At 36.6% G+C, this 144,179-nt stretch overlaps 6 protein-coding genes across 9 annotated transcripts; 5 read left to right on the top strand and 1 right to left on the bottom strand.

Moving 5' to 3' along the window:
- Positions 1–27,153: 27,153 nt before the first annotated feature.
- LOC115968744 (5-oxoprolinase) lies at positions 27,154–33,451 on the top strand. Of its 2 annotated transcripts, XR_004086793.1 has the most exons (3): positions 27,154–27,831; positions 28,278–32,149; positions 33,389–33,451. XR_004086793.1 is itself a non-coding variant. In XM_031088239.1 (2 exons), the coding sequence occupies exon 2, from the start codon at positions 28,280–28,282 to the stop codon at positions 32,084–32,086; it is 3,807 nt and encodes a 1,268-aa protein (XP_030944099.1). In that variant the 5' UTR covers positions 27,154–27,831; positions 28,278–28,279; the 3' UTR covers positions 32,087–32,710. The 2 variants fall into 2 exon arrangements, 1 of the variants encoding a protein (XP_030944099.1); XM_031088239.1 differs by lacking the exon at positions 33,389–33,451 and having other exon boundaries at positions 28,278–32,710.
- Positions 33,452–33,655: 204 nt separating this feature from the next.
- LOC115968745 (transcription initiation factor TFIID subunit 1-like) lies at positions 33,656–43,476 on the top strand. 2 transcript variants are annotated; one of them, XM_031088241.1, is made up of 6 exons: positions 33,656–33,734; positions 35,079–35,327; positions 38,173–38,288; positions 40,932–41,344; positions 41,526–41,697; positions 42,501–43,476. In XM_031088241.1, the coding sequence occupies exons 1-4, from the start codon at positions 33,689–33,691 to the stop codon at positions 40,974–40,976; spliced, it is 456 nt and encodes a 151-aa protein (XP_030944101.1). In that variant the 5' UTR covers positions 33,656–33,688; the 3' UTR covers positions 40,977–41,344; positions 41,526–41,697; positions 42,501–43,476. The 2 variants fall into 2 exon arrangements, with proteins under 2 accessions (XP_030944101.1, XP_030944100.1); XM_031088240.1 differs by lacking the exons at positions 33,656–33,734; positions 35,079–35,327; positions 38,173–38,288 and having other exon boundaries at positions 40,957–41,344.
- A 1,254-nt stretch (positions 43,477–44,730) lies between these two features.
- Positions 44,731–45,862, top strand: LOC115968915 (vegetative cell wall protein gp1-like). Its single transcript, XM_031088453.1, has one exon. The coding sequence runs from the start codon at positions 44,746–44,748 to the stop codon at positions 45,487–45,489; it is 744 nt and encodes a 247-aa protein (XP_030944313.1). The 5' UTR covers positions 44,731–44,745; the 3' UTR covers positions 45,490–45,862.
- A 4,950-nt stretch (positions 45,863–50,812) lies between these two features.
- On the top strand, positions 50,813–51,256 carry LOC115966606 (exodeoxyribonuclease-like). Its single transcript, XM_031085809.1, has one exon. It carries the CDS (start codon positions 50,813–50,815, stop codon positions 51,254–51,256), a length of 444 nt encoding a protein of 147 aa, XP_030941669.1.
- Positions 51,257–55,477: 4,221 nt separating this feature from the next.
- On the top strand, positions 55,478–101,283 carry LOC115968655 (transcription initiation factor TFIID subunit 1). 2 transcript variants are annotated; one of them, XM_031088102.1, is made up of 22 exons: positions 55,478–55,640; positions 56,291–56,352; positions 56,808–56,914; positions 65,355–65,417; positions 65,606–65,651; positions 68,461–68,709; positions 72,094–72,209; positions 74,176–74,344; positions 75,143–76,244; positions 78,474–78,676; positions 78,843–79,080; positions 79,463–79,799; positions 80,656–80,865; positions 81,048–81,140; positions 86,965–87,168; positions 87,393–87,599; positions 91,369–91,849; positions 92,288–92,472; positions 92,635–92,757; positions 98,547–98,603; positions 98,698–99,681; positions 100,567–101,283. In XM_031088102.1, the coding sequence occupies exons 2-22, from the start codon at positions 56,307–56,309 to the stop codon at positions 100,924–100,926; spliced, it is 5,580 nt and encodes a 1,859-aa protein (XP_030943962.1). In that variant the 5' UTR covers positions 55,478–55,640; positions 56,291–56,306; the 3' UTR covers positions 100,927–101,283. The 2 variants fall into 2 exon arrangements, with proteins under 2 accessions (XP_030943962.1, XP_030943961.1); XM_031088101.1 differs by having other exon boundaries at positions 74,173–74,344.
- Positions 101,284–130,619: 29,336 nt separating this feature from the next.
- LOC115969647 lies at positions 130,620–132,575 on the bottom strand. The gene has a single exon (XM_031089351.1). The coding sequence runs from the start codon at positions 131,977–131,979 to the stop codon at positions 130,837–130,839; it is 1,143 nt and encodes a 380-aa protein (XP_030945211.1). The 5' UTR covers positions 131,980–132,575; the 3' UTR covers positions 130,620–130,836.
- Positions 132,576–144,179: the final 11,604 nt, after the last annotated feature.

Below are 144,179 nucleotides of genomic sequence, written 5' to 3'. Positions count from 1 at the left end.
GATTCTTCATCCTCTGAAGAGTCAGTTCTTCCTTTTTTATTTAATGTTATAATATTCTTATTTTTTAATGGCTCCATATCCTTTGATGATTCTAATTTCATTAAGTCTAATTTTTTATTTATTTCATTAAGTAAATTATCAGTTTTCTCTGTCATGGGTTTCTTTAAAGGTGCTCTAAGGTGAGGAGGCATCTCATGAGGGATAAATAAAGGGGTATTAGACGTGTTTTCTTTTTTTATGGAAGTAGAAGGGGGTATTAGTCTGTCTTCTATATCTTGTAACTTTTGACCAATAGTTTTTAGATAAGTATTGGTGTAATTGTTCTGTTGAATTATACTGTCTAGATTCTTATTATCATCACTTAGACTGGGTCTTTTAATAGGTGTAGCCAAAACTTGGACTCCACTATTTTGACTCAATATAATTGATTCAAATGGTGGATAAGTCTGATACACTTTCTCATGATTTTCTGTCTTTGTCCATGATAATATTTTCTCTATTACACTTATCTTTTTGTTATGATAGTCTAAAAAGTCAAAGAAGCTAAAGTGTGTCTGTAAATTTGTCATCATTTCAAAATACTTAGTTCTTAAATTGTTTCTTTCATGTTCATTATATTCTTCAAAAAATTGGTTCTTTCTGTCATTATTTTCAGGTTTTAAATAATCATATTTTAGTAGTTCTTTATCTAAAACAAATTCTTTAGATAAAACATTAATTTGTCTATCATCTGTAAATCCTAATATATCTGTGTGAGTAGGAGAATCAGGTTGAGGTTGGGGCTGATAAAGAGGTTGGTGAACATTAGGGGTAGGTTGTGTGGTATCTGTCGGATAATACACTGGCTCTATCTGAATAGGGGTTTTCTTAGTATTTATAGGGGGAAGGTGTATAACTGAAGGAAGATTCTGGGGAGGTAAAGGTCTAGAATCAGAGAAAGGTGTCCTAGAGGAAAAGGAGCTTCTAGGGGTAAACATCATTGGGGTCTTTTTGCCTGTAGAACTACTAGGTCTTATAAGGCTATCAGTATGTCTGTCATTATTATTAAAAGAAATAATAACTGTACCATCTGTATTTTGGGCAATGAAGTCAGGTTCAGTGTTCTCCATTTTTGGTGTGGGGGCAATAGCTTCAAGTTGCCATCTTTCAGGAAGGGTTATATCTTTCCACTGTATTTGTTGAGGTACCCGTAATCTAGTATTTCGGGTTGAGGCTTGCATAAGGAGAGTCTGTCCTTTAGGGGAAGGATCAACTATGGATTGAGGGTCTAAAGTGGTTTTCATTAGTTTATAATAAATTCTATAAATAATAGCTAAAGGTTCTAAGCCTTCTTTCATGTAATAACCATTTGTTTTTACATTTAAAGTTAAAGCATCCATAATGTTTCTGTCAGATAGGCTTAAAGCAAAGTTAGGATAACAATTAAAATATACTGGTCCTTTATGTAGACTTGTTTCCATCATTCCAAGAAGTGAGTCATCAAATCTTAAATGTCTGTCATCTCTTAAGCAAAGTAAAACACTTGCATTTAAAGCTTCTCTTGTTAATGGTTTAACAGCTACTTGAACCAAACCAACATGTAAAAATGCATATTTCTGTCTATGTCTGTCAATTGAATCTATTGAGAATAACTGAATTGTTTCATATTCATTAAATAAAGAGTAAGTTCTTTCAACAGTTTTTATGGTATAATCTGTCAAGAAAGATAATTTAGAAAAAGTAGTCTGTCTGTAGATTTTATCAGTTCTTTCAGTTGGTATATTCCATTTATTCCATTCTAATAAATTTCTGTCTATATCTGTCATGCTAAATTCTTCAGAATTAACTATCTTATCACTTTCCATGTTCAGATTAGTGTGTGCCTGACCTAAGTGTGTCTTAGCAACAGATAATGAGCGACTAAACATATTCATTTTATCTCTAAACAATTAATAATTACTGACGAAACTATTACTAACCACTGGTATCCTTGCTATCGGGACCACCAATGACTACCTAGGAGAGAGCACAACAATAATATAGAAGCATAAACAATGATAAAATAGTTGATAAAGAAGAAAATAGCAAAATAGATATAGTCAAAATAGATTAAAACAGATTATGGAATATGGAAACTGAAACAAATAAAATCTTACTTGAAAATACTTCTGTCTTTGATTAAAACTGAAAACTTTTGTCTTTCTTACAGGCTTTGAAAATAAACACTGTCTGAAGAGTTACAAGATTACAAAGTAAAATCTGTAAAGGGTTACAAGATTGTCTGTCTGGAAAGGTAAGGCTACAGGATTATCTGTCTAAAGGAAAGGTTACAAGATTACAAAAAGAAAGTAAAGTACAAAAGTCTTTCGGAGAGGGAAAGGGAAGTCTATTACAAAGTCTATCTAAAGCTTGGACCTTGGAATGGAAACTTAGACCTTAAAACTGGACCTGAAATTTGGACCTAAGTTTTGGACCTTGGAATGGAAACTTAGACCTTAAAACTGGACCTGAAATTTGGACCTGTCTTCTGTCTTCGAAGTCTGTCTATTTATAGATAAAGTGAACCATGGTAAGTCTTCAAAAGTAACCTGAGTTAAGTAAAGTGAACTCAAGTTAGTCTGTCGGTAGAATCTTGAACAGTAAAAGTCTATCTTGAACAGTAATAGTCTGTCTGCATATGAATAAATTCTGTCAAAATATCTTTCTGGATCTGTCTGTATCTGTCTGGACTGTAATGGATCTGTCTGGAAGCTATTCATGTATGTCGATGAATAGTGATCTGTCTCCAGTAAATAGTGATCTGTCACTGGTGAATAGTGATCTGTCGCCCCTGTCTGTCGGAAGAGTATTCTGTCTATCTGTGCCTTATGTCTATCTGTCTATCAATCTGTATCCGCGTAGTTATCATAATCTAGCGGATCAGTGTTGTCCTCATATTGCTCATGCTCGTGGAGCACTCCATAATCATTACATAGGGCACAGTATGAAATAGGAACGAAAACAGGAACATGATCTTTGACTGTCATCAATCTGGGATCTTTAACAATCCTTCTTTTCCCAATGAGCCTTCCTGCTGAAGGTCTTGGGCCATACACAGCTATCCTGTCGGTGTAGCCATATAAATGAAAACCTCTATCTAATTCTTTCTGTTCTTCATAAATCTTATTACTCATGAAATTAGACCATTCTTGAGCCAAAGCACCTGGATCCTCAAGTGATAAGTAAGTATCTCCTGTATACCAGTTATATTCAAGGATACCACACCAATCATGGATAAGGACTAAAATGTGTGCTGGCTGAGCTTCCATATAATAGCTAGTGTCCCAAACTAGAAGAGTACTCCAGATTTCTATCTTCATATAATTAAGTCCTCCAATCTGTGCTGCTGCTTCTTGGATGACTTTGGGAAATAAACTAATCTGATTTGCAGAAGTAATGGTTAATTTTCTGATAAACCCTGCTTCTAGCATTTCAGATAACCATAAGGGATCACAGATTACTGGATCTTCTGTCTCTGTGTTGATAAGTAATCCCGGGTAGGGATCAAATCTGTCTCCTGTTCTTTCATAAACTCTGTCTGAATTTCCAAAACTGTCATACCATTTAGCCTTATGAGATAACCATATATCACCTGTCATGTCTTCTGTTTTGATAAATGCTGTAGAGACTAATAATTTAAAAAGATACATCCATCTGTCATAAGAACTTGTTATATCTTTATGAGTTAATATATTCTGTTGGATTTCAGGGGGTAAGGTTCTAATAGCAAGTCTCGTTTTTTGCTAAATCTTAGGGTGGAGCTTTGAAAAGCTTGTTCCCATAAGATAGCTTTTTAGAGACTGTAGTTCTGTCTTTGTGGAGCTTGAATCTCCATCCTCCTTGCCAGGGAGTTGACAACCGAGTGTTTCAATAAATGCCCCGGTGCTAACAAGATGTAATTCCAAAGCCTGAAGGGTCATTTGGAATAAGGGCTTCTGTCTGAGGGTGAATGCTGCCTGTAAATTATCAAGAAGTAGTTCAATATGAAGAGGAAGGTCTTTAAATTCTCCGTCTTGAAACATAAGATTGCTGTCGAGCACTTTTTGCAAGATTACACTTTTATTACCACATGAATACATTGCCTCTGCTAGCAACGTATCCTGAAGGGATATTGTCTCTATCGAGACGCCTTCGTGCATATCCAAAATTTTGACTGAGGGCTTTTGGAAACCTCTGGGTTGCACCGCTGGTGCCTTGCCCTTGTCTTTCTGAGAGAATCTTTTACTCATGGTAGTCTGCAATTAGGTTTTTGGAAAAGGATTATATTTGGAACAAATGAAAACTTCTTTCGAAATTCTTCTGTCAATGTCTTTCTGTGAAGTTCTTTTGAAATATTTTATAAGGAAAACAATAAAAACATTTATAAAACAAACAAAATTTATAAAACAAACTTTTCTTTGTTCACTTTTGTGCTCTTTCTGAGTAGCAATAATATTAGAGTGGTCATGATGGGGTCTGTCAAAATAAGTGGGATTCAGAGATTGGTTAAAATCTAATATGATTCTATCCATTCTATCCATACATGTACTACTATATATCTCATCTTGTGAGAATATGTGAAATAAAATTTCTTCGTAAAGTCTTTCATTAATAGGACAATCTATCAGGGAATTATAATTAATTCTGTCTGTTAGGAAATTGAATCTGTCATTATTCAAGAAATTACCACAATTAATGTTTTCTTTAATGATTAATAAAGAAGAGTCTGTCAAAGATTCTTTTATTAAAATATCTGTTATATGAATATTTAAAAATGCTATAAAGAGTGTACATTTGTCATTTAGTACTTCTATCAGTCTATCAGTATGTCTGTCATTATTATTAAAAGAAGTAATAATTGTACCCTCTATATTTGGTGTAGGGGCAATAGTCTCAAGTTGCCATCTGTCAGTCCATATGCTATTAGTCCATGCATATTGATTACAAAAGATTGTATTCATATTTCCGTCTTTTATGAGTTCTTCTGTAGATTGGACTTTATGTAAGAAAGGAGAATAAAAACATATCTCTGTCTCTTTGTCTAGTTTATCTTTCTTTTTGTCATTTTCTGTCAATTGATTAACAAGTAATATTTCTGTCTTTAAAGATGACAAACTTCTTTCAGTTCTATAGATTCCTCTATCGTTGATATCTGTTAAAATAGTAACCTTTTTGGAAGAGTGTATTTCTTTCAAGACAGGTGGTACAATGAATCTAAAGAATATATCTTTTTCCCATATATTAGTTTTAATTCCTTCATCTGTCACTAAAAATGGATAAATTAAATACATAAAAGGAGTTCCTAAAATAATTTTAAAAGGAAAGTCTTTAATTAAAACAAAGGCTGTCTCAAAATATATTCTATCATGAACAATAGGTATTTTATAATTAATTATTAGTTTTTCTCCATTGGCCTGAATTAATCTATCAGATGATCTTTCATAATACTTTAAGGGTATTAATCTTTTCATATCAGCACCTGAATCTGTCAAAGCAATTTCTGTCAAAGAAAACTCTAAAGTAATTTTTGTATGCCATTTTTTGAAAATTACTCTGTCAATTAAACTTAAGAAATTCTGTCTATCAAATTTATTACTATTGTTTGAAACATTAATATCTATAACTTCTTTCTTTGTAGGAGGATCAAAGGGGTCTATCATGGAATTAGAAAATTCTTTTACAATATCATGTTTATTTATGTCTGTCGGATTTTCTTTTTTAATTTCTTTAATTTCCTTTTTTACCATTTCTTCTTCTGTTAGTAGAGCTATTGGTTTTATCTCTACACCATCTTGTTTTTAATTTCATTTTTACCTTTTCTTTCTTGTCTTTTTCTTTCTTGGCTTTTTCTTCCTTTCTACAATCCGTAACATGGTGACCATATTTCCTGCACCTAATGCAAGCAATAGGTATTTCTATAGTGTCTTTCAATTTTAATAAATATTCTTTCTTGTCTTTATAATGATTTGGTAGATTTTCTATTAGTTTTATTATTATGTCTTTTTGTTTTCTTTTTCTCTTATTAATTTTAAGTGGGTTGGTTGATTTTAACTCTTTCTTTACTTGATCTATCTCTTTTTGACTAACATTAAATATTTCCATTAATTCATTTATAATATCTTTCTCAAATTCTAATTTACTAATTTGTTTAGTAATTCTATTATGTCTGTCACATTGTTTTTTAGTATGTCCATATCTTTTGCATTTATGACAAATAGTATTATTAACATGTCTGTTAATTTTCTCATTATCTGATATCTCAATAGTATTTAAGACTGTTATATCTCTTTTTCTGTCTGTCTCTATTGGTAAACTTAAAATTTCTATCTTTTTAGCCAATTCTATTAAACTGTGGTTTTCTGTTCTGTCAATTGTTTTAAGTCTCTCATCAATTTCTTCTTTAAAACTATTACTCTTTTTGTCTTTTACTTCCATTTTTACTTTTACTACATTATCACTATTTGCCTTTTCTTTTAAATTACCATAATTATTTTTCCTACCATTGTTGACTACTTTTTCACTATCTCTTTCTATCTCTTTTGTATCTAACATCCTACGTACCATTTCATTGTTTTGTCTTTCATACAATTTATCTTTCAAGCTATCATCATTATTTCTAGGACTATCATCTTTTCCTATTTCTTTTTCTAGCTTTCTACGTATAACACCTTCATCTTTATGTCTTTCAATTCTTCTTCTATCATTTGTCTCTATTAGGCTTCTTTGTCCTTTTATCACTTTCCCTACATCTTCACTATTCTGTCTTTCAAATATTTCTTTTATCTCTTTTACCATTCCTTTTTTTATTATTTCTTTCTCATTATCTATCAACTTCTCATGTAGAGATTCTTTCTTGTCTATCTCTATTAGGCTTCTTTGTCTATCTGTGTCTAGTACTGAACTTGAAATTTCTTTTAGTCTATCATTTTCTATAGTACTTTTATCTTTTATACGTTTTACTCTTTCCTTAATTGGGTCAACTTTTCTATCAGTTGCTTTTAACATCTGTAAATTCTTATTTATAACTTCTTTTGAATTACTATTATTAAACCAATTATCTGTCATAGTTTCTGTAAAAGATGATCTATGATGGGGTCCAAATTCTATATCTTTTTCAAAATGTGAATTTAAAGCTTTCATTCTTTTATAGAGGTCCAAAAAGCTATCATTTTTCTTTTCAACTTTAGTATATATAACAGATCTGTCAATATTTTCCAAGGATTCCAATTTTCTATTAATTTTATCCAAAAAGCTATCATTGTGTTTATTACTCTGTCGGTTGATTTTATCTCCTATTAAATTACTCCAATTATTTGTGTTACCATTATAATTATAATTATCAATTTCACTGTCAGAATCAGAATCAGTTTCACAATCCATATCACTATTCGACCAATTATCATCTATATCTTTCATGCTATAACCTTCATCATAATCTATATCATCATAGTCCATGTTTCAAATTAGTGTGTGCCTAGCCTAAGTGTAAACAAGCAAACAGATGATGAGCTGATAAATGTATTTATTCTCTTTCTAAGCAATTAATAATTACTGGCGGAACTATTACTAACCACTGGTATCCTTGCTATCGGGACCACCTCCTCGGGAAACTCCATTGCGGGACCACCCAAACAACGCCTATCCGTTGGCTACAACAAAGGGGCTGACCAACGCGAAACTATGGTTTGCCAACGAGTCTCTAGGCTGACCAACGCTAACAAGGAGCAAGTTGTGGCTATGTAGTAATATAAGTTCCTAGTAACTTCTTAATTGCAAAGAAATAAAACTCATACACCTACCATCCATGGCTCTGATACCATTGACTACCGGGACCCATGAATAGTAGTAAAAATAAGCTGAATAGTAAATTAAGTTGGCAAAATTAATCATGTTAAACGAACACTTAGTGTAATAGAAATAAGCATTACAAAGAATAGTATACAATAAATTTTTTTTTTAATAGAGAGTTTCAACCTATAGCGTCTGTTTCTGATAATAGCTTTTTTTTCATTAGATCAAGACACTAATTAGTTTTTTTATGTAGGCGGGGATAGAACCTCAAATCTCTTATACAACTATTAGAAACTTTACCAATTAAACTAACTAGAACCCATAAGAATACAAGAAATTAGAATGGAATAATTATTCTCATTCATTTGATTGTACTATATAATAAGGTGTGGATTGTGGAATGACATCATATTTCAACCAAACAATGTAAAGTTTGTGTAATAAAAACTGCTCATTCCTAAAATAACCATTTTTTAGAAAAGTATTCCATGTTTACACTTTTTGTGAGTACTGACTACTGAGTATTGCTTAACATTCAATTAAATTAAGTATAACTTTTTTTAAAAAAATCATATAATTGATATGAATTTTCTAATGCAGTGACACTTTTCATTTTAAAAATATTTAAACTAAAATAGTAAAAAAATAATAACATGGCATTCACGCCCATGTCGCACCAGAGAGAGAGATAAGAGAGTAAAATTACTGGGAATTGTGCTTTGCTATTCTTCTTGTTGTTTTTTATTTATATTTGTAAAAAGAGAATTAAAAGAAACACAAACTCATCCATTTACTTGATCACTTCTGTCGGCAGAACTGATTATCAACCAAAAAAAAAAACTTGTGTCGGCTGAACTACAAAATCAAACGGAAAAAAAATAATTCCTTTGGGGAAAAAGAGAATATTTAGAGAAGCGAGAGGAGAGAGTACCTAGCTAGTAAGTAGTAACTGGGAAGAAGAGAGTTACAATAGTTTTGGGCATTTTGGGATTTTTATTTTTTTTATTTCTTACTTTTTAGAGGTTAAGGAATGTAGAAGTGCAATGTTCATAATATTTTTATAATAAATTATAGATAGTAAGTTGTTATTGATTCAAATTTAAATTTACAACTTAAATTATATTTTTATTCATTTATAATAACTAATAATAACTTACAACTTAAAATCTATTGTAAAAATATTATGAAAATATCGTACACAAACCATTTCTCTAATATAACCTTTTTGATAAGGAATAAATATTTCTCGTAATAAAAACTCCAATGTAATGACTTTTCTACAAGTTCTATTACAGACTTGACTGTGTACTAAACATGTGTAAAGTGTAATTGTCAAATTGACCGGCAGAATATGTCATTGTTCTAAATAGAGATTTTGACATAAAACCAAATCTGACACATTTATTACACTCAGTCACCATCCTACAACAAATTTTTACGTCATTTAAAACCAAACATAAATGAAGTGTACACTCTTCATGAACTACTATAACCTTTTGATAAGGAATAAATATTTCTCGTAATAAAAACTCCTATGTAATGACTTTTCTACAAGTACTATTACAGATTTGACAGTGTACCAAACATGTGTAAAGTGTAATTGTTATATGAGTAATATTATATACACAAATTATTTTATAATATTTTTACAAATTACTGATATAATTTTAGTATTTTTCAAATAATTATTACAAGTAAAAATATGATGTTAGTAATGAATCCATATTAGAACTAGTTATTTTTCAAATAATTATTACAAGTAAAAATATGATGTTAGTAATGAACCCATATTAGAACTAGTAAGAATTTGTCACATCAGTAGTTTGTAAAAATATTGTAAAATAATTTGTATATATAGTATTATTCTTATAGTATTGACTGGGAGAATATGTCATTGTTCTAAATAGAGATATTGACATAATACCAAATCTGACATATTTATTACACTCAGTCACCACCTACAACAAATTTTTACGCCATTTAAAACCAGACATAAATGAAGTGTACACTCTTCATGAACGACCATCCTTTCAATGGGAATTCTCAGCCATCCAAAACCCACCAAACCTGTAAGGAATGTGACCCCATGTGTCCTATCAATTATATCTGTTACATGTATCTGATGTATGGTATTAGTATACAACCTCCCATTTACAACTATAAAACATAAGGAGCAAGTCCTCGTCTCCCCCACTAAAACCCTTTCATCGCATTACAATATAAAGTCACTCTACTAATTCCTCTACGGACTGTGCTTGATTCCATATAGTGATGGCATCTTCTCCTGCTATCTTGGTCTTAGCTTTCTTCATTGCTTTCTCTATTTCTAGTGTTGATGTAGCCCTAGCTACTCGAAAACTTTTGGCACCACCAACCTTTCCTAGTTTGCCCAACTTTCCTTACGTGCCATTGCCTCCTTTGCCCCTAGGGACACCGCTATACCCTGAGTACAGATTGCCACCACCAATTACTACAATTCCAATTGTCCCTTACTTTCCCACAGTGCCAATCTTCTCTCCACCAGTTACAACCACCACCACCCCGTAAGGATGACTATCCTCCCTTTATTGGTTTATATATGTGGCACTACTATGCCCTTAAATAAAAGGGTAGTATTTGTTACACCCACGTGTGTTCAACTCATGATTTCAATTAAAAAAATTGTGCTTTTGTGCAACAGCTTTTATCCTAAATAAAAAGGTCCATTCATAATTATAAACACTCTCTTTGTATGTACTCCTTGTTGGAGACTTATGCTGTTTGTGGACTTAATGTGCCATATATTACTATAAAATAATTTTCTTTGTTTCGTGTATAGATTTGTACTGGTAGGAACTATGTATATGATTGAGAACTCTGATGTAATTGGTGATATATTGATTTAATGCTATGAGGTTGTTCTTAGCTAGCATTTGTCTCGTCATTTTAAGTGTTTGATCTATCTTGCAATTGGGGCATCATTGGCACGATAATTAACAAAGCTCCATTAAATTGAAATTTTCTTTGACCACAAGCACACGGAAAAATCAGTTGGCATCTCACGCATTCACATATTTGAATTAGTCTCCTTTATTCAATTTTCCATCATTTTCTCATCTACAAAATATCTCGTAACAACTCAAAATCTGCAAATTTTACATGGAAGATCCCATGGTTGACCATGATACAGCTTAAATGAACAATAATCAAACACCCAATTTGGTTTACAACAACAACTGACGTTCACAACAAACCCAACCAAAAAACTTCAGATCTAGATCATATTAAACCAAAAAAACAAAACAAAACCATAGGTATTCTCTCTCCCTCAATCTTCATTACACTTCAAAGCTCCAAATCTTAAAGGCAGAGGAGGAAGGAGCTGTGGTGTGCTAGAGATTGAGCTGTTGAGGCAGTTGGGGCTTGGGTGAAGCTATTGCATGGGAAATTAATCTGCTACAGTGTCATAGGCCAGAGATGCATCCTTCCAATGAGATGGATAGAAAACTGAGGTGAAGGCTTGTGCATTAGACAAGGAGGTATCTTATGAAACAGTCTCATAAGACCTCTCTTTCACAACACATGGGACTCATACTTGTTGTGAGAGATATATCTTATGAATAAATATAATTTAATGCCCACCAAATAATAAACAAATTAAAAGATTGAAATAAGGAAAACAATTTCAAGTGTAAACTAGTGTATCTAAACAAAAAGGTAAAAAGTGAATGGACCATTTCAATCTTTTTTTTTTTTTTTTTTTTTTGAGAATCAATCCTTATTTATAGTTAATTTCCATAACACTTGAATATATATATATATATATATATATATATGTATATATATATTTTATATATATTTATAAATGAGTAAAAAAAAATCAACTAGTAAAGCAAATTCACCAAAATAAATTTTAAAACATTTGTAAGCATTTACAGATTTAAAGGAGCAAACACTGGACATTTATTATAAATGATTGGCATAAAATGGATAGATTTAAAAAAAAAAAAAATTAATTAGTAAAACAGCATCAACATGTAAAGAAAATCAACCGAAAAAAAAAAAAGAGTAAAGCATTTAGAATTAGAATTTAGAATAGCTAATAGTGGATACTTTAAGTTATTTTGGTGAAGACATTTGGGCAACATGGGTAGAGCGTAACTGAAGAAATGGTAAGAAATTATTGTGGAAATTGCTTCTTCTTCTTCTTCTTCTTCTTCTTCTTCTTCTTTTTTAGAGAGAGTTTCAACATATGGTATCCGAACCTGATGATAGCTTTTTATCATCCGACCAAAATATCAATCGATTTTTGGTGTAGGCGGGGATTGAATCCCAAATCTATTTTTGAATAGCTAATAGTGGATACTGTTGGTGCAAACACAATAATAATGGAAATAACACAATGAGAAACTGAATAGTACCTCTGAATATTATTAATTCAATGAGAAAAATTACACAACACTATTTGGACTGAGGCGCGGCACTCGCTCTCTTTAAGGAGATTCAAGCCCTTGGTTGGCTAAACTTTGTAACCGGTGCAGACCTTCTCTGACTTGTCTCCCCCAGGATACAACAGCCCAACAAATGTTGTATGGCTAGAACAACTTCTGCACAAAGTGTTCGAGCCCAAAGCTCCACCAGAAGAACACCTTTCTTTGGCCCGAAATTTCTTAAGTATTTAGGAATATTATAGAATTCACTCTCTCACACAATACACTTTGCTTTTAACTATTTTCTTCATTCACTCTTGATATGAGATTAGTCTATAGCATAGTCGTATATATAGTCTTCCAACCCTTCACATAACCTACATGTTATTTATTAATTTAGAAAACTTCTCTTAATTTATTTAATCTAGCTTACATACAAGTAACTCTTTCTTTAACAACTCTTTCTTTAACAACTTTTATTATAACTCATCTCTTTATTCATCTTCAGTTATTTTGAGTTTTAACATATTTAATTTAAAATGTACTAACATAACATATTTAATTTAAAATGTACTAACATTCCCCCACTCATTTTAATATTAAATTTGGAAAATGAGAGATTACCGGGCAAAGAGGGATTATTATGCATCATGAAGGTGTGCTCTGCATTGAACCTTCACTTAGTGAAACAACAATCTCTACTCCAGAGTCAGTAGTGGTCTCCGACTTGAACTATGACTGCTTAAGGGAAATAAAGTATTGATGCTCACACATAATGATCCAGGTGTTGACATGAGCTTTTATAGCTAGCACTTTACGGCCGTGTGCTGATCCCAGTTTCATGAGTGTATTTAAGATTAAGTCCAAATCTCATAGGGAGCGGCCCCACCCCCACACTCACATAGGTGAAATTTTGTCAAGGGTGCTCCTGTAATTCTGACACCCCACTCATACGAGCTACAAATTTCATTAAGAGTTTTTTACTCAACCTCTCCACATTACAGGATAAATGCACTTACATCATAGGGATGAACAATTAAAAAATTATTTACAGAATAAATAATTAAAAAATGAATAGTGCATTTCTTACGACCATCGTATGATTCGTTTTTCCCATTGAACCCAATTCTCAGGATCTCTGGTCCTTGGGTTGGGTATCCTCATACATGGCTCATGATTCTATGGACTTTAGTCCCATCCCCCTCGATGTATTCCAGACTCTATCTTTTGCCAAGGCCTTGGTAAATGGATCTGCAAGATTATCATTAGATTTAATATAATCCACAGTTATGATGCCACTACTCAAATAAGATCGCACGGTACTGTGCTTTCTTCTTATAGGTCTGGATTTACCGTTGTAGTAACGGTTTTTAACTCTACCAATTGTGGCAGTGCTATCACAATGAATTAATATAGGTGGAATTGGCTTTTCCCAAAGTGGAATTTCATATAACAAATCTCTAAGCCAATTTGCCTCTTCACTAGCTGAAGCTAATGCTATTAATTCAGCTTCCATTGTTGAATTAGCAATTATTGTTTGCTTTTTAGATTTCCAACAAATAGCACCACTACCTAAGGTAAAAATATAACCAGTGGTAGAGAGAGAATCACCTGACAAAGTATTCCAATCGGCATCACTAAAAGCTTCAATCACAGCAGGGTACTTTTTATAAAATATGCCATAGTTTTTGGTACCAATTAAATATCTCATGACTCGCTCAATAGCTAGCCAATGATCTTTACTAGGCTTGCTAGTAAATCTACTAAGCACTCCTACTGCATATGCAATGTCAGGTCTAGTACAATCAGTAGCATAACGCAAACTACCAATGATACTAGCATAATCCTTTTGATTAAAAATCTCATCATCATTATTCACAGGAAATAAATGAACACTAGAATCAAAAGGAGTAGCTACACTTTTGTGATTATGAAAATTATATTTTCTCAATATTTTCTCAACATAATGTGATTGATCAAGATATATTCCATCACATGTTTTTGTAATTTTCATACCCAAAATAAAATTAGCCTCACCAAGATCTTTCATATCAAAATGGCTTTTAAGCATATTTTTTGTCTCATTTATAACATGCATATTTGAGCCAAAAATCAACATATCATCCACATAGAGGCTAATAATAACATGTAGATTATTCCATGATTTAGAATAAATACATTTATCACATTCATTTGATTTATAACCATTCTCAATCATGCAGGAATCAAACTTTTCATGCCACTGCTTAGGTGCTTGTTTTAAGCCATATAGGGATTTAGTTAGCTTACATACCTTGCTTTCTTGTCCAGGCTCTACAAAGCCTTCGGGTTGGTCCATATAAATCTCTTCCTCTAGGTCCCCATTTAGAAAAGCAGTTTTTACATCCATTTGATGAATTTTCAAATCAAAAATTGCAGCAATAACAATTAACAATCTAATAGATGTAATTCTTGTTACCGGAGAAAATGTATCAAAGAAATCAAGATCAGCTTTTTGTTTAAAACCTTTTGCAACAAGTCTAGCTTTAAACTTATCTATTGATCCATCCGGTTTCAATTTTTTCCTAAGGACCCATTTACAACCTATGGTCTTACAACCCGGTGGAAGATCTACTAATTTCCAAGTTCTATTAGAAATTAGAGATTTCATCTAATCATTTACAGCCTCTTTCCAAAATATAGCATCAGGTGATGTTAAAGCCTCTTTTAAATTTTGGGGATTTTCCTCAATGTTAAAGACATAATAATCAGGACCAAAATCCTTTTCAACTCTAGCTCTTTTACTTCTTCTAGGTTCCATTTCAAAATTTTCTTGATTTTGTAAATGTGATGTAGAAGAACTAGGTTGTGACAAAATATTTTCTTCACCCCCACTATTTTTCAATTTAAAAGGAAATTTTTCTTCATGAAAAATTGCATCACCAGATTCAAAAATTATTTTGTTTTCAAGATCAAAAAATCTATAGGCTGCACTATTAATCGCATAACCAAGAAAAGCACAGGTAGTAGCTCTTATACCTAATTTAGGTATTTTAGGGTCAGTAAGCCTTACATAAGCAAGACAACCCCATACTCTCAAATATCCCAAATTTGGCTTATGTCCTTTCCACATCTCAAAAGGTGTGGTATGTGACTTTTTATGTGGCACCCTATTCAAAACATGACATGCAGTTAAAATAGCTTCACCCCAAAAATGTAAAGGTGCACCAGATTCAATTAACATGGCATTTGTTAACTCAATTAAAGTTCTATTTTTTCTTTCAGCCACACCATTAGAAGCAGGTGAATATGGTGCAGTAGTTTCATGGATAATTCCCAAAGACTGAACAAATGAGTTGAATGCACTTGATTCATACTCACGACCTCTATCACTTCTTATTCTTTTTATTTTTCTACCGAATTGATTTTCAACTTCTTTTAAAAAATCTTGAAATTTTTCAAAAGCATCACTTTTATTTTTCAACAAATAAATAGTTGTATATTTTGAGAAATCATCAATAAAAGTGATAATATATCTATTTCCTCCACGAGTTAAAATTCTCTCAAATTCACATAAATCGGAATGAATTAACTCAAGCAATTCGGTATTTCTTACAACATTTTTATGAGGCCTTTTTGTAATCTTAGCTTGACTACAAGTTTCACATTTTTCAAAATCTTTTGACAGTCTTGGAATTAATCCTAAACTACTCATGATTCCCACATATCTACTATTTATATGACATAAACGAGCATGCCAAAAATTAATAGAAGAAAGCATATAAACTGAACTAGTGGATGCTTTATTATTCTCAACATTCAATTTAAACATTCCATCACAAGCATAACCCTTGCCCACAAATAATCCCTTTTTAGTGATTACATAATTATCAGATTCCATAATTTGCTTGAAGCCAGCCTTGTTAAGCAAAAAACTTGACATCAAATTCTTCCTCATGGACGGAGTGTAAAGGACATCTTTCAATGTTAGCACACGTCCAGAAGTGAATTTCAATTCAACCTCACCACTCCCAAGAACCTTGGTTTTGCTAGAATCACCAAGCATAACAGTTTTTTCTTCTTCAAAAGGAGTGTACAATTTGAACCAATTCTTGTCATAGCAGACGTGCCTATTAGCACCAGAATCTGCCCACCACCCTTCAACGTATTGCACCATATTAATGTCTGTAATCATAGCCACTAAAGGCTCTTCGGTCACGTTAGCCTGCGGGACAGATTCACGTTTCCGAAATTTGCAAAATCGAGCAATATGCCCACTCTTGCCACAGACAAAACATGATCTATTAAATTGATCTTGTGAAGGGGGTCCTTGGTTCTTATTGTAATTTTTATTTGGGTTTCCCCTTCCTTGAGGTCTATTATTATTTTTAAAGGCTCTTTTTTTAGGCTTCAATTGAACATTTTTAGGAAAATGATTTTTGGGCATATTATTATTGGATGAAATAAGGTTTACCTTTGTGGTGGAATTACCATTGCTCTCTTGTGTCATGAGTGCATCTTGTCCTCTAGCCTCCTCCTCCACACGGATGCGTGTGATCAAAGTCTCTAAGGATGTCTCCTTTTGTTTGTGGCGCAAAGTCTTTTGGAACTCCCTCCAAGATTGTGGTAGTTTATCAATTATGCCAGCTACCACCAAATTGTCTCCAATCTTTATGCCTTCGGATCTCAATTCTGCTACAATCATTTGGAAGTCTTGTGCTTGATCCACCACCGATTTTCCATCCACCATTTGGTAACGGAAAAATCTACTAGCAACATACTTCTTTGCACCAGCCTCCTCGGTATCATACTTGCTTTGTAAAGCTTTCCAAATTTTCTTGGCAGAATTGTAAGTTGTATCATAATAATCATAGAAATGATCGGCAAGACAATTCAATAGATAAGAGCGCCAATTATATTCATCTTTTGTATACTTATCTATTTTTTCTTGATGGAGAATATATTCTTCCTCACTCATCTCATCGGTAGAAACTTTTGATGGATTCTTGTCAGTGAGAATGTAGGCGACTTTGAGAAGACTCAAGTAGAAGAGGACCTTTCCTTTCCACCTCTTGAAGTGGGCTCCCTTAAAGCGAAAGGGCTTGTTGAGATCTCCAACAGGCTCATTTGGTTTCTCTTGTGTAGGCTTCATATGTTGAATCTCCTTAAAATTGCTGGTGCAAACACAATAATAATGGAAATAACACAATGAGAAACTGAATAGTACCTCTGAATATTATTAATTCAATGAGAAAAATTACACAACACTATTTGGACTGAGGCGCGGCACTCGCTCTCTTTAAGGAGATTCAAGCCCTTGGGTGGCTAAACTTTGTAACCGGTGCAGACCTTCTCTGACTTGTCTCCCCCAGGATACAACAGCCCAACAAATGTTGTATGGCTAGAACAACTTCTGCACAAAGTGTTCGAGCCCAAAGCTCCACCAGAAGAACACCTTTCTTTGGCCCGAAATTTCTTAAGTATTTAGGAATATTATAGAATTCACTCTCTCACACAATACACTTTGCTTTTAACTATTTTCTTCATTCACTCTTGATATGAGATTAGTCCATAGCATAGTCGTATATATAGTCTTCCAACCCTTCACATAACCTACATGTTATTTATTAATTTAGAAAACTTCTCTTAATTTATTTAATCTAGCTTACATACAAGTAACTCTTTCTTTAACAACTCTTTCTTTAACAACTCTTATTATAACTCATCTCTTTATTCATCTTCAGTTATTTTGAGTTTTAACATATTTAATTTAAAATGTACTAACAGATACTTTAAGTTATTTTGGTGAAGACATTTGGGCAACATGGGTAGAGCGTAACTGAAGAAATGGTAAGAAATTATTGTGGAAATTGCTTCTTCTTCTTCTTCTTCTTCTTCTTCTTTTTTAGAGAGAGTTTCAACATATGGTATCCGAACCTGATGATAGCTTTTTATCATCCGACCAAAATATTAATCGATTTTTGGTGTAGGCGGGGATTGAATCCCAAATCTATTAAGAATTAGCTAATAGTGTTGGTAGGGAGATTTGAGGAGACATCCATGCATTTAAAAAAAGGTTGAGACAATAATTTGTGCATGAGCATAGAGTATAACCGAAAAAAAAATGGTAAGAAATTATCAAAGATTTTTGTTTTTTTTTTAAAAACAAACACATACACAAAATAGAGGGGACTAGAGATTTTTGGTTTTTTTTTTTTTTTTTTTTTTTTGGTTCTCTTAGTTTTGGTCCACTAACTACTTGACCAATGACCCTCAATTAGTTGTCTAACACATTATTACCAAAGAATAGTTTTGGGGTTATGGTATGGTATTGGAATGTGTTAGGCACTAAATCTCGTGCAATCAAATGGATCAATCTTGGCTAACATTTTGAGGCCATGATCAATGAAAGATCTAAATAAGGTGGTTCCCTATTCTAGTCATACAATCTAGACATTGAATAAAGTATGAGTCATGCTAACGAGTGCCCTTAGGGCACTCATTAATAAACAATTTTAGGAAAGTTTTGATACCACTTTTATGGAAAATGAAAAAAGCTGTCAAAATATTAATTAATTTTTTTCATTTCTTATAAAAACTTTCTTTAAATGAATTATTAACCAGTGCCCTAAGGGCACTCATTAATATTTCCCATAAAGTATTAAAAAAATTAAAGAAGAATGGAAAGTAATAACTATCAATACGGGACCTTGGATCTCACTTCATCCAAAATGAGACATGCATGTGTGCCCAAAAGCGTGTGATGACGTGGGAGGAATAATAAGTGTATAAAAATGAGTTTTTACTGAATAATGTGATTGTATGGTGTGATTAGTTATCTATTTAAAATGATTTACATCCAAGGTATTTGTTGAAAGAATCCTAACTCGTCTAACCTAATTTAGTGAAATACATGTCTTGAATTAGAAACATAGATCTAGAAATTTGATTACATGTGTGCAACATGTTAGCCTAGCCACCCCATGACACCCACCAAAAGATGATACATATTCTATTAAAATGTAGCATCTGATTTAGTTTCGGGGCTCGTGCCTCCATAAGATTGCACATGCTTCAAATTATCATTGATGCAACATGGACCTCACAAACCAAGGCTCGGCCTAGCCCATTTACCATAACTGGACATCAAAATGACAAATTTCCCAAATTTATGTACAAACTTCAAGTTTGACATGGTTTTACCAAGTTTCATTAAGTTTCGATTGAAAATCCAATCGTTTGATAGAAGTAAATGTGTTTCTACCTTATAGAGCAAAAATTCCCTTGGATATGTTTAATTATGGGTAAAAATCAGTTCTAATTTGATTGAGATACCCCAAAGATACAAAAACAACCTAATTTACGGTTTATTCCATTAAAAAAGTTTCTAATTTTTCTTTGAAATTTTTTTTATAATTTCCAGGGATAATGTGTCCTAATATTTTGCAGATAAGAGTTAGTTTTTGAATTTTCATAAGTGATGTGCCCTAATCCTCTAAAATTGTGTTGTTTTAAAGGGTTTATCATTAATTTTTTTAACACATGAAGAATAGAAAGATCATCTTTAACAACAAATGTGAAACCTTTTGTTTTTACGAGTCAACAGCAAATATTAACTTAAAGAAATAAAATAATTAAAATTAAAATTAATAATATAAAGAGCAACAAAAGATATGAACCCTAAATATCTTAATTTAAATATATATATATATATATATATATATTATTTGAACGATTTGAAAGTGAAAATTTTATTTATTTATTTATTTTTGGTTCACAAAAAAGTTAAAAGATTTGCAGTTTTTATTTTTCTCAATCAATAATAGTCAATAGTGGGACAGGCTCCCCTCCGAGTCTTTTGGCTCAATATTGTAAAAATTAGAGTTTATTGGATTTATGTATACTGTGCAAAGTTTGCCGAAATTCAAGAAAAAGGTGGAGAGAGAAACTGACATCAATTTCATCAGTTGGATTGCCGAAATTCAATTTCTGTTAGATTTTTTTTTTTTTTTTTTTTTTTGAGGAGCCTGTTAGATTCTTTTTTTCGTTAGTTTTCCGTTTGGTTAGTTTCTTCATAGTTTATTTTTATTTTTAAAAAAGGATAAGCCGCCTAGGAGGATTGAACCCTTGAGCAATGATTGTTCCACATAAGAAGCAACCAGTAAAATCTACATGGGAACTAAATTAATTTATTCTAAATCTGGTAGGGATTTCAAGTTTTCAAAAACACAATAAAACACACATTTTTTTATATACTTTCCAAAAATTGATAGTTATGATAACAAGAATGGTAAATTCAAATTATAGTTCATCCACGATGATGTCAAAATTAATTAATATTAACTAAATAAAAATAACAATTGAAATTGATTTTTTTTTTTCTGAAGGTTAATGATTTACATTCATCATAATTCAGAATTTCTACAAAATTGTTATTTTTATTTAATTAATTTTGACATCATCATGGATGAACTATAATTTGAATTTACCATTCTTGTTATCATAACTATCAATTTTTGGATCCTTATCCCTACAGTTGGGATTATTAATACTTGTCACGCATGTACTTAGAAACCCTTTTATTTTATTTTTCCTAAAGGCTAATGATTTACATTCATTATATTTTAGAATTTCTACATTTTTCAATCACAAAAATAACTAAGGTGTGATGAGAATTATGCGAAAAAAAATTATTTCACCCATAAATGCTTAAATCTCATCACACCCTGGGTATTTTTGTAATTGAAAATTGTAGAAATTCTGAATTATGATGAATATAGATCATTAACCTTTAGAAAAGAAAAAAAAAATCAATTTCAATTGTTATTTTTATTTAGTTAAAATTAATTAATTTTGACATCATCGTGGATGAACTATAATTTGAATTTACCATTCTTGTTATCATAACTATCAATTTTTGGAAAGTATATAAAAAAATGTGTGTTTTATTGTGTTTTTGAAAACTTGAAATCCCTACCAGATTTAGAATAAATTAATTTAGTTCCCATGTAGATTAAACGTGTTGTGTGGTAGTCTACTGATTGCTTCTTATGTGGAACAATCCTTGCTCAAGGGTTCAATCCTCCTGGGCGGCTTGTCCTTTTTTAAAAATAAAAATAAACTAGGAAGAAACTAACCAAACAGAAAACTAACGAAAAAAGAATATAACAGAAATTGAATTTCGGCAATCCAACTAACGAAATTGATGTCAGTTTCTCTCTCCACCTTTTTCTTGAATTTCGGCAACATGAATACTGAAATATTAAAAATATGTCAGATTTGTCAGTTTCTCTTTCTTCCTTTACTTGTATTTCGGCAACATCAATACGCATCTCTCCTCATGGATACGGATCCTCTCCATTTCCCTTTAAAATGGAGAGGCTCCAGTACACGGTGGGGATTTCGTCCAAAATGATCCACGCTTAAAAACTGGACACGTCATTTAAAATGTTAACACCACACTTAACTGGAGTTCAAAGCACTTAACTGGGGTTTAACTCAACCGGACAAAAAAAACTCAAGTTAAACTCTTAACTCTCACCAGCCGTTCAAACTCTCTCTCTCAAATTTCAAAGTTCAAACTCTCTCAACCTCCACTTCTAGCATTCTCAACTCAAACCCATCAGCAAAAACAAAGAAAAAACCTTAGCTCACCAGAGATCCTGACACCCATACATGCATCCTTTTTAGACCCAGATCAGAGAGAGAGTAAGGGTTGGGGTTTGGAGAGAATCGGGTGTAGAGAGAGACATTGATGCTTTTCAGACCCAAATCAGAGAAGGTTAGGGTTTGGGTTTGGAGAAAATCGGGAAAGAGAGAAGTTGATGATCTTTCAGGTTTAATCTATGGAGGGAAATGAGATTGAGAGACAGAGAAAGAGATTTTGGTCGAAGGAGGGAAGAAGCCAACATCGGAGGTGGTGGTTGCGGTGAGCCAGCTTTGCCGATTTGGTTCAGACCCAAATCAGAGAAGGTTAGGGTTTGGGTTTGGAGAAAATCGGGAAAGAGAGAAGTTGATGCTCAGTCTCCATGGCTACTGCTAGCAGCCATCGTGTTTCGCTCCACCAATTCCGGCCGTGGTTCTGGTAAAGTTCCTCTGTCTCTCTCTCTTTGATTTTTCCTTCTTTTAATTTTCTCAACAAAAAAAAAAAGATTTTTTAATTTTTAGTATTGTTTTAGGATTTCGTTTTCTTTTGATAAAGAAATTACAGAATTTGTATGTATAAATGGTGGTTTACCTACTTGTTTTCCTTTTAAATAAACAAGCATTTACCTTTTGTCATTTTTTACCACGAGAGGACTAAATCCCAAACTTTTGCAAAGTTTCGCTTTGTTGATTTAAAGTTGTTATATATTCATCATAACCTTTAAGTTGATGAATGCGTTTTACCATTGTCAAACTAATTCATGAATTTTTTTTAATTCATGTTCCATGTTTTTCTTGATTAGCTATAAACCGAAAATTACTCCAAATAATGATTTTGGTAATTTTTGGGTTTTGGGGGTATTTTGGTCATTTTTGAAGATTTTAGAGTACTTTGGTCATTTTCACTTAGTGGCATTTTGGTAATTTTGATAATTGGGTAATTAGGTGGGTTGGGGTTTACCCATAATAATTGGGTTGAGTTGGATTTGGGTTAAAAGCAATTAGTTAAAATGAATTTTAAATGGGTAAATGAGTTTTATATGTCCAATCTAATTATGCCCACCCTAAACCCACCCATTTGCCACCCCTACTTACATGTATCTGATGGGAGATTCTGGCATTTTACCCTTGATTTTTTTAAAAAATTGGCAATATGCCCCTGTTTTAAAACTATATAGGGGCGTGCCCCTGTTTCGATACTCGATTACCCTAAAATCGAGTTCAATTAAATACTCGATTCATAGAAAATCGAGTTATGCTCGATCAAACTTAAAAAAAAAAAAAAAATTGCATGGAACTCGAGTTTCAGGAAATCGAGTTCAATGCAAAAATTTTTACAAGTATGATCACCCCATATTCAGGGAGCCCTATAGTGGCGTTTTTAAGCTCTATAGTGACGTTTTAAAACCCTATAGCGGCGTTTTCCTGCAAAAAATTTTTATAAGTGTCATCGCCTCTGTTCAGGAAGCCTTATAGTGACGTTTTTAGACCCTATAGTGACGTTTTAAAGCCCTATAGCAGTGTTTTTCTGCAAAATTTTTTTATAACTCCCCATACATGGTTCAATAGCCCTTTAGTGACGTTTTAAAGCCCTATAGCGGCGTTTTGGAACTCAACTTCCATAAAATCGAGTTCCATGCTTTTTTTTTTCTTTTTTCTTTTCTTTTTTTTTTTTCTTTTTTTTTTTTTTTTTTTTTTTTTTTTTTTTTTTTAAGTTTGATCGGGCATAACTCGATTTTCTACAAATCGAGTATTTCATTGAAACTCGATTTTAAGGTAATCGAGTATCGAAACAGGGGCATATCCCTATATTAGTTTCGAAATAGGGGCATATTGCTAAATTTTTTAAAAATTTAAGGGCAAAAGGCTAATCTCTGTATCTGATGTATGGTATTAGTATACAACCTCCCATTTACAACTATAAAACATAAGGAGCAAGTCCTCATCTCCCCACTAAAACCCTTTTATCACATTACAACTATAAAGTCACTCTACTAATTCCTCTACCGACTTAGCTTGATTCCATTAGTGATGGTTTCTCCGGAGATTCTGGCATTTTACCCTTGATTTTAAAAAAAATTGGCAATATGCCCCTATTTTAAAACTATATAGGGGCGTGCCCCTGTTTCGATACTCGATTACCCTAAAATCGAGTTCAATTAAATACTCGATTCATAGAAAATCGAGTTATGCTCGATCAAACTTAAAAAAAAAAAAAAAAAAAATAATTTGCATGGAACTCGAGTTTAATGCAAAAATTTTTACAAGTATGATCACCCCATATTCAGGGAGCCCTATAATGGCGTTTTTAAACTCTATAGTGACGTTTTAAAGCCCTATAGCGGCGTTTTCCTACAAAATTTTTTTATAAGTGTCATCGCCTCTGTTCAGGGAGCCCTATAGTGACGTTTTTAGACCCTATAGTGACGTTTTAAAGCCCTATAGCGGCGTTTTTCTGCAAAAAATTTTTATAACTCCCCATACATGGTTCAAGTAGCCCTTTAGTGACGTTTTAAAGCCCTATAGCGGCGTTTTGGAACTCGACTTCCATAAAATTGAGTTCCATGCTTTTTATTTTTTATTTTTTTTTATTTTTTAAGTTTGATCAGGCATAACTCGATTTTCTACAAATCGAGTATTTCATTGAAACTCGATTTTAAGGTAATCGAGTATCGAAACAGGGGCATATCCCTATATAGTTTCGAAATAGGGGCATATTGCTAAATCTTTTAAAAATTAAGGGCAAAATGCTAGAATCTCCCATCTTCTCCTGCTATCTTGGTCTTAGCTTTCTTCATTGCTTTCTCTATTTCTAGTGTTGATGTAGCCCTAGCTACTCGAAAACTTTTGGCACCAACCTTTCCTAGTTTGCCCAATTTTCCTTACGTGCCATTGCCTCCTTTGCCCCCAGGGACACCGCTATACCCTGAGTACAGATTGCAACCACCAATTACTACAATTCCAATTGTCCCTTACTTTCCCACCGTGCCAATCTTCTCTCCACCAGTTACAACCACCACTCCTTAAGGATGATTATCCTCCCTTTATTGGTTTCTATATGTGGCACTACTATGCCCTTAAATAAAAGGGTAGTATTTGTTACACACACCTGTGTTCAACTCATGATTTCAATTAAAAAAAAAAAGTGCTTTTGTGCAATAGCTTTTATCCTAAATAAAAAGGTCCATTCATAATCATAAACACTCTCGTTGTATGTACTCCTTGTTGGAGACTTATGTTGTTTGTGGACTTAATGTGCCATATATTACTATAAAATAATTTTCTTTGTTTCGTGTATAGATTTGTACTGGTAGGAACTATGTATATGATTGAGAATTCTGATGTAATTGGTGATATATTGATTTAATGCTATGAGGTTGTTCTTAGCTAGCATTTGTCTCGTCATTTTAAGTGTTTGATCTATCTTGCAATTGGGGCATCATTGGCACGATAATTAACAAAGCTCCATTAAATTGAAATTTTCTTTGACCACAAGCACACGGAAAAATCAGTTGGCATCTCACGCATTCACATATTTGAATTAGTCTCCTTTATTCAATTTTCCATCATTTTCTCATCTACAAAATATCTCGTAACAACTCAAAATCTGCAAATTTTACATGGAAGATCTCATGGTTGACCATGATACAGCTTAAATGAACAATAATAAAACACCCAATTTGGTTTACAACAACAACAGACATTCACAACAAACCCAACCAAAAAACCTCAGATCTAGATCATATTAAACCAAAAAAACAAAACAAAACCATAGGTATTCTCTCTCCCTCAATATTCATTACACTTCAAAGCTCCAACTCCCAAAGGCGGAGGAGGAAGGAGCTGTGGTGTGCTAGAGATTGAGCTTTTGAGGCAGTTGGGGCTTGGGTGAAGCTGTTGCATGGGAAATTAATCTGCTACAGTGTCATAGGCCAGAGCTGCATCCTTCGAATGAGATAGATAGAAAACTGAGGTGAGGGCTTATGCATTAGATGAGGAGGTATCTAATGAAACAGTCTCATAAAACCTCTCTCTCACAACACATGGGACTCATACTTGTTGTGAGAGATATATCTTCTGAATAAAAAAAATTAAAGAAGAACGGAAAGTAATAACTATCAATACGGGACCTTGGATCTCACTTCATCCAAAATGAGACATGCATGTGTGCCCAAAAGCATGTGATGATGTGGGGGGGGGGGGGGGGAATAATAAGTGTATAAAAATGAGTTTTTACTGATTAATGTAATTATGGTGTGATAAGTTATCTATTTAAAATGGTTTACATCCAAGGTATTTGCTGTAAGAATCCTAACTCATCTAACCTTTTAGTGAAATACATGTCTTGAATTAGAAACATAGATCTAGAAATTCGATTACATGTGTGCAACATGTTAGCCTAGCCACCCCATGACACCCACCAAAAGATGATACATAAATGTAGCATCTGATTTAGTTTTGGGGCTCGTGCCTCCATAAGATTGCACATGCTTCAAATTATTATTAATGCAACATGGGCCTCACAAACCAAAGCTCTCGGCCTAGCCCATTTACCATAAGTGGACATCGAAAGTGACAAATTTCCCAAATTTATGTACAAACCACAAGTTTGACATGGTTTTACCGAGTTTCATTAAGCTTCGATTGAAAATCCAATCGTTTAATAGAAGTAAATGTGTTTCTACCTTAAAGAGCAAAAATTCCCTTGGATATGTTTAATTATGGGTAAAAATTAGTTCTAATTTGATTGAGATACCACAAAGATACAAAAACAACCTAATTTACTGTTTATTCCATAAAAAAAGTTTCTAATTTTTCTTTGAAATTTTTTTATAATTTCCAGGGATAATGTGTCCTAATATTTTGCAGATAAGAATGTGTCCTAATCCTCTAAAATTGTGTTGTTTTAAAGAGTTCATCATTAATTTTTTTTAACACATGAAGAATAGAAGGATCATCTTTAACAACAAATGTGAAACCTTTTGTTTTTAAGAGTCAACAGCAAATATTAACTTAAAGAAATAAAATAATTAAAATTAAAATTAAAAATATAAAGAGTAACAAAAGACATGAACCCTAAATATCTTAATTTAAAAATATATATATATATATATATATATTATTTGAACGATATGAAAGTGAAAATTTTATTTACTTATTTATTTTTTTTATAGAGATTTGCAGTTTTTATTTTTCTCAATCAATAGTGGGACAGGCTCCCCTCACGTTTTCTCCGGTTTCAATTTAGATGATTGACACGTAGCACACATAAAATCCAAGGGTTAAAAAACGTCCATGACATATTAAGTTTTCTCTCTCTCCTGGTTTTTTTTTTTACTCTCTCTTATCTGCCTCTTTCGCCAATCGGCAACATCGCCCTCATCCTTTGGTGGACGGTGGCAGTTTGGACTGAAGCGGTGGTGAGATTAATGGCTGAGAGCATCAAGACTCGGTTTGGTGGCGGTGCAAAACTAAACAGGGAGGTCCTCCAGCTGGGTAGATGGGTATGAGTTGGTTTCTTTGGCATTTGCAGATACTGATTGAATGAATATGGGTTGGGCGCTGTGTGTGATTAATGGCTGTGTTGAGATTGTAAGTTAGAGTCTCATAAGAGATGTTGAGGATGATGAACTTGGTCAGAGAAAAAAGCTTAATATGAGGTGAACGTTTTTTAACCCTTGGATATTATGTGTGCTACGTGTCAGTCATCTAAATTAAAACGGGAGGGGAGCCTGTCCCGTCAATAGTTACACTTACACAAACACAAAAGGCAGGACAAAAAATAACACAAGTGGTAAGACGTAAGAGTTTAGAAACGTGAATGAATCATCAATCATCCAAGGAAAACCTGTGTCCAGTTTATAGTCGTTTTACTATTTCATTACCTGCAACTGGAAGTTCGATACAAAAAAAAGAGATAGCTGAGCCGATTGCTCTCTCTCTCTCTCTCTCTCTCTCTCTCTCTGAGGCCCACCGTATTCCGCCGTATCACAACCACCAAACGCCTCAAGTAAGTACCTCACTCTCTTTTCCTAACTCTCTAAAAAATCTCTCTTTTCTGTTCTGCTAAAACAACAAGAGTAGAGAAAACCAAGTGTGAAATTCATAATTCATAATCCATGGTGGTTTGATTTGAATAGCGACGCTGAGTTTTGTGTGTGTGTGTGTTCGATTATTTTTTTCAATGTTTTCATCATATGCTAGAGATCAAGGACTTGCATTTAATTTTAGAGACCGTGAAAGTTGAGGCTCGGGTTTTTTATTATATTTCTGGGCAGTAGGTTTTGATTTTCCAGAAACTGAGTCGTTTTTTTTTTTTTCCTGTTGAGATTGGATTGATTTCTCACTCTATCCATGTTTTGATATAGAATGCTGTCTCATTAGCAATTTGGAGTTATATTGAATGATATAATTTTTTTTTTCTTTCTGTTTTTAAATTTGAAATTAAAATTGTAGGAATGGGGAGTTTCAATGAAGAGAAACTCAGGTTTTGCATTGACAGAGGGGGGACCTTCACTGATGTTTATGCTGAAATCCCGGGTCGGACTGATGGTCATGTTTTGAAACTTTTGTCTGTTGACCCATCAAACTATGATGATGCTCCAGTTGAGGGTATTCGGAGGATTCTCGAAGAGTTTACAGGGGAGAAAATCCCACGTACTTCGAAAATTCCCACGGATAAGATTGAGTGGATTAGGATGGGTACAACCGTGGCGACAAATGCACTTTTGGAAAGAAAAGGAGAAAGGATTGCTTTGTGTGTGACTCGAGGCTTCCGGGATTTGCTCCAAATTGGTAACCAGGCTCGCCCCAGCATATTCGACCTCACTGTATCAAAACCATCTAATCTTTACGAGGAGGTTATAGAGGTTGATGAGAGAATTGAGCTTGTTCATGATAAGGAGGAGAATCAAGGTTCTTCTACACCATTAATTAAGGGCATTTCAGGCGAGATTGTCAGGGTTGTGAAGCCTCTCAATGAAGAAGCTCTCAAGCCTTTACTGAAAGGGTTGTTGGAGAAGGGAATTAGCTGTTTGGCTGTCGTGTTGATGCATTCTTACACTTATCCACAGCATGAAACAGCTGTAGAGAGGTTAGCTGTGAGTTTGGGTTTCAGACATGTTTCTTTATCTTCAGCTTTGACTCCCATGGTTAGAGCTGTTCCGAGGGGTCTAACAGCTAGTGTTGATGCATACTTGACCCCAGTTATTAAAGAGTACTTATCAGGATTCATATCCAAATTTGATGAAGGGTTGGGGAAGTTGAATGTTCTGTTTATGCAATCAGATGGAGGACTTGCACCAGAAAGTAGATTTTCAGGGCACAAGGCGGTGTTGTCTGGTCCGGCTGGTGGGGTTGTAGGCTACTCACAGACTCTTTTTAATCTTGAAACATCGAAGCCCCTTATTGGGTTTGACATGGGTGGTACATCTACTGATGTGAGCCGTTATGCTGGAAGTTATGAACAAGTTCTCGAAACTCAAATTGCTGGTTCTATAATTCAAGCACCTCAGCTTGACATCAACACTGTTGCTGCCGGTGGTGGATCAAAGTTGAAATTCCAATTTGGAGCTTTCCGAGTTGGACCAGAATCAGTGGGTGCACACCCTGGTCCTGTGTGTTACCGGAAAGGTGGGGAATTGGCAGTAACAGATGCAAACCTGATTCTAGGATTTGTTATTCCTGATTATTTCCCATCCATCTTTGGCCTTAAGGAAGATCAGCCTCTAGATATCAAGGCGACTAGAGAAGAATTTGAGAAGCTTGCAAGGGAAATAAACTCCTACAGAAAGAGTCAGGATCCATCTGCCAAGGACATGACAGTGGAGGAGATTGCTCTGGGATTTGTGAATGTTGCTAATGAGACAATGTGTCGTCCAATACGGCAGTTAACTGAGATGAAGGGCCATGAAACAAGGAACCATGCTCTTGCTTGCTTTGGAGGTGCTGGACCTCAGCATGCGTGCTCCATTGCTAGGTCTTTGGGTATGAAAGAAGTACTCGTTCACAGGTTCTGTGGGATCTTAAGTGCTTATGGGATGGGATTAGCCGATGTTGTTGAAGAGGCACAGGAGCCATATTCTGCTGTTTATGGTCCCGAATCTGTCTTTGAGGCCTTTCACAGAGAAACTATTTTGCTGAAGCAAGTAATACAGAAGTTGCAAGAGCAAGGTTTTAGAGAGGAAAACATTACTGCAGAGACATATTTAAATTTAAGATATGAAGGTACAGACACTGCCATCATGGTTAAGAGGCGAACAACTGAAGATGGATCAGCTTGTGATTATGCAGTGGAATTTGTGAATCTCTTTCAGCAAGAGTATGGATTTAAACTACAAAACAGGAACATCTTAATATGTGATGTAAGAGTTCGTGGTATAGGAGTCACAAATATATTGAAGCCTCAGGCCCTTGAACTTGTTTCTGGTACTCCTAAAGTTGAAGACAACTACAAGGTTTACTTTGGGAATGGGTGGCAAGATACACCTCTGTTCAAGCTTGAGAATTTGGGGTATGGGCATGTCTTGCCAGGTCCTTCAATCATCATGAATGGGAATAGTACTGTTATAGTGGAGCCCAACTGTAGAGCTATTATAACCAAATATGGAAACATTAAAATTGAAGTTGAGTCTACTATAAACACCATGAAAGTAGCAGAAAAAGTTGCAGATGTTGTGCAGCTTTCAATCTTTAATCACAGGTTTATGGGAATTGCTGAACAGATGGGAAGGACCCTACAGAGGACTTCTATATCAACAAATATCAAGGAACGGCTGGATTTCTCTTGTGCTCTCTTTGGTCCTGATGGGGGACTAGTTGCAAATGCCCCTCACGTTCCTGTTCACCTAGGAGCCATGTCTAGCACAGTTCGGTGGCAGTTCAACTATTGGGGTGATAATTTGAATGAAGGTGATGTTTTGGTTGCCAATCATCCTTGTGCTGGTGGTAGCCATCTTCCTGATATAACTGTTGTTACACCTGTTTTTGATAAGGGGAGGCTAGTATTTTTTGTGGCAAGCCGAGGGCATCATGCAGAGATTGGTGGAATAACTCCTGGAAGCATGCCGCCTTTTTCAAAGTCCATATGGGAAGAAGGGGCTGCCATAAAAGCATTTAAGCTCGTGGAAAAGGGGATTTTTCAGGAAGAAGGAATCATGAAGCTTCTCCAGTTCCCCAGCTCTGGTGAAGTGGAGCATAAGATCCCTGGAACACGCAGGATTCAAGATAATCTATCAGATCTTCGAGCTCAAGTAGCTGCAAATCAGAGAGGAATTTCCCTCATAAAAGAGCTTATTGAGCAGTATAGTTTGGACACTGTTCAGGCTTACATGACGTATGTGCAGTTGAATGCAGAAGAAGCAGTGAGAGAAATGCTTAAGTCAGTTGCTACTACAGTTTCATCTCAGTCATCTGAGCTTGGAGATGGAAATTCAGTAACCATTGAGGAAGAGGATTACATGGATGACGGGTCCATTATTCATTTGAAACTGACAATTGATTCTGATAAAGGTGAAGCAATTTTTGACTTTAACGGGACTAGTCCTGAAGTTTATGGGAATTGGAATGCACCAGAAGCAGTAACAGCTGCAGCAGTCATTTACTGCCTTCGCTGTTTGGTGGATGTCGATATTCCTCTCAATCAAGGTTGTTTGGCTCCTGTTAAAATCCATATTCCAGCAGGGTCATTCCTCTCTCCAAGTGATAAAGCTGCGGTGGTGGGAGGTAACGTTCTGACATCACAGAGAATAACTGATGTTGTACTAACTGCATTTCAAGCTTGTGCATGTTCACAGGGTTGTATGAATAACCTCACATTTGGGGATGATTCTTTTGGTTATTATGAAACAATTGGAGGTGGGAGTGGGGCTGGTCCAACCTGGCATGGAACCAGTGGAGTCCAATGCCACATGACCAACACGAGAATGACTGATCCGGAGATTTTTGAGCAGAGATATCCGGTTCTTTTGCATAAATTTGGGCTTAGGGAGAAGAGCGGGGGAACCGGACTTCATAGAGGAGGTGATGGTCTTGTCAGGGAGATAGAGTTCAAGCGCCCTGTTGTGGTGAGCATTCTATCGGAGAGGCGTGTTCATGCACCAAGAGGCCTAAAAGGTGGCAAAGATGGGGCTTGTGGGGCTAACTTCCTTGTCACAAAAGATAATCGGAGAGTTTATCTTGGGGGTAAAAATACAGTTGAGGTGCAGGCAGGGGAAATTCTTCAAATTTTAACTCCTGGTGGTGGGGGATGGGGTTCTCCTCTTTGATTCTTCTCTGAAGCAAATTGCTTCTGGTTGAGTTCAACTTTTGTACTGGATTTGCTGCAAATGGTATTTTGATCTATTCATTACTGAAAATCAAAGGATTCTATTATGAAATAGAAATTTACTTGCATCTTAAAAGTAAATAGGCTTCTAGACTTGCAAGATAAATAAATGGGTTTCTAGTTTTTAAGATAAATAAATAGGCTTCTATACTTTGCTACAACTCACCAGCCAATCTAATGAACAAGATTCAAAGGAGACAAGACCAAACAAGGGAGAGACTACAAGCATGATCACTTCTTAGATTAAGACAAAACAATAAAGATTTTTTGAGTGGTTGAGCAGGGTGTTAAAATGAACCCTGCCTTTGTTGTATGTTCATGGAATGAATCTGAACTTCCAAGAAAAAGAATGCAATTAAGGACAGCCCTTTGAATGAGAATCTCGATACTATTAAAGGCAGGGTCAATAGTGATTTCCGTGTGATATACTTCTGGATCCATGTCTATTACAAATCTTGTGTGACCTCCTTGTATGTTCAAATTTATATTGCTTCCATGCATTAGCAATGAAAAATTATGTTGCTAAAAAAAATTAATGAAAGAATTATATCTTTTTTGTTGCTAATGTTGTGTAAGCTCCCTGTTATTATGTATAATTATAAGTTGGTTATGTGTTCTAGTAATAAAAATTATATGTTGAGGACAAGAATGATGTCCTTATTTTTTCTACTTATTTGCACCTGTTAAGATTCAATATAAAATCCATTTTAACTCATAACAATTTAGTTTACAAAAAAGTGGAATATAAAACCTGTCACAATTCAATACATTGTAACTTAGGAATTTTCAACACATCTCAAAAAGCTTTTAACATGTCTTCCATGTAATATAAAATATGTAATATATATGTGGAGAGTCCGAGGACCGAGGAGGATAAGGAGCGGTATGTCCTCCTTTTATTTATTTTTCCTCCTTTTATTTCTTTGTTTAGACTTTCCATTGTATACTCCCTGTGTACTAGGTTATGCCTCTTTTTCTCCTTTTCTTGTGATGAATTTTGCTAGTTATCCCAAATAAAAATTTATTGACCATTGCTGAGTTCAAGAACATACTATTCTAGCTTTCAAGTAATGTCTACACTCAACTGGTTTACTTTTTCACTTTCTCGAAAACCTTTACTTTTACTGTGTGGAATGAGGTTTTTTTTTTTTAATCATGTTTTGCAGGTTGATTTGACTAGGATAATTATCTTTCTGCGATATTATTGTGACATTGATGGAAATTATACCATTATGCTTTTCAGGATGCAAAGGAGCATCTTGCTGCGCTGGCTGACAAGCTGGGTCCCTCTCTGACAGATATAGATGTATGGAAATCTCAATCCTGTGTTTTTGGTTGTAGGGAAAAATAGCAATGTGGGTTCTTATTTAGGTTATTTGTGTCCTATGGTTATCACTTTTGCATCTTTATTATTTGGGGGAAGTATAATTGTAGTTTCTTCTTTTCCTTATTTCTGCCACTGATCATTGTTTTATTTATTTAATTTATTTTCAGCTGTCAGAAAGATCACCACAGATACCTGCTGATACTACTGAACAAGGTGATGTTGTATGCCTGGGAAAACTTTCTTATGCAGTTTTTGATGTTCTGTTAGTATTTCTTTTTCTTCAACCAAGTAAAATTCAAACTTTTAATTTATTTTAAGTGACATTTGATGATTAGTCTGTTGTGGGTCAAGTACTTGTTTGTTGAAATTCTTTGAGTTTTGGTGAATGCATATGTCATTTATCTGGTTGGATTTTTCTAATAGTTGTGATTTATTACAGCAGTAGTGTGGTTTCTGGGCTTCTGTATGTTTTACTGGCTAATTTCAACAAGGTGGATGTGGGTTTTAAAGATTCCATATGAGCACATTCTCTATGGATTACTTTTGGAATTTTAGAGCTCAATTAACTAGATCATTTTTGTATTATAATTTGTATTCCTTTGTAAATTTTCTCTTGAAAAGATAGAATTTTACAGCACAGAATGTATTTATGCTTGTGTTGGAGTGAAAAGCAAACGCAAGAGCATTATTTTTTTTTCAATAAAATTTATTACATACCATAAGATCTGGAGCCACACAGTTCAAAAGTTGACTTAAGAGTTGGGTTCCCTCGAAAGTGTAAAGAGTTTGATGGGGGTTTCTTTCAAGAGCCATTGCGCTTTATATGCACTTAGGAATGAATAATGTGTAGGCATTTTATTTTGATAAAATAAAATCATTATTAGGGCAATTTAATTGTGGTAAAATAATATAAGGGTGAACATAGGAGATACCAAGTGAAGTTCATTATGAAAGTCCCAAAACCTGTAGTCCCAAAGGTTTTAAACCATTTAATGTCTGTCTGTGATGAAATCCCACCAATTACAGAAATAAAGATGTAGGTGCCATGGTATCACAATTGGAGTGACCTTGGACATTAGTCCTAATCGCTCTCTATCTCTTAAAGTCATTTTCTTCTTCCAGATTCAGCTTTTCTAATGTTTTCTACTATTGAGGTTTGAAGAACTTGGTATTGAAAATGACAAATTAGAAACTAATCATTAAATTTACTTCATCTAGAATCTGAACTGGTGCAGGAGCCTCCCTTATGCTGGTTTGCACTTCAAGCTGTAGTTTGTCTTGGCATAGTGACTTTCCTTGTAGATAATGCAGTACCTTAGATTTACATTTTGCTTTTATCTTCTCCTCTCTCCCTCTCTCTATCAAAAAGATAAGAAATAGAAAGAAGTGTGCTATATCATATATGGGATTTGAATCTGCCAGTCATTCATACTGTGGTGGCAAATGTGATTTTGAGCTTGAGATTATATCATTAATGTCGGATTAGTGTTTTTAACCATAGGCAGCTATAAAGGTGTTGCAGTAGGGGTGGCTGTTGTAGATTTGGCCTCTTACACTTTTCAATCTTTTGATTTTTTTTTTTTTTTTGGATTTCTTCTGCTGTCAGATTGTGATGAGAAGGCTGGAGATGCAGTTGATTATGAAGATTTTGATGAGCAGTATGAGGGTCCAGAGATTCAAGCTACTAGTGAGGAGGACCATTTGTCACCCAAAAAGGAGTACTTCTCTACTGATGTTTCTCTTGCTTCGTTGAAGCCTACATCAGTGTTTGATGATGAAAATTATGATGAGGAACTTGAACAAGAACACGAGGTGGTGGATAACAATTTGGAAGTTCAAACTACCTCTTTAACAGGTGTGGTATCTATTATCTTTTACTGCCCAATTTCCTCTTCATTCACTTTATAGATGCATTCATATACACATTCACACTCACACACAGACATGCACACTGCTATGTAGAGGGAATAACTTTACTGGGTATCATCTTTTGAATCTTCAATAGTAACCTTATATGACGTTATCTTCTATTGCAAATCGGCAATCTAATATAGTTAGGGTTAAATTGGCATGATGTAAAAAATTTATCTTTCTTTTGGTCTTGTGTCATATATATATATGTGTGTGTGTGTGTGTGTGTGTATATATTATGATTGTAATTGTGATTAATTTTTCCATGCAAATAAATCACTCTTGTATGCAATGGCCTATTATTGTCAATCAATTTATACTATTGAATCACTTGCGTATGATTTGTAAGTTTGGATCTATAATTTTGTCTCAAGATTAAACCTACAGTTATTGTTATTTTTTTTAATAAGTAAATGCATATTTTATTGAACAAGACTACTTCATGTACATGAAAGTCAAAACGAAGAAGTCTAAATGATTACAAAAGGTACATGAAAGTGAACACAAAGAAATCTAAAGAATTACAAAAGGTTCATGAAAGTGAACACAAAGAACCCAAATTTCATCTTGTTAAATGGGCTATTGTTTGTGCTCCACTTTCTTCAGGTGGCTTGGGGATTAGGAATTTGAGACTTTTTAATATAGCTTTATTAGGGAAGTGGTTGTGGAGATTTGGGCAAGAAAGGGATGCCTTGTGGCGTCAAGTGATAAAGTATGGATGTGAATGGGGTGGTTGGTGTTCTAGCAATCTCTGGTCTGTATGGAGTTAGTTTGTGGAAAAATATTAGACGGGGGTGGCCCTCTTTGTCTCAGTCTATCTTGTTTGAAATTGGAGATGGATCAAAAGTGCAGTTCTGGCTCCATGCGTATATATTGCAGGAACTTGTCCCACCCTAAGCTAATACCTTTCCATTAGCTACAATCATGAGTTCCATTAACATTCTTCATGCCCAAACCTCCCTGCCTCTCTCCATATTTCACAGCTACTATTCGCCTCCACAACCGCAATGCCTCTGTTTCAGAACACCGTTTCCATTTACCCAAGAAGGCCTGGTTAAAGGTTACTAACCTTCTAGCATCCAATCTGCCATTAGCAATAGGAGTACACACCGTATTCCATCCCCCAAATGATGCTTAAGCTCATCCCCCATGTCACCCCAAAGGAAATTTCTTTTCAATTTCTCAATTCTGCTTGCTGGTGTGGTTGGCATTTGGAGGCCATTTTGAACTGTACCAACCGCACTGCTAGGAGGGAGGAAGCCAGACTGCATTGGTCTCAGTTTTTCGGGACAATGTGATCAGTTTGGTCGGTGTTGCAAGAGAAAACAACACGGTTCCAACAAGTTTTCCTACAACAAATCAAAAGAGTTATCCCCACAGAAAATAAATAATCACAGCATTTAGAATCTCGTATTCAAGAAAAGAAAAATGTTGACCATTGATCTAGAGCATGGAGGGATGGGTTGGGCTAAGGAGCTCTTCAATCCATTCACAAGCTCTTCCAGTCTTCCCTCTCTGTTCTTGAATAACACAACCCATTTTCTTCTTTTATGTTCTTGCTTTGATCGATTGGCTTTGCTGTGTTTGATTTGGACTTTAAAAGCTTTGCTCTCTTTGAGTTTGAGTGCAGTGGTCTGGGCTAAGTAGGTGTTGACTGGAGTTCGAGGAAGGCGAAGGTGGTGACCAAGGCAGGCAAGATCTGAGTTGTTGAGGAAAAGAGATGAAGGGGGTGAGGAAAAATCTTGGGGGTTGTGGGGGTTAGTGTGGGGTGGTGTTTTGTACTAGTACAATTTAAAAAAAAAAATGTATTTAATAAAATATATGCTTATATATATATATATATAATTGATTGTATATATGGTTTATTGTGGTTTTGTCGTTAAATTAAAATTGAAACCGACGACCGCATCAGCCTACATCAGTAATTGTAAAAGAAAAAAAAAAAAAAAAGGAAACTGAAATCCAAATTTTTTACCATCGGAAGCATCTAGAGTCAGTCAGTTTGGCTTGGCTTGGTCTGGTTTTGTTGGTTCTGGTCAGAATCTTAACAATCCTAGTTGCTAGTCCTCAGCAGTGGTTGTATTTAATTTCCTTCTATTTTTTTTTTCCTTGAATGTTTCTCCCAAGATGATGTCATTTAATGGTCACATGAAACCTTTTTTATTTTTTATTTATTTATTTTTAATAATTCAATAGTTGGGGGTAGGGGGATTTAAACCCTAGATGTTTTTTTGGAAACACTAGGAGGTGCCAACCAGTTGAGCTACAAGGCTCTTGGCAATGGTAACATGAAACTCATATGATATCTAACAGTTCCCATATTAAAGGATATGGATGGAGGGACCAAATTGGCACCAAACTGAAACTTCAGGGTTGGGATTGCTAAAATCGGAGCTATAGGGGCCTAATTGTCCGCAAATCTAAAGTTGGAGGGCTTGAATTGAAGCTTAGTCTAAGATAAAATAATTTGCAATTCATAACATCTTGTTTCATAAATTGTATTACAGCTATGCATTTTCTCTTGTATTTGAGTTTCTCAACACAAAGCATAATGTTCTAAAGTCTTGTATGTATGACAAAAAACTTGTCCAATTAGTGGGCTCAGTAGAGGTCATTTAGTTAAAAGGGATGTGTAGGTCCAATTGGAATCATTGGTTTGGTTGAGATCATTATGTCTACTACCATCATTATGGTGGCTGTCAAATATTTAGTAGTTTCTCACTTTAAAAACTTTTACTTTCCTAGCTTTTTGTTTTGATGTTCGACTTATTTAAGTGTGCTTATTTCAGGTGACCAGGGTGAAATTCTTGGTGTGGTTTCTGAAAGTGAGAAATCTTTTGATGATGATTTACAACATGCCTCCCTAGAAGCTGAAAAGTTGGCTGTCGATATAGAAGAATTCCAGGTCAGTTTGTGATCTTTTTACCTTTTTTGTTGTTATTTGTTTTTTGTTGTGTGTATTTTCTGTTCCAGAGTACTTTTGCTTTTACCTCTAAGATGTTTATTTTTAGGAAGAAAAATTTTGATGGGTATTATGAAGCTGAAAGCTGTTTTAAGTTTTAGAGTGGCATAATTGAAAGTGGTGTACCACACATTTTAATTTGGAAAAAGTTTTCCTCCAGATTGGTTTGGAAAAACCTCCTCCAATCCTTTAGATGGCAACTCATAAAACCATCCACATGTATAATTTATACAAGTCACTGATGTTTTTATCAATCGCCATGGTAGTGGGTTAGAGGAGTTTTCCTTTGGAGGTAAAGTTTTTCATTTTAATATTTTATTTTCTTTCCAGTAAGTAAATAGTTTGTAAATATTAACTAAAAAAATGAAAGTCACTGGGCATTCCCCAATATACATTGCAAAATGGAATCAGCATCAATGAGATTGAGTGAATAGAATGGTTGAGGTACTCATGAGTTTACTTTGTGTGACATTTATGAAGTTGATTCTAGGTATATACTTCATGGCTGAGCCAAAGAATAATAAATGGTTTTGTCTTTGTATTTGTGCTCGCCCATGTCTTGTGAGAGACAATTGGTGTACTGTTTAAATAAATCTTTCAATGCTTCGGGTAATTTTTTTTTTCTTTAATGAATATAATGTAGGGCCAAGTATGGATTGGGATATTTGAAAACAACGATTATAAGGCCTGAGTTTTGAAGCACCAGTATGGATATGTTATAGAAAAGAGAATACTTCATGCAAAGAAAGGCACGAAGTAGCCTGAATTACAAAAAATACAAACAATTATGTACAAAAAGATAGAGACTCAATAAACATTGGAATGGAATCTCTATTCATGATCCCCAAAGCACAAGACTAGTCAAACAAAGTGCCAACAAAATAAGCTGGAAGCTGGTCCCTTGTACTCTCCATATCCTCAAACATACGATACGCTTGTTTTTCTCTCATCAAATAATCCACATTAATCATACGAAACCAAATTCCAAATATTCATCAAGTGTTTTCCCAGCCAATTCCTCCAACTAAATAAAAGATCTTTCACACTCTAGTAAGACTCAAGAAATACCAAAAGATCTAAATACAAGACACCACAATTGATAAGCTTCCTTATAGTGTATTAGAAGGTGATCCACCCCCACTACACCGGCACATGCAAACTCCCCATTTTTCTCGAACCTCCATCGCACCCAATCTCCACCCGTAGTCAAAGGAATATGAGAGTCTAGAAGATGAAGAAAGGCAGCCACCAAATCCACCTCCAAATCATTGAAATCCCGAGAACTACACATCCCAACTTCATCTCTCCCCCTCGACCTACCTGACCATCAAGTCCTCCATGGAAGCTTCCTGATCTGTAGAGTTCTCATACAAAAGCAGGAAAGCCTCTTTTCAAGGGTTGGTCACCACACCAACAATCATGCCAAAAACGAACTCAGTTTGACATACCGACCTCATTAAAAAGACACAATGCAATGAATTTTATGCTCTTTTACTCTCTTTTTTCTCTAAATTTTTTTGGATGTACTTTGGCATTATATATGCTACTTTAGTACATGTAATTTTTGATTGGCAAGTTACACATACAATTACTGGGTCTTGAATTCTTGACCTGACCTTCTGTCTCATTCATATAGGGGAAGTGCCATTTAAGCTAAAACTATTTGTCATGTTGTGTATAAGTAATATTATAGACTTAGTTATGATCATCATTTTCAGTGTATTAATTGTTATCCTAATCACCATATGCTTTCAATGGCAACCAAAGAAAAAAGAAACATATAATTTGCACTACTCTCTGAATTGTGTCTACATTGCTGGTCAGTATATTCTATTTTACTCTTTAGGGTCCGTTTGGATACCGCTGAAAACTGAAAACTGAAAACTGAAAACTGAAAATTACTGTAGCAAAACGTGGGTACTGTAGCGGAGCTGAAAATATATAAAGGCACGCGTTTTACTATAGCTCAGCTGAAAAATCCTTTTTTTGTTTTTCCTCTCTCTCTCTGCTATTCACTCCTCACCCTTCTTGGACGATAGTTCCGCGCCCTCCAGAGAATAGAAGACGATGTCCAACGCCGGCGAAGAGCTCAGAAGCGAAATCAACGATGAACGTCACCCAATCCGACGCCGGCAAAGATAACCCAGTCTTTCATAAACCCATTTCACCCTTTTCCCCAATTTCAGTCGTCTCCCACCCATAACAGTGCTCCTTGAAACCCAAAACTGATTTAGGCTGAGCTCAAAAACCAGAAGCAACGTTGTAGAAACGAATCCCACTCTCTAAGGTGAGTGTTCTCAATTTTTTTTTCACTATTTTCTATGATGTCTTGTTCGAAATTCATTTCTTGTTAATGGGTTTCTTTTAATTTGCTGGAATTACTTCATTTGATTTGATAGAGTGTAAGTTCAATCCTCTGTATTCATTTGCTGGAATTTCACTTCTTGTTAATGGGGATTTGATGATTTTCAAGTATGGCTTTTTAGATTGTTTTATAATTTGATTTTGCTGGATTTGTAGTTATTTATAGTGTGTGTGATACATATTTGTTTATATCCCACAAAAGAACAGTACCCGTGAATGCAGAGACCTAGAGTGGCGGCAGCGACGTCCCAAGCGGAGAGAAGCTGAGCTCGTGCGAATCACTCTCGGATGGCTTCGTTTGTTCCGTGTGGGATTGTAGTTACCCTGTTTCAGCTCTTCTATTGATGGTTTATTGCGGGATGGTGGGTAGGTGCGCTTCATTGAAGACGATGAGGACGGGGCATTGATGAAAATTGAAGACATCTGTGCCGGGTAGTTGAGAGGAAGAAACGGAATGCACAAAATTAGCCGTTGGGGAGAACGTTATGCTTGGGTCAGGACAGTGTTGTGAACTACACATGAATGGGTTCGTTGAATATGTTTTCTGTTATGCTCTGGAGTTTATTGATGAAACGGTGCGTTTTTCCTTGTGGTCAGCACAGACGGACAGCGTTCCAGCGTTTTTAAATGAAACGGTGCGCATTGTTTTTCATTTCGCGTTTCAGCGTTTTGGAGCCACGTTTTACTGTAGCTGGGTCCCACGTTTTTCCAAAACGCAAACGCAGATTGGGCTGAAAACGCCCAATCCAAACGCAACCTTAATAAATATGTTGATGTTTGCTAATATTTTTATTTTTTCAAATTCATGAGTTCCAGCAGCAAGAACCTTAAAGTCAGGAAGAGTCATTGGATGGGAAAGGCTCTACACCACTGCCTGTTTTGTGTATTGAGGATGGGATGGTAATCTTACGATTCTCTGAAATTTTTGGTATTCACGAGCCCTTGAAGAAGGGGGAGAAGAGAGACTGTAGGTTCTCCATTCCCAAAGGTATTTGGATGTATAATATGATATCTTCCTCCAGTTTTTTAAAAATAAGGAAATAATTATTGAAAAAGCACAGAAGAGGCACAACCCATTTATACGAGATGTACACAAGAGATAATCAAATGTAACAGTTAAAACTAGAAAGATCAATAAGCTCAAATAAAATAGAAAAAGAATAATATGTGGTGGAAGCTATTCCATCATATAAGGATCTCAAGAGTGAAAGCTTCATTTCCAAAACCAAATTCTCACACCCTTTGAAACTTCAGGTGGTGTTTCCCTCCAAATACACCTCATGAGACAGAGGAATTGCAATCCAAATATGTACATTAGGATGTTGTCTAAATTGTCCTTTCCAACAAGCCAACAAATCAACCACTCTTCTAGGCATGACCTATTGAACTCTGAAAAGGCACAAAATCATAGCCCACAAGTCTCTAGCAACATCACAGCTAAGAAGCAAGTGATTCATATATTCTCCACTTTTCTTACATATGCAATACCATTCTACAACTATTATTCAACACTTCTGCTAATTGTTGATCTGATTTATTCATCCACACTTAGTGTTTCAAACCAGCATAATCCATTGATTTGGCTAGAAATAGCATGATAGGAATTATATTTGGAACTCGTTCATTTTTGCAAATTTGTATCACTGCTCTTCATAAAAAAATTGAGTAGGTCAACCTCACTGCTACTTCGTCAGAGTTGAAATTTTGACTGTAAAAAAAAAAAACTGTTCTTTTATTTGCTAGCCTGGTTCTAGTTTGATTTTCTATTCCTTCTCTGTTTCATTCTTTCAGATGGATATAAATCTATGGACATGTCTGATATTGTTGAAGAGGATGAGGAGGAATTTTTAAAGGATGCTGGTCAAGGTTTTTCATTTATGAAACAGGCACATTCACTTGAACTTGAAGGCTCAGTTTTTGATGATGACAAACCAGAGGTCACAGCATTTGGTGATCTGCAAGAGGCTACCTCATTGCCTTCAGAAGATGACGGGCAAAGAAAGGACTCCTGTCTCAGTGCAGAACCAATGAAAGATGGGGTAATAGGAAATTTTTCTGTTGGATTGCAGGCACCACAATGTCCTGGGTTTTATCCTCTTGATCAGCAACACTGGGAAAAGGGAATTCTTTGGGACAATTCTCCTGTAGCGAGTGACAATTCTGTTGAAAGTTGTGAAATTTCTGGACCTGACTTGGATGCTTCAGTTGTTAGTGAAGCAGAACTCGAGACAGGGTGACAAAATCCTGGATCAGAGCCCCAAACAGAACCAGATGAGAATGATCATTACAGTTTTCTTCGCAGCTATCCTGATTTGCTGGAGCCCTTTGGCTCAAGAAACTCCTCCCCTCCATTCTCATTAAGACAATATCATCCGCAACTTTTGAGGTTAGAATCCTGCTTAGAAGTGGATAATTCTGATCATGCAGATGGTGGAAAGGAGAATGCTAGTGAGGGGTTCACCAATGTGATGGTTTAAAGCATTTTAACAAACTCACATCACAACACTTGAGAACACTTGCTCTAACACTAGTTCTTTTTGCTGTACGATATTCCACTGGGGGTTCATGTCAGCAACAACTCTTGGTCAAAATCACAATATATATTGAGTTATATTCTTCAAGAAACTAAATAGCAAGTTTGGTCGTGGGCCTAGGCTTAGGGCCTCCTACTAGAGTAGAAAAATGCCTCCGAATGTAGGGTAATAAGTGATTTTTTTTTTTTTTAAACAAAAAATTTGTGAATTGTGCATTTTTCTTCTACTTCTAACAAGGCCCCAAAAAATATGGATTAATAAGAATCCAATCCATTTACAATTAGGTGAATTAGTCATATTAAAAAGTAAAAATAATTTATTTTATACAAAAATAATAATATAGAACATTAACTAACTGTTTTTATTATTTAAGTGATATTTTTCTTTTTTTGAGAATGGGTAATTGTCCCACATTATTTAAAAGAGTGTGTTGTATGTAGTATAATTTGTCACACCCTCCGTTAAAAGCTACGATGACTTTTGGGTGGTGTTGTGGTGTATCTTTGTATTATAATCTCTTTCCCTCTCTCTTGTATGTGCGTGTGTTTGTTTCTTAGTTATTTAAGTGATATTTAAATATGAAAACTTAAATTGCCTTAGGCTTAAAATTTTTATTGAGCTGACCCCGCTAAACGGACAAGCATTTACTCACAAACTAAAGTCGGTTTTTTTGAAATCTAATGACAGAAAACCTTTTTCAAAGAAGCCTATGATATTCAATTATTCATAGTTAAATCTACAATAGGTTCTACAAATAAATCAATAATCCACCAATGATTTTTTAGGCTAGTGATATTTCTCTTTTTCGAAAAGGAAAATTTCATGTTCAACTTTAAGTTTTTGTTTTTTGAGGATTTATAAGATAAGGGGCGGGGGGGCTAAACAAAAACTACAACAAAATTCTCATTATAAATTTTCTAAAACACATAAAAGCTGGAAGAGTGGATGACAAAAGTGCTAATAGAAACCACCCTTCTTGGTAGTTCTGTAAATTAATAAATGATAGTATAATATTGAGTAATTTTACGGCTGGAAACGTCTTGATGGGCAACAAAAAGTAGTTGTTTAATTTGTTCTTGGTCTATGGCTGCAACTTGTAGACAAAAAATCTAGGTTTTTCTTGGACACGGGATTTTTTCCATTTTGAGTACAATTTCTGCACTTGGCAGAACTAAAAGAACTTGGCTTCAGCTGTGTATTTTGTGTTTCCTCTTTTGCCTAATGATCCATTCATTCCTCGAAGAGATGTTCAATTACACTCTCTGATTTACAACAACATTTGACACTACTAAAATATAGGACATATGCAGATAAACCACTTCATTCAATAGCTTGCATTTGGTGCATTCCAGAATCTGAACCATGCTGACTATCTCACCAAACATATTGGCGAGGTCCCAGATGAGTGAATGCAAGAAAAGGATAACATTAAATCCCCTTCAATAGGCCTTTATTTCCCTACTAAAGTCCCTTGCTTTTTGTTGCTTATTTATGCTCAAACAATGCTTCAGCCTGATATTGTAAAGCCATATCTTCACTTCATGATGGCTCACTTTCATTGTTTGATGTTAGCTTTCTTCATTGCTTTGTTGTTTTCAAGCATCAATGTGGCCCTAGGAGCTCGTCATCTTTTGGACACTGCCAAGGCTTCATCTAAAGCGCCAACCTTGCAGGTTGTGCCTCCTGTGCCTAAGCCTAAATTGCCCCCTTTGCCTCCATTGCCTTCAATCCTTACATCACCACGACACGCATCACCAGAATCTCGAGAGCCTAAAAAGGCTTTGTCATCACCTCCATCACAATTGCCACCAGCTCCAAGTTCAAATACACCCACATCACCGGAATTGCCTAAGCCTAAGATAGCTTTGTCATCACCTCCACCATCACAATTGGCACCAGCCCCAAGTTCAACTCCACCCACATCACCAGAAAAGCCTAAGCCTAAAAAAGCCTTGTCATCACCTCCAACATCACAATTGGCTCCAGCCCCAAGTTCAACTACACCCACATCGCCACAAGTACCGCCTAGTACTTCGACTTCATTGACACCCACAATATCACCATTGGCACCACCTCACCCAACATTTCCAAAGCTCATATTGCCTCCATTGCCTCACTTAGAGTTACCACCTTTGACTAAGCCCGTATTGCCCAAGTTACCTCCATTGCCATCTATTATCCCTCCTGTTGGATCACCTATTTCCCACTTCCACTCCCCACCAAAGTCAACCACTAGGCATTCTTAAATAAGTTTAATGTTATATTCCTAGTTCATGGCACTACCACAGTTATCTAGAGTTGCATGTAACAGGATGCATGGTCGTTTCACTTTCAAGGATGACTCATCTTTTGTGTTCAATGATGTCTTTGGGATGAAGAATGGTTCGCATGAGACTGGATCCCAAGACTGGGGTAATGCTGTTATCAAAACTTGTCATGGAAAGGGATTCTGATGTTGAATCTTTTGTTTCTCTACTCCTTGTGTCATGACCTTATTAAGTTTCTTTCTGTAGTTTTAATATTGAAACTATTGAAGCGTGTCTTGTTATTTTTTGTTTTATTCATGGCTTCATTGTGCTCACAATTTCGGTTAATTTTAAGGAAACTACGGTTTTGATGATTGTTGAAAATTTTATTTGTTTGTTTTTAGACCTCTTAAAACACAACCAGATTAATCTAGTTAATTAGCCAAGTGATTACTTAGTCAAATTATCAAATCTAGGTTAATACAAATATATCATATTATTGTAAAGTGTGAAAAATAAAGAACACAACAATATGATAACCCAGGAAAACCAAATCGGTAAAAAACCTGGGGAGGATTTAACCTAACTATCCTCAAGGTAAAACGAATCCACTATGAAAGAATTAAAGTTTACACAATAGCGACTTAGACCACTAACATCCTATGCTACCTCGAGTAGGAAACTTACTACCACAACCATGTGACAGCTTTGAGTCCATGGACTTCTTCTTTCTTGGATTCCCAACAATTACAAGCACTCCCGCTTGTGTATCTTTAAGCTCTTGAATCAACAACTGAATCGATCACCAAACTCTTGACATCAATCTTGAGATTGGAAACCCTAAGTGTATGCGAAGGCAAACACCTCTAGATCTCACAATAGATTCGCACACACAGCATAAAGAGCCACTTTAAAATGTGGCTAGGGTTTTCTTTTTTATACTTAAGGCAAAACATAAAACCTACGGTCTGCACAACTTTCGATCGATCGAGTCTAATTCTTGATCGATCGAGCTAAACAGATTTACACAGTAATTCCTGCAGTAACTCAATACCAACTTTACATAAAAACACATATTTTGAGCAAGTCTAAACAAGACTAAAACGTTTTAATTATGGTTTGCCAACATTACAAAATGAAGTTCTAATACATTAGTTCCTAATTCCTTAAAACCTAACATTATTGAAGCTCGTTCTTGAGATTGTAAGTAACATTTCGCGGTGTTCCATATTTACTTGAATAAAAAATTATTAATGGGTTTAAAGAATGAGGCTTTAGTTAACCAATGTTGGATTCTAGCTGCTGGTTAAGCAACTGAAAGTGAAATTTCTATATTGTGTTTAGTTGAAGGGAAATTGGATGGAAAGGAAAGTAGGGGAAGGAAAAAGGAGGGAGGTGAAGACAAATGTTTTGTTTGGTTGGAGAGAAATTGATGGGAGAATGGTTTTCCCTTAGACCAATCATTTTTCTTTCCTTCAAAATTAAAAGGAAATTAATGAAAGAGATTGATGAGGGAGTTGTACATGGGGCACACATCATAATTTCCTTTTTTTTTTTCCTCCCTTGAATACCAAATACACTAAATTTTGGTTTTAACTTAACATTATATTAACACTCGACTTCTTCTAATCTATACTCTCCTAACGTGGAGTTTTTGTAACTAGATAGTTTTAAAATAGTTTTTAACCCAATTCATCGTTGTTTTTTCATTTTTGGTTTTTAAGAATTTACTTTTTATCGTATTTTAATTTATTTTATGAATCTAAAACAAAAAATTTATTACTCAAAGAACAAAAAAAAAAAGGATTCTTATTGAAAATATGTTCCAATCACTTCTCTTATCTTTCTTTTGTCTTCCCTCCCCTTTTTTTCTGGCCAAACATAGTGTTTAGACCCTTAAACAATTTATGTTGCAAAATTAATGGACATAGGGCACAAGTTTATTATGAAATTCATATAAATATCTCAAGTAATATATATCAGCCACACAAATAATACCAAATAACAAAAGCAATAATAATAAAATCGTAAACATTCAACACAAAGATTTGATTATAAAGTGGAAAACCACTAAAAAAAAACCCTTTTCAATAGGAAATGCACTTTAGGAGTCCAATCTTGTTAGAAAATCCAATATAAATGAACATATACAATAGTCTATACTCACAAAACCTTTGCAGTTCTAGACTCTCTATATATCATATGTAAATACCTAGCTTGCTTACCTTCCTACCAAAATTGTCCTAGATTCATTGCAATCCTTTTACAGTATCTCCCTACAAACAACATGTTTGCATGAACCAAAACCTTTGGCACTTCAAGAATTTCCTTGAAGATTTGTTGTAGTGATTTACTGAAAAGAATCCATGTGGTTTAAAATAATATCACAAACACTATCTTTGGAATCAGAAGATGAGTGGATGCAATTTATGTATTTTCAGTTTGGCTCAAGAAAGAAAAGGCATAGGGATTTCTGTGGATTGCTTTTTTTTTTTTTTTTTTTTTTTTTTTTTTTTTTTTTTTTTTTAAGAATACTAAAGGGGAACCCAGAAAGCAAGCGAGACTCCACACTGCCTACCTCTATTAGACATAGATAAGAAAGGAAAGCCTGAAAAGCCAGATCAGGATAAATGGGGTTTTTACCACACACACGAGGAGGGGAGAAAATGTCTTAAATAAACTACTCTCTATATTGCTCTTTGTATGGTAACCTTTCTCTATATTAAAAAAAAAAAATAGAGTTTTAAGTGGTTTATGTTGGTTGATAAGTAGGTTAAAGGTTGATCACAAATCATTCTTATATCAAAACTCATTTTGCAAATCTTGACAATTTTGCTTTAGCAAATGTTAGGCGAAATACTTGTGAATGTTATGTCTTAATTATTGTTTTGCTCAAGTGAATAATTGAATATCTTAGTTTTGCACATGTGATGTTATTTTGCTAGAGCAAACTATATTTAGTTTGGATGAAAATCTATTCTTCAATTTATTCTAGTAAGATTTTGACAAACTTTTACAATAAACCAAATACAATTAATTCAAATCATATAGATCTTGGGATTTGGGATCCACAACCACAATTAAAGTAATGTTAGGGCATGTGACTATTAAAACACCCCAATTGGGGTGTTTGAATTAATTGGGTTTTTAGATCACAAAGAAGTTATCCATTTTGTTTTTTGGGAAATTAAGAGAAAAATGAGGTTTCGGTTTTAGTGATATTGGTAATGTCCCTCTGAAGTATTGGAAATTAGTAAGTTACCCTTTATCATTTCAAATTTCCCCCTCTTTTTTTAAAAAAATTATTTTTTATTTTTAACATAAAGATTTTTTTTTGAAATACACTATACATATTGTTGATACCCTGCCATTAGTGTTCGACCTCTTATATTGCGATGAGCGAGAAAAGGAACAACATGACACCCTTCTCTCGAAATATGAGTGCAAGGTTTTATGAACCCTATGCAAGCATTGTGTGTGAGAATTGTGAGTAGTTTACATAATATTTAAGAGTTGACAACAATCATTGGGATTTCTAAAGTGTGATTGGTCACTTATGTCTATCTGATTTTATTACCAAACTTATGTCTATTTGATTGGTCACTCTATTGTTCTCTGAGCTCGTAAATGGCCATCGTAGGGGTTCCATTGTCATACCGGAAGGGAAATTGGGGAGTGGCTGGAGAGGTTTTGGAATGCATTTGAGGAAGACTATCCATCCGATTAATCAGAATTTCAGTGTTAAGCACAAGATTGCCATCCTAAAACCGGTAATGATGACGGAGAAAATCCTGTAGATGCCTGGAGGTTTTGGAAACAAAGGAAAGGAGTTTACTTTAGGTTTTCAAAATTTGAAATCATGTATTTCTTGGGGAGATAATTCCGGGTCTGACAAGGAGCAAGTTGGGGCAGATGTCACGTCGGTCTTCAATGGAGCTATGGATAAAAGCTTGAACACAACACTGACCTTGGATATTGCCTTGCGTGTGGAACGTGGGAAAGAAGGGAGTTGGACTGTGCTATCTTCTAAGGTTAATGAGGTGGGCTTGGTGGCTGTTAAGCCTAGTGGAGAGGATAAGCCACATAGTTTTAAAACTGTGTTGACTAAAGGAAGTGGGCTAAGGCCCCAGGCTGCATGGAAGCCCAAAGCCCAAGCTGGGCCTAATAAAGCTTTGTTTTTTAAGTCTGGTCCACAGCGTTTCAGTACCAAATCCACCCTTAAGGCTTCTGGGATTGCATCTTCGAAAGCGCTCTCCTCCCTCGCTTGCAACAATACTGTACAGGTGTGTGTGGCTTCTTCTCTGCCATGTGGGTCTTCGATTCTCGGTTGTGAGAACACGGCAGTAGCTGGCACTTCTCTTTCAATGCCTAATCTAGTGGTTCTTGGGTATGGGTCTTTGTTGTCTCCTCCTTCCATTGCATGCGACACAGCTTTTGGGCTTCCTCCATTGCTCTCAAGCAAGCTATCAGATCAGCTGCCTCTCTACACACAAAAGATGGGTAATTGCAATCTGACGAGTGACATGGTAGGAGTGGAGTCAGAAGAGGGGAATATCGAGTCGGTAGTGTCATCTCAGCATGCAGTTGGATCGGAGAATACAGAACCGATCTTCACCAAAATGCCACATGAGTTTGGTCCTAGAATCAATGATTTTGTTGGAGATTTGAGCAAAACTTGGGGTAATTCTAATGATTGGATGCTCGAACTTCGGGATGGGAGGAAAATAGTCATTCCGCTTTCCGCTTATCGGTTTCCTAAAGCCGTGTTTGGTCAGCCTGAATCGGAGGAGGTAGCTAATCCAGGTTTGGTTTCTCCTTTTAATGAGGGACAAATTATTAGTTGGGATTCTGAGTGTGATGGTGTTGGGGGTTCTATTGTCTCTGATTTTGGGTCAGAATGTGTGGCTTGGGACTCTGATGAGGGGTTGTTGGATTGGGATCACATAGGTGAACCACTGGAAGTGGCACCTTTGGCGATGGATAATTCAGTGGTTATGGAGATTCCTACAATTGAGGAGATAGGGGCTAAGGTAGATGTAGATAACATCAAGTTGTCACAATGGGTAACTAATAGAATTAAAGCTTTCCAGAAATTTGTTGGGATCTCGCTTGAGGGATTCAAAGAACAAGTTACAGGTTTGCTCTTAGCTTTAGAAGCGTGAAGGAAAAAGCGGATGCTTGATGTAGCTTTTAAGAGAAAGATGGGTAAGGCTTAGCACAAAGGGCATCATGAATTAAAGAGTTTATTGTGTTTATGGAGTGACGAGAATGAGTCAGAAAGGAACAGGTGTGCTAGTAGGGAATGGGCTATTGTAGTGCATAAATGAATTTGAGAATTGTTTCATGGAATGTGAGAGGGCTAAATGAGCAGGATAAGCGGCTTCGGGTTAGAAATTTGATTCGAAATTGGAAAGCAGATATTGTTTGCCTGCAAGAAACTAAGATGGAGTTAATTAATAAAGGTGTCATTTGTAGTTTGTGGGGAGGTCAGCATGTGGATTGGCTCTACTTAGGCTCTGTGGGTGCTTCAGGTGGGGTTTTATTGATGTGGGACAACAGGGTTGTGGATAAGGTGGAGGAAGCGGTGGGTCGTTTCTCTGTCTCTTGTAAATTCAAAAATGTGGTGGACCATTTTGTTTGGGCTTTCACTGGTGTTTATGGACCCAATAGTGATAAAGACAAAAGTTTCTTTTGGGAGGAGTTATCTGGAGTATGTAGTTGGTGGGATGTGCCTTGGTGTGTGGGAGTTGATTTTAATGTGGTGTAGTTTCCTTCTAAACGCTCTTGTTCTAAGTATTTCACTATAGTTATGCATCGGTTTTCAGCTTTTATTTCCAAGCAAAGCCTTGTTGATCTGCCTGTGGTTGGGGGGAATTTCACTTGGTCTAATTCTAGAGAGGTTGCTTCTAGATCTAGATTGGACAGGTTTCTTTTGTCAGCAGATTGGGAGGAGAATTTTCTATCTGTCTATCAACGGCCCCTTTCTAGGTTGCTTTCGGATCATTTCCCAATCCTTCTTGAGGGTGGAAATTTACATAGAGGAAAAAAACATTTTAGGTTTGAGAACATGTGGTTAAAGGATGAGGGCTTTTTGGAAAAGGGTGAGTTCATGGTGGGAGTCCTATCTTTTCCAAGGAACTCCAAGTTTTTCTTTGGCTAACAAACTGAAGATGATGAAATTGGATTTGAAGAGATGGAATGTGGAGGAGTTCGGTGATATAGGTCTTAGGGTGCAAAATTTGTGGAAGGATTTTAATGAATTGGAAGTTATTGAGGATGATTATGTTCTTACAGTGGAGGAAAGTAGGGAAAATGATCGAATTCATGGAGAGTTAGAGAAAACAACTTTGTTGGAAGAAATTTGCTAAAGGTAGAAACCTAGGGCTTTTTTTCTTAAAGAGGGAGATAGGAACACAAAATTTTTTCATCGTATTGCAAATTCTCATAGAAGATGCAATACTATCGATAGGCTTATGGTGGATAGAGAGATATCTACGGATTAGGGGCTCATTGAGGGGTGCATTACTCAGTTCTATAGGCAGCTATACTCGAAGACTGAGGCTTATAGACCTCTTTTGGATGAGGTTGCTTTCTCTAGAATTTCTGAGGAAGATGCCTCATGGTTGGACCAACCTTTTGATGAGGATGAAGTATTTGGTGTGGTACATGATTTCAATGGTGATAAAGCGCCAGGTCCAGATGGTTTTACAATGGCTTTTTTTCAGTCTTGTTGGAGCATGGAGAAAACAGATATTATGAATGTGTTTCATGTTTTTCATGCCCATGCTATGTTTGAAAAGAGATTTAATGCTACATTTCTTTCTCTCATGCCTAAGAAAATTGATGCAGTGGATGTCAAAGACTTTCGGCCTATTAGTTTGGTGGGAGGGTTGTACAAGATTATTGCTAAGGTGTTAGCCAATCGTATGTGAAGGGTGGTTCATGGTCTTATTTATGAATCTTAGAATGCCTTTGTGAAAGGCAGACAGATTCTAGATTCTGTCCTTATTGCTTCTGAGTGTATAGACAGTTGATTGAAGGCAGGGGTTCCGAGGGTGTTTTGCAAACTGGATATTGAGAAAGCGTATGACATGTGAATTGGGAGTTTCTCTTGTTTCTGTTACAACAGTGTGGTTTTTTCGATAAGCGGAGAAGGTGGATCAGGTGTTGTATATCATCTGTTAAATTCTCCATTTTGATCAATGGTTGCCCTTCTGACTTTTCTGGGAGTTCTAGAGGTCTTCGGCAAGGTGATCCTTTATCCCATTTTCTCCTTGATATTGTCATGGAGGCCTTGAGCCGTATGTTGGTTGCAGCTACTGTAGCAGGACAGTTTTTGGGTTTTACAGTTTGGAACGCAACTGATTCCTTGATGACGATGCCCCATTTACTGTTCGTGGATGATACTCTTGTTTTCTATGATGCTGACAACATTCATATAACAGCCTTGTGTGGGATTCTATCTAGATTTGAGGAGATGTCAGGGCTAAAAATTAATTTAGGAAAGTCTTAATTGGTTCCAGTTGGGGATGTGCCTGATCTACATGAGTTAATGGAAATTTTAGGCTATAGGGAGTTTGCTCTTCCGCTGAAATATTTAGGTCTTCCGTTGGGTGCTACTTTTAAAGATAAGACAATTTGGAATCCTATTTTGGAGAAGATGGAGCAAAGGCTAGTTGGATGGAAGAGGTTGTATTTATCTAAGGGGGGTTAGGTTACCTTTATTAAGAGTACTCTTTCTAGCTTAGCTACGTATTTTCTTTCGCTTTTCCCTATTCCAGTTAAGGTGGCCAAGAGGATGGAGGATTTACAAAGAGATTTTCTTTGGACTGGTATTGGGGACGATTGTAAAATTCATTTAGTAAATTGGTCTAAGATTTGTAGCCTAGTGAAGAATGGAGCGTTAGGTATTAGGTGTTTAAGAAGGTTTACTTTTGCCTTCTTAGCTAAATGGTTGTGGTGTTATGGTTTGGAGAATGATGCCCTTTGGAGAAGGGTCATTGGGGCGAAGTATGGAAATGAGTGGGGTGGTTGGTGCACAAAATATGTGTTTAGGGCATATGGTGTTTGTCTGTGGAAGTTCATTAGAAGTGGTTGGTTGAATTTTTCCAAGTTCTTTCGGTATGATGTGGGTGATGGTACTTGTGTGAAGTTTTGGGATGATGTGCGGTGTAGGGATCGTCCACTTAAGGAGGTGTTTCCAAATTTATATAATATTAGTAGGTCAAGGGATGCTTCGGTCTCTGAGGTTATGAGCTGTGCAAATGGAAGAATTTCTTGGGACTTGCAGTTTCGTCGTTTAGTGAATGATCAAGAGTCTCATTCTTTGGATTCGTTTTTGGTTTTGATCTATTCCACTAAGGTGCGGGGTGTTGGTTCTGACAAATTTTGTTGGAAGCCAGCTAGCAGTTGAGGGTTCAAGGTGAGTGGGTATTATTAGTCTCTATCCCCTTCTAGAGTCATTTCTTTCCCTTGGAAAATGGTATGGCAATCGAAGGTTCCTCCTTGGGTAGCGTTCTTCTCTTGGACAGCGGCTTTAGGCAAGATTCTAACTATAGATAATCTTCGGAAGAGGCATCTTGTTGTTCTTGATTGGTGTTTTATGTGCAAAAGGTGTGGGGAATTTGTAGATCATCTCCTCCTTCATTGTCCTATAGCATTTGAGATGTGGAGTATGATCTTTTGCTTGTTTGGTGTTTGTTGGGTGATGCTGCAAACGGTAGTGGATTTGTTGGATTGTTGGTCATGCAATTTTAGGCGGCATCGTAATATAGTTATTTGAAGGTTTGTGCCGCACTGCTTGATGTGGTGTATCTAGCGGGAACGGAACACTAGAAGCATTGAGGGTCACGAACGGTCCATTCTTGAGTTTAAGTCTTTTTTCTTTTTTACTCTTCTCGAATGGTGTTTTGTTTTACCTTTTTTTTTTCTTGTTTCTCCCTTCCTGTGTTGATTGATCATTGTACTTTGGTTTCTTGATGTTTTTGCCTTTTTCGTATATTCCCTATGTACTGGGCGGAGTTTTAATGAAGTTTTTATGTTATTTATCAAAAAAGAAAGATTAAAAGAAAGTCCCGTGTCCCTAATCTAAACAAGGGTAAACAATTATGTCTATGAGTCATGAAATTTGGGACAAAATGTTTTTAGGGTTTTTGAAATTGTTTTGAAAATGACTTGTGGCCTTTACATATTATTCGCTAATTGAGTCGAAGCCCTATCAGATTTCTATGATGAAAATTTGATAGTATTTCACATTATTTTCATAATAGAAATTTAGCAAAGTTTTGTACCATGAGTTTCACAACACATAACATGATCATTGTCAAACTTTTGCAATGAAAATTCAACAGCATTTCACTTTATTTTTTATAGTGAAAATAGGATAGAGTTTGTAAAGACTATATAGTAAAATTTATTAAATTATTAATATTTAAAGTAAAAGAGTAAGATTTTCTTCGGCATTCACACTCAATTTTATCATTAATAATTTTTTAAAAGGTGAATTACCTTAGTATTGGATATATCTATTATCCATTTTAGCAAATTGGACCCGTCACATTCAGTCAACCTGAAAGTTTCGTGTAAGTTTCATTTAAACCTTAGTATTCGAAAATTTTAATTTAAATCAATCAATCATGTGATTTTTTTTTTAGAAGATCATTTGAATGATTTAACCCAAAACTGTAATAGAAGGTTTAAATAAAATGTTTTAAGAGACTTTCAAATTGAAAAAGGTTAAACTTGAGATATACAAAACTCTAAAGTTTTCATTTTTTATTTTCCTTCTTAAGAAAAAAAAAAAGAAGGAAAAAAAAAAAAGAAGGTAAAACCGAAAAAGAAGAATAAGAGGAGTTTGGAGTCTTTGGACTAAAAACTGAGGTTTTGGGACGGCAGTTTTTCCTATAAATATAACCCGAATCCCGATAATACCTAGCTACCAAAATACCCCCACCAACTTTCTATAATGACTAAAATACCCATAGCTTAACCCGACTCCCTTTCTTCTCTTCATTTCTCCTCTCTCTCTCTAGCTCGCTCGCTCGCTCTCGCTCTCGCTCTCTCTCTCTCTCTCGTCTGCTATCGACGCCGCGACTGCTTCTCCGCCGCGTGAGCCCACCGTATTCCGCCATATCACAACCTCCAACCCTCAAGTAAGTACCTCACTCTATTATCCTATTCCTCACCAATCACAACCGCCCTTCTCTCTCTCTCTCTCTCTCTAAAATCTCTCTTTTCTGTTCTGCTAAAACAACAAGTAGAATAACCAAGTTTGAAATTCTTAATTCATGGTGGACTGCTTTCAAAATCAAGCTAAGTTTTGTGTGTGTTTATGATTATTCTATTTCATCTGCTTCAACAATTTAGTTGGTTTTCTTTCTCTTTTTTTTTTGGTTTTTTTTTTTTTTTTTTTTGAATTCATACGATTCTTACTATTTTCATCGACTAGGGTTCGTATTCAACCGATTTGGGATTTTCTTTTCAATCTTTTCATCATGTGCTACTTAAATTGGGGATTCTAACATGAAAAATATATATCTCTCTCTGTCTCTTTATCTCGTACATGCTGATTTTAAGGGTTAGGGGTTAATTTTTATTTAATAAATTCTGAATTATGACTGAAAATCTGGGCCGGCGAAATTCTTCTTGCTTGGTTAGTTTCTCAAAATGCTGGAATTATAATTTTGAATTCTATGTTTTTGCTACTCTATACTATGCAACTTTTCTTTGTGTTTCTTCGTTGAATTTTCTTTTTTTCGAGTATACTTATATGTCCGAATTCTTGTCACTGACTCTAATGCAGGGCTGTACAATACACGATGGGTTATGAGTCGGGTAGCCCTTCCCAAGAAGGAAGGGATGAAGGTTAGTTTGTTGCTTAACTCACAAATAAACTACAATTTTAGTCATTAGTTGTAACTTCATTATATTATGACAAATAACAGTATAACACTACGCTATTGTCGGTGATATAAATTATAAGGCCTGGAAGGCGAAGAAAAGGTGCCTAAGAAATTAGAACAGGCATACATATGTGCAAAAGTGGCTTGCCATTGCCAATTATAGCTATTATAGTTATTTTTCCGTATCTTTCCTCTGTGCATCAGTTTTATTATATTTCTTGTTGTTGTCAAGAGGTGCTAGAATTTTTATCATGGCATTTGAAGTCTGCCTAATGTATATGATGCCTATAGATATAATGCATGCATTGCGTTTATAATTTTTACTTAGTATTGTTTTTGTGTTCACTTGTCATGTAAATAAGAATTTTAGTTTTATGTACTTCTCATATAATATTGTTTTGAATTACAATTTGGCAGATGATGAGGAAGAATATGAGGAGGGTGGTGGGGGTAATCGGTTTTTGGGGTTCATGTTTGGAAACGTTGATAATTCTGGCGATCTTGATGTTGATTACCTTGATGAGGTATTCTTATTCTTCCCATGATGTAATATATAGTTTATAGTTATTACTATAAAAAACAAACAAACAAAAATGATGTGTATATCCATGCTGAATTACTTTGGATATACACATATGGATGATGAATATACCTATGATGTAGAACACATTTGTAAACCTGCCTAGAATTAACCATGTTAAGGGCTTTGGGTTTGAAACTTGTGGTTTTAGGGCATAGAAATCTAGACGAAAGAGTTGGGATTTGTAGGTTGATCACGGGTTAGACAAGATAAGAAGAAGAAGCAACACTCTTGCCTTTCATAAAAAAAAACCTGTACCTTTGAAGATAATGAGAGACCTTTAGATCTCTTAAAGTCTCTACTATTTGGTACTTTGTTACAGTGGGCTCCTATCTGGGTTTTTATGCAGTGTATTTCCATTTTTGATTTTCTACAATTTGTTAGCTTTACTTCTTGAGTTATATGTATTTGCTTCAAGTACATTGCATTCATCACTGTGAACGTGATGTACTTTTTCAATAAATCTTCTATTACCTATCAAAAAAGAAAAAAAAAAAAAAGCTTTCAATATTCCAGTATCATTTTTGGTCATACCACAGTAGTTGCATGGATAGGGAAGAAATACTCTCTTTGGAAGCTAAACACTAAAACCGTGGGTGGCATGACATCTAAGAAGCCCCTTTTGGCCTGGAGAGAGCTGTTTATGTAGATTCTCAAAATGTTAATATTGTAATTCGTATGATATTCTAATTTCAGTTTTTCTTAGTTTGTGAGGGAAGGGTATTTTAGTAATTTCCCTGGTTGCTAGACATGGGCTATAATTGTCTGCTATGGGCTTTATTTTCATAGCATGCTAGTCTTATTTGGTTATTGGGCTTTTACGTATGGGCTTTGGTTTTTTTTACTAGTCAGATCAGGGCTTAGTTTTTTAAGTCTTGGACCTGTTTGAAACATTCTAGATTGACTTTATATGTGCGTTTCATTGACTTTATATGTGTGTTTCATTGTACTCGAACGTTGACATTCTTGTTTTTTGGGCTCCTAGCTTGTTGGCAAAGGTGGTTTGGTCTTTATCGGAACGATCATATATGGATAATCGTTCCCCATTGTCACATGTGGTGTCTTTGGAGGGAAAGAAATAGTAGGTTCTTTGAAGATAATGAGAGATCCATTTCAGACCTCAAGTTATTTTTCTTTAAAACCTTAGTCGATTGGCTATCTGCTTTGCGAAACCAATCTTACTCTTCCTTTCTTGATTTTCTAGATTTTTGTACTTGATTTCTTTGACCCCTGTACACTTCCTGTCTACTAGGGTGTCCCTTCTATCCCACATAACCACATAGAAGGGTAGGAAGTCTCCAAAAGTAACGTAAGAATTTTATTAATAAAACCAAGTACATTGGAAGTGTACTATAGTGGCACAACTCAAGAACCCAGATTACAACGATCAAGAACGCAAATTACAACGATCAATAAGATCGGAGAGAGAAAAACAAGAATAAGAAGGCAAAACTAAACTCCAATACGGAAAAAGAAAGACTTAATGTTAAGAATAAACCATTCACAATCCTTAAAGCATCTAGCATTCCGCTTCCGCCATAAGCACCAAAACAAACAATGCGGCACAAACCTCCATAACTCCATATTTTGATGTCTACCAAACTTGCCCTACCTAGAAGCTAACAACTCACTAACTTTATACGGCATAACCTAATGTATACTAAACAAACAAAATACCATAGACCACAAACTCATATGTTATAGGACAATGAAGAAGAAGGTGATCCACTGATTCCCCACACCTTTTACACATAAAGCACTACCCTAGTACTGCAATATGCCTCTTCCAAAGATTATCCGAAGTTAAGATCTTACTTAAGGCAACATTCCAAGAAAAAAACACTACTCTAGGAGGAACCTTTGATTGCCACACCATTTTCCAAGGAAAATCAATGACAAAAGGAGGACATAAAGAGTGATAGAAACTCGAACCTCAAAACCTCTACTCATTGCTGGCTTCTAGCAAAGTTTGTTAGCACCCCGCACCTTCGTGGAATAAATCACATCCCAAAATAGATCCAACGATTTTGACTCCCAATCCTATGGTGGATGATAGAACTGAATGTCCCAATGTAGTCTCCCATTAGAGAAGTGCATAACCTTCGATACAGAAGACTCCCTTGTCCAACTAATACTATTCAAATTAGGAAATGCTTCCTTAAGAGAACAATTCCTACACCATACATCCTCCCAGAACTTTACCCTAGTACCATCACCCACATCAAACCGAAGAAATTTAGAAAAGTCGTATGTTGGATGTGGCTGCCTCTGCTGGGCAATTCTCAGGCTTTTCTGTGGGTAGTACGGCTGGCCCATTAGTGATGGTGTCTCACCTTTTATTTGCAGATGACACTCTGATTTTTTGTGATGCTGATCCTTCTCAGATTGCTAATTTGAGGGTGATTCTTGCTAGATTTGAGGGGGTGTCAGGGCTTCGTATTAATTTGGGAAAATCTGAGTTGGTACCTGTTGGTGGGGTGCACAATTTGGACGCTTTGGTGAGTCTGTTGGGGTGTGGGCAATCTTCTTTACCTTTGAAATATTTGGGCCTTCCTTTAGGTGCTAAGTTTAAGGATTTAACTGTTTGGAATCCTATCCTATCCTAGAGAGAATGGAGAGGAGATTAGCAGGTTGGAAGAGACTGTATTTATCTAAATGGGGTAAAGTGACACTCATCAAAAGCTCTCTCTCGTCTTTACCTACATACTTCCTTTCCCTTCTTCCTTTACCGGGTAAGGTGGCTAAGCGTATGGAGAAATTACAGAGAGATTTCCTATGGAATGGGATTGGTGGTGAACCTAAAATACATTTAGTTAAATGGGCCAAGGTTTGTAAGCCGTTGCAGGTTGGAGGGTTGGGTATTAGACGTTTGGGAAGCTTTAATTCTGCATTGCTAGGAAAATGGTTGTGGAGGTATGGCATAGAGACTGATGCTTTATGGAGGAGGGTTATAGAGGCAAAATATAGGAATATTTGGGGTGGATGGTGTACGAAAAAGGTGACAAGTCCTTATGGGGTCAGCCTGTGGAGATACATTAGAAGTGGCTGGTTGAACTTCTCTAAATTCCTTGTATATGATGTGGGGGATGGTACTAGAGTGAAATTTTGGAAGCATGTGTGGTGCGGGGAGTGTACTTTCCAACAGGCCTTTCCAGAGCTCTATTGTCTTAGTAGGTCAAAGGATTCCTCGGTGGCTGAAGTTATGAGTTGGTCTGCTGGGAGATTTCACTGGAATGTGCAATTTCGTCGTCCACCACAAGATTGGGAAGAAGAAGTCTTTGATCGGTTTATGGGGTTGGTCTATTCTTCGACAGTGCGAGGGTTTGGCTCAGATAAGGTTTGTTGGAAACCTGCTAGGAACAGAGGTTTTGAGGATAGAGGATATTATAGCTATTTCTACCCTCCTACTCTTGTTTCATTCCCATGGAGAATGATATGGAAATCAAAGGTTCCTCCAAGGGTGGCTTTCTTTTCTTGGTCGGCTTCCATAGGTAAGATCTTAACAACAGACAACCTTTGTAAAAGACGTGTGATAGTGCTTGACTGGTGCTATATGTGTAAGAGATGTGGGGAGTCGGTAGATCATCTTCTACTTCATTGCCCCATAGCTTGGGAGTTGTGGTCTTTGGTTTTCTGCTTGTTTGATGTCCAATGGGTTATGCCTCATACTGTTCTTGAGTTGTTTGAGGCTTGGCAAGGAAAGTTTGCACGACATCGTCACATTGATGTTTGGAGATTAGTGCCTCATTGCTTGATTTGGTGCATTTGGCGTGAAAGGAATGCTAGAAGTTTTGAGGGCTGTGAACGTTCTTTGTTGGAGATTAAGTCTTTTTTCTTGCGCACTCTTTTTGAATGGAGTGTGGTTTTTTCTCATTTTTCTTGTTCTTCTTTTCCTATTTTTCTTGATCGTTGTACTTTTGTTTCTTAATTTGTGCCCCCATAGTACATCCCCAATGTACTCGGCTTGGCACTTTTTCTATTATTAATAATATTCTTACATTACTTATCAAAAAAAAAAAAAGTGTAGTGCTACTACAAGGTATTGAGTGGAGAAAGGAAGACTTTTCCTTGGTAGAGCATTTGGAATGGATTGGTACTTTATGTGCAAGAATCAAGGAGAGAGTGTGGCTCAGTTTTTTTACATTGTGTGGTGGCTTGGGAGTTGTGGTCTTTGGTTTTTGTCAGTTTGGTGTTCCATGTGGTTTTCTATTTGCGTTTTGTCATGTGGATAATGCATTCTTTCATCTTTTTTGATAAATAATGATTTTTATTTAACCCAAAAAATGAGTCACACAAGAATACAAGATGTATACATTTGGGGACCAATACAATCAATTGCAAATCACAAAGGTCCATCAAATCAGAAACTAAACAGGGAATAACTTCCGACTACTGCATCCAAGCCAACAAAGTTTAATGAAAAATAGTTTAAGATCTGGTAAAGTCCTCTAAGAATCCTCAAAGCTTTGGTTATACCCCTCCCTCCAAACATTCCACATCAAATAATGGGGGGCAACCATCCAAATAACACCATTGCGATAATGCGCAAATCTCCCTTGCCTACAAGTTAGTTTCTCAAAAAAAAAAGAAAAAAAAAAAAGGTAGTAGATCAACAACAGTCTTTGGCATCACCCAATGAACTCCAAACAAACCAAACACCATAGACCACAACTTAGTAGCAACAGGACTATGGATCCTAAGATGGTCTATTGTTTCCCTGTTACTTTTGCACAGATAACACCAATCCAAAATCCTAACTTTCCCTTTCTGTAAATTATTAATCATCAAAATTTTTCCTAAGTCTGTAGTCCAGACAAAAAAAAGCAACTCTAAAAGGGATCTTTGGCTTCCATATGCTTTTCGAAGGGAATGAACGATCCTTAGCACAATACAAACCTGGTAATAGCCACTATCCTCAAAACTGCTTCTCCTAGTTGGCTTCCAACACATCTTTTCCTCCTCACCTCACCTCACAAAAACGCCATAAATAATGTCCATAAAATTCGACAATGACTCCAATTCCCAATCTTGCACAGCTCTCATGAAATTCAAATCCCAATGGAGGACCCCGGTGGAGAACCTTAGATCTACCCCATGTGCCTCCTTATCCCGGTTGATCTTGAATAACTTTGGAAAACGCATTTTTAGAGTGCTCTCCCCCACACCACAAATTTTGGCAACACTTCACTCTAGACCCATCCCCAACCTCATACTGAATGTAGTGCGAAAAGGTGGGCCATCCCTGTCTTATAGTGTTCCACAAACTCACTCCATATCCATGAGGACTGGTTACTGAATTGGTGCACCAGCCTCCCCACTCATAGCCATACCCTTCTTTCATCTTGGAAATGGGTTTTTTTTTTGTTATTATTTTATTATTTTATATTAAATTTAATTTTTATTTATTTTATAGGGAGGTGCATAATCGTGAATTGGAAGCTTTCAGAAGCTTCATCAATTCCATTTATTGCACTCCTGTAAGGGGGAACGGGGAAGATAAGAGATGTTGGCTGCCTTGTAAGAGTAAGGGGTTCACGGTCAGTGCTTATTACCATCTTCTAGTTGGCCATAGTGAGCAGTTTTTTCCTTGGAAAAGCATTTGGAAGCAAAAGATTCCCTCTAGAGTGGCTTTCTTTATATGGACCGCAGCCTTGGGGAAATGCCTGATAATTGATAACTTAAGGAAAAGAAAGGTTTGCATTGTGGATTGGTGTTATATGTGCAAGTGTAATAGTGAAACTATTGACCATCTTTTCCTTCATTGCCCGGTTGCTTCGGAGTTGTGGGATATGGTTTTTGGGTTATTTGGAGTTTGCTGGGTTATGCCATTTTCTGTTGTTGGGCTTTTGGCTTGCTGGCAAGGTCGTTTTGGCCGCCATCGTAATGGAGATATTTGGATGGTTGTTCCTCACTGTTTGATGTGGTGTATTTGGAAGGAGAGAAATAGTAGGTGTTTTGAAGACAAGGAGCGTTCCATGCCCGATCTCAAGCTTCTTTTCTTTAGAACCTTACTTGATTGGTTCTCTGTGTGGAGAAACCATCAGTTTTCTTCTATTTTGGATTTTCTTGATTTTTGTAATGTTCGTTTTTGATTTGTTCTCCCCTGTATACCCCCGGTGTACTTGGGTGTCTTTCTCTTTTTGATATCAATGAATTTTTATTACTTATCAAAAAAAAAAATATTTTTTTTATAAATAACAAACTTTATTGAATCAGCAAAACTTTGAACAAAGCTCTAACAAATCTGAAAAGAACCACAAGAAAGGGCTTGAAGCGCTCGGTCCAACAATGAAAATAAGAAAAAAGATTTAAGCTCAATGATAGACCACTCACAGCCCTCAAAAACTTCTAGCGTTTCTCTCCCGCGAAATGCACCAAATTAGACAATGTGGCATAATCTTCCAAATTGCATTATTACGGTACTGACCAAAATTGCCTTGCCTTGAGGCTAGCAGATCCATAACCCACAATCTATGTTGCATGGACATGCCATTTTTGGCATAGTACCAGTGTTGGACATGGTTACTGCTCCGACACGGGTACAAAAGTGTCAGAATTGTACCCAAAAGAAATTTTTTTTTTTTCCTTTTAATCTAGGTACGGCCTAGACACAGTTTTGACATGCCTCAGACATGGAAGAGCAAAAAATTTGAAAAAAAGAAGAAAAAATCATAGATTGGCAACCGGCAACACAAGTTTTACTCTCAAGTTACTCTCAGATCTTCAGATTTCTTCAGATCTGAGGTTTTCTTTTCGTCAAATCTCTGATCTCCCTCTCTCCGTCGTCTCTCATATGTTGCTTGCTCTCTTCTTATTTAATTTGTTTGCTTCGTATTTTTTTCCCCTGTTCCTTTCACTTGCTGATCTTCTTCGCTGCTTGCATAGCGTGATATCAATTTCTCAGCTGCTTTTTTTTTTTTTTTTTTTTCACAACAGGCTGGGCGGGTGGGAGAAGATTAATGTTTTGTTAGTACAAAGGGGTAGTGGCTTGGCTTATGTGTTCTCTTTCTTTTACTGTGGGTTAGTGGGTTTTTACTTTTATTATTATTATTATTATAGAGGTTTGTGCATTAAAATTTAAAAAGTAGCAGACATTAGTTTCTTTCCCCCTAATATATTTGCTTGAATTGGTAGTTAATTATCAATTATTGCTTTCAAATATTTTATAATTTCTTTTATATTAATTTTAGATATATTTTAAAATTTTAAATAAACTTAAATTATGTCTAAAAATATTCAAAATATACCTAAAAATAATATTAATTAATTAATAATAGCCCTACCCTACTTTTTCAAGAAATGTTGTACCTTCGTACCCATACCCGTATTGCACCCGTGCCACTTAGCCCGCCGTGGCCACTTTCTAATCCAATGTAAAAGCAGATGATCCACATTTTGATTCCATTTACACATTCCATTTACACATGATGCACCAATCAATCACATTGATACCTCTCTTCCATAGTTTATCTGTGGTCAAGATTCTCCCTAATGCAGTACTCCAAGAAAAAAAAGCAACTATAGGAAGGATCTTAGATCTCCAAATAATTTTCCATGGAAAATGAACTGAATTAGAAGGACATAAAAGCCGGTAATATCCTCCCACTTCAAAACCCCTACTATTATTAGGCTTCCAACACATCTTGTCATCTCCTCTTCCAGAAACAGAGGATGAATAAATTAAATCCATAAACCTATCCAAGGACTCCAGCTCCCAATCTTGTACCAACCTGGAAAAATGAAGATCCCAATGCTTCACCCCATCTTGGAAATGTTGTTGTGTTGGAAAAATTAAGTAATGGGAGATATGGAAAGCTGTTTCTATATGTTTAATGTGCTGTATTTGGGGAAAGAAATGCTCATTTTTTTGAGGGGAAAGTGCTGAACTTGGGGCAAAGCTGAAGTTCTTATTTCTGAAGACTTTATATGATTGGACTTTGATCGCTCATACTTTTTCTACTACGAACTTTCTAAATTTCTTCAACATTCTGAACTTCTTTTAATTGTTATTTGTTTTTTTTTTTTTTTTTTTGCCTCTTTTCTTTATTTTTCCTCCTTTTATTTCATTGTTTGGACTTTCCATTGTATACTCCCTGTGTACTAGGTCATGCCTCTTTTGCTCCTTTTCTTGTGATGAATTTTGCTACTTATCCCAAATAAAAAGTTATTGACCGTTGCTGAGTTTACGACCATACTATTCTAGCTTTCAAGTAATGTCTACGCTCAACTAGTTTACTTTTTCACTTTCTCAAAAACCTTTACTTTTACTGTGTGGAATGAGGTTTTTTTATTTATCATGTTTTGCAGGTTGATTTGATTAGGATAATTATCTTTCTGCAATATTATTGTGACATTGACAGTAATTATACCACTATGCTTTTCAGGATGCAAAGGAGCATCTTGCTGCGCTGGCTGACAAGCTGGGTCCCTCTCTGACAGATATAGATGTATGGAAATCTCAATCCTGTGTTTTTGGTTGTACGGAAAAATGGCAGTATAGGTTCTTATTTAGGTTATTTGTGTCCTATGGTTATCACTTTTGCATCTTTATTATTTGGGGGAAGTATAATTGTAGTTTCTTCTTTTCCTTATTTCTGACACTGATCATTGTTTTATTTATTTAATTTATTTTCAGCTGTCAGAAAGATCACCACGGACACCTGCTGATACTACTGAACAAGGTGATGTTGTATGCCCGGAAAAACTTTCTCATGCAGTTTTTGATGTTCTGTTAGTATTTCTTTTTCTTCAATTAAGTAAAATTTGAACTTTTAATTTATTTTAAGTGACATGACTAGTCTGTTGTGGGTCAAGTACTTGTATGTTGAAATTCTTTTGAGTTTTGGTGAATGCATATGGCATTTATCTGGTTGGATTTTTCTAATAGTCGTGATTTATAACGGCAGTAGTGTGGTTTCTGGGCTTCTGTATGTTTAACTGGCTAATTTCAACAAGTTGGATGTGGGTTTTAAAGATTCCATATGAGCACATTCTCTGTGGATTACTTTTGGAATTTTAGAGCTCGATTAACTAGATCATTTTTGTATCATAATTTGTGTTCCTTTGTAAATTTTCTCCTGAAAAGATAGAATTTTACAGCACAGAATGTATTTATGCCTGTGTTGGGGTGAAAAGCAAACGCAAGAGCATTAGATCATTATTATTTTTTTCAATAAAATTTATTACATACCGTAAGATCTGGAGTTGCACAGTTCAAAAGTTGACTTAGGAGTTGGGTTCCCTCGAAAGTGTAAAGAGTTCGATGGGGGTTTCTTTCAAGAGCCATTGTGCTTTATATGCACTTACGCTCTGTTTGTTTCAACATTAACATTTTCTGGACAATTGCTCATTTTCCAAAGAGCATTTTCTAGAAAACTGTCTCATTTTCCAGTGTTTGGTAATAATCTTGAAAATGAGCTTGAGAATGTTTTTCAGTGTTTGGTATGCAATTTTTCAAAAAATATTTCTTTTATAATTTAAAACATGTATATTATGTAATCTAACCAATGTAATCATTATAAATAAAAAACCAAGAATGAATTTGGTTTTCATACTAAAATTTTGACAATAGATACAATCAAAATTAATTAATTGTCAAATTTTCATGATCTCTACCACTCATCTTGCTCATATATATAGACAGTAACGTACGTACACACACACATATATCAACCATTTGTCTATATATATAAATTTGACAGGGGAATACATTTTCAATAAGTATAAATAATAATAACTTTTAATTGTCTACTCTTTTTGTTGGTATTCTAATTGTCTACTATGGTTAACCACAAGTCTCTAATATTATTATAAATTATGTATTTACATAATGTATTGTATAATATATCATCACTGCATAGTATCTGCCAACAAAAAAAGTATTTGCCAACAAATGCAATTCTCCTAAACAATTATCATTCATTATATAACAATATTATTAGTCCACAGTAAAGATTGTCCCATGTAAAAGCAATTTAGAGCAATATAGGTACTATGTTTAAAATTTTTATCTTTTACTTCATTATTTCTTTCTTCTTCTTCTTTTTTATTTTTTATTTTTTTGCACTTTATGTACGAAAAAGAATTAACTTTTGCCTGTAATCTATCAAACCGAAAATTTCTTAGAGAAAAAAGAAAATTGAGCTTGAAATTCAAAGCAAAGAATTGAGATTTTGATAGAGAGGAATGAAATAATTACCACTGCAAATTTGTTTTCCTTTGCAAGTTGGAGCTATTGACCGATCAGTGAAGGAAAAAAAAAAAAAATCTAATAAGAGAATTGCGTTATAGAGGGGAAGAGAAACATGGAGAAAAGAGAGAAGAGAGATAGAGAGAGAGATCTATGGGAAGAGGAGAGACCAGAGTTAGTGACAATGAGGGTGTGAGGAGAGAAAAAGCAAAGGGAAAAGAGAAAAAGTGAGAACTTACCATGAGAGAGAGAAGGCGCCAAAAAATTATGTTTCCCATGGCTATAGACGAAGATAATATTTATAGGAGATGCAACACGTGAGAGAGATTGTTTTCCAAAAGAAATTTTTGGAAAACAACCTATAGAAAATAAGCCTTATTTTTATTAGAGTTTTCTGTTGACCAAAGATAGTTTTCTATTGACCAGGTTTTTTTTGTGCTACCAAACACTGGAAAATGTGGAAAACTATCTTTATAGAAAGTTTTCCAATGAAACAAACAGAGCGTTAGGAATGAATAATGTGTAGGCATTTGATTTTGATAAAATAAAATCATTAGTAGGGAAATTAAATTGTGGTAACAAAATGTAAGGGTGAACTTAGGAGATACCAAGTGAAGTTCATTATGAAAGGCCCAAAAGCTGTAGTTCCAAAGGTTCCAAACCATTTAATGTCTGTCTGTGATGAAATCCCCTTTACCAATCACAGAGATAAAGATGTAGGTGCCATGGTATCTCTATTGGAGTGACCTTGGACGCTAGTCCTAATCTCTCTCTATCTCTTAAAGTCATTTTCTTCTTCCAGATTCAGCTTCTCTAATGTTTTCTACTATTGAGGTTTGAAGAACTTGGTATTGTAAATGACAAATTAGAAACTAATCATTAAATTTACTTCAACTAGAATGTGAACTGGTGCAGGAGGCACCCTTGTGCTGGTTTGCACTTCAAGCTGTAGTTTGTCTTGGAAATGATTGCATAGTGGCTTTCCATGTAGATAATGCAGATACCTTAGATTTACATTTTGCTTTTATCTTCTCCTCTCTCCCTCTCTCTATCATAAAGATAAGAAATAGAGAGAAGTGTGATATATCATATATGGGATTTGAATCTGCCAGTCATTCATACTGTGGTTGCAAATGTGATTTTGAGCTTGAGATTATATCATTAATGTCAGATTAGTGTTTTTAACCATAGGCAGCTATAAAGGTGTTGCGGTAGGGGTGGCTGTTGTAGATTTGGTCCCTCACTCTTTTCAATCTTCTGATTCTTTTTCTTTTCTTTTTTTTGATTTCTTCTGCTGTCAGATTATGATGAGAAGGCTGAAGATGCAGTTGATTATGAAGATTTTGATGAGCAGTATGAGGGTCCAGAGATTCAAGCTGCTAGTGAGGAGGACCATTTGTTACCCAAAAAGGAGTACTTCTCTACTGAAGTTTCTCTTGCTTCATTGAAGCCTACATCTGTGTTTGATGATGAAAATTATGATGAGGAACTTGAACAAGAACAGGAGGTGGTGGATAACAATTTGGAAGTTCAAACTACCTCTTTAACAGGTGTGGTATCTATTATCTTTTACTTCCCAATTTCCTCTTCATTCACTTTATAGATGCATTCATATACACATTCACACTCACACGCAGACGTGCACACTACTATGTAGAGGGAATAACTTCACTTGGTATCATCTTTTGAATCTTCAATAGTAACCTTATAAGACGTTATCTTTTATTGCAAATGGGCAATCTAATATAGTTAGGGTTAAATTGGCATGATGTAAAAAATTTATCTTTCTTTTGGTCTTGTGTCATATATATATATTATGATTGTAATTGTGATTAATTTTTCCATGCAAATAAATCACTCTTGTATGCAATGGCTTATTATTGTCAATCAATTTATACTATTGAATCACTTGTGTATGATTTGTAAGTTCGTGGATCTATAATTTTGTCTCAAGATAAACCTAATTTTATTGTTATTTTTTTAATAAGTAAATGCATATTTTATTGAACAAGACTACATGTACATGAAAGTCAAAACGAAGAAGTCTTGATTACAAAAGGTACATGAAAGTGAACACAAAGAAGTCTAAAGAATTACAAAAGGTTCATGAAAGTGAACAAAAAGAACCCAAATTTCATCTTGTTAAATGGGCTATTGTTTGTGCTCCACTTTCTTCAGGTGGCTTGGGGATTAGGAATCTGAGACTTTTTAATGTAGCTTTATTAGGGAAATGGTTGTGGAGATTTGGGTAAGAAAGGGATGCCTTGTGACGTCAAGTGATAGAGGTAAAGTATGGATGTGAATGGGGTGGTTGGTGTTCTAGCTCAGTCTCTGGTCCCTATGGAGTCAGTTTGTGGAAAAGTATTAGATGGGGGTGGCCCTCTTTGTCTCAATTTATCTTGTTTGAAATTGGAGATGGATCAAAAGTGCAGTTCTGGCTAGACTGGTGGTGTGTAACAACTATTCTTGCTGACTGCTATCTTGAATTATTTAGGATTTTTCGAAACAAGGAGGCAAGTGTGGCTGATCTATTGAGGTACACCAATGGAGTCCTTCGTTGGGATATGCATTTCTTCAGGGATGTGCATGATTGGGAATTAGAAGGTTTTTGGAGTTCCATGGATACCATTTATGGCACACCTGTAAGGGGGATTGGGGAAGATAAGAGGTGCTGGCTACCTAATAAGAGTAAGGGGTTTATGGTTAGTGTACATTACCATCTTCTTGCTGGCCATTGTGATCAAGTTTCCTTTGGTAGAGCATTTGGAAGCAGAAGATTTCTTCTAGAGTGGCTTTCTTTGTATGGACTGCAGCCTTTTGGGGAAATGTTTGACAATTGACAATTTAAGGAAAAGAAAGGTATGTAAAGGAGCCTTTCTTGACAAGGAGCCAACCAAAGCATCTCGGTCTAATGAACAACTGTACAAGTCAGAAAAGGCTATCCTCAATGGTAGGTCACCACACCAACTGTCACGCCAAATCTGAACTTAACCGCACAAACCTGCCTCAATGTGTATACACTGCAGGAACTTGTCCCACCCTAAGCTAATACCTTTCCATTAGCCACAGCCATGAGTTCCATGAACATTCTTCATGCACAAACCTCCCCGCCCCTCTCCATATTTCACAGCTACTATACGCCTCCACAACTGCAATGCCTCTGTTTCAAAACGCCATTTCCATTTACCCAGGAAGGCCTGGTTAAAGGTTACTAACCTTCTAGCATCCAATCTGCCATTAGCAATAGGAGTACACACTGTATTCCAGCCCCCCAAATGATGCTTAAGCCCATCCCCCATGTCACCCCAAAGGAAATTTCTTTTCAATTTCTCAATTCTGCTTGCTGGTGTGGTTGGCCTTTAGAGGCCATTTTGAACCGCACCAACCACATTGCTAGGAGGGAGGAAGCCGGACTTCGTTGGTCTCAGTTTTTGGGTACAATGTGATCAGTTTGGTCGGTGTTGCAAGAGAAAACAACACGGTTCCAACAAGTTTACCTACAACAAATCAAAAGAGTTATCCCCACAGAAAATAAATAATCACAGCATTTATAATCTCGTTTTCTAGAAAAGAAAAACGTTGACCATTGATCTAGAGCATGGAGGGATGGGTTGGGCTAAGGAGCTCTTCAATCCATTCACAAGCTCTTCCAGTCTTCCCTCTCTGTTCTTGAATAACACAACCCATTTTCTTCTTTTCTGTTCTTGCTTTGATGGATTGGCTTTGCTGTGTTTGATTTGGACTTTGAAAGCTTTGCTCTCTTTGAGTTTGAGTGCGGTGGTCTGGGCTGAGTAGGTGTTGACTGGAGTTCGAGGAGGTGAAGGTGGTGACCAAGGCAGGCAAGATCTGAGTTGTTGAGGAAAAGAGAGGAATGGGGTGAGGAAAAATCATGGGGGTTGTGGGGGTTAGCGTGGGGTGGTGTTTTGTACTAGTAAAATTAAAAAAAAAAATATATATATATATGTATTTATAAAATATTATATATATATATATATATATATATATATGTTTAGTGTGGTTTTGTCATAACCTTAAAATCGAAACTGATGACCGCATCAGCCCGAGTCAGTAATTGTAAAAAAAAAAAAAAAAAAAAAAAAAGAAGAAAGAAAGAAAGAAACTGAAATTCAAATTTTTTACCATCGGAAGCATCTAGAGTCAGTCGGTTTGGCTTGGCTTGGGCTGGTTTTGTTGGTTTTGGTCAGAATCTTAACAATCCTAGTTGCTAGACCTCAATAGTGGTTGTATTTAATTTCCATCTATTTTTTTTCTTAAATATTTCTCCCAAGATGATGTCATTTAATGGTCACATGAAACCTTATTTATTTTATAATTCAATAGTTGGGGATGGGGGGATTTAAACCCTGGATATCTTTTTAGAAACATTAGGAGGTGCCAACCAGTTGAGCTACAAGGCTCTTGGCAATGGTAACATGAAACTCATGATATCTAACAGCATCATATTAAAGGAGATGGATGGAGGGACCAAATTGGCACCAAGCTGAAACTTCAGGGTTGGGATTGCTAAAATCAGAGCTATAGGGGCCTAATTGTCTGCAAACCTAAAGTTGGAGGGTTTGAATTGAAGCTTAGTCTAAGATAAAATAATTTGCAATTCACAACATCTTGTTTCATAAATTGTATTACAGCTATGCATTTTCTCTTGTATTTGAGTCTCTCAACACAAAGCATAATGTTCTAAAGTCTTGTATGTATGACAAAAAAGTGTCCAATTAGTGGGCTCATTAGAGGTCATTTAATTGAAAGGGATGTGTAGGTCCAATTGTGTGGAATCATTGGTTTGGTTGAGATCATTATGTCTACTACCATCATTATGGTGGCTGTCAAATATTTGGTAGTTTCTCACTTTTAAAACTTTTACTTTCCTAGCCTTTTGTTTTGATGTTCGACTTCTTTAAGCGTGCTTATTTCAGGTGACCAGGGTGAAATTCTTGGTGTGGTTTCTGAAAGTGAGAAATCTTTTGATGATGATTTACAACATGCCTCCCTAGAAGCTGAAAAGTTGGCTGTCGATTTAGAAGAATTCCAGGTCAGTTTGTGATCTTTTTACCTTTTTTGTTGTTATTTGTTTTTTCTTGTGTTTATTTTCTGTTCCAGAGTATTTTTGCTTTTACCTCTAAGATGTTTATTTTTAGAAAGACAAATTTTTTGATGGGTATTATGAAGCTGAAAGCTTTTTTAAGTTTGAGTGGCATGATTGAAAGTGGTGTACCACAAATTTTAATTTGGATAAAGTTTTCTCCAAATTGGTTTGGAAAAACCTCCTCCAATCCTTTAGGTGGCAACTCATAAAACCATCCACATGTATAATTTATACAAGTCACATGACTTATTAAATAGGTCATGTGATAAAAAGTAGACTGATGGTTTTATCAATTTCCATGGTTGTGGGTTGGAGGAGTTTTCCTTTGGAGGTAAAGTTTTTCCTTTTAATATTTTATTTTCTTTCTAGTAAGTAAATAGTTTGTAAATATTAACTAAAAAAATGAAAGTCACTGGGCATTCCCCAATATACATTGCAAATGGAATCAGCATCAATGAGATTGAGTGTATAGAATGGTTGATGTGCTCATGAGTTTACTTTGTGTGACATTTATGAAGTTGATTCTAGGTATATACTTCATGGCTGAGCCAAGGAATAATAAATCGTTTTGTCTCTGTATTCGTGCTTGCCCATGTCTTGTGAGAGGCAATTGGTGTACTGTTTAAATAAATCTTTCCATGTTTCGGGTAATTTTATTTTTCTTTAATGAATTTAATGTAGGGCCAAGTATGGATTGGGATATTTGAAAACGAGGATTATAAGGCCTGAGTTTCGAAGCACCAGTATGGATATGTTATTGAAAAGAGAATACTTCATTAAAAGAAAGGCATGAAGTAGCTTGAATTACAAAAAATACAAAAATTTGTACAAAAAGATAGAGACTTAATAAACATTGGAATGGAATCTCTATTCATGATCCCCAAAGCACAAGACTAGTCAAACAAAGTGCCAACAAAATAAGCTGGAAGCTGGTCCCTTGTACTCTCCATATCCTCAAACATATGCTTATTTTGCTCTCGTCAAATAATCCACATCAAGCAAACGAAACCAAATTCCAAATATTCAACAAGTGTTTTACAAAAGATCTTTCACACTCTAGTAAGACTCAAGAAATACCAAATGATCTAAATACAAGACACCACAATTGATAAGCTTCCTTATAGTGTATTAGAAGGTGATCCACCCCCACTACACCGGCACATGCAAAACTCCCCATTTTTCTCGAACCTCCATCGCACCCAATCTCCACCCGTAGTCGAAGGAATATGAGAGTCTAGAAGATGAAGAAAGGCAGCCACCAAATCCACCTCCAAATCATTAAAATCCTGAGAGAACCATGCATCCCAACTTCACCTCTCCCCCTCGACCTACCTGACCATCAAGGATTCCATGGAAGCTTCCTGATCTGTGGAGTTCTCATACAAAGCAGGAAAGCCTCTTTTCAAGGATTGGTCACCACACCAACAATCTTGCCAAAAACGAACTCAGTTTGACATACCGACCTCATTAAATACACACAACGCAATGAATTTTATGCTCTTTTACTCTTTTTTCCCTAAATTTTTTTGGATGTACTTTTGGCATTATATAAGCTACTTTTGTACATGTAATTTTTGATTGGTAAGTTACACATGCAATTACTGGGTCTTGAATTCTTGACCTGACCTTCTGTCTCATTCATTTAGGGGAAGTGCCATTTAAGCTAAAACTAATTGTCATGTAGTGTATATGTAATATTATGGACTTAGTTATGATCATCATTTTCAGCGTATTAATTATTATCTTAATCACCATATGCTTTCAATGGCAACCATAGAAAAAAGTAACATATCATTTGCACTACTCTCTGAATTGTCTACATTGCTGGTCAGTATATTCTATTTTACTCTTTAATAAATATGTTGATGTTTACTTTTTATTTTTATTTTTTAAAATTCATGAGTTCCAGCAGGAAGTACCTCAAAGTCAGGAAGAGTCATTGGATGGGAAAGGCTCTACACCACTGCCTGTTTTGTGTATTGAGGATGGGATGGTAATCTTACGATTCTCTGAAATTTTTGGTATTCACGAACCCTTGAAGAAGGGGGAGAAAAGAGACCGTAGGTTCTCCATTCCCAAAGGTATTTGGACGTATAATATGATATCTTCCTCCAGTTTTTAAAAAATAAGGAAATAATTATTGAAAAAGTACAAACGAGGCACAACCCATTTATACGAGATGGACACCAGAGATAAACAAAAAGTAACAGTTAAACTAGAAAGATCAATAAGCTCAAATAAAATTGAAAAAGAATAATATGTGGTGGAAGCTATTCCATCATATAACGATCTCAAGAGCGAAAACTTCATTTCCAAAACCGAATTCTCACACCCTTTGAAACTTCAGGTGGTGTTTCCCTCCAAATACACCTCATGAGACAGAGGAATTGCAAGCCAAATATGTACATTATGATTTTGTCTAAATTGTCGTTTTCAACAAGCCAACAAATCAACCACTCTTCTAGGCATGACCTATTGAACCCTAAAAAGACACAAAATCATAGCCCACAAGTCTCTAGCAACATCACAACTAAGAAGCAAGTGATTCATATATTCTCCACTTTTCTTACACATGCAATACCAATCCACATCTATTATTCAACACTTCTGCTAATTGTCTATCTGATTTATTCGTCCATACTTAGTGTTTCAAACCAGCATAATCCATTGATTTTGTCTAGAAATAGCATGATGGGAATTTTATTTGGAACTTGTTCATTTTTGCAAATTTGTATCACTGCTCTTCATTAAAAAATTGAGTAGGTTAACCTCACTACTTTGTCAGAGTTGAAATTTTGACTGTAAAGAAAAACTGTTCTTTTATTTGCTAGCCTGGTTCTAGTTTAATTTTCTATTCCCCCTCTGTTTCATTCTTTCAGATGGGTATAAATCTTTGGACATGTCTGATATTGTTGAAGAGGATGAGGAGGAATTTTTAAAGGATGCTGGTCAAGGTTATTCATTTATGAAACAGGCACATTCAATTGAACTTGAAGGCTCAGTTTTTGATGATGACAAACCAGAGGTCACAACATATGGTGTTCTGCAAGAGGCTACCTCATTGCCTTCAGAAGATGATGGGCAAAGAAAGGACTCCTGTCTCAGTGCAGAACCAATGAAAGATGGGGTAATAGGAAATTTTTCTGTTGGATTGCAGGCACCACGATGTCCTGGGTTTTATCCTCTTGATCAGCAAGACTGGGAAAAGGGAATTCTTTGGGACAATTCTCCTGTAGCGAGTGAAAATTCTGTTGAAAGTTGTGAAATTTCTGGACCTGACTTGGACGCTTCAGTTGTTAGTGAAGCAGAACTCGAGACAGGGCGACAAAATCCTGGGTCAGAGCCCCAAACAGAACCAGATGAGAATGATCATAATAGTTTTCTTCGCCGCTATCCTGATTTGCTGGAGCCCTTTGGCTCAAGAAACTCTTCCCCTCCATTCTCATTAAGACAATATCATCCCCAACTTTTGAGGTTAGAATCCTGCTTAGAAGTGGATATTTCTGATCATGCAGATGGTGGAAAGGAGAATGCTAGTGAGGATTTTCACCAAAGTGATGGTTTAAAGCATTATAACAAGCTCACATCACAATATAAAGACTTGCTGGAAGGGTCTTGGTTTGACAAAATAATATGGGAGACAAATAGGCCCATTGAAAAGCCAAAGTTAATCCTTGATCTTCAAGATGAGCAAATGCTTTTTGAAATTTTGGATAGCAAGGATGCTAAACATCTTGGGCTTCATGCAAGGGCTATGATTATAACTCGTTCCATGAAGTCAAGGACTGGGGAGTCTTTTGAGCAACCTGGTCATGGAGGCCAAGCTGGTTGGCGATCTGTTGCTAATGACAAACACTATTCAAACAGAAAATCTTCTCAGAAAATTAAATCAAATTCCGAAAAACGTACAGTTCATGGTGTCAAAGTTTTTCATTCGCAACCTGCACTTATGCTGCAGACAATGAAGCTAAAGTTGAGCAAGTAAGTTATAGCTATTATTTCCATCATGTTGTGTGCTTTTTTGTTTGAGAAGTAAATAAGAAACTTTAGTAAAGAAAACTACACCTCCAATACACAAGAAGCCTACTGGGGATGCAGAAAGGTTACAAATTGCAAGAGTCTAAAAAGTCTAAAAAATGGGAACTTAAGTGTCCTGGGGTTTTAGTCATCCATTCAAACAAGGACTACAGAACAAGCAATTTAGCTCCATTGTCGATCGCTCCAAACCTTCAAAAGCGTGGCTGTTCTATTCTCACCAAATGGCTCACATAAGACACAAAGGGATGGCCTTCCAACTTTTGCTGCCCCTAAATTTCCAAACCGCCCTATCCAACACACCAACAAATCCACCACACACCGGGGCATATCCCAATATTCTCCAAGTAAGCACAGAACCAAAGACCATTACTCTCTAGTCTCTAGTATACTCGCACTGCAGCAAAATATGATCAACACTCTCTCCACTCTGCTTGCACAGGAAGCACCAATCAACCACAACAATCCCATGCCTTTGAAGATTATCTAGAGTAAGAGTTTGCCCCAGACTGCAGTCCACGCAAAAGAAGCAGCTTTGACCTTCCAAATAGACTTCCAAGGGAAAATACTGCCCCCATTAGAGAGCTGCCTATAAAAAGAGTTGACGTGAAATAACTTACTGTTCTTATAAAAAAAATAAAAAAATAAAAAATAACTTACTGTTTGTTGGATCCAGCAGATACGTTCTTCAAATTCTAGTCTGATCTTGACAGAATAATTAAGATTCATAAACTAGACTCGGGGAATGGTCATTCATGGATAATGGGGTAAGAATTTAATGGAAATTTTGGGGTTTGTTGATGGATAATGGGGTAAGAATTTAATGGAAAGTTTGGGGTTTGTTGAGCTTGGGCCCATCATAAAACAAAAAGTAGGTAGTAGATGGTGATGATGTGCCTCAACAAACCTGGGATGCATCCCAGTTATGATGGCCCAACACAACTTTTACGCCCCATTTTTTCTTGTGGAAGCGACTTGTTCTCCTTTGTTTGGTTACAACTCAGAAAATTATTCCAAAAAAAATTTCCACTATTTTGCTTGCATGGAAACATTAATATATCATGTAATTCAATATAAATTTTTTTTGTTGATAAATAACAGAATTGTATTAAATAATTCAATATAATTTTATAATCAACAAGTTTCATTCACAAAATGAATATAGTGTAGAGCAAGTAGAAAATAAATGAAAATCCAATTCAAAAAATCCAAATCCAAACCAACCCAAATCGTCAAATTTAACCAATATTTAAAAACAATATTCCAATCAAACTGCAGTCACCAAACTAAACTCAAATAGCGTTGTCGAACCTGAAACGAAGTGAGTGCAAGGACCAGAGAATTTGGAACTTGTATGGGAAGAATTCTCACTCAATGGGCTAATCCCTTAGGCTGTTTCTTTTTTTGGGCCTGCCAGGCAAAATGAGAGTGGATTGAGTGTGGAAGAGCATGGTGTAAGAGTGTTGCGTATGCACTGGGCCTAGCGCAGCAAGGTCAGAGAGTGTGGATTTGGAACCAAATCTGTTGGTGATGAAATTATTGGAGTAGATTTTCCTCAATGGCGATGTGGTGGTTTGTGTTGATCATATGATTGATATGCCATTGTTTCTGTGTGTGTGTGTGTGAGAGAGAGAGAGAGAGAGATACTGTTGAGACTTGGGGGTTTTTTTTTTTTTCCCTGTCTCGCAGGGAAGGTAACTCGTGTAATGTGGTAAATGTTTTACACTTCTTAGAAGTATAAAACATTTTAATATTTTATGCCACTTTTGGGTTATTTTCCATTGACTGTAGAAAAGGTTTCTTTTGAGTAGGATTTTATTCTGCACCAAACAGAGGAAAATGTTATATGTTAGAATAAATATAACTTTATGCTTTAATGAGCCAAACTGCCCAAAGCCCAGGAGCTTTTTTTGTTATCGGCGGCAGAATGTGCCATGCCCCTTCACGTATGTTGTCATTATCATAGTCGTGATGATAATACTTAATCATGATTACTTTCCTGCAGTTTGTTATGATTGTGTATATATTGGGTATTCCTGGTTTACCTCAAGGGTTTTTTTTTGTACTTGCATGTGATCCACAATGGTATTTTTCATGTAGACTTACAGTTAATTCTACTATATTCTGCTCTATATCTTCCACTCATCCTTTGGAGTCTTACCTTTTGTTTTGCAGCAAAGAACTAGCCAATTTTCATCGGCCAAAAGCTTTGTGGTATCCCCATGACAATGTGGTGGCTGTCAAAGAACAAGGGAAGTTGCCTACCCAAGGGCCCATGAAACTTATTGTGAAAAGCTTGGGTGGTAAAGGAAGCAAAATTCAAGTGGATCCTGAGGAAACCATCTCTTCTGTCAAAGTAAAAGCTTCTAAAAAGCTAGGTTGTCATTTCTCATATGGAGTGGTTATGCACTCTATTTATTTAGTTCATTAATTGCTTGTGCTTACTGTCTTTATAATTTTACTATTTCATGTCTTAGGACGTCATCTCCTATATCTAAATCTTTTCTGAAGACAGAGCGCTTACATGGCACTTTTTTTTGGTAGACTTCAAGCTGCCCGAAGTGGTAAAGTTATTTTACTTAGGGAAGGAACTTGAAGACCATGGATCTCTTGCTTCCCAAAATGTTCAACCAAACTCCTTGCTTCATCTTGTTCGTTCAAAAATACACTTGTCACCAAGGGCACAAAAGATGCCTGGAGAGAAAAAGTCTCTGCGTCCCCCTGGGGCATTCAAGAAGAAATCTGAACTTTCAGTGAAAGATGGTCATGTCTTCCTAATGGAGTAAGTGAGTTAAAAGTTTTGTTTCACAGCTTTAATTTAGGTCACCTTATCTCCTAAACACTACCATATGAGGAGGGCTTTCTGGGTTGTTGTGTGTTATCTTTTATTCTTTTAGTGTTCTTCATACTTTCTTGCGAATCTTCTTATTTTGTGAGTCATAGGAGAAACATAAATTGGGTGACAACTGTTTCCTATTCTGCTATTGGCAGCAATTAATTTTTGGATTTCACTGGTATACATTTCATAATCTTAGCACAAAGAACCTCTATTGTGTGCATGTTGTTGTTGCTTAGTTTTTCTTTTGATGCCAAGATTACTTTCATTTTTTAAGTTCAGTATTATGGCAATTCCCACATAATAATCAGTCTTAATTCCTCTTTAGGTATTGTGAGGAAAGACCATTGCTGTTGGGCAATGCTGGGATGGGTGCAAGACTTTGCACTTATTATCAAAAATCTGCCCCAGATGATCAAACTGGCTCCCAGTTGCGAAATGGAAACAGCAGCTTGGGGCATGTCATTGTTCTGGACCCTGCTGATAAATCCCCTTACCTTGGAGATATAAAACCAGGATGCAGTCAGTCATCTCTTGAAACAAACATGTATAGAGCACCCGTATTTCCCCATAAGGTGCCCTCGACTGACTATCTCTTGGTTCGTTCGGCAAAGGGAAAACTTTCCATTAGACGCATTGACAGGGTTAATGTTGTTGGACAACAGGTTTGCCGTAGTAGTAGTCTTCCTGGATATGTCCTTTATGTTATACTTTTTCTCTATTTCTCTTAATATCTGTTGATAATGTTGTTTTACCCTTTGCTGGTGCTTGAAGTGATTATTTCTACTAATGATACTGGTCGTGTCACTTCTGGCTCCTAGCTAGTTCCTACGGAAATCATTATTACCAGCTGGACTTACCTATGCATGACAGAAAGAAAATAATATTAACAAATTCTTAACAGTAAATATTATTTTGTTAAGGAAATTGTACGTGATGTGCAAAAGAAAAAATGATATGCAAAACAGGGAAATATCCTGAAATTAGATGTGAATGAAAAACAGAGAGAGATGGAGAAGTGAGAACAGAAGTATTGAGAGAGAGAGAGAGTAGCTAAACAAATGGAAGAGGAATATCTTAGATTCTTAGATATACTTGGTGCAATTTGGAAATTTTTTGGGTATATGGATGATCATGGTTTTTTTATTTTATTTAATCCTTTGTGTGAAATTTAGTTATGGGTTGACATGACCTCATTTTTCCCAAGCCCTTCCAAAAAAAAAAAAAATTGTTTCTCAATGTGGGGCAGGGTGGGTTGGGGATTTTATATCACTGATGGATGGTGGGACTGTGTTTTTGTTGCACCTGGGTGTGGAGCAGGGGCAGGGCCTGGAGAGGGGGAGTGGAATATACCCCTGAACTTGTCCTGTTGGAAATTCATGGTCAGGATAAACTGTTGTTAGTTGATGTTTTGTTTGAACTATGACTGCACACCACTTTCATTTTATTGGAGGTTTATTTGTGTCAAGGAAAGCTTTTGTGGTGTGGCGCCAATCTGGTTTGGTTGATTTTTCTTTGCAGGAGCCTCTCATGGAGGTGATATCTCCTGGATCAAAGGCCCTTCAGACTTATATGACAAACAGGCTATTGGTGTACATGGCGCGTGAGTTCCGAGCTTTCGAAAAGCGTCATTTGCTCCCTTGCATTCGTGCAGATGAGTTGCCTGGACAGTTTCCTTACCTCTCTGAAGCCATTATTAGGAAGAAATTAAAGGAGCATGCTAATTTGCAGGTCATCATGCATTTTATAGATTTGTTATTTAAGTCTTTAATAGGCTCTGACACTAACATCTTTGTGCTGCTTTGGTATTAGATAAATTGTAGTGCTCTGGTTTTTTGGCTTATGTTCTCAATGATAGTTCTATTGTATTCTATACTCACCTAAATGCTTCAAATGCATATGCACCATTCCAGAAGAGGCCAAATGGTCAGTGGATTTGGGTTAAGAAGCGCAATTTCCGCATTTGGTCAGAGGATGAGTTGAGAGAGAAAGTGAAACCTGAAGATGTGAGTTATTTGTTATCTCATTTGCCTTCTTTTCTTTGTTAATGAACTAAAACCTTTCTGATTATTGGAATCTTGTTTGTTATCTCTATGAAAACTTCGCAAGAATTGATTGAAGAGGTTTTTTAGAACTATGTGAAAAGATAATCTCAGACCTTGCATGATATTGAAAAATATTCCTTGTTGGTGGATATTTGATGTCATGACTGGTGAGTTTTTGTAGTTTAACATCAATACTGAAACATAAATGACAGGGATATGCCAATCAAAGTTGTTTGAGTCCCAAAAAATAAAAAGTTCATGTTGCTAGAGTTCAATTATTTGTTGCTTTTGTAATAGTAGTAGTAAATGCTTTTTTTCTTAGATGAGCTGACCTCACCGTCTTCCCAAGATGGTGAGCTCTTCTTATTCATGTTGACAGTAGCTCTAGCATCCATGCATCATTTACAGTCCTCGATAGCCCTCTGCCATTATTAACTCAAATCTTATCTTCCACATATTTTATTGATCCAGAGTATTGGAGTTCATATGTTAAATTCAGTCCTTCCTAAATTGCCAATCTTTCAGCTACAGTTATTGGTTTGACCTTCCAATTTATTATAGAGAGAAGAGGTTGCTGGTTAAGGAAAAGGGAATCCTATCTTTCTTTGTATTGCCACTTATTCATCTTAAGATTCTCATTTCAACTACAATCATTTTATGAACACATTGCTTCTTAACAACTCAACATTCAATACCATGGTGCATGGTCTTGTAGCATTTTTATTAAAAATTTTCCCTTTGACTTAATAGGTATTCTACAATCGCACAATTTTTCTGATGTGCTTTATACTTCATCCACTATCCTCATATTTTATGATTCACATCCTCTTCAATCTCTCTATCTTTATAAACTATATTTATAAAATATTAATCGAAGATATCAAATCCTCTTGCTCTTTGGAACCTCTTGACCATCAAGTCTTATGGCCCTATCAATGTTTTTTTTTTTTTTTTTGTGTGTGGATAAATAACAATCTTTATTGATAAAAAAAATCCCAAGTACACAGGCAGTGTACACATGACCAAAAACATTCTCATTGCAAAGGGAGAGATGGTTGGCATCTCTCAACAGGGATAGAAACAGTCTTCGAAGTTACATATTACCTACACACAGTGGATCTTTTGACCCAATTTTTTGATGACCCCACGGAGAGTGTCATTTTTTGTTTGGACGGTGACGTGGGGGAAGGTACCTACTTTTGATAATCTTAGGAGAAGAGGCTATACTCTAGTGGATTGGTGTTGCTTGTGCCGATGTTGTGGATCGCCTTTTGCTTCATTGCAAGGGAGCCCATCAGTTGTAGAGCTTTTTTTTTTTTTTTTTTTTTTTTTTGGGATCTTTTGGAGTCTCCTAGGTTTTACTAGAGAGAGTGATTGATCTTGTGTTTGGGTGGAAGAACTGGATGGGAAAACATTTGTCATATATTTGATATTTGGTTTCATTATATTTGATGTGGATTATTTTATGGGAGCATAATAGGCGTACATTTGAGGATATGGAGAGTATAGGGGATTAGCTCCTAGCTTCATTTGTAGGAATTTTGTTTAATTGGTCTTGTGCTTTGGGATTTACAACTGGAGTTTCCATTCCAGTGTTTATAGAGTCTATCTTTTTTTACATAATTCTTTTGTAATTTTTGTAATTTTTTTTATGTACTTTTTTCCCCTTTTACATGAAGTAGTATTCTTTCGGTAAAATTATTCTTAAAAAAAAAAAAAAAAAATCATCTCAATGTATAAGAATCAAGCATATCCATTAAGAACATAGAGAGAGACCCAAAAGCTAACAACCAGATGGAATATGAGATAATTAATGTCACTTGACCACCCTTAGATGGGTACCTCGCCTCTCTTTGAATAAAGGAAGAACCAGGGTTGGCAAATGGGAAAGAGTGCTGTTAATTAATGTCACTTGACCACCCTTAGATGGGTACATTCTCTTCCATTTTGCCAATCTCCTCTCCATCATCTCAAGAATTGGGTTCAGGTTGTCTTCTCTTTGAATTTTGCACCCAATGGAAGACACAAGTATTTCATCGGTAACCTCGCCTCTTTACAACCCAAAATATTCACCAACTCTTCTAAATTAGGAACATCCCCACTGGGACCAACTCTGACTTACCTAAGTTCACATTCAAACCAAAACCAACCTCAAACCATTTCAACACATGACATAGGTGAACAATCTGATCAAAATTGGCATCGCACAATATTGTGTCATCTGCAAAGAGAAGATGTGACACAATCAATGGATTGTGTTGAGAGGTGCCTAGTGAGAATCCTAAAATACAACCTCCATTGACACAATCAATCATTCAGCTTATGGCCTCCATAACAATAACAAAAAGCATCGGTGACAATGGATACCCTTGCCTTAAGCACCTTGAGCTTTCGAAAAAACCACTTGGGCTGCTATTAATGAAAATAGAACTAACAGTGGAAACACAATAGAAAATCCACTCCTCCATCTTTTGGAAATCCCACCTCTCCCAAGCACATAAAGAAGGAAATCCCATTTAACATGAGCGCATACTTTTTTTACTCATCAAAAAAGTGATCATTTGCTTTTTCCACATTTAATTGCACAGTGCCCCTAGCTTTCCAAAATTTGATATGCTATCCAGACACTCATTCTTAATAAGGAAAAGGTCTCAAATTTGTTTTCCCATGACAAAGGCATTTTGGGACTCAAAAATAATTTCATGCAACACTACCCAAAGTCTATTAGCCAAAACTTTGGCAATAATTTTATATAACTCACCCACTAAGCTGATAGGTCGAAAATCTCTCACATCCACATTTTGTTTTTTGGGATTAGAGCAATGAATGTCGCATTTAGGCTTTTCTCAAACTTACCTTGAATATAAAAATTCTGAAATACTAGCATTAAATCATATTTGTGAATACTTCAACAAATTTGAAAGAAAGACATAGGAGAACTGTACGGCCCGGGGGATTGCCGCTATTAAAATTTTTAGTCATGCCAAGAACTTCATCTTCCTTTAAGGGTCTATATAGCCAACCAGCATTCTCCTCTGAAATCCTTGAAAACTCTAGTCCATTCAACCAAGGTCTTCATACGCCATCCTCAGTGTAATGAGGTTTATAAAGCTGAGTAATACAAACACTGATGGAAGCTGAATCTGTAGTTAACTCTGCATCCACCACAAGATTGGTAATAGACTTTTGCCTCCGACTCTCCTCCAAAAGTGTAGTCTTTTCAAGCTCATCCACTAAAAATATATCATCCACGAAAAAGCTTGCACCCAAAGGACTTCATCTTGAATCAATTTAGTGAGCTCATCCATCTCTAGTGCAAGGAGATTGGGCTTAATGTTGAACCTTGATGCAAACCTATAGTGATAGGAAACTCACTTTTGATGCCTTCACTTATTTTTACACTAGTTAAAACTCCATGATATATATATCTTTAATTAATTTAGTATACTTTATATGAACTCCTTTCTTCTCTAAAACCCACCCCATAACCTCTCTAGAGACATTATCACAAGCTTTTTCTAGGTCAATAAAAACCATATGGAGATTTTTATGGTCTTCTCTATATTTCCCAATTTGACGTCTAAGTAAGAAATAGCTTCAATGGTAGATTGCTATGACATAAAACCAAATTTATTTTTCAATATTGTTGTTTTGTGTTCTATGTTCAATCACTCTCTCCTGCAGTTTCATATTATCTGTTCGCTTTTCTTCATATTCTGCTTTGAAAATTCATATTCTTCATATTTGCTTTTCTCTAGTGTGACTCACACGCTTAATTTCATGGTAATTTGTAGTGTCTTTAATATCTCTATTGTTCTTGTAAATAGGTATTAGAGGACTTCTCCACTCACTAGGCATTTTGTTAACTCTTAAGATCTTACTGAAAAGATTTGTCTACTAGCATACAACCACATTGCTCAAGCACTTACAAACTTCAATGAGAATTTCATCAGGTCCCACAGCTTTTCTTGTTTTCATCCTCCTCAATTTGTCCTTTACTTTGGTCGTCATAATTCTTTGGACAAGCCTATGATTGCTATCCTCAATTTGGTTACTTAATTTGCTCCAATTTTTTGTATCACTTCCATTAAAAAATTTATCAAAATAAACGTTTGATCTCTCTTTAATCTCCTTTTCTGTTACTGGCACTCTTTGACCTTCATCTTTAATGTACTTAACACCATTCAAGTGTCTTGTTTTATTTCCCTTGTCTTAATAAGGTTATAATTTATAAATATACTTTTCTTCATCCTTCATCCCCCATCTTGCTATAAAATTCCTCATAAGCCTTGCATTTAGTCCTTGGACATCCTTTTTTGCTTCCCTCTTCATAGCTTCATAATTTTCATAAGAAGCAATGCCTTTACATCTTTGCAGGTTTTTGTAGCTCTCTCTTTTTAATCTAATTGTTGCTTTAATTCCCATATTCACCTACAAAGTCCCCTTAGTCGGTCTCTCACATCCTTTAGATTCTCCAAAATACTTCTTTAGCCATTCTTTTAATACAACTAGCCATTTCATTCCAAATCTTATCAACATCTTCATCTCCACTTTTCTTCTTTAACCATTTTATCTTTAAACATACCTTGTTTATTTCCCTTTAAACCCTACCATCTGATTCTAGGGTTACTTTGTCTAATATCTCTTCTTTCCATCTTCTAAGACAAATATCTAGTACCACCATCCTATGTTGAGTGGTTACACTTACTACTAGTATCACCTTACATTCTTTACAGCATCTACTATCAACTTTTTGAGCTAGGAAGAAATCTATTTGACTATCATTTGTCCCACTTTTGGGGGAAATTTGGTGCTGAGTCCCTCTTCTTGAACTGAGTTAATATCGAATCATACTCTATTGAAAAGTCTAGAATAGTATCTCTCCTTATTCATTTTTTACTCCATATCTCTGGACTCCATGAACTCTTTTAAAGCCCCCACTATCTTTTTCAACATTACCATTCAGGTCTCCTCCAATAAAATATAAGAAAATATTATTCAGTATGTCAAATAGCCACAAAAAAAAAAAAAAAAAAAAATCTATTTCGTAAAATGCTTTAAAAGAAGTCCCATTACCCTTGGATTTGTGTTTAGAGTGCTCCTAAATCAACACTAAAGCATACAGTGAAAAGATGGAAAACCAATCAAGATTGTAGAACCAAGTTCTAGAACCATGGGCATATAGTTCAATGCTATTAGTGTTTATTTACTTGAACACTGTAGTGCATATTTAGAGTTGAAGTTTTTGGGGCACCATCTTTTGTGAGCTGCACAAGGTCTGAGGCATGGTTGATGCTGATATAGGATTGAGGTAAACTAAGAGTCCGAAGATGATTGAAGCCTGCTGTTTCTTTTCATCTTCTTCACCTCTTTTTTGTGTGCCTCCTGTTATGAGGCCACCTTTTGTAATTTCTTTGAATTTGGTTTATGCTCCTCTACTCTTTTATAATAAATCCTGAGTTTTAAAATAAATGGAAGATGAACGTAGGGAAAAGCCGTTGTGGTATGTTGCTTGTAGGCCAACGTGTTCATTTGTGAGCATGTCATGCGATTGTTCTGGTATATTGGGATCTAATGAGTTTTAAATAAACCATATATAGTCACATATGTCGAAGAGTTTGTTGATGATAAGTGCAACATTGGTCTTATGCATTCCTAAAATATTCATCCATGTTACTACATTTGTTTTATCCACTACATTTTACACAGGAACAGCTTTTGGTTGATAATTGCTTATTCTTTTCATATAAAGCTCCTGATTGTTTTTTACTTGTTTTGGGCTTAGGTTTGTTCCTATGAAAGCATGCAAGCTGGTATCTACCGGCTCAAACATTTGGGAATTTCTGGGGTATTACCTTCTTCCATTTCATCTGCAATGAGTCGGCTACCCGATGAAGCTATAGTTCTGGCTGCTGCATCGCACATCGAGAGGGAGCTGCAGATAACTCCGTGGAGCTTGAGTAGCAATTTTTTTGCATGTGTAGTTCAGGTAAAATATGTTAACCTGCTTTTGAGAAATTTGTATGGCATACTGCTGATCATGTGTTGGAGGCTGGCAGTGCTACTTTTTATGATTATTTGTTGATAGTACATGAATATTGGCTTTTTAGTCTCAAGCCACTTTATCTTCATGACTAACTATATTAAGATTTGTTTAGTTGAAGCTGACATGATGTCCAACATGCTACTGATAGGCATTCCTTTTTCTTGTAGGGAAAAGAAAATATTGAGCGTATGGAAATTACTGGTGTTGGTGATCCATCTGGTCGGGGCCTAGGTTTCAGCTATGTCCGCACTGTTCCAAAGGCGCCAATGTCAAGTGCAATGATGAAGAAGAAAACAGTTACTGGTCGAGGAGGAGCCACTGTTACTGGAACAGATGCTGATCTTCGTAGATTGAGCATGGAGGCAGCACGGGAGGTATGTAAATTTTTCTGAGCAAATTAAAATTGTTTCTTTATTAGTTTAAATCAAGTTCAATTAGTCTCTCAGCTCACATTTTATTGCTAAGACATATTTTGATCACGTGTCTATTCCATTATCCATCTTTATTTTTATAGGTCATACCCATGGTTGGAACTGTACCACAATCCATGAACAGTGATCTCCATTAAGTTTATTGTGTAACATGATGCATACATATAGACTTTTGAGTACTCTTAATTCTCATAGGACTTTGGACTCCTAATGTAGGAACTACACAATCCTTTTATTATGGATTCTGAAACCTTAGATTCTCTTGGTCCAATAGCACAAAGACATGTGTACCACTAGAGTGAATGAAGCCAACATTTAGACAATCTGGAAATTACAAAAATATCTTTGAATAACATTTTACAGATTAATGTTATAAAAGTAAGGTTAAAGAAAAACATGTAAAACAAAACATGTAACATACTTAATGCAGGTAAGAATATAAGTTTCAAATTTGTCTGGTCTCCTGATTTGTTTTCTCGAGCCTCCTACAGAGGCATCGCTTCTTTTCCACCAAGTGATTGTTTTTGGGACCTGGTGAGGCTTGGAGAGGCACTTCTAGATATTTTTCTTGTAGTAAAGATAGCTATCTTTAAGGACATGTAAATTTGCATTAAGCCTAAGAATCATCATTCCTTGAGTCTCCCTTCAATATATTAGGGTGTTAAACCTCTTGCAAAGCACTAATGTAATCTGACAAGGACATGTAATTTTGCACTGAGCCTAAGAATTATCTTATCTCGAGCCTCCTGCCAATCTTACTACATTTGCACTCAGCCTAAGAATGACTCTCTGATGATGGTGTCCAACCTCTTGTTTGACGATGACATTTTAATTCTCTGTGGCAATGATCTGGAACGGCTTGGCCATTTAAAATGTGTCTTGCTTTGTTTTTAAGCTGTCTTGGGTTTCAAAATAAATCTAGGAAATTCTGATATGGTTCTTGTTGGGGAAGTTCGCAAGATTTAAGTCTAAGGTGATCTGGGACCCGATTCTAGAAAAGAGGGAAAGAATATTAGCAGGGTGGAAGAAGGTTTATTTTTCCAAGGGAGGACAAATCACTTTGATTAAGAGTACTCTTTCTAGCTTAACAGCATATTTCCTTTCTTTGTTTCCCCTTCTTGCTAGTATCACTCATTGTCGTAAAAAATTTCCTAGGGACTTTCTCTGGGGGTGGTTTCCATGATGCTTTTAAATTCCATTAGGTTAGTTGGAAGACGATTTGCAAACTGGTCCAACAAGGGAGTGGCTTGCTCACTTTATTTAAACTTTGTTAAGAAACTGGCTTTGGCGCTATGCAACTGAAAAAGATGTTCTGTGGTGTACAATGATTGACCTGAAATATGGAAGTGTTTGGTGTGCATGGAACTTGGGGTGGTGGTGGATTCACATGGTGTTAGCTTATGGAAACATATTAGAAATGGGAGAAATAACTTTGCAAGGTTTATTAATTTTGAGGTTGGTAGTGGGTCTGCAGTTCACTTCTGACATGATTGCTAGTGCGGGGTGTGATGCTTAAGGATACCTTTCCTGATCTCTTCTAATCAGGTTGAGATGAAGAAGTTTCTGTAGTTCTGTGGCAGATTATAGGTACACTCACAATGGAAATAATTTTTTTGGGATGTACTTTCTATTTATCCTAGATCCTTACTACAATTTTGAGGTAAAGTCTTTTTATAAAGTTCTTTCCCCTAAGGTATCCCAACAGTTTTCATGGAAGAGTATTTGGAATGTAAAGGTCCCTACTAAGGTAGCTTTTTTGTATGGACAGCTGCAATGGGGAGAATCCTAAAAATGGATAATCTTCGTAAATGGAGGTTGTGTGTGGTCAATTGGTGTTGTATGTGTAAGCGAAGTGGTGAGTCTTGATCATTTGTTTCTCTATTTACCCTTTGCTCATGATATATGGTCCATGGTTAGTATCGCAATGTAGATATTTGCGGTGCTATACCTCATTGTGTTGTGGCTTATTTGGAAAGAAAGGCATAGAGTGCTTGCCCTCTGAATTAAAAACTATTATTATTTCATACTCTATATGATTAGATGGCTGCTATAAGTATTTATTCAATCTCTATTTTTGCTGGATCATTTCTACTTGTGTACTTTTATTTGACTTTTTAAAAACCCATGTACACTACTCGTGTAAGCGGTTTAGTTGTTTTTCTCTTCTTTTGATTAAAATGTCCCAATTACTTATAAGAATGTTAGTTGTGAAGGCAGAAAGGAACATGACAATTGCAAACTAAACTTGCAAATTACAAATGAGGTCTAACTCAATTGGCACATCTGTTTTTAAGAGCCATGCGGAGGGTGAGGTAGTAGTTTCAAGATTTAATGGGTGCATGTGTAATTACCAATAACTAAAGAAAAGGCAAATTGCCTTCCTATTTAAATTTCTTCGTGCTTTCTCTTGGTCTTAACCTTGATCATCAGAACTTATTTGGACACTAAGTGGGCTCTTGCAAGGTTGCCTTTGATTGCTGAAGTTCTGCTATAAGCTAATTCTTGATGCAGTCAGATTCTGTACATTCCTTCACACCTAGGCATGCCCGGTGCTAATGTGTGGAATTTAAGCTTTTTTGTTTTCTCTCTCTGGGTTGGGAGATGAACCTGTATCTGTAATTCCAATAGAATCTGGGATGTGAGTTTCAATATGTGTATCCATATTAGTTTTGTTGACATGGATACTTTGGGGTGAAGTTCTGAGTCTATGTAACAGAGTTGGTGTTAGAAAGCTGGATAAAATTGCTAACTGATAGCTTATGGTTTTGGTTTTCTTTTGTTTGTTTGAGTTTTTTCTTGGAGTCCACAGGGCGGGTCATTTGTCTCTGTTTGGGTTGGGTCAAATTGGCCTTTCTCTATTTCCATTGTGTTCTCTGTTGGTTTTGGAGGTGAGAGTTTGTGTTAAGAGAAGAACTTTAGCTTTTCAATTGGATGCTTTAACAAAAATTTGGTCACATAGTGCCTTCACCTTTTTACTTCCCTGTGAGTAGAAAGAAAAACCTTATAACTGCTCAAAGCTCAATTTTTTGCAACACCAGAGGTGATTGTTGATAACAATGCATAGGGGGTTTATTAGATTCATTTTAATGGTTTATAGAGGTTTCTGGGTTAACTTACTTTTGCAGGAGTTATTTTATTTCTAGCCTTATGTATTAGTTGATGCATGAGTTTTGCTTCTAGCCTTTTGTTATTCAGGTTTAAGAAGAATAATCTAGAAACTAATTTTGTTTGATGTATGGATTGCAATATATATGCATGTGGAGATTTGACTGGAAGCTAATAATTGATTTCTATTTCCTTACTGCTGGTTTTTCTTTGAATCTCTACTATCCTACTTGTATTGCTTGTTCTCTCGCAAAATCATGTCATAGTTTCCTATCACCATAGCATTTCTCATCCTTGGGGAAGGCACAGTACTTTGAATGACTTTTTGTATTTTTTATTTTTTCTTTAGTAGTAGAGGAGAAAAATTGAGGGTAAGGTTGCCTACCATGACCTCTCTTACCCCACAAAACTGGGAGCTTTGCGCACTGGGTACGACCATTTTAAGCAGTGGAGAAAAATAGTTCTTGCTCTTCTATTGATATTGGAACCTACTAGTATATCCAAATTTTATGACATTTTTTTCTTTTTTCTTTTTTGCATTTTAAAATTTGTTTTATATTTATTGTAATTCATGTTTTTAATCTCTTAACTGTGTATGAATTTACAGGTTCTTCTGAAGTTTGATGTTTGTGAGGAGGAGATTGCGAAACTGACTAGGTGGCACCGTATTGCTATGATACGCAAACTTTCAAGTGAGCAAGCTGCATCGGGGATACAGATTGATCCCACAACTATCAGCAAGTATGCGCGTGGCCAGCGGATGTCATTTCTTCAACTGCAACAGCAGACAAGAGAGAAGTGTCAGGAGATTTGGGAACGACAAGTTCAGAGTCTTTCTGCCTTAGATCGTGAAAATGAGAGTGACTCTGAAGGAAATAGTGATCTTGATTCATTTGCTGGGGATTTAGAGAATCTTCTTGATGCAGAGGAATGTGAAGAAGAAGTAGGTAACTATGAGTCAAAGCATGACAAAGCAGATGGTGTTAAGGGGCTCAAAATGAGAAGACGCCCATCCATAGCTCAGGCAGAAGAGGAAAATGAAGATGAAGCTGCTGAAGCTGCTGAATTATGCAGGTTACTCATGGAAGGTATTGATATTTTAGTCTCACTAAAGGAGTTTCAAACACAGTGGTATTATATATGGGGGAGCTTTTATAAACTTCTATCTGTTCACATTTATGGGCCTTTGCGATAATTATATTTCTGCTACACAGATGCTATTAGATGGAGGGAATATCTTTTTTTTTTTCTTTTTTTTTTTTTTTTTTTTTTTTTTTTTTTTTTTTCTAATTTGCCAAAAAGTTTTGGAAAACTCATGGAATTGATTAGGCCACTTTTTTGCATGTGATTGTAACTATCAGCCAAAAAATAAAATTATTGTCTCTATAGATAGTTGGATACTTTTTTTTTGTCAATGCATGAAACGGATATTAATATTTGGGCAGAATCCATTCTAAATCTGTAACTTTTTGGCATGTAGTAATTGTTGTAACGTCATCAAATCTCACCTTGAAACTTTTCTGCAGATGATGAGGCTGAGAGGAGGAAGAAGAAAAAGACTAAAGTTGTGAGGGAGGAAACAGGGCTGGCTTTGGGCTTGCAACCAAGTTTTGGTTTTGAGAACACAAATCGGATCAAGCAAATTGTCAGTACTGCCCAACCTGATGGGTCCTATTCTTCCAAAGAGATATTTAATAAAGACATGAAGGAGGTAGGAATGATTTGCATTATATATTCCACTCGTGCTTATTGGTTTTATTTACCTGTTTCAAATACATATGGAGTTTCTGTCTTTCATGTACCCCCGTCCTCTCTAATGATGGTAGTTGGTAGAATTGAGGATAATAGAATGCGCTCTGTGTTTTGGTGGCAGGTAGAAAATGTTATTGCGAAAAAAGGCAAGTATGGAAAGGTGAAAGCTTTAACGAAAAAGAATGATATCACAAGTGTTGGTCTAGTCAGTAAGAAAATCAAAATATCGGGAGATAAAGTCAAGGCAAGTGACCTCATTCATCTTTGTTTCTTTGTCTTGGGTGGCATCACACATTAAGATTCTTTCAGTACTTATTGGAAATTCACTACATTAGAAATTTTTTAAAAGATGCATCAACTGCTAGAAAAGCCGCATGAGGATACCCATATCCCCGACCAGGGACAGACCTAAGATTTCAAGCTAGAGGGGCCGGAGTAAAAAAAAAAAAAAAAACTCCAAATAGGCATCTTTATAGTATTAACAAATTATAAATACACAAAATTATTGTTTCTTAATACATTAAGATGCAATCATCTACCAACAAAGACAAAAAAATAAATAATAATGTTTATTTTTAATACTAGGTTGGCTAGGATTTTTTTTTTTTTTTTTTTTTTTTTTTTTTTTTTTTTGTTGTTGTTGTTGTTGTTGTTGTTGTTGTTGTTGAAGTTAGAGCATTCATAGTAGTGGATTTAACTTTTAGCACCTCAAAAAATTATTTTATCTATTTTACCACCTCATTTTACAATTCACCCAACATCAAATTTTCTATTTTTTTACCACATCATTTTAGAATAATATGAATAACTCATTAAAATAATAAAGGAAGAGAGAATTTTAGTTTTTTAATTGAAGGTAGAGATAATATTAATAAAATATTGTATTTTATTTTTAACAACTTGCTACAGTCAATTGGTATTTATACCAGTTTACTGTAGTTGCAAAAAATTTAGCTTTAGCTTTTCCAATTACACATGGTTCTTTGGTGGTAAAATAGTTTGCTAAAATACAATCACCATTGTGAATGTTTTTATCGTTTTTGTTCAATTTTTTGGTTAGATAGTTTCTAGTTGGAGGGGGGCCCTAAGGTTTTGGAAGGGGGACCAACTATAGAAATGATATATGAAATAAGTAAAAAAAAAAATTGGGCCAGGGGGCCTGGGCCCCTACCTGGGTCTGTCCCTGTCCCCCAACTATGTATTTTCCCATCTATACTAATGTCTTTATAATTGATATGATCATTAGGTCTAGTATAGTGATGCTAAGAGAATCAATAATGTAAGGAAGAGTGTATGACTATTACAAATAGGTTTTGTTAGACCATTTTTACAAATTGGGAGGAAGCAGAGAATATGATTTATGATAAAGTAGAATGGTGGAAAGTAGATGTGGGCAACCCTGATTAGCTAATGAGAATACGTCAAGCTAGCATTAAAGGAGAGTGATTTGATTCAAGGTAAGTGAATGAAAAGTGAATTAAGGCAGTGAGAAAAATAAAAAGTAAAAAATGACATGTGAATTAAGGCAGTGACAGAGGAATGAGCTCATGGGTTGGGAAATAGAAGGGGTGAATTAGTTCATGGATGTAGTTCACTCTAAAGAGGTTGTAGAAAGTAATGAGGATTGTTTATTTTGGAAGCCAGATGGGAAGGGGAAATTCAGTGTTAGTCCTTTTAAGCATGTTTGCAGTGTGCACTCAATTCTGTATTCCCTTGGAAAGGTGTTTGGGCCAGTAAGGTTCCAAGTAAGTTAGCTTTTTTTTTTTTTTGTATGGACTGCATCTTTGAATTCTGTATTGATGATAGATAACCTTGTTATACGGAAGCTAGTGATTTTTAATAGATGTATCATGTGTAAGGGCAGTGTTGAAACAGTTTTGAGCATTTGTTGTTGCACTGTACTATTACTAGGGAGCTTTAGTCTTTTGCACTTGTGGTTTTTGGGGTACGTTGGGTAATGCCATGCCAAGTAATTGATTTGTTAACTATTTAGAGGGGTGTTTGGAAGCCACTGTAATAGGGTAGTGTGGCAAGCTACATGTTGCATTATTTAGACCATATGGAGAGAGAGGAATCATTGAACTTTTTAGAATGAAGATCCATGCAAGATATTCAAAAAAGCTTTTTGAGAACTATGTTTGAATATTGTACATTGATTAGGGGGTATCCTGAAGTTCTATTATTGATTTTTTGGACATCATGAGTGCCTGTTGTAATTCTTTGCAGATGCTTGCTTTTGAGCGTTCTTTCTTTTTATATAAATTATTTTTGCTTATAAAAAAAAATGGAGGTGATAGAGAGTATGATTTTGGATAGGAAAGAATGCCTGAGAAGAGTGTGTGTTCCCATTTAGTTTCTTCAAAATCCCCGGCTCCATAGTTTGGGGTTCCCTTCCAAACACTAGAAGATATATATATATATATATATATATATTATATTGTATCAACTACTACTTCATCGATTGTTTGCTATTGCTTTGCTTTGTGCTCTTACATCTTTTTGCAATTCACTGGATGATTTCAAAGAAGGTGATAGATGTCTACTCCTATTGGCAAGGGTTGTTTGGTAGACACATATAGCCTCATTTGGAATGTGACTCCTCAATGCCTTTTTGAACAATTTGGAGATAGAGAAATTATTGTGATCTTTGAAGGATTTACCCTATGATTTGATGGAGGGAGAGTAGAGGAGAGGTGGCTAGAAGGTGGCTGGAATTTCCAGCCACTTACTTTCCCTCCATCCAAACATACCCTTAGGATTCATCTATCCAGATCAAATATGCTTTTATACGTTTTTTGTTTGAATGTTCTATAATTATTGGCAAGATTCATCTATCCACTATCTAGATCAAAAATGCTTTATTGTAGATTTTGTGGATCTTTAAAATCTTAGACTTTAGTTCTTTAAGAGAATCTCTCATATACTCCATATCTATTTGAGTTCTTAAAGCAATCCAAATTTGTTATTACTGAAAAAATATATCTTAAAAAAATAAATAATAAAACTGCAAAGGGGCAAAACCCATGTACTTAGGATGTATACAAGACATACACCAACAGTAAGTACTAAAAGTACAGCATCAAGCATCTTAAGCATACTGGCAAAAGAAAAGAGACCAGAAGCATTCACCCACTCAAATATAGATTTGAGGAATAAAAGTTTCAGATTCAGAACAAAATTTTCCCAACCCTCAAAATTTTTGGCATTTCTCTCTCCAAATGCACCATGTAAGAAATGCGGTATCACATTCCAAATTACTATATTACTACATCTGGCAAACTTGCCTTGCCAACAAGCTAAAAGCTCTGGAATCACCCGCCCAGTGAAAAGGAGAAAAAACCATACTCCAAAGCTCTCAAGCTAGGAGATCCATTGTTTCCCCAGCCATCTTACACATACAACACCAATCTATAATGATTATTCGCTGCTTCGTGAGTTATCAACAGTTAGAATTTTGCCCAAAGCTCCTGAGGGTACTTAAACTTATCTCCAATTCCACCCCACAAGAAATCCCTTTGCAACTTCTCTATACCAATGTTTTGAATTTTGTTTTGTTCCGGCCGGAATGGCCGGAAAATATTGTACTGATATGCAAAGCAGAATGATAACCCCCTGTTCCATCTCGGACAAAGTTTTGGGCTGTTCCGGTGAGTTACGGTCAATACTGGCTGAAACAGAAGATTTGGCCGGCCGGAATGAGATTTGGGTATTCTTCTCCTTAAACCAAAAACAAAATATTATTTCAGAGTATAAGGAAAAGATGACTGGACGAGCACCTTACATGCTTACTTTGTTGATGTTTGTAGAAGGAAAACAGTGGATCAGATCTGCTGGTGTGGTGGGGGAAAAGGAAAAAGAAAAGAAAAGAAGAGAGATGAGAATGGAGAGTCACAGAGGGTGTATGGTCTGTGAGAGAAAAATTGAAAGAAGATGAAGATAATAGTGACTTTTTGAGAAGAGGACTCACAGTAATTAAGGAGTGGTAAAACTAATCAATGCTCCTAGGGAAAGATGATATTCACGTGGGCTGGAGGGAGACTTTTGCAAGTAAATGAGTGTTGGGTATTCTTCTCCTTAAACCAAAAACAAAATATGATTTCAGAGTATAAGGAAAAGATGACTAGACAAGTCCCTTACATCCTTACTTTGTTGATGTTTGTAGAAGGAAAACAGTGGATCAGATCTGCTGGTGTGGTGGGGAAAAAGAAAGAAAGATGAGAATGGAGTCAGAGAGGGTGTATGGTCCGTGAGAGAAAAATAGATAGAAGATGAAGATGATAGTAACTTTTTTGGGAAGAGAACTCATGGTAATTAAGGAGTGTTAAAACTAATCAATGCTCCTAGGGAAAGATGATATTCATGTGGGCTTTTGGGGGGGGGGGGGGGGAAGACTTTTGCAAGTAAATGGGAAGTTTATTGGAAGGTGTATCATTTATGTAATGGTGTTTTTTTTTTTTTTTTTTTTTTTTTTTTTTTTTTTTACAAAACTTGTATTTTCTTTGCAATTTGAATATTTAGCTTAATAATAATAATAATTTTTTTTATAAAATTTGTTATTATTATTATTATATACGGTAATCCGGAAATTGTATGCTGAAATAGGCCGGTACCGAGATATTACGTTTCAATGAACAAACTGGAATTGGCACCGAAACGGTATTCATAACGTTGCTCTATAGAATGAGCTACCCCCATGAGAATGGGAAATAGAGATAGGTAGTAGGTTGATAGGTTAGAAAAAGTGATTTTAGTCAGTATGAATCTACAACCCTTGGAAAGATACATCCTTTTCTACCCAGCTAGGCATTTATCTATATTTTTCAGAACAGAATTACATACAGCCTTTGTTTGAAAGTTGCCCCTAAAGGAGGAAGGCCCAAGTGGTGGCACAAACACTTTACATCCCAAGATGTCTGCTAGTACTTCAACATTTGGCACATGACCTACTAGTACCAATTCTGATTTCCCCAAATTTATCTTTAAACCTGATATAGCCTGAAACCACACTTTCCTCTAGCAGTAACTATCAGAGGCCCTTAAATGCCAAATGTTGGAGTGCCTTATTGATACCAATGCATCTTTGGTTCATTTATTGTTTGAGAATTACTATACTTTTTTTTATAATGCCTAAGCGGAATGTAACAAGATAGGGATCCATATGTAAATGTAGTGCTCATTTAAATATGCTTGGGTAATCCCTTTTCATAATTAGAATGTATATAGACTAACCCTATTGTGGTCTTTCCCAGTATGGAGTAAACATATATTCATGAAATCGACTCAATTGTCATGCTATAGAATATAAGTTCATATTCCCATTCCCATATGGCTGGAATAGATGTATTTATTTTTTATTCCAGTCAAGGAAGGGGGATCTTGAACCAAGAAATAGATTCTAAAAGCTAAAAATGTATTATGAACAACTTAAGTAGTCAGGTTCATTGATGTTGCTGGTATGGTGTTCTTATTGCACATACAATAATATACAATAATACTCAATTCGATGAAATTGTTTGATCTACCAGGAATCATCCCCAAAATGACAATTTTACAAGAATTATTAGAAAGCACGTGAAGAATTTAGTGTATTTACTGGGAAAACATGAATTTTTATTGAATGCGCACATATTATTGTCCATTAGCTTATCATGAGAGCAGAGAAAAATGGTTGGCGCCCTTCTAACCTTTTTTTAATGAAATTTTACTTTTTAAAAAAAATTTTGAGAATGGAGACAAATTTTGGCTCTAGTGATTTTCCCTTGATCTGGTTTTAAACTGTGTTATATGCAGTGGTTCCTTCTAAAAATGTTTATTTTTCTGGGTGGATGTAATTTCAAATGTCTGGAAAACTGCTTCATTTTACAGGGGAGTATTGAATTGTACTTATTTTGAGTTCATTTCTGTTCTAGAGCCAATCTGCTGTATGGTTGTAATCTGAAAGTACATGCTTTTTTTGTGAATGGTTGTCATAACATATAGTGTTTACATCTGCTGCCCAAGACTGCATTAATTAACTCTCCTGACTGAAACCAGGTTTTTAAGGAGAAGAAATCTGCAAGAGAGAGTTTTGTTTGTGGGGCATGTGGTCAGGTGTGTAATATTACCTTGTTACTTTAGAGATGCTATGATGTTTTAACAAAAGAGAGAGAGATTAAGTATTGACTGTTCACCTTTTGATGACCAGCTTGGACATATGAGGACAAACAAGAACTGCCCTAAGTATGGAGAAGATCTAGAAGCACACGTTGAAACTGCTGATCCAGAAAAGGCACCTGTAAAAATAAAACCTCTGGATCCTTCTAGTCAGACCCAGCAGAAAACTCAGACAAAGAAGGCTATTCCAAAAAGTGCTACAAAAATTGCCGTGGTCGAAACTCCTGAGGCTGAAAAATCTAGTTTGAAGGCAAAAGTTCTTCCAGTGAAGTTCAAGTGTGGTTCCATCGATAAGTTTTCTGATAATCTTGCTGTTGAAGCAGCACTAAGTTCAGACCAACCAGTCACTCCCAATCCTGAAACTGGGAAGTCAGCTGTTAAGGTTAATAAAATAATAATTCCCAACAAGATGAAACCTGAAGATGCAGAGACCCCTAAACCCTCTATCAAAATACGACCACCAGCAAATACAGTAAGAGATCAGCTGGAATCTCATAAACGCTCTATCGTGATACGGCCACCTACAGAAACAGATAGAGAACAGCCTCAGAAGAAAATCATAATCAAACGGCCCAAAGAAATTATTGACCTGGACCAGGTCAGTCAGGATGGAAGTCCTAGTTTTGAGTTCCGGAAGACTAAAAGAATAGTTGAATTATCAAATATTGCAAAGCATGGGAAGCTGGAGAGGAGGACTTTGGCTGAGGAGTCTGCAAAAAAGAAACCTAGAGAGGATGGAAGATGGTTTGAAGGGCAAGAAAAGTTAGTAGAGATAAAAAAATATGCAGCAGCAATCAGAAGTGAGAGGGAGGAAGAAGAAAGACAGAAGGCAAAGAAGAAGAAAAAGAAGAAGAGGCCTGAAATAAGAGAGGAGTATGTAGAGGACCCCAGAACAAGAAGAAATGACAAAAGGGTGCCAGAGAGAGAACGAAGTGCAAAAAGGAGGCCTGTTGCTGAGCTTGGAAAGTTTGGTGCAGATTATGGCCCACCAACAAAGCGTCGTAAGGGGGGAGAGGTACTGTGCTTAGTCTTACCTTGTTATCTTAATTTCTTCTGTGTAGGTTTCTTCCTCATGTGCTGCTCCATTATTATCATTGATGGTGGTCTTATCTTGTATGGTATGATATCTCACCTCATAGATAAACTTTAGGTAAAGATCAATTGCAAGAGACAACTCTATTCAATTGATTGTAGATGAATTTTTCGTCGATCTTGCCTTGCAAAGAACATCTACCTATCCGTTGGACTTAAAATGAAAGGAGTAAGAGTTGCAGTATACCTAAACTATCATATGTTAGAGAGAGAGAGAGAGAGAGAGAGAGAGAGAGAGAGAGAGAGAGAGAGAGAGGTTTCTCTTATTATTGATGGAAGAATGGGTTTAACAGCCCTTATCATATGTATTCAAAAGTTTGATTAACTAGGTGAGGTTACTTTTATTATTTCACATAATATTAATTTTGGCGTTAAAGGTTTCTGTTTGTATCAGTAATAGATTGGACTAAAGTGCATAATAAATATGAAACTTGGGCAGTAATTGAGTAATTTTTTAAAAAACAAGAGAGGTTAATGCATTTTTAATAAAATCTAGGGGAGGTTGGATTATTTTATCCAACCTGTTCTTTTGTGAAGCTGCTTTAAATACACCCCTATTGGTAATACAATTTTTTTTTTATTTTTTTATTTTTTTATTAAAAACAAAATCTAGGGAAGAGATTCATCTTGTTTCTTTGCCTTTAATTTTCTTTCTTTCTTTTTTACTTTTGTTGAAGTGTCTACTTTTATAGATTGGCTGTTAGCGGGGATGCTAACATTTGTAGTTTCTGTTCACATATATCAACTCACTTTGTAATTTCTGCATGAATTCCCATTTATATCAAATTCTTGATTAATTGCCCCACAGGTTGGTTTGGCAAACATCTTGGAGCACATAGTGGAGACGCTTAAAGACCGGTATGAGGTATCCTATCTTTTCTTAAAACCAGTCTCAAAAAAGGAAGCTCCTGACTACTATGACATCATAAAGCGCCCTATGGATCTATCAAGAATCAAGGAGAAGGTGAGGAAGATGGAATACAAGAGCCGGGAAGATTTCAGGCATGACGTGTGGCAGATCACCTTTAATGCCCACAGATACAACGATGGCCGCAATCCAGGAATTCCTCCTCTTGCCGATCAGCTTTTGGAGATTTGTGATTATTTGTTAGTGGAGAACGATGAACATTTGACTGAAGCTGAATCTGGTATCGAGAATAGGGAATAGTAATAATTAGATATATATTGATGTTAACTTAGAAAAATTCTGCCTGAATGCCCCTCTTTGGTGGAGCAAATTTTTAAGTTTAAGGGGTTTTTTCATGGCTTGTACATTAAGAGATAAGTTTGCACTGCAACGCATTATATGTCAACTGCGTCCTTGGTAAATCATTTGGAGAGAGAGAGAGAGGGGGAAGGTCAGGGTGGGGGGGGAATTTATTTGCTTCCCTTCTACATATTTGTATATAAGTTAATCAGCGACACGAACTTCGAACCTGTATAATAGCAATAGGAAATTATAATAGCAATAGGAAATGTATGCGGTATTCATCAAACTACCCAAGGTAATTAGTTTGTGGTTACATATCTTTGGCCAAGTAATAATATTATAAATTTTGCAAAATCTCTATACATATTATGTGTATGGAAGTGCTTGTTTTCTTAATCAAAGATAAATGTGAATCTAAACTTTGGAATCCTGTTAGAGCTTCTAGAGGTGGTCCAGAGTTCTCTCTTCTTTTCTTCGCCGATGATCTTGTTCTTTTTGGCAAGGCGAATGAAAAAAAATTGTCAAAGCATAAAGGATGCATTGGATGTCTTTTGTGATCTATCTGGACAAAAAGTGAATCATGGAAAATCTTGGGTTTATTTTTCTCCAAACGTCTCTGCAGATGGAAGAGGTGAGCTTGGGTCCTGTCTAAATCTTCACTCTACCCCAAACCTTGGGAAATATTTGGGCTTTCCTTTAAAGCTCCCAGGTTCTACCAATTAGGATTTTAATTTTGTCTTCAAAAGAATCCAAAGTAAGCTTGCTGGTTGGAAGGCTCATCTATTTTCCTTCGCAGGACGAGTTGTTCTAACCCAGTCATTACTGTCTGCAATTCCAGTATATGTTATGCAAGGGACCAATGCTTCTTGGGAAGACACTGAATGCGATAGACAGTCAGCAGGAATTTTATATGGGATACAACTGAGGAGAAGAGGAAGCTTCACACCATCAGTTGGGAAAAGATTACTGAGGCCTAACTCCTAAGAGAGAGGGAGGATTGGGAATTTCTGCAGCTAAACCAAAGAATTTGGCACTGTTAGCTAAATTAAATTGGAGGCCACACACGGAGAGAGAACAACTATAGGCAAAAGTGTTGAGTTGTAAGTATAAGAATCCTAATAAAAATTGTTCTACAACTTAGGCAGGTATGAAGAAAGGTTATGACATTTTCTTACAAGGTTCCAAATGGAAAATGGGTTCAAAAGGTAATTCTAGTCTGTGGCATGATAAATGGCTCTCTAATGGGGCTTTCAGATCTTTAATTTGTGGTCCTCTAAATTGTGATGAAGATTCTCTAATGGTTAGTGAGGCTTCGTGGAACACTAGCAGTCTCTCCTTTGATCTTCGTCTTGATTTATCTTTAAGGCTGTCCCTATACCTTTATCTTGTTTGTGCCCTAACGCTCTGACCTGGGCTTATTCCCCATCAGGAGATTTTGATGGAAAGTCGGCCTATAAACTAGCAAAAGGTGGGTTGGAATGTCCTATCAATTTTTTTGGGCAATGGATATGGAAAATTGATACAGTTCCAAAAATTCAAATCTGTGTGGCAATGCGCTATTTACAGTCTCCCTGTCAAAGATATGCTTATGAGTAGAGGTATTTCTGAAGATTGCATCTGTGAAATTTGTGGTAGAGAGAGTGAGACCACAATTCATGTTTTGCGTGATTGTAGTTTTGCCAAAGATTTTTGGTTACACTCGGGTTACACTAGTTGTGATAGTGTGTTTTTTAATTCTGATATTTGCAGCTGGTTGAAGAGAAACCTGTGTTCAAAATAGAGTACTAGTGAAGTGTGTTTGCCATGGAACCAGTTCTTTGCATTTGGAATTTTGAGTGTACGGATTCACCGCAATAAGAGAATTTTCAAAGAGGAGGAACCAAATCACAGGCTAGTTAGAGAAGTGAGACATCTTACTCTTAACTATTTTCATTGTGCTGGGTGTATCAAGACAGTCTCTAACCAAAGTATAGTAAATGTGAGGTGGCACAAAGCCTTACTAGAATTGGTACAAGCTTAATAGCTATGGGTTAGCACTAGGGGTGGTAAAATTAACCCAAACCTATTTGCCCACCCAAACCCACCTACTTAAATAAGACTCAAACTTACCCAATTATTAATTGGGTTAAATGAGTATTAACCCAATTAAACCTAATTAACATTAATATTTATTGGGTTTTAACTGGGTACCCAATTAGACCCAATTATGACTCAAGTATCATTTCTATAAATCACCAAACTCTAAAATATCCCAAAACTACTAAAATTACGAAAATGCCCCTTACACCGAAAAAATGACCTAGATTCCCCTAAAACCTAAAAAATACCAAAATATCTCCTAAACCTAAAAATTGACCAAAATACCCCTGAAACCTAAAATTACCAAAATACTCCCTAAACCTAAAAAAGAAAAAAAAAATTGAAATACCCCATAAATCTAAAAAATGACCAAAATATCATTTGTATGGCATGGGACCCTAGACCCATTTGGGCCTTGGGCCTTGAACTCTAACTTTACGGTACGGCCCACGGGCCCAACCCTCTTGCCCAAAACTGGACCCTAGGCTTGCCAAGGCCATGCACCCGGGTCTTATGACATTACGCTCGACCTAAAACCCGTTGAGCGAACCGCTATAATGCATGTTCATAGTAGCTCGTAACCTAGGATCTGCCCTGCAAGGTACACCTCGGATCAGAGCATGATTGCTCGGGGACACTATACCTCGGTTACATCGGTATAGCCCTGGGAAAAACCTCTACCGAACATCCCTTCTGAAGTGGGGAGCCAGTTCCAATGCCACTCTCATCACACCCCACTCCCAACTAAACATCCACTAAGCAATAACGACATTGGACCTCCCCTACCACTAATCGCAAGAGTAATCATAACTCCCCACTAACTATTGGGCTATAAATATGAGAAGATAAGGGAGAAGAGGGGGTTGTTGAAAGGTTCCAAAGAAAACTGAGAATAGGAGCAAGAGAGCAACAGGAGAATAACAACAGTGGGAGTAGGGGAACTCCTAAGGAGAAGTTGTTTTGTTGGGTTTCTGTGTTGAGAACTACCCAAGTTAGGAAATCCAAAACCCACATCACAAATAGATTGTGAGTCCAAGTGAGGCCCAGCCCATCAGCCTCATTTTTGACGCGCAAACCCTTGAAACCTAAAAATGACCAAAATAACCACGAAATCTAAAAGTTGACCAAAATACCCCCTAAACCTAAAAAATGACCAAAATATCATCGAAACCTAAAAATTACCAAAATACCCCTTTAAACCTAAAAAATGACCAAAATACCCTCAAAACCTAAAAATAATCAAAATAACTCTGAAACCTAAAAATTGACCAAAATATCCTCAAAAATCAAAAATTACCAAAGTACCCCCCTAAACCTAAAAAATGACCTAAATTCCCCTAAACCTAAAAAAGACCAAAATACCCCCTAAACCTTCAAATGATCAAAATACCTCTGAAATCGAAAAATTGACTGAAATACCCTCGAAACCTAAAAATGACCAAAATAACCCCGAAACTTAAAAATTGACCAAAATACCCCTTAAACCTAAAAAATGACCAAAATACCCTTAAAACCTAAAAACAACCAAAATACCCCCCCTAAACCTAAAAAATGACTGAAATACCCTCCTAATCCTAAAAAATGACCAAATTACCCCCCCTAAACCTAAAAAATGACCAAAATACCCACTAAACTTTTTTTTTTTTTAAATGATCGAAATATCCTCAAAACCTAAAAATTAACCGAAATACCTTTGAAACCTAAAAAATGACCGAAATACCCCTGAAACCTAAAAATAACCAAAATAACCCCTAAAACTAAAAAAAAAATGACCAAAATAACTACAAAACCTAAAAAATGACCAAAATACCCCGAAACCTATAAAATGACAAAAATGCCCCTTAAACCTATAAAATGATAAAAAATACACCTTAAACCTAAAAGATGATCAAAATCCCTACTAAAACTAAAAATTACCAAAAATCCCCCTAAAACTAAAAAATGAACAAAATACCCCCCCTAAACATAAAAAAATGACCAAAATACCCCCTAAACCTAAAAAATGACTAAAATACCCTCAAAACCTAAAATGACCAAAATATCCTCAAAACCTAAAAATGACTGAAAGACCTCTGAAACCTAGAAAATTACCGAAATAACCCCAAAATATAAAAATTAACAAAACACCCCTAAAACCTAAAAAATTAGTGACATTCCCTCAAAACCTACAAAATGATTAAAATACTCTTAGAACCTTTAATTTGAAGAAAATACCCTTGAAGCATCCAAAATACCCGAAAACTCCATTTTGGTAATTTTAGAGGCTTCGGGTGTATTTTGTTCATCTTATAGGATTGATAGTATTTTCGTCATTTTAGATATTTTGAGGGGTATTTTGGCCGTTTTAAAGGTTTTAGGGTATTTATGATAATTTTAGAGGTTTTGGGTTATTTGTGGTCATTTTAGAGGTTTTGGGTGTATTTGGGTCATTTTAAAGGCTTTGGGGTATTTTTGTCATTTTATAGGTTTGAGGATATTTTGGTCATTTTTTTAGGTTTCATGGGTATTTTTGTCATTTTTTTTAGGTTTATGAGGTATTTTGGTCATTTTAAAGTTTTAAGGGGTATTTGGGTCATTTTAAGGTTTTAGGGGTATTTTGGTCATTTTTTTATTTAGGTGATATTTTAGTTAATTTTTAGGTTTTAGGGGTATTTTGGTCATTTTAGGTTTCGGGGTAATTTCGTGTATTTTGGTTATTTTTTAGGTTTCGGGCGTATTTCGTCCATTTTTTAAGTTTGGGGGATATATTTTGGTCATTTTTTAGGTTTAGGGGGGTATTTTTGTTATTTTTTGGTTTTACAGGGTATTTTGGTCAATTTTTAGGTTTTTGGGTATTTTGGTTATTTTTAGGTTTCGGGGGTATTTCAGTCATTTTTTAGGTTTAGGGCGTATTTTTGGTCAATTTTTAGGTTTCGGGGTTATTTTGGTCATTTTTAGGTTTCAAAGGTATTTTTGTTATTTTTTAGGTTTAGGGGGTATTTTGATAATTTTTAGGTTTCGAGGGTATTTTGGTCATTTTTTAGGTTTTGGGGTTTTTTGGTCATTTTTTAGGTTTAGGGGGTATTTTGGTAATTGATGGTGAACTAAAAATTGAATCAACTTCAATTCATCCATAAGAGTCATCTAGATCAGAAAGATTATCCTAGTGTAAAAAAGATGTCCCTTGTAGGACGGTCGTCCATAAGCATGAAGGTCGTCCATGTGGAAAGCTCCTGGACGATCCTCAACACTGGCGAAAATTATAAAGAAAGATTTATCTACAAGAGCTTATGAGTCGGACCACGTGTAATTATTTTGATACATGAGCAAGATCTTGGTTCATCACTATAACTTCCTACAAAGTACTTAACTTCCAATGTCAGTTGTAGAAGATGAGATTAAACATTCTAACTTTTATAGCAGTTATGGAAGTTAAGTCTGAACCTTCGGACTTCCACAAATATTGGGGAAGTTACGAGACAAGTAACCACTTCAAAGCACACTACATAAGCACTCATCCTCATCAAATGAAGGTAAGTTCCCACTATTCCCCAAAAGTTGGAATTCTTGAGTTTAAGAGAGAAACTAACTTAAGCATCGGAGGGTTCTTGGCCGATTCACCCCGGTCTCCTTTGATCTTGTGTCATTTTTCCTTTCAAGCATTCCAAGCAACTACTAGCCCATTGAAGCCTGGAGCATTCAGCCTAATAATTTTTTCTGCATCATCAGTAATTTTTAAGTTTTCAGAGTATTTTGGTCATTTTTTAGGTTTTGGGGGTATTTCAATCATTTTATAAGTTTCGAGGGGTATTTTGGTCATTTTTTAGGTTTATGGGGGGTATTTTAGTAAGTTTTAGTGTTTTTTTTATATATTATATTTTGTCTTTTTTTAGGTTTAGGGGGTATTTTGGTAATTTTAAAGGATTTTAAGAGTGCTTTGGTCATTTTCAAGTTTTAGGGGCATTTTGGTGATTATGATTATTGGGTAATTGGGTGGATTGAGCTTTACTCATAATAATTAGGTTGGGTTGAGTTTGGGTTAGAAGTAATTAGTTCAATAGGCAATAAATGGGTAAACGAGTTTTATGTACCCAACCCAATTATGCCCACGCCAAACCCACTCATTTGACACCCCTAGTCAGCACTAGGCAATTCGGGCAAAGCAAGAGGTGGAGGCATCATATGGGATCAAAATGGTAAGTGGGTTACAAGTTTTTTAAGATCTATAGGAATAACAACTAATGTGGAGGTAGAATTATGGGCATTGAGAGATGGTTTGAAGCTTTGCATCGCGGATAATATCCAAGTTGTAGAGGTAGAGTTCGATGCTAAAGTAGTTGTCGGATGAATGACTGGGCAACATGTAATGAACACTGCACACTCTCTTCTTATATTTGATAGCAGGTACCTTTAGGATTTAATTCCAAGGGTGAAGGTTAGTCATTGTTTCTGGGAAGCTAATTAGTGTGCAAATAAGTTAGCTAAGAATGGGGCTACTCAAGAGGAAGACTTTACCGTTTTTGATTATCTACCTTCGGAAATTTTAATGCTTTTATATTTTTATGCTTCAAGCATGTATTTTGAGAGGATTTGTCCAAACTCAGTTTCTTTAATTTAATAAATCTTTAGTTTACCAAAAAAAAAAAAAAAGAAGTTAAACCTCCTCAAAACAGGGAAAAGTTGACACATTTATACAAAAGCTATTGGTAATTCTAAATAACTAAGCATGCCCTTGGTTATCTACCTTTCGTATGCGAGTATTACTTTTATTTATAAGGTATTATGCGTAAAAACTGCACGCCTTTGCTTTGGAACCTGTTTCCTGTTCTTTACTCGTACAAACCATACAGTATCATATTAAACTTCACTTGTTCCACTATTGAGACAACACCAACTTCAGCTAACGTTTCTCCAACTAAAGTCCTGGAATTAGATAATAATGTTTAAGAGTTCATATGTAATCCAATCACTACAAACTAATAATGTTTAAGAGTTCTTATGTTAACAAATCACTACAGTATAGATATCTGTTGTGTCATCTGGTAAAATAGATCTTCTTTGTATATGATTTAATATAAATATAATTTGCTACTCCTTAGAATTAATTAAGGAAGCAAGAACAAAATATTATCTATTAGTTTCTTTATGGTATTAGAGTAGGAAGTTCTGAGTTCGATCCCTAATTCTTTCATTCTACTTCTCATTTAAAATCTCATGTGTTGGACCTCATCTATTAAATGAAAGTTTGAGCTTACATGTAAGGAGGAATGTTAGAAGTATTGGTTAAATGATTAAATTTATTATATCGTAATAGTTTAAATTTTTGGGACAATTGGTAATTTAACATGGTATCAGAGCTCTAGACACGTCTTTCCATGTCTTCTTCTTCTTCAAATTCATCCGCTACAACTGATCAAATTACTATGTCCCAACATTCTACTGTACTCGCTCCTTCAAATCATCTCCAGATCAAACTCACCAATTATCTTTCCTGGAAAACTGCCGGTATTCCCTACATCAATGGCAATAAAATATCTCATCATATTAATGGTATTGTAACCCCTTCTCCACAATTTATTGCTTCATCTTCTTCTACTACCATTCTAGTTCCAAACTCTGCCAATGCATCTTGGTTTGAAAATGATCAATTGCTACTGGGTGTTCTCATGTCTACAATTTCTGAAAATCTTATATCTCATCTAGTTGGCCAAACATCTGCACATGCAGTTTGGGTAACACTAGAGAAACTTTTCTCTTCTCAATCTTAAGCACGAGTCATGCAAACTCGTTACCAGCTCTCTACCTTAAACGAAGGCAACCTTGCCATCTCTGATTATTTCAGCATACCAAATCATTTGCTAATCTTGTCGCCTCCATTGGTCAACAAATTGGTGATCCAAAAATTATTTCATATATCGTTACTGGCCTTCCTTTTGATTATGACTCCCTTATCGCCTCTGTCAATACCAGATGACGAGCTTTTTGATAATCTTTTCACCCATAAGTCTCGTGTTATAAAGCAAGCTTCCTCTCCTCTAGATATGGGCCATCGCATAGCCAATTTTGCAGCACGACCCCCTCTTTCTGGATCTTGAGGCCGCCAATCTTCTCCCTCCCAAAACCGTGGCTCATATTCTGGTCATCGAGGTCATGGGCTAAAAAATTCCTCTAGAGGTCGACATCCCCCAATGCCCTCCTTCTCTACCAACAACTTTGGATCCTTAAGGACATTCGGTCAAATTTGTTTCGAGGTTGATCATTCTGCACAGAACTACTGGCATTGTTTTGATCATAATTTTCAAATCACCACCCCCTCGCCACTGCAAGCATTTATTGCTACTACTAATACTCAAGTGGATCCAGTCTGGTAACCTGACGCTAGTGCAAATAATCAGCTTACGCCTGACCTCGACAACTTAAACCTTTACACTGAAGACTATCCTGGTCTGGACCAGCTTTGCATTGGTAATGGTCAAGGTTTGCACATCCACCACATTGGTTCCTCCATTCTTTGTTAATATACTAAACAATTCTTACTTGATAATGTTCTTCATGTTCCCCATATTAGCAAAAATCTCCTTTCTATTTATCAATGTGATGATGCCGAAAATAATACCACCAGTGAGTCACATGTTCCTCGTACGATCGCAAATGGCACTTGCACAACGAGAAGGAATAACCTAGCAGAGAGTACCGGTGTGGTACTGGCCAAACACCCTCCGAAGGTCAAGTTAGAACTATTCTCACTGCTCTAGAGTGCTAGAGAGGGTAAATTATGCGTACCTTGAGTTGCGAGGGTGCTTAGGTTTTTATAGTAGCGAGGGTTACCCCTCTTCTCCTTGGAGTAGAAGTCTTTTCCTTATAGGAGTCCTCTTGAGCGTATTTTACGGGATCTTTTCCTTATAGGGATCCCTTGAATATTATCTAGCGTGGGAAGCAAGACTTTTCCTAATCCGTAGCGTGGGTAGCAAGTAAACTTATGCCCGGTCCGTCAGCCTCAATTTACTTCTTTCACCTTTTTGGGTGACGGTCTAGTAATGCCGTCAGCCTTGGAGCCAGCTGACCCTATGACCGTCAGCAATAACACCATCTGTTACGTCCAAAGGATTTGCATTAAACCGTCAGTTTTATGTCCGTGTGGTTAGGCTCTCCTTTTATCCTCATCAGTTGCCCCCTACTCTACATGTTCGACGCCTAAGACCGTCAGCATGTGGAGTTAGAACGAAAAGATGATTAGAGAAAAACCAATTATGAATGACTCCTCGATCTTCGAGCTATTAAATGCAAGGTCACGTGGCGCACAGTCGTTGGCCTCGTTCCTGGGCACGGGCGTCGCCTCGCCTTCCGTGCGTTTTCCCTCTTATATAAATACCACGTCCCTTGCCTCATTTCGCCATTTCAACCTCGTTGACTTTTCAAGAGAGAATTCGTCGCCCTTACTCCCAATTTGATCCGTCAGCTATTATCAATACCGTCACTCCCAAGGTCGTTTCATCCATTCAAGATCTGTTTCACCTGTAAGTTCTTCTTCCCTTTTCTTTGCTTTTTTCTTTTTTACTTTTGCCTGAAAATTTTTTTATTGAGAACGTCAGTCTAGGAACTTAGAGTATATCCGTCACTTGTAGGTAGTCAGATGTCAAGTGACGTGTCGAGTGATTAGTCGTCAGTCCGCGATGGAGCGGGCTACGACGAATTCTTTGGCTCAGGTCAAGAGTCCGACGGCTTTTCTAAGTCGTCAGGAAAAGAAACGTCAGCCCAGTCCCCTAGTATTGACGTAGAAGACCATGTCGAGGGAGTTAGGGATAAAGTGTTAAGTGAGGTTGAGGTCGAGGGGAGAGACGAGGAAATTGTTGTTGACGGGAATGGGGATGAAGGCGACGAGGAGATTGATAGTGACGGGGATAGGGATGAAGGTGACGAGGTTAGTAGTGACGGAAATGGGGACGAAGGTGACGAAGAGTCCTGTGAGGGAACTTCAGGGAGTTTTGGAGGTAACCGTCCCTTCATCCTTCCGGAGGAGTGGGCCGTCAATAAATTCCTTCCAAAGATGAGCAACAGAGTTTTTAACGAGTTGCGTACCCGTTTCCAAATCCCAGACCACATTCCTATCCGTCTCCCTAGAAAAAACGAGAGGTGTTATACAGGGAGGACTGCTGATGTGGGGATGTACGATGCCATGTTCGCAGCAGGCCTTAGATTACCAATAACGGCTTTACATCGTCGGCTGGCGGATTTTTTGGGATTGTCCGTTAGCCAAATTACTCCGAATGCCTGGAGGATCTTCATTGGTGCTGAGATCCTTTGGTGTCGCTTGAGTGGGGGGAACCGTCACCTTTCGCTAGACGAGTTCTTTTATTGCTACAGACCCCAGCATAAAATATATGCCAAGGGGACCTACCATTTTGCTCCTCGTGAGAAGAGTTTAAGATTAGTGTCTGATATGCCAGACTCCAATAGGAATTGGAAGAGTAGATTTTTCTTTGTTAAAGGGACGGACTGGGTGTGCCGTCTAGATGAGTGGGATATGTTGCCCGGCGGTTATTTTGATAACACTTGGGCTTATATTAGGGAGTCAGGTTGCCCCCTTGTCTTTCTTTCTACCGTCTCTTTTCATTTATCAGGGAGTTTTCTTAAGACCGTCTCTTTTAACACTGTCTATTCCCTTTTATTTCAGCTAGCGCTCGCTCGGAGATATCTGACGAACAAAGGGAATTCATCCGTCGAATACTTGGCATACCGCTTGAGCAACGGAAGTGTAGGGATTTGATCACCCTAGACACTCTCCATCTGTTTTGTGGGAGTCCAGAGCCGACGGCTGAAGCTCGGAGGTTGGAAGAATTTTCTCGGAAACGTAAGTCGATGCCTTATTTAACCCGTCGGTTTATTTATTTCGTCTGCTATTACTGATCCGTCAGTTTATTTTGCGTAGAGATGGAAGCTGCGAAGCAAAGGGTGAGGGCCGCCGCTGCCCGTAAGAAGGAGGAAGAGAAAGCCAAGGGAAAAGAAGGAGCGTCAACCCCTCATTCTTCTTTGAAGAGTTCAGTTAAGAGGAAGATTGACGAAAAGGACGATCCTCCTTCTAAGAAGGTGGCCGTCAGTCCTGGGGATGTGCCTTCCAAGAAGTCGCCCCCCAAGTCTAGTCACGGCGCTGGGAAAGGAGTGATGACCTCTTCCGGTCCCGTCATTGAGGGACCCCGTTGCTTGTTGACTCACAAGGATTACGCTGTTGAGGGGGTGGAATCTCTCATAAAACAAACAGATCTGGATCCTTGTGCTCAGCTAGGGACGGAGGACCTGGGAGCGTCAGCTTTCTTTGACATAGCACGGGTATGCTTCTTACTTTGAACAATATAATATTTGCCTTGCTTAATGGCTGACGGTTGTACTTCCTTCAGGCCTTGGTTCGTGTTAAAGCACTTCAAGACCGGTGCGTGGCCAAAGAAGGCGTCGTTTCTCGGGTTAGGAGGCATAACTCCAATCTGATGGATCAACAGGCGCAATATAAGGAGGCCGTTCGTCTCTTAAACTCAGATCTGAAGGATGTGAGGGAGAATCTGGGAGAGGCTGAGGGCCAGCAGAAGAAGCTTGAGGATGAGGTTTCATCCTTACGTGCACAAGTAGAGACGGATGGGACTGACGCGGTCCAAAAATTCAAGACAACCCAGTCATTCATTGATTCCTGCGCTGATTATTATGGCACAGGTTTCGATGATTGTCTGAAGCAAGTAGCGTCAGTTTATCCGGAGTTGGATCTATCTGGAATTACCATGGATGCCTCCGTGCCGATGACTCCTGCTGGCGACACTGTTGCTGACAAAGGTGACGAACCCCTCAATTTGGACTTTTTGCTTAATGATGCCGGAGTTATTTTAGCCCAGCCTGTTGTCACTACCCCTGCCGAGTCTTCAGATAAAGCACAAATTGTCAGGGATAAAGCTGACGGGGTCTCTAAGGACGTTCCTGCCACTTAATCCTGGCTTATTTATTTTAATTTTTGAACAATGTTTTTAAGTGCCCTTACGTTTATTGGGCTTTTTACTTGTAACTCTATTTGCCCTTTTTATGGCACTTGGTATCCGTTGCTTTGAACATGTATACTGATGTTTTTATTCTTCTATTGACTAATTTCTTATGGCCCCATTTATTTGATGAGACTGTTACCTTTTGATTTTTAGCCCTTTTTTTTTTTATTAGCTCGTCATTTCCACAGGCTTGTTGGTTTGAGAACCACGTTTGTAAGTAAGGTCTTACTTTTTCGTCAGACCATCATCTATTGGACCGTCAACCTTATAGGTCCGTTAGTTCTAGGACCTGGTCCATATGATGATATTTTCATCCATTGGACCGTGAACTTTTTAACGTTGACTTTTTTGGACCGTCACTCTCTTGGTCTCAGCCTTGTTGTTTGGCTCTTTGTTGGTCCGTCAGTTTATAAGGCATGGTCCATTTGATGATATCTCACCTATTGGACCGTCACTTTTTTAATTTTGGCTTTTCCGGCCGTCATTTTCTTGGCCTTAGCCTTGATGTCTTTGACACCTTCGTTAGTCCGTCAGTTTTTAAGGCCTGGTCCATATGATGATAGCTTCATCTATTGGACCGTCAACTTTTTCGCTTTAGCCTTTCCGGACCATTATTTTCTTGACCTTAGCCTTGATGTCTTTGACACCTTCGTTAGTCCGTCAGTTTTTATGGCCTGGTTCATATGATGATAGCTTCATCTATTGGACCGTCAGCTTTTTAGCTTTAGCCTTTCCGGACCGTTATTTTCTTGGCCTTAGCCTTGATGTCTTTGACACCTTCGTTAGTCCGTCAGTTTTTAAGGCCTGGTCCATATGATGATAGCTTCATCTATTGGACCGTCAGCTTTTTAGCTTTAGCCTTTCCGGACCGTTATTTTCTTGGCCTTAGCCTTGATGTCTGATACCTTCGTTAATCCGTCGGTTTCTTTTTAGTCCGTGTGTTATGGACTTAGTCGTTTTGGTCGTGAACTTAGTGGACCGTAGAAAAAATACACTTCAGCAATTTCTGAATAAAACTCCTCTTATTGTCATGCATCTAAATAAAAGTAATTAAAACCAAATCCTGCCCCTTGGGCTAAAAAGTATTGTTGCAAAAAAAACTAATGTAAATGATAAATCTGAGGAGTAAAACTATAATTTGTTAAAATAGAAAAGAGGTTGGTCTTCATGCTGCCGCTCTTATTGGTAGTACTTTCGTAGGTGCTCGGTGTTCCATAGGTGTGGTAGTTTCTATCCCTCCAACGTTTCCAGGTGGTAAGTACCTTTCCTTTGCCACGATGAAACTCGGTAAGGACCTTCCCAATTGAGGCCAAGTTTCCCTTGGGTAGGGTCCCTAGCGGCGCCCATGACCTTTCTGAGAACAAGGTTTCCAACTTGGAAGTCTCTGTGTTGAACCCGAGAGTTGTAGTGTTTGGCCATGCGGTCCTGGTACCTGGCGAGCCTTTGTTTTGCTGCTGCTCTGATCTCATCTACTAGGTCGAGCTGTAGTCGCATAGGCTCGTCGTTTTTGTTCTCATCGTGGTTGTGTACCTTGTAGCTCGTGAGTCCGACTTCGGCCGAGATGACTGCTTCGCCTCCGTACGTCAGGCGGAACGGTGTCTCTCTTGTGGGTGTTCTTACCGTCGTCCTATATGCCCATAGTATACTCGGCAATTCTTCGGGCCATATATCGTTTGCCCCCTCGAGTCGAGTCTTGATGATCTTGAGCAAGGATCGGTTTGTGACTTCGACCTGTCCATTAGCTTGAGGGTGGGCGGGGGAGGAGTAGTGGTTCTTTATTCCTAACTGTGAGCAAAAAATCCCGGAAATGGTCGTTGTCGAACTACCTCCCGTTGTCCGAGACAAAGACTCTAAGAATGCCAAACCTGCATATGATGCATCTCCAGACAAAGCTCCGCACATTCTTCTCCGTAATCGTGGCCAGAGCTTCAACTTCCACCCATTTCGTGAAATAGTCGATGCCCACTACCAGGAATTTCAGCTGTCGTACGGCTGTAGGGAATGGTCCCATAATGTCCAATCCCCATTGTGCGAATGGCCATGGGGCCGTCATCGGGGTCAGCTCTTCGGTTGGTTGTCTAATAATATTGCTGAACCTTTGGCATTTGTTGCAGGCCCTGACGTAGGCTTCGGCGTCCTTCTGCATGGTGGGCCAATAGTACCCTGCTCGCACAAGCTTGTGTACCAACGATCTGGACCCTGAGTGGTTTCCGCAGATTCCTTCATGCATCTCTCGCATGACGTAATCGGCCTCTTCCATACCCAAGCATCTCAAATATGGTCGGGAGAAACCCCTTTTGTAAAGGACGTCTTTTATCAGGACGAACCTTGCCGCCTGGACCTTAAGTTTCCTTGCGGCTTCCTTTTCGTCTGGTAAGACCCCATCTTTCAGGTATGAAACTAACGGCGTTGTCCAGCTATTGTCGGAGCATATTTCCTGCATGTCGCTGGGATCTATTAGCGGAGAAAGTTGTACGAAAGAGAGTACATTACCAGGGATGACCATTTGTTCTGCTGAAGCAGCCTTCGCGAGGCGGTCGGCTCGCTCGTTTTCTTCTTTGGGAATTTGGACGACTTTGGCTTCTAGGTCAATCACTCTTGCCCTTACTTCATCAAGGTACTTCTTCATCTTTTTGCCCTTGCACTCGTAGTCTCCATTTATTTGGTTAGTGATGACCTGTGAATCGCAGTAGATGACTACCCTCGCGGCTCCGGCTGCTTTGGCAAGGTCGAGGCCTACTATCAGAGCCTCATACTCTGATTCATTGTTGGTGTCTCCTTCAGGCGATTGTAGCACAATGCCGGCCCCTGCGGCTTGTCTGTTGGACAATCCGTCCGTATATATGCTCCATTAAGGGGACTCTATTGCCCCCTTGCCTTCGTCATGAGTGAATTCAGCTATAAAGTCGGCAACAATCTGTCCCTTGATGGCGGTCCGTGGGCGGTACTGAATATCAAACTCGCTCAGTTCTATGGCCCATAACACCAATCGTCCTGCAGCTTCGGGACTACTCATTGCCCGTCGTAAGGGTTTGTTAGTCAGGACGTTCACCGTATGAGCTTGGAAGTATGGTTTGAGCTTGCGGGCTGCCATAACTAATGCAAAGGCAAGTTTCTCTATGGGCGGGTATCTTTCTTCGGCACCGTGAAGCGCTCGGCTTGCGTAGTACACAGGCTTTTGTATTTTCTCTTCTTCTCTGACCAAGGTCGCGCTAACGGCTGCGGGGGAGACGGCTAGATAGAGAAAAAGCTCTTCTCCCGGCTGCGACTGGCTCAGCAACGGCGGGGAGGAGAGGTAAGCCTTCAATTCTTCGAATGCTTGCTGGCATTCGTCGGTCCATTCGAAAGATTTCTTCAATGTTCGGAAGAAGGGTAAACACTTGTCCGTTGCCCTTGACACGAACCTATTTAGGGCCGCTATCTTTCCATTGAGGCTTTGCACCTCCTTCACATTTCTTGGTGGTGCCATGTCCATAATAGCCCGGATCTTGTCCGGGTTTGCCTCGATTCCCCTCTGAGACACCATGAATCTTAAAAATTTTCCTGCCATCACTCCAAAGGCACATTTCCCTGGATTGAGCTTCATGTTGTAAGAGCGAAGTGTGTCGAATGTTTCTTTGAGATCTCCTAGATGATCTTCCTCCCTCCGGCTTTTGACTAGCATGTCGTCCACGTAGACCTGGACATTCCTCCTAATCTGTTGTCGAACATTTTTTTCATGAGCCTTTGGTACGTTGCGCCTGCGTTCTTCAGGCCGAAGGGTATGACCTTGTAACAGAAGAGGCCTTGGCTGGTCACGAACGACGTTTTTTCTTGGTCGGCTTCGTGCATTCGGATTTGGTTGTACCCTGAAAAAGCGTCCATGAAGCTCAGCAACTGGTGTCGGGCCGTAGAGTCTACTATGATATCAACCCTGGGGAGGGGGTAGCTATCCTTGGGGCAGGCCTTTTTAAGGTCGGTGAAGTCCACACACATCTGCCATTTCCCGCTTGCTTTTTTGACCATTACTACATTTGCTAACCAGTCGGGATAGTATACTTCCCTAATGAAGCTCGCTTCCTGTAGCTTTCTGACTTCCTCTGCTATGGCTCGGTCTCGCTTGGGGGCAAACACCCTCTTCTTTTGTCTGATAGGTGGAAAGGCGGGCGATACATTCAACCTGTGCACCATGACTGAAGGATCTATTCCCGGCATATCTTCATGACCCCATGCGAATACGTCTCTATTGCATCTGAGGAAGGTTATGAGCTCTTGACGGACTGTGGGGTTAGCGAGCATTCCAATTTTGGTCATCTGGCCAGGATCGGAACTGTCAAGGGGTATCTCTTCTAACTTCTCAACCGACTCCGTCACCGTCCGGTGCTCTTCTATGCTTAAAGCCTGAACCTGATCCTCCATTTCCATCATGGCTATGTAGCATTCACGCGCGGCCATCTGACTCCCGCGTAGCTCCCCTACTCCGTAGTCAGTTGGGAATTTTATCATCAGGTGGTAGGTGGAAGTTACCGCCTTCAATGAGTTGAGCGTGGGTCGCCCGAGGATGGCGTTGTAGGCTGACGAGCAATCAACTACCAAGAATGTCACGTCACTGGCTATCTGTTGAGGGTAATCACCCACAATTACGGATAATGTGACCGCGCCCAGTGGGAATACCCGGCTCCCGCTGAAGCCAACAAGCAGGGCATTTGTTGGGATCAATCGCTCCCTGTCGATCCTCATCTGCTGGAACGCTGTGTAGTACAAGATATCTGTTGAACTGCCATTGTCGATCAGCACCCGGTGCATATTGTAGTCTCCTACACGCAAGCTGACGACGAGTGCATCGTCATGTGGATGGTGAAGGCGTCGCGCGTCTTCTTCTGAGAATCCGATTACAGGACCTTCTCTCCGTGCTATCTTGGGCACGACTCCCTTCAGCTGAACATTTTGTACCATCCGAAGATAGGTCTTGCGGGCTTTCTTAGATGACCCGGCAGCAGCCGTCCCTTCTACGATCATCCTTATATCCCCGATCGAGGGCCTCGGTCGCTCATTGTCCCGTTGGGGGTGTTGGTCTTGTGCGGGGAGATCTGCTTTCTCTTTGCTAACGAATCTCTGCAGTTTTCCTTGTCTGATAAGGGCCTCAATTTGCTGCTTGAGGTCATAGCAATCAGCCGTATCGTGGCCGTGGTCGCGGTGGAAGCGGCAATACTTATCTCGGGAACGTTTGTTGGGGTCACTTTTCAGCTTTCCCGGGAACGTCAGGGCCTCTTCGTCCTTGATTTGCATAAGGACTTGATCTATCGGGGCTGTTAGCGGAGTGAAGCTCGTGAACCTTCCCCCCAGGGGCTTAGGGCGCCTTTCGTCCCTTCGGTCTCCTGTTCTTGCCTTCTTTCGGCCTTGGTCCTGCCGATTGTCTTCCTGCCTTTCTCTTTTCTTGGGCCTCTCTTCCCGAGCTAACAGCACGTCTTCGACGTTCATATACTTTGTGGCGCGGTAAAGTACTTCCGACATGGTCTTTGGGTCGTTTTTGTATAGGGAAAACAAAAACTTACCCTTCTTCAAGCCATTCGTGAATGCCGCAACAAGTATCTTATCGTCGGCTTCGTCGATCGAGAGTGCCTCTTTGTTGAAGCGGGAGATGTAGGCTCTTAAAGTTTCATCTTCTCGCTGCTTTATACTCATCAAGCAAGCCGTAGACTTCTTGTATCGATGGCCTCCAATGAAGTGTGTGGTAAATTGAGCGCTGAGCTCTTTGAAGGTGCTGATGGAGTTTGGTGTCAGTCGGCTGAACCAAATTCTCGTTGCGCCCTTCAGCGTTGTAGGGAAGGCCCTACACATGATGGCGTTCGCTACTCCTTGAAGGTGCATTAGGGTCTTGAAGGTCTCTAGGTGGTCCAGCGGGTCCTTGACCCCGTCATAACTGTCTATCTGTGGCATGCGGAATTTACTTGGTAAAGGGTAGGAGTTGACGGTGGCGGTGAATGGTGAGTCAGTTCGGTTGACAAGGTCGTCATGGTCGCTTGATACTCGTCCCTTGAGAGCATTCATCATAACCTCCATTTGTTCCTTCATGGCCTGCATCTCCGCGATAACAAGTGGAGGAATGGTTTCTGCGAGGGAGGGGATGCTTGTGTTCTGTCGTTCTGGTTTGCTTGGGGCGTTGCTGGCTTGGGGTCCTTCCTGGTTTCTTCTGTCGGCGCTGGTTCCTTCTTGATCTGCTCCTTGGTTGTTGGGAGCTGCATTTTTCTGTTTCAGTTGCTCTTCTAGGTCGTGGTTTTGTTTGGTGAGGCGCTCCACGGCAGCGGCGAGTGTCCTCACCTGTCTTTCAAGCGCAGTCGTAGGGGTTTCTTCTTCTTGAACGTCGTTGGTGGTCGCCATTGAGCGAGTGAGTACCATGTTACTCTTTTGTCTAGGAAGCGAGGATGTGCTACGATTCCCACAGACAGCGCCAACTGATGATGCCGAAAATAATACCACCAGTGAGTCACACGTTCCTCGTACGATCGCAAATGGCACCTGCACAACGAGAAGGAATAACCTAGTAGAGAGTACCGGTGTGGTATCGGCCAAACACCCTCCGAAGGTCAAGTTAGAACTATTCTCACTGCTCTAGAGTGCTAGAGAGGGTAAATTATGTGTATCTTGAGTTGCGAGGGTACTTAGGTTTTTATAGTAGCGAGGGTTACCCCTCTTCTCCTTGGAGTAGAAGTCTTTTCCTTATAGGAGTCCTCTTGAGCATATTTTACGGGATCTTTTCCTTATAGGGATCCCTTGAATATTATCTAGCGTGGGAAGCAAGACTTTTCCTAATCCGTAGCGTGGGTAGCAAGTAAACTTATGCCCGGTCTGTCAGCCTCAATTTACTTCCTTCACCTTTTTGGGTGACGGTCTAGTAATGCCGTCAGCCTTGGAGCCAGCTAACCCTATGACCGTCAGCAATAACACCGTCTGTTACATCCAAAGGATTTGCATTAAACCGTCAGTTTTATGTCCGTGTGGTTAGGCTCTCCTTTTATCCTCATCACAATGTGCAAAAGATAGTAATGTTTTCTTTGAGTTCACCTTCATTTTTCTGTGTTAAGGATCAATCCTCGAGAGTCAACCTCTCAGCGGCAAGAATAAAAATGAACTCTATCTTCCCAATTCTCTTCGTTAGCTTACCAAACCTTCTGTCTTCTTGGGTGAACATGTCTCCTTTGATCAATGGCACTCGAGACTTGATCATCCTGCACTTCGTATTGTTTGTCAAGTTATCTCTTCTCATCAGCATACTGACCCCAACAATAAGGCTCCACCAGTTTGTCATGCTTGTTAACTTGGAAAAATTCACCATCTTCCTTTTCATTTGTCTCCCTTTAGATCTCAGTTTCCCTTGGAACTTATTTTTACAGAAATATAATGGAAATCGTTTTATGTTTGTTTTGTGGATGATTTTTCCAAGTTTGTTTGGTTGTTTCCCATTGCCTCTAAATCTGATGTTTATAATATTTTTCTTAAATTTCAATCTTTTGTTGATCGTTAATTTGATCGAAAAACAAGAAGCATTCAATTTGATTGGGGGCTGAATATCGCAAGCTTCATACTCGTTTTCAATCTCTTGGTATTTCTCATCGTCTCTCTTATCCACATACGCATCAACAAAATGGATCTATTGAAACTGGTCTCACTCTACTTGCTTCTGCCTCCATACCTAAGAAATATTGGGATGAAGCCTTTCTCACTGCCATTTATTTAAATAATCTCCTCCCCTCTCCTCTCACTAATAATAAATCATCCCTTGAAATAATTTTTCATCGAAAACCATATTATAATTTCCTAAATTTTTTTGCTTGTGCATGTTAGCCTTACCTTCGTCCTTAGAACACTCACAAATTTGATTTTCAATCTACTCGTGTTTTCTTGGGATGCAGTCTCAATCATTAAGGCTATAAGTGTCTTAATCCCTTAAGAAACTGAATCTATATAGCTCGAAATGTGGTATTGATGAAACCATTTTTACCTATCCATATCCTTATCTCAACATTCAAAAGTCTCTCCAAATATGCCTCTACCTAATTTTAATCTCAAGCATTGTGATCCTATTCTCACTCATACTCCACATGTCTTTCCAGAAAACTTTCCTCCTCAATCTCAAACTACACCTATTCAGCAACCTGTCATGTTTGTGTCTCACCACACCTCCTCATCGACATCTACCCTAATGTCTTCTTCTCCTTCTTTTACTAATATATCATTGCAGGAACTGTTTGCTCATGTTTAACCTATGACACATTCATTGCAAACCCGAGGAAATAACAATATTGTCAAGACCACATCGCTTTTCCCAGGTATGGTTCGGTATCCTTTACCAAAAGCCCTCTTGGCTGTCTCAGATTCACATACTCCGAAGCCAACATCTTTTACCGCTACCTCCAAGGATTCTCATTGGCGGGTTGCTATGCCCCTCGAGCATGGTATTCTTGTCTTAGTTCTCGTCTCCTTCAACTTGGCTTCTGAGGCAGCAAGTCTGACACATCTCTTTTTATTTACTGGTCTGGCTCTGATTTGATTTTGTTTCTAATCTTTGTTGATGATATTCTTGTCACTGGTTTGAATCCTACTTCCATATCTCGATTAATCAGTAAGCTACAATCTGACTATGCCTTGAAAGATCTTGGACCACTCCATTAATTTTTGGGTGTTGAAGTTATCTCCTCAGATATTGGTCTCTAACTTTCACAACAGAAATATATTGCTGGTCTTCTCAAGAAAAACAACACGCATGAAGCCAAACCGGTCTTTTCTCCCATGGCATCCAACACGGTCTTGAGTAAATTTGGTGGACACTCTCTCTCCAACCCAAGCTCTTACAGGAGTGTTGTTGGTTCCTTACAATACTTGGCCTTAACCTGTCCAGACATCTCTTTCATAGTAAATAAATTTTGTCAATTTATGCATAATCCCACGGACTTACATTGGAGTGCTGTTAAACGGATCCTTCGCTATTTAAAGCACACTTTGAATCACTGCCTTTTTCTCTACCATGATACAAGCTTCCGCTTACAGGCATTCTTAGACGCAGATTGGGCTATAGCTGTCCAGATGATCGCAGATCCATATCTGGATTCTGTCTCTACCTTGGTCGTAACTTGATCTTTTGGGGTTCTCGCAAGTAAAGAATGGTTTCTCGTTTCAGTAACGAATCTGAATATGGAGCAATTGCCCATGCTACTGTTGAAATTGTTTGGCTCCAATTTCTACTGCCTGAACTTGGCCTTACTCACCATCCTCCTCCTATTTTGTGGTGTGACAACATAGGAGCTACGTATTTTAATCCAAATCCACTCTTTCATGCACGAACAAAAAATATTGAAATTGATTTACATTTTGTACGTGATCTTGTTTCCTCCAAGTCTCTCTCTGTTCGGTTTCTCTCATCCAAATACCAACTAGCAAACACCCTTACCAAACCTCTTCCAACATCTCGATTTATACTTCTGTGAGACAATTTCAATGTCAAAGACTTGCCCTTGAGATTGTGAAACTTTAGCTAACGTATCTCCAGCTAAAGTCCAAGAATCAAATAATAATGTTTAAGCGTTCTTCTGTTATCCAATCACTACAAACTGATAATGTTTAAAGAGTTCTTATGTTATCCAGTCACTATAATATAGCTATTTGTTGTGTCATCTTGTAAAACAGATCTTCTTTGTATATGATTTAATATAAATATAATTTGCTGCTCCTTAGAATTAATTAAGGAAGCAAGAAAAAAATATTCTCTATTAGTTTCTTTATCCACCAATAAACCTTGGTTGGGCTAATTACGAGCTCAATGTTGGGTTAGCGATGTCGTGTTGAGAACTTGAGATCCTTTTTTTTTTTTTTTTTTTTTTTTCTGAAGGAAAAATCTTTTTGTTAAATATGTTTTTATTAAGCAATCCAAAAGTGGGAAGTAATGCTCTATTGGCTTCTAGATAATATAGAGTTAATGACCTGAGAGGATTATTTCCTCTTACGAATGCTTGGCTTTATTGAAGAAAGGGCGTGTCTATAATTTGAATAAACTACTACAGAATTCACGTTTAGAAACTTGGACAAACACAAACTTTTAACTTCTGGGAGACAAATGATCATTTTACTATTTTGTAGAAGACCATTTGTGCATAATTTATCTTTTATCAATACATATCAAGTGAAGTGATAAGTGCTAGATATTTTAAGAGAAAAAAAGAAAGATTTATTGTATGTTTGGATTAGGGCTGTCCACAGGTCGGGTTTGTGCCCAACCCAGAACCGACTTGCCGGAATCGGTTGGCAAAAAAATGCACCCGCCGCCGACCACTGGAGTAATCAAATCGGGTGGATCAGACCATCAACGGGCGGCGAGCGAGTCAGTCGGGGTCGAAAATCTAGAAAACGACGAAAATTGGCGTGAAAATGGTGAAAATCCGGCTTGAAAACGGCAAAAATCCAGCCAAAATCTTTGAGGTTTCTCCAGATCCGGCCTAATCTAGGCCATTTTCGGCAAGATCTTGGCTAGATTTGGCGAAATCTCGCCGAGATCTTGACAAAAATGGTCTAGATCTCACCAGATCTACCAAATATCGCCAGAAATCTTGTGGGTCGGTCGGATTGGTTTGATCGGATTCTGGAGAAGGAAAACCGACATCCGACTTGCCAAACTCGGGTTTTGGAGGAACAAACCTGGTGCTAACTGTCGAAGAAGTCGGATCTATCGGCGACGAGTTAGGTTCGGTTGGCGACGGCGGGTGGGTCGGGTTGGTCGGGTCTCTAGACAGCCCTAGTTTGGATGGAGAAACTCCCTTTTCCTCCATACAAACATGATACAATCTAGGGGTGTCCACAAGTTGGGTTGGTTTTGGACTCAAACCGGACCTAACCCACTCACATCAGGTAGCATGTGGAGAGACTCGCTACTGATGGCCAACATCAATAAGTCGAGTTAGGTCGGGCTTGGATGAGACATTTTTTGGTTCGATTGAAACTAACAAAGAGATGCGGTGGTGGAGAGTTGCCAAATTTGGCTGGATCTTGCTAGAACTAGGTGAGATTTCCTCGTATCTAGCTAGGATTTGGCTAGATCTTGTCGAATCTAATCAAGATCTCACCAAATTTGGTTGGGATCTCGCTGGATCTAGCTAGAACTCACTAGATTTGGTTGTGATTTGGCCAAAATTTATGTATCTCGTTGGTCGAGTTGAGTGGCTCTGGTTTTGGAGAAGGAAACCCACAACTAGACCCGCTAGAATTGGTTCTTGTAGGCAAAGACCCATTGTCAGCTGGTAGAGCTTTGGATTGGGTGACAGACAGTTTAGTTTTGTTACTTTGGCAAATTCTAGTTAGGCCTTGGACAACCCTAATACTATCCAAATGCAATTCATATACCAACAGTTGCCTACTCTCACTAAACCATAACTCAATTAATAACTATAAACATGGTAATTCCCAACAAACTTGAGCTAACTAATATATAATCATAAAAATTTTTCTAAGAAATTAATATATGAAGTGTATACAAAGTTTACTTCTCCTTAAGAAGTATGAGTAACTAGCTTAAAATGTGCACGTGCACAATTGCTTTTGTTTTTTTCTACCCCAATTTTTATTTGTCTTTCAGGGATGTTTTGTAGGTGTCCGAGCCTCCTACAAAATCCTTTTGACAAGAATGTTTCTTGAACATTGTAAGACATTGAAATATCTAGCTCTTGTAAACATTGATCATTAGTGGCAAAAGCCACTAGAATGCTCATTTTTTGTTCATAAGGTCTCCTCGCCATAATTCTCTCTGGAAGTAGCCTCTACAACCCCTTGACACCTATGGGCTACGTTTGAAGTAAACAAGAGTAAGGGCTTGTTTGGTTAAAAAAAATGATCACTCATCACTCATCACTCAGTTTTCATTACCCATCACTTATCACTCATCACTCATCACTCAAACTCTATTTTTTCACTCACTCAAAATAAAACTTGTTTGGTTTCATTTCTTGTTCTATGTAACTCAAAATTTTGCAATAATGGTGGGACCCATTTACTATCCTGGGTCAGACGGATAGTTGCCTACCCGCATAAGTTCCCTCTCCTCTTCTTTTTTCTTTTTTCCTCTCTTCACTTCTCTACCTTTACTCTCCCCTAAAACCTAAAAATTTCGCCCCACTTCTCCGCCCCTCTCCTCTCTTTCACTCATTGAATCCACCACTTCTCTCTCCCACATTCCTTAAATCAGAAGGAACAAAGAAATGAGAAAGAAGCCTGATTTTTCCTTAAGTTCTCCTCACCACAGCAATCAAACCCATAGGCTACAAATAGCAAACAAACCCACAACAACCCACAAGAATTGAAGATTTGTTTTCAATCTTTCTCTCTCCCTAGACCGACGGCCTCACGCTTTCTCGTTTAAGGGTTTGGTAAACTTCTTACTTCTGGGTTTTGTTTTTGTTGGGGGAAATTTTTTGTAGACTTATGCGTCTGTGTTTGTGTTTAATTTGTGGGTTTATGTTTATGGGTCTGTGTTTCTGTGTTTGATTGGTACCAATGTGTTTCTGGGTAGATTTATGATGAACATGGTTGCGGGTTTGTGTTTAATTTGTGGGTTTATGTTTATGGGTCTTTGCTTTTGTGTTTGATCGGTACCGATGTGTTTCTGGGTAGATTTATGATGAACGTGGTTGTGGGTTTGTGTTTATGGGTAGATTTATGATGAACATGGTTATGGGTTTGTGATATGTTTTTGATCGGTACCCATGTGTTTATGGGTTTGTGTTTCTGGGTTTGAGACATCAGTACCGATGTAAATTTTGTATATTATATGTGCAATTGGCTTTAAATTTGAGTTAAGTGTGTGTTATGTTCAAGTTCCCAAAAAAAGAAAGAAGCACTAGTTCAGAGAAAGAGATGTGAAGAAAGAAAGAAGAAGAAAGAAGAAGAAGAGAGAGAGAGAGAAAAAAAAGTCGTTGGTGGAGTGGGTCTGACTTGATAGAGACAACTCAAGAGAATGGGTCCCACCAGATTGGTTTTTTTACAGCTTTGCCCCTGTAACTCATATTCCATATTTTGAAAATCAAGCCAAACACTCACTCAGTTGTGGGTCCCATGAAATTTGGATGATGGATGATGGAAACTGAGTGATATCACTCAGTTTCCATGTAATCCAAACAAGCTCTAAATCTTTCTCTCCAAGAAAACAGATTGACTACTAGGAGGGGGAAGGACCTTTGCCTAGCTAACGAAGTTCATGAGGAACTGACCTCAATTAGTGAAGTGAGGCCTTAAATATCAAATAAATAATTTGATTAATTCAAGTGAGGTATAGACAGCTTATATCACATCTTGTGTTGTGGCGAGACGAAGGGATGGAAGGAGCTAGTTCCCTAGCATGCTTACTGGACAAATGGATGGTTGGAATTAAGTGAGTTTGGTTGAATTCAATTGATATTTCTTTGTGATTAATATTTAATCATAATTTTTTTTAGAATTATTTATATGGCCTCAAATGAAGCATATTAATTATGTAGCCTCATTTGGAACTTTGACTCTCAAAGTTTCAAAAGGTAACTCGAGTTTCAGAGACTCAACTTCCCTGGAGAAAAACCTAAGTTAAGATGATGATGATGATTATTATTATTATTATTATTTAAGTTCCTAGTGGAACTTAATTTTCAAAGAGTTGAATTCTTTACATTAGAACTCGATTCTCGAAGACTTGGGTTTCAAATAAGGCTACATAAATAACATAACTAATATGTTTCGTTTGAGGCCTTGTAAGAAATAAGTTTGTAAAAATGGAATAATGGGCAAAAAGTTAGTATTTTAATTGAACTATTTCTCACTTTTCAAACTTTCATTTTCAATTAATCAAACAGTCAGTTGGTATGCTTCTTAATTTCTTTTATATTGATATAAGCTAGAAACAAATGAAATAGGCTTAGCAATCTGACTGAGATTACTTGAGAGGAGCAAAAAAAAAAAGAAAAAAAAAAAAGTCGAAATGATAAAAACTAAAATTTGAAGTTGGAATTAATGATAAAAAATTAAAATTGAAGGACAATAGGATAGAAATTCTCCTCTTAACTTATAATTTAGTAGTATCAAGTAGTGATTTACATTATAAGAATCAGTTTCCAAATTTATCTCGTCCTCTTAATCAGACTAAGAAATTGGGGGAGTAAAAGTTGTTAAGAAGTCAAATATCATTACATTGTTAACAGCTGACAGATATGTCCGTGCAAACCATTTGAAGTGGACCCAGGCCCACTTTGATTTAAAAATCACGTTAGATCTGGCGGGTGATTCAAAGCTGAAAAAATCATGTGCCTTTGCAAAGTTCATTTTCATCTTTGCGCAATTGTACCAGCTCTATTTTACCAAATACTTAAAAAACCTCATGAAGATCATCCTTGGTTATGTCTTTATGCAGATTCCCAAGCACCATCATCCTTTTGTTTGCTTAGTAAGGGCTTATAGATGTACCAGCCACTATAAATGACTAGATCAAATTCTTTTCTGGCATATCATCAAAGAACTTAATATAACCAAGTCCCTCGGATTGTCCTAAATTACAGTCAATGAAAAAGTAAACATCTGGCACCTTACCAGCATTTAACACATTTTGAAATCTAAGACAAAAATTTAAATTGAGGCATTTTATGAAAACTTATTAATTTCTTCCAATATCCCAACAGTAGTACTTTTGAACACTTCTTTGCAAAACTATTAATTTTGATATTTATTTTTTTAACAACTTTAGCATCGATTAAATTGGTTTCTTTATATTAATATCACTATGATCATGATCTAACTATGATATTGACATGTTAAATGCATTTCATGCAAAATATGGTCACACCGTTATGAAGACTTTTTATGTGCGTAAAGCATTTTAAATATAAAATAAAAAGATTTAAAAATTGAAAATTCTAAAAGGTGTCATTTCTATTGAATACCCCAATTCAACTTCAAATAAATTCTTTTCAAAGCTTGCTCAAATTCACAGTCTGCCAAAAAAAAAAAAAAATGTCTAGTCTAGGGCCATCTCAACACATTTTGGGGTCAAATGCAAATGTAAAATACATTATTACTTAATATTTTATAAATGATACATGAATCAGGAAAAAAAAAAGAATCAACCTTTATATATATATATATATATGTGTGTGTATTTAGAATCACCTTTTTATATGATTTAATACATTAATTGAATTATTTGCATATATTTATAAAATATATTTTAAAATTTTTAATTATAAAAATTCCGAAACAATTAGTATCTGAATATATATCATATTGTAGATGGTCACTATTTGTCTTGTCAATGTTGGACTTCATTTATTGAACAATAAATTTTAATAAGAATTTGTCTCGAAAATTATTAATTCTAATTTTAATTTTCATAGAGAGAGACAAAAATAGTAAAAATTATGAAAAATTAAAAAAAATTACTACTACCATAAACATATTAAAATTCAAAAAGAGTATAGCATTTTAAAAATAATTTTTATTTATCAAATTTTTGGGTCTTAAGACATGGCAAAACATGTCAGAATTTTCTGACTCAATCCGACCCGAAAAATACTTGACCTGAACCCAATTTTTTTGACCCGAAGCAAAAACGGGTTGACCCGTGACCCAAACTGTGTTTTTTTGTGAGTTAACCTGACCCGACCCGAACCCGAACCATTTTTGAAATTTTTTTTTTTGGGTAAAAAAAATAGTAAAATTAAGACAATATTGGTTTAATTGTTTATTGTAAGCTTTAAGGAAACAATTGATATATTTACATAACTGCATGCAAATTAATTAAAAGATAAATGCATGTGGTTGAGTATTCTGTAATGAGTAAAGATTTTTAGATATCAAATAGCAAAGTACATATCAAGATAATCTGTAGAGTTAAAAACATAGATTTAAAATTGTAGACATGTGTGAGAAACATTCACAAGTGTGAAAATAGTGAAGCCAAAATATCAAATTAGCATAAATTATGAATTCTTAGACCTATTTTTTTAACAATTTATGTCCAAAATAAACGGCTTTTCAAAATAAATTGTGATATTTTCTAGAGTATGTGTTACTTAATAATGATATGATATTCATAAAAAATACCATGTATAAATAAGTAAGCAGTCAAACTTTAATGTATATCTCAAATTGATATAGAGTTTCAACCACAATTGATAATAGATTATAAAATTAATTTTTAAGATGGTAAATTTCTTATATGTTTTTATTCTTTATCAAATGAGTTATCCAATAAATCATTTGTAATTTTGTTTTATGTTTTGGGATGTAGATATTGTGTAGAAATAAAACTTGTATATTTGTTTTACTTATCTTTGTGTTATTTTGTTTTAGATAGCAATGTTAGGATTTGTATAATTTTAAAATTATTGAATAAGTATTAATAAGTTTAACTGAGTTCATTCTTGCTATAAGAGGTGAATTCAAAATAATGCATTTTACATCAAGTAATTTGTTGCATAACTTTTTAAATGGCAAATACATGTTGTTTTCTTTATAAATAAATTTTAAAAAAAAATTCGTGTGAAAAATACGGGTCAACCTGACCCAACCCGCAACCCGATTGACCTGAACCCATTTTTAACCCGCTCAAAATGACCCATTTTTAAACCGTGACCGGTTTGACCGTGACACGTTTGCCCCGCCCCGCCCCGCCCCGCCCATTTGCCATGTCAGGTCTTAATTAAAATTTTTACATCACAAAAATAGATGTATAAGACATTCTATCAACTAAAAAAAAAAAGTCTTTTAAAAAAAATTTCTAAGTGAGACTTTTATTTTTTTATTATAGTATTATTTTTTTTTGCAATACAATAAAACAGATAAGTATAATATATTATATTTGGCCTTTCTTGTATTTGGGGTCTTAGACCATTCATTTTGAGTCACCCTGGATTTAGGTAGTTGAAATCCTGCAGTAGTTGAAAATATGGCGGAAGCGGCTTGGTTGGGGACTACTTGTTAATGGGCGAATGCTTATGTAGAGAAAAAAAAAAAAAAAAAAAAAAAACTTTAATTCCTTAATTATTTTTTGAGAAGTTTATAGATTTATTATTATTATTATTGGGGAGATCTTTTTTTCCCTTTCTAGAAAGTAGAAATGGTACCAGCTCCAGTCCAATGAGGCAATGACAAACTAGGTACATTTACTAGTGCAACAAAGACCCTTCTTGCTGGCCTAAAGATCGTCAATCATCATGATTTAGTGGAGGGATGCCAAGTTTCTAATTGCATCATGCAACTTCAATTCACTGTGTTTTAGTACGACAAAATTATCATCATCATTGCCTGTGGCATGCAAGCATTTTTCATCAATTTACAAGCTAAGAAAGCGTCCAATTTAGTACTTTCCAAAAGGAAGGTAAAGGAAAAATGAAATATATGAAGATCAAGATAACTTTCTTCGTGTCTGCTGGCAATGTCAATGAGCCCATTTTCTTATAGATTTGAAAGGAGAGAGCGAGAAAGCCAGGAAAAAAGACACAGTGGGCCTAAAATATCTTATCGGACTAAACAAAGGACAGAAGACAAATCTGCCATAAAAATAACATATCTGAAAGTTATTCCAGAAAGTAAAGAGAACTCAACAAGAGTCAAAACACTCCATAGAAACCTCATGCGAACTCACAGACTCACACTTGACACTGAATAAAATATACTAATAAGTATATGATATATCAAACACAATAAAGAACAATAACCCAATCACCCATGAACTCTTATTCTTATATTATCTAATAAACCATTGTCAGACCTTGCTATTAAGGCTTATCAATCTCATCTCCCACACTTAAATTCTTAAGTCTCTAACCCCCCACCATTGGTGTACAGCAACTCCCTCATCCAAAAGCCTTCCATACAAAGCCACACACTCCCAATAAGGCCTCTTGCTTTTATATCTCTCCCTATTCTGCCGCCACCAGTGGTTCTTACACTCCAAAAACAATTCATCCACCAAACAGATTGTCCTTCTCTTTATCATCTTCTCCACCACTTCTGCGTCTGCCTTCATCACAACAAACACTTCTTCCGTCACATTATTCATTAACCAATCCGAAAAATCAACACGCAGCCGAGGAGGATCTTCTTTATTAGGCACCAGCACAAAATTGTAAACCTCAAAATCTTGGTTCCTCTTAGGATAATTCTGCTGAAACCATTCAATAAAAGCCACATTCTTCTCAGGCAAACCCACAACAATGAAAACTCTCCGCTTATAACTTTCCAAATTATCACCCAACAAGTCAGGAAGGAACTTGATTTTCTTCTTGTACCGAGTTGATCTCCATCGAGTCCTTCTAGGTGGCTCTAGCAACACTCCTTCAAGCCCCCCTTGTATGAAGTTCATTGCATTTGACTTGCAAAGTTGCCGCTGTTCATTGAAAGGAATAACTTTCCTGAATACCATGATGGTTGAATTATTATAGCGCCAAGAGTGCAAAATCCTATAATTAGATTGTTTTCGAAACCCATTTGGACTGGGGGGTTTATTGTTCAATAGAATGGCCAAAATGCCTCCAATCTTCATAACACGATTCACAACTTTAAGAGTGTCCCCAAAACTTGATGATGTGAATGTGAACACAAAATCAAATGTCTCATCTGGGATGGACCTTTGTCCCTCCAAATCAGAATCCATCACATAACTCGCATTGTAATGATGAACCATTCTCACAATTCCGGAGCTCAAAATGAGAGCTTTATCTCCCTTTCTTAAAAGGTCTTCACTAGCCAGATCTCGGAAAAGCAAATTCAAGTCCTCTGAACCATTGTTAGATTCAGGACCTCTGAAAATACAAGGCAATGTGAGAATAATAACCAAAGCCAAAAACAGTGACCTTGATAGAATGCACAAAACCATTGAATGAGGAAGCCTAATGACCCAAAGGGTATTGGAATTCAAACCCATTCTTCCACCATGCAAATGCTTCATCTTTTTTGTGCTCGAATTCTCCAAAAACAAACAAAAGGGTGTTCTTATAAAATAACAAGATCGGATCTTTGTGAACAAAAAACAACTTGATTTGCTAATTGGGCAAAGAAAGAACAAAGAGAGAGAGATAGACAAAACGGTTAAGAGGGAAATGGATTCTAGCGTGTGCAAAACCTGGCGGCAGTGTGGTTGCCTCCCACGAGGGCCACACGGGTGCTTTGGATTCTACACCATAGGAGCAATAATTGCCTCATCCTCTCAAACTCCATGGCCTCTTTCATAAGCTTTGGTTCTAACGGATCATCTCATCTCAAATTACATCTTATGCATAAATCATCAATATGAAAGAGAAAGATATTAATGAGAATTGAGAAAAAGATTCATGGAGAGAGAGGAAGATATATGTGTGTGTGTTTCTATTTTGATGGGGTTGAGAGAAAAGGAGATCTAAGAGTGATATATATGATCGGAATGGGTCGGAATTGTTAGTATCTTTTGCTTATTTGGGAGTTCGCTAATTGTTGAGATAGTATGAAATGCCGTGTGGGACCAGTGTTTCAGTTCATAGAAATTGATGAAGGGATGAGGATGAGGCACCTGCCTAGAGAATAAAGTGATGCAGTTAATGGGGGGTAATCCAATAATGTTTTTGTATGATAAGAGCTTTTTTTTTTTCTTTTCCGGTGAAAGTATGATAGTTTAATCCTTGAGAAATCAACTCAAAAGTATTATGCACATCATAAGCTATTTAGCTTTACCAAAAATTTGCATCTTTTATTATTTTTTGAGTTGAAAGATTTTTAATCATTTCCACTAAAATGGTTGGCACTTACTCCTTATTAGGGGTTTTGCTAAAAATCCACCAACTCGGCAAAATTGATCCCTCGGCTTGGTTTTAGTGGGTTATGTTGGGTTGAAATTTTATTTAAGTTTCGGGTTAAATTAAATTTGAGTTAATAGTTTTTTAACTCATTTAACCCAACTTGACACCACTCACCCACACACACACACATATAATTATTATATTTTTTTGGTTTGATTTACTTTGGTGTTTTGAGAATGTAGAAATTTGTATATAAATTGTAATAAATTATTTAAAATATTAATTATATAGTTGATGAAAGTCCAATTATTTAAAAGAAAATGAATGAAACCTTTAAGCACAACCTACTAACCCAACTCGATATATGTGATTGATTTTTAAATATGTGACAAGTTGGGAGATTTTCAACTTGACATACTTGGGTTGGATTAAAATTTAAAAAAAAAAAAAAAAAAAAAAACCCTTCAACTCAACCCAACCTAACCCGAGTCATGCACACTCCTATTATCGAATTATTTAAAAAAATTGTACAATTATTATTATCTTGTTGTATACTTTTTAGGCAAAAACCACATTTTGGTCCCTACATTTTCACGTGATTCCCACTTTGGTCCATATCTTTTATTTTCACCACTTTTACTCCACATCCTAAAAAACGTGTCTTGTTTTTGTTCTTGCCGTTATATTAGAGATGAAAAATACACACGTGGCAAACGAAGTGCACTGTTGGCACATTAAAAGCTGACATGGCCATTAAAATATATAAAAAAAATTGTTATTTGGCATTAAAAAATGCCATATCAGCATCTAAATTTAAAAAATTAATTTATTAATTTTAACTTAACAAAAAAAAAAAAAATCAAAATCAAAATTCACATGAAGTAAGATCCAAAAGTATCTTGAACAAGAACACCAACCCAAACTTAAGATCTCAAAATTGAAAACCAAAAATCACGAATAACTCAAAAAATAAGATCACAAAATTAAACGTAAGATCCACATCAGAATAAACATGAACAAGGAATTAAATAAGAACAAGATCAATATTCCAAGCTCAAAACAATCTTTCCTAAACTATTAACAGAGATCTAAGCATATAGAACAACACATGAACGCCCTAGCAAAATCAACAGAATATCAAACCCCAAAAGAGCTGAGATTCAGAAATCAAAGTAAAAGAAAGGGTGAGACATAGTGAGAGTTGAGAGAGCTGGAGAGAGGCAGACCCACCGCCACACCACCATCACCAAACCACCCCCACAACCTAGCAACAACCCACACCACAAAACACTCCGGAATCCACCATACCCACGGCTACATCACACCCACATGACCCAACAGCCACAATACCCACACCCACAACAACCTTACATGATGATGCCACCACAAGCCCAGCCCTGTGCAGTGGTTCAAGCCCCACCTCAAATGTGGGCCCCTCAGGCACTGGTATAGCACCACCTCCACCACTAGACTGAAGCCTAAGCCCAGCCCAAGCCCAGCCCACTAGTGCTGACAAGGTTTGCACTCTCTAGATCAGAAACCTCCAGTACTGGATGGACGAGAATTATCCTTTCACCCCACATCACTTTTCTACGTGCTTTTTATTCGTTTTTGGTTTCTGGGTTTTGATTTGTGAGATTGTGTTTTTTGTTTTTTGTTTTTTGTTTTTGTTATGCATTTTAGGTGTTTGATTTATTGTCTCTGAGACTTCTTTGTCAGAATGGTTGTTTTGTTGCATACCCATTTTTTGTTTTTCGATCCTGTTCATGTTTCTGTTATCTTTTGGTCATGAAAACTTTGTGGGCTTTACATTATGTGGTGCAAGGAGAAGGGTTTCCCATTGTTCTTATCCATGGATTTGGTGCCTTCGCATTTCAAATCTAAGGTTTTTTTTTTTTTTTTTTTTTTTTAAATTTCTGGGTTTGTGTTCTTTAGATCGTTCTGTTTTTAATTTTTTTTATTTAGTTAAATTAATAAATTAAAATTTTTAATTTAGATGCTGACGTGGCATTTTTTAATGCCAAAATAAAATTTTTATTATTATTTTAATAGTTCTGTTTGCCAACTAGGACTTTGCTGTTAGGACACTAACGGAAAGGCCTAAAACGAGACACGTTTTTTAGGATAGGGAGTAAAAGCGATGAAAATAAAAGATAGGGACCAAAGTGGGAACTTTGTAAAAATGTAGGGACGAAAATGTGGTTTTCGCCTATTTTTTATTGAGTGTTATTAATTTTGCTTTTGTAGAATGTTATATTGCAAAATAGTTGTATTTTAATATAATTCTTATCAAAATGACCATAAATTTTCATTTTTCATAAATAATTGGTGCACCACCTTTAAATAATGAACACATAGAATAAATTTAGGTTACAAAAGTGTTGATTACACACACACACACACACACATATATATATAAGGGAAAAACTTAGGTACATTTCCTTAGCTACAATTACTTAGGTTCCCCTCTTATATTTTAGACACCTATCTAACTAGTTAACTCAGCAAACAGACGTTACAACTTACAAGACCCATCTCCTTTTGTTTTTTTTTTTTTTTTTTCTCCTTCTTTTTCTAGCCCGTGAGAAAGGAAACAAATTCTTCAAGTTACAGATCTAAGAAAGCTTCTTCAATTCAGACCTATTTGACACTAAATTTGAGAAGGCTTCAATTTAATAATTCTTTAGCCTTTTTCTCCTTCTCTTTTTCTTCAAAATCCTCTCATTTTTTATGGCTTACTAGCAATCCATACTTTTTCCCTCTACAACTTTCTCTCTCTAAATTTTTTCCTTGTAGTTGTTGTTTCTTTCTTTTTCTTTTTTCTCCGAGAAAAATCATACATGCATAGGTAATTTTGAGTGCAGGTTTGGCTCCTCACTCCTTAAATATTTGTCGTTTGGTTACCATTGAAGGTCTCTTAACCTCTTTCAATCTCTCTGGATTTTTTTGAATTTGGGATTTTCCTTTTGAGTTTCTTACATCTCAGGCCAGTTTATCTCCAAATCAAAATATAGTTTGGAATTTTGGTTGGTTCTCGTGAGAATGGAGGAAAATAAAAAAGAAAGAAACAAAGAGAAGTTGAGATTGTTGAGGGATTGTAGTTTTAAATAAAGTTAAATTTCAACTATTGAGATTTATACTTTTGATGGGTTAGTTGGAGAGTTGAATGGATTTGGTTTTCTCATAGGTAAGGAAGGAAAAACATAAAGAAAAGAAAGAAAACAAAGAAAGGTAACGTCTGTTTGCTGAATTTATTAATTAGACTGGTGTTTAAAATATAAGAGAGGAACCTAAGTAACTGTATCTAAGTTTTGCCCTATGTATAATATTAAAAGGAGTTCAAAAATGAAAATTTTTAACATTAATATATAAAAATATGAACATATTACTTTAGAAAGTTCACAAAATTTTCAAATTTAAGTGAATAATTAATGTTTGTGTTCTGGATTGCATTTGTTATTTCATTTTGATGGTTTTTTATTTCAATTGTTGCTAAAGTATGAGAAAGATATTTATATTTCAAATAAATTCTTTTTCTTTATAATAATTATTCTAAATAAATATTTTATTATATTAAATTTATAAAAATAACAATTTTTATATAAATAATAATTCGTGCACTATCTATAGATACATTTTTTTTTTATATATACAAGATAGAATTTTTACTCTAACCTAATTTAAGTGTATATGTGTGTGAAACTCCCTCTTGGAAACTTGAACCGTGACCCTTGCCCCCCACACATACTTAATACAAGAAAATAAATGTATTTAGACCATTAACACATGACACTCGAACTTGATTAACACTTTATCAAGGTCTTGATGAGGTGGAAGGTTAAATGAATAGAATTCTATTTCTTTTTCCAAGAATGCCTCACATCAAAAAAGTTTACAGTAGAATATTTAACTAAAGCTCCTATATATATATATATATATATATATAATATTGAGCAAAGGTTTAAGCAATATAAGATCATGTTAGATAGATTGCATATGTTTCTATGGCTTTATAAGGGCATATAACTAGACTTGTTCTAGTAAGTAGTTAATGTTATTAGAGATTTTGATCTTTTAGGTGAGTGTGATTTCCTTATTATGGGAAATTATTGTGTACTCTCGGAGTACCATAAATGAGTACTCTTTCATCTCACATTGTTGATGCTCATTTTGGAAGCCCAGTAGCAGGAAGAAGCCCAACAATATGAGCAGAGAAGAGTTAATAGATTGACAGAAAAATGTTAAGCCTGAATGACGGGAACAATGAATTATAAGCCCATAAAGTAAATAAATGGGAGCAAATGGGCCTAAAGGAGCCCAGAGAGAGAAGTAGTAAACCCATGGGCATTATGTGATGTAGAAAAGTAAGACTGGACCATAGCAAGCCCGAAGTAATGAAGTAAGAAAGTAAGGGGTTGATGGAAAGCTCATGAGCCCGAAGGATGAAGGATAATGTAATTGGGTCAATGAAACCCAAAAGAGTTAGTAAAAGCCCATGAGAATGCAAAATTAGAAAATGGGCCAAGGATGCCCAATGAAAGCAAATGGGTCAAGGATGCCTAAGAAGAAAGAAATGGGACAAAGGAGCCCACAAGCAATGTAATGGATCAAGAAAAGCCCAAAGTAGCATGAGTATAAATCCAATGACCATATTGGGTCATTGAGAGAAGAACAGGCAGCGGGTCCAAAAGAAGTCGAGCAAGCACGGGTCAAATAATACCACAGTAGAAACAACAGAGTGGTATGGTAAGAATGACAATAAGATTACGAAAGGAACAAAGAATGGGTTGAAAGGGGGATAACCCATAATCAAGCAAGGCCTAGTCCTTGAAAGGAGCAAGCCAATAAAGAATGGAAAATCAGAAAACAGTTTATGCCATAAGAGGTCAAGGATGAGCGGTAGAATGCACAGATGAGCCTCTAGACCATGGCAAATACATGATCAACGGACAAGCTTTTGGCATACATGGGAAGTGGAGCACGCATAAGGCCCAAGCACTATCAACTTGTACCCAACTAATACAGGAGTGTTGGATCATGGGTCAAAGGTAAGAGAGGGTATGGTTTGGCAGTGGGGAGAAGGGAAAACCTATTATGGGGTTCCCGCTCATATTCTTTTGGGGGTGATGTTCTATTAGGATGACATACCATCCAAAAGAAGGAAGGATGAGTTGGAATCACTAGGTGCATGCCACGAGGGATAGCAAGAGAGAATGCCCGGTGTGCAAGGAAACAAAACAGTCTTCTTTGTTTGGTAATGGAGAGTGACACAGTCAGTACAAGTAAGTGGTGGTGGCTGCATAGCTGACAAATTAGTTGGTGGTCAGGAAGAACACCCTAAACTAGACAAAAATAGTTAAAGGCTAAAATGGTAAAAACCAGTCACGGTAGACAATATATAAAGGGTCCTTGCTGTGCACAGTGAGAGGACTACAACAAGAGTAACCTCTAGAAGAGAATCACAGCACCACCATCACCATAACACCACATGAGCAAGCATTAAGAAAGAAAGAAAAGAGTGGGAAAGAATCAAAGTAACAAAACAGAGAGAAAAGAGAAAGAAAAGAAATAGAGAGTGTAGAATGGCAGGCATGCACCAATAGGCTAATCCCTTCTCTCCCTCTAAAAGCCTACCCTCTGTTGAGTATAAAGAACTTGCCTGGGCACAAGCCATTCAGGTCCGTTCCCTCAAAGTGGATAATTTCTATGGCAGAATCCTCCTGTGAGGTTACCCACATTGGGGAAGTGGTTTCCTCCTTGGTCTTGGTCCCATAACACAACTAAACACGGCAAACTGATCTTTTCCTTCTTTGATTTTACCACTTATTGCTATTGTTTCTTCTTTCGTCTTTGCAATTTCACCTTTAATGTGTTCTTTTTCCTTGTTTTAATTAAGGATCTCTTACTTATTTTGTCTAACAATAACGTGTTTTTTTTTATCATTGTTTTACTGCATTCATCTGCCATAACTCTCCTGTAGCAACTCCGCCTGCCATGGGCATGTGACTAAAGTTTCTGCAAACAGGGCATAGTTTGTGCGCAAGCCGGATCAAAGTGAGCTGCAATTGGACTGGTCCCAGCTCCCTTATCCAGAAGACTTGGGCCCAGCATAGTAGGAGGCAGTCCAACCCAAAATCACAAAATGCCCACCACACATATGAATGGTGGGTCTCACTAATTAAATTTATGGTGAAACCCGCCATTCATGTGAGAGGGAGGACTACGCATTTATGGTACTCTGAGAGTACCTAATAATTTTCCCTTTATTACACACATACTAAATTGTTATAGGAGGGATTTTCTCAAAGAAAAAAAAAAGTTATTAAAGGAAGAAATCTCGTAGAAAATCTAGAAATAATACCAAAATATTAAATAAAAAACTTAAATCTAAGACTTTAACTTATTTTTGCTACTATTCACGGGCCCTACTGCACTTTTTGGCATTATTCATGGGCCCACTATACTGTTTCAACTAACATTTACATTTATTTATAGTACTTTCAGTAATAAGTTTTCAGTTTCAACAAAATAAGCGGTATCTAAACAAACATCTAAATTACTCCACTATCCATTTAAAATTTAAATGAGAAATTTAAAGTTTAAACTCACTTATCACCTATGTAAATGATCCATGGGTCATAATTTATGAGTTGGGTCCATTTCTAACAATTTTGAATTTTAATTTTAGGGATAATTACAGTAAATCCACTTGTGGTATGGCACTTTTTCACTTTACCTACCCGTAGTTTAAAACTTTACACTTTGCCCACCTGAACTTCAATCCGTTACCTATTCGTTACCCACCTCTGTTAAAATCAGGGGTAAAAATGTATTTTATCTTCATCTTTATGTCTCTCTCCTCTAAAAACAAAAAATAACAAAAAAAACTTAAACAAACAAGATCAAAGAGGGGGGTTTTGTAGAGAAACAAGATGTGTATCAAAACAAGATCAAATGGACAGGCCAACACATTTCGTTCATCATTTCTCTATCTCACTCGCATCTCTCTGTCAATCTTTGATTTCTCTCTCTATCTCACTCATCCCTTCTTCCCACAACCCATTTCAGATTCATAATTTTCGTTTTCCATTTGGCTTTCTTGGGAAACGAACATGGAGTAAGTGGGTTTGACCTGGATTGCAGAGCCATGCTTGATCATCAATGGGTTTGTCTCGAGCAAAGAGATCGACCCATCAGGAAAGGCTTGAGTAGTCGCTTTGATCTTATTTTCGTGAAGAAATGTAAAATATTTGAGCAAAGAGAGGGAGAGAGATCATGCAAGAGTAGTGAGTTTGCATAGAGAGATAGTAAAATATTTGAGTTTGTTTAGAATGTAAAATATCTGAGCCTGAGATGGAATCAGCAAATTTCTTAAGTGGGGTCTATTCTTGATTAGATTGTGAGGGAGATGAATGCTGGGAAAGTGAAAGAGAATGTTCTTCTTGTTTTGATTCAACCTCCCATGCCTTTGAACTCGCAATTCTTCTTCTCTTTGGATGCAATGTATCTACAAGATAATTTTGTACCAAGTTATTTTCGTCCTCTCTTGGGAATCGTATCTTTTCTTGATTCCAATGGTTTCCAAACATTTTGCACATGGAAATATTGTATTGGCCATTGGGGTGTTGGCCACATATATCAAGTTGAGTCCATGAAAATGCCAACATTCAAACCCCATAATCCAAGCTCTTTCAAAAAAATTCAAGCCCTAGCATTTTTATTCTTGTTATATTTGTTTTTGCCTAAAAATATGTTTTTCTAATGGCAAACAGAGAGGCGGGTTACGGAAGGCCAACGGAACTAACCTTAGGTGGATAAAGTGTAAAGTTTTAAACCACAGGTAGGCAAAGTGAAAACAGACCATACCACAGGTAGATTTACTGTAATTATTCCTTAATTTTAATTTATTTTGAAGTGATTTTACCTAAGGAAAGTAAAAATATATAACTTTTTTTGAACTATCATGGGCATCGGGTTGGCAACTATTTAATATTTGCAGCCTAATTTTGTCCATGTCATTATGTAACTTTGCTGCTTTTCTTCACACACTCGCCCACTCCTCGGTCAAAATGGCCATTAAATCCTAACTATTTAGTTAGTAGTTTTGGTTTTCAAACTATATGCATTTTTAGCAACTCGAGTCTTAAAGACTTGATTTTGGGCCCCTAAATCGAGCCTTAGAGGCTCGATTTTCATGGGTTGTTTCCGTCTGATGTGACACTTTTTCCACGTGGCATCTACATGAAAATCGAGTTTCTAAGACTCAATTTACATTTAAAAAGAAAACAAAAAAAAAAACCACAAGGGCAGCAGGAAAAGAAAACCACAACAACGTGTTCATCAGAGAATAAAGAAAAAAAAAAAAAAACCCAGAGAGGGTCGCGCGCGGCCTGGGTCGGCGGCCTGGATCTGTCGCGCGCGGCCTGTGTCGCCAGCCTGGATCTGGCGCGGCTTGGGTTGGCTTGAGCTGATGTCCATTTCTTCTTCTTCTTCTCTTTTTTTTTTTTTTTTTTTTTTTTTTTTTTTTTTTTTTTTCTGCGTTTTTTTCCGTGTTTCTGCATTTTGGGTTGCATTTTGGGTCATTAATATTTTATTTTTGGGTTAGAAATCGAGTCTTAGAGGCTCGATTTCCATGTAGACGCCATCTGAAAAAAGTGCCACATCAGACGCGAACAACCCATGAAAATCGAGCCTTAGAGGCTCGATTTAGGGGCCCAAAATCGATCCTTTAAGGCTCGAGTTGCTAAAAATGCATATAGTTTGTAAACCGGCCCTATTAACTATATAGTTTATTTTTTATGGGTAGTTACCAATTTTCGCCCCACTCCTCCGTTCTCATCTTCCCTCCCTAGTCAAGCGGTTTCCATGGTTAGCATCAAATTTTTGGAGAAGCTCCTCACCGCCACCGCGCCCTTTCGGCGAAGCTAGGCATTTAGAGGTAATTGCCAACAAATTTTAGTACAAATCTAAGGTGGGGTTTATGTAAGGGCTGAGGTTATAAGTTTAAATCAGGAATATATAAAATAAAGAGTACGATTAGGAGGAAAATTTGTTTCTTCCAACACGCCACTGCGGTGGTTAAGGAAATATCACTTTAATTTATTATTATTTTATTTTTTTTGTGGTCGTTTAATTGTTAACGGAACTGGGTTTTGTTAATTTGGGTTTATGGAATGTGAAATTGAAGGTTATGGTTGTGTTGATAAATGGATGGGTGAGCATGTGCATGTGAACAACATAGCGAATGGGCAAGAGGGTTGGGTCTAATTCATTAATTGGACTGTTTTGAGTTTTCGTTTTTGTTTTTGATAATTTGATTGTTGGGGGAGGGGGATTTGAACCTTGGATCGCTCTGTAGGAAACACCAGCAGCTGCCAGTTGAGCTACAACCTGTTTTGAGTTTGAGAGTGAATATAGGGAAATTGCCTTGAGGACGTGCTTTGTCTTTGGGTTTATTGAGCAAACTAGAGAGGGAAGTGGACAGATCCCTTGAGTTATGGTGCTGTAATGTCTTTGGAAATATTAGGATTTTAAGTTTTCATGGGCTGGTTGAGGACAAAGTCCATAGTAAGATATATGTTTGAGCTGTAACTCTTAATTGGATGTGAGTTGCACTTGTAACTATTGGATGTTGGGAGGCCTATGGTCCTTTTTATAGTGTTTTTTAGTGTCATCAGAGTTGTCATTATGGTACACAAACATGGTTTTTTTTATTCCCTTTTAAAGCTATCCAACAATGCATAAAATGGGCCTTTAAGAGACCAAAAAATGGCCTTGTTGTGGTAAAGCTTGGGCATTTTGAAATACTTTTTTAATGTTATTAAGTGAGGAGTTTGGTTTTTTTAGAAATATATATTTCTGGGTTCCTTTAATCAGGCTTTACTGTTTAAAGTCCAGGCCCTCCAGGGTTCAGGCCAGCATAGGTAAAATAATTTTGAAAAATTAACCTAAGCTGTGGAAACCTTATTTTGGAGGTTTAAGGATTGGTTAGTTTAATATGTAAAGATTGGGTTTTGGTTTCTATTTAGAACTTTGCTTATCTTCTGGCTATCTGCAAGATAGTGCTTTGCTTATCTTCTGGCTATCTGCAATAGCTTGCTGCATTATTGTATTATGTTGCAGGAGCTTGCCACTTAACGGGACGTGCAGCAATTGGTAGCTGGTACTACTTGGGAGGTGCCAGCCTGGGGGGTCTGTCTTGAATGCTTTACGAATGAGAATCCATGTTCATCTGATATCTTTGTCAAGTTTACACCCCTAGAAATATTGCATGCTGGATGATGTGCCTTGCATTGCTGCTATGTGAACAGCTTATGTTTTTTGATAAACATCAAACTATATGATATGTCAAAGATTACTCACTGATCCCATTTTTCCGCATCAGTGATGCTTTTTTTATAGAATTTTTGGGCGTAGTTGTACCAGCTGTATATGTTGAATTGCTCTTATTATATAGCAAGAGTAATGTTATTGCAGGCGAACATGTTCTCATTTTAGTGCTAATATCTTATTACAACGGGTTCTCTGGATCCCCGTATAAATTTTTAATTTTTTGGATGGTTTACTTAAAATCACGCTTGACTCTTGGGAGTTCTAGAATCCATGCCTTGACTAGATGTTATCTTAGCTTTCCTTCCAAATCAATTTTCTTAGCTGTCCTTCCAAGTTACTCAGACAAATATGCGCACCATTTCCAACTATCATTACCAACTGAACAACGGGTAAGCAATGCTATTGACTGAAGTACTACCATGTGTAGCATGAGAATTGAGATTAAGTGATCAAGAGATCTATAGTAGCATGAAATGTGATGGGAATTGCATGAGTTTATCATTCCGCAAATGGAAGCCTCCATGCCTAATCAACATGAAAGAATGTAATTCGTTATTTCAATTAGTTTTGGCATGAGACCAGAAAGCCTAAACAAGATCCTGGATTCCCTCACAAAGGTGCAGTTTCCAAGACAGTATGACAAGGGAGTAAGTTACCCTAGAGAAGTTTGAGACCAAGAACGAGCCCGAGTCACCGAATTTAGAGCAATGCTATCTTTCTACAAATTTAAGAAAATAGTCATACAAATAGCAAGTTGTGGTATGAGATAGTATGAGAAAATATTAGACCAAAAATAAAGAAGACTGGTAAAACAACCAAATTCATTCCAAGTGTTATTAAAACTTGATTATAATGTCAATTACATTACATGTAGCTTAACTGGTACCTCCAAGTGCTTCTAACGGAATATCCATGATTCAAATCTTCCCATCCCAAATATTGTATTAAAAAAAAAAAAAAAAAAACTTGATACATAATAACCACCTAAACATTTGCAACCAAAGAGAAAAAAGAAAAAAAATCAAATTTGTGCACTGTCAATGAT

Source organism: Quercus lobata, chromosome 11 (genome assembly GCF_001633185.2).
Source record: "Quercus lobata isolate SW786 chromosome 11, ValleyOak3.0 Primary Assembly, whole genome shotgun sequence".
NCBI lineage: Eukaryota > Viridiplantae > Streptophyta > Magnoliopsida > Fagales > Fagaceae > Quercus > Quercus lobata.
This window is presented reverse-complemented; position numbering and strand designations above follow the sequence as displayed.

What these genes read in the sequence shown, in the direction of transcription:
- LOC115968744 (XM_031088239.1), top strand. Translation starts at nt 28,280, where the DNA reads ATGGGGAGTTTCAATGAAGAGAAACTCAGGTTTTGCATTGACAGAGGG.
- LOC115968745 (XM_031088240.1), top strand. Translation starts at nt 41,607, where the DNA reads ATGGTAATCTTACGATTCTCTGAAATTTTTGGTATTCACGAGCCCTTG. An exon ending in TAGGTTCTCCATTCCCAAAG is followed by an intron (nt 41,698 to 42,500) that starts GTATTTGGATGT and finishes TCATTCTTTCAG; the next exon opens with ATGGATATAAATCTATGGAC.
- LOC115968915 (XM_031088453.1), top strand. Translation starts at nt 44,746, where the DNA reads ATGCTTCAGCCTGATATTGTAAAGCCATATCTTCACTTCATGATGGCT.
- LOC115966606 (XM_031085809.1), top strand. Translation starts at nt 50,813, where the DNA reads ATGAATTTGAGAATTGTTTCATGGAATGTGAGAGGGCTAAATGAGCAG.
- LOC115968655 (XM_031088101.1), top strand. Translation starts at nt 56,307, where the DNA reads ATGGGTTATGAGTCGGGTAGCCCTTCCCAAGAAGGAAGGGATGAAG. An exon ending in ATGTTGATTACCTTGATGAG is followed by an intron (nt 56,915 to 65,354) that starts GTATTCTTATTC and finishes TATGCTTTTCAG; the next exon opens with GATGCAAAGGAGCATCTTGC. An exon ending in TTAATAAAGACATGAAGGAG is followed by an intron (nt 92,473 to 92,634) that starts GTAGGAATGATT and finishes TTTTGGTGGCAG; the next exon opens with GTAGAAAATGTTATTGCGAA.
- LOC115969647 (XM_031089351.1), bottom strand. Translation starts at nt 131,979, where the DNA reads ATGAAGCATTTGCATGGTGGAAGAATGGGTTTGAATTCCAATACCCTT.